General features: G+C 43.8%; 1 protein-coding gene, 4 long non-coding RNA genes, 1 other non-coding gene and 1 pseudogene across 8 annotated transcripts; 5 read left to right on the top strand and 2 right to left on the bottom strand.

Annotated features, from left to right (window-relative positions):
* Positions 1 to 5,601: 5,601 nt before the first annotated feature.
* Positions 5,602 to 7,220, top strand: LOC140582363 (uncharacterized). Its single transcript, XR_011985306.1, has 2 exons — positions 5,602 to 5,786; positions 6,878 to 7,220. It is a non-coding gene; the product is annotated as an uncharacterized lncRNA (long non-coding RNA).
* Positions 7,221 to 14,699: 7,479 nt separating this feature from the next.
* Positions 14,700 to 22,435, bottom strand: LOC140582429 (uncharacterized). The gene is made up of 2 exons (XR_011985398.1): positions 18,513 to 22,435; positions 14,700 to 14,976 (listed from the first exon to the last, which is right to left on the bottom strand). It is a non-coding gene; the product is annotated as an uncharacterized lncRNA (long non-coding RNA).
* A 48,768-nt stretch (positions 22,436 to 71,203) lies between these two features.
* LOC140582422 (uncharacterized) lies at positions 71,204 to 83,135 on the top strand. Of its 3 annotated transcripts, none has more exons than XR_011985390.1 (6): positions 71,204 to 71,320; positions 71,658 to 71,737; positions 72,417 to 75,739; positions 75,880 to 75,996; positions 78,665 to 82,698; positions 83,019 to 83,135. It is a non-coding gene; the product is annotated as an uncharacterized lncRNA (long non-coding RNA). The 3 variants fall into 3 exon arrangements; XR_011985389.1 differs by lacking the exon at positions 83,019 to 83,135 and having other exon boundaries at positions 72,417 to 74,875; positions 75,525 to 75,739; positions 78,665 to 82,980; XR_011985388.1 differs by lacking the exon at positions 83,019 to 83,135 and having other exon boundaries at positions 78,665 to 82,980.
* LOC140582532 (U2 spliceosomal RNA) lies at positions 74,252 to 74,443 on the top strand. Its single transcript, XR_011985454.1, has one exon. It is a non-coding gene; the product is annotated as a U2 spliceosomal RNA (small nuclear RNA).
* Positions 74,853 to 74,983, top strand: LOC140582586 (U5 spliceosomal RNA; annotated as a pseudogene).
* LOC140582421 (uncharacterized) lies at positions 82,924 to 111,288 on the bottom strand. The gene is made up of 4 exons (XR_011985387.1): positions 111,129 to 111,288; positions 83,819 to 83,935; positions 83,461 to 83,592; positions 82,924 to 83,225 (listed from the first exon to the last, which is right to left on the bottom strand). It is a non-coding gene; the product is annotated as an uncharacterized lncRNA (long non-coding RNA).
* Positions 87,425 to 91,038, top strand: LOC111836983 (uncharacterized). The gene is made up of 3 exons (XM_072706778.1): positions 87,425 to 88,359; positions 88,794 to 89,549; positions 89,768 to 91,038. The coding sequence occupies exons 1-3, from the start codon at positions 88,078 to 88,080 to the stop codon at positions 90,563 to 90,565; spliced, it is 1,836 nt and encodes a 611-aa protein (XP_072562879.1). The 5' UTR covers positions 87,425 to 88,077; the 3' UTR covers positions 90,566 to 91,038.
* Positions 111,289 to 128,039: the final 16,751 nt, after the last annotated feature.

Here is a 128,039-nt window from a genome sequence, read left to right as displayed (position 1 = left end):
AGAAAGCAGACAGGCACCTTCAGCAGCAGGAAGCAGACAGGCACCTTCAGCGGCAGAAAGCAGACAGGCACCTTCAGCGGCAGGAAGCAGACAGGCACCTTCAGCGGCAGGAAGCAGACAGGCACCTTCAGCAGGAGAAAGCAGACAGGCACCTTCAGCAGCAGAAAGCAGACAGGTACCTTCAGCAGCAGGAAGCAGACAGGCAACTTCAGCAGCAGGAAGCAGACAGGCACCTTCAGCAGGAGAAATCAGACAGGCACCTTCTGCAGGAAGCAGACAGGCACCTTTAGCAGGAAGCAGACAGGCACCTTCAGCAGGAGAAAGCAGACAGGCACCTTCAGCAGCAGAAAGCAGACAGGCACCTTCAGCAGGAGATAGCAGACAGGCACCTTCAGCAGCAGGAAGCAGACAGGCACCTTCAGCAGGAGGAAGCAGACAGGCACCTTCAGCAGCAGGAAGCAGACAGGCACCTTCAGCGGCAGAAAGCAGACAGGAGCCTTCAGCAGCAGGAAGCAGACAGGCACCTTCAGCGGCAGAAAGCAGACAGGAGCCTTCAGCAGCAGGAAGCAGACAGGCACCTTCAGCGGCAGAAAGCAGACAGGCACCTTCAGCAGCAGGAAGCAGACAGGCACCTTCAGCAGCAGGAAGCAGACAGGCACCTTCAGCAGGAGATAGCAGACAGGCTCCTTCAGCGGCAGAAAGCAGACAGGCACCTTCAGCAGCAGGAAGCAGACAGGCACCTTCAGCAGGAGAAAGCAGACAGGAGCCTTCAGCAGCAGGAAGCAGACAGGCACCTTCAGCAGGAGAAATCAGACAGGCACCTTCTGCAGGAAGCAGACAGGCACCTTTAGCAGGAAGCAGACAGGCACCTTCAGCAGGAGATAGCAGACAGGCGCCTTCAGCAGGAGAAAGCAGACAGGCGCCTTCAGCAGGAGAAAGCAGACAGGCACCTTCAGCAGCAGGAAGCAGACAGGCACCTTCAGCAGGAGGAAGCAGACAGGCACCTTCAGCAGCAGGAAGCAGACAGGCACCTTCAGCAGGAGGAAGCAGACAGGCACCTTCAGCAGGAGGAAGCAGACAGGCACCTTCAGCAGGAGAAAGCAGACAGGCACCTTCAGCAGGAGAAATCAGACAGGCACCTTCTGCAGGAAGCAGACAGGCACCTTTAGCAGGAAGCAGACAGGCACCTTCAGCAGGAGATAGCAGACAGGCGCCTTCAGCAGGAGAAAGCAGACAGGCGCCTTCAGCAGGAGAAAGCAGACAGGCACCTTCAGCAGCAGGAAGCAGACAGGCACCTTCAGCAGGAGGAAGCAGACAGGCACCTTCAGCAGCAGGAAGCAGACAGGCACCTTCAGCAGGAGAAAGCAGACAGGCACCTTCAGCAGGAGAAATCAGACAGGCACCTTCTGCAGGAAGCAGACAGGCACCTTTAGCAGGAAGCAGACAGGCACCTTCAGCAGGAGAAAGCAGACAGGCGCCTTCAGCAGGAGAAAGCAGACAGGCACCTTCAGCAGGAGAAATCAGACAGGCACCTTCAGCAGGAGAAAGCAGACAGGCGCCTTCAGCAGGAGGAAGCAGACAGGCACCTTCAGCAGCAGGAAGCAGACAGGCACCTTCAGCAGCAGGAAGCAGACAGGCACCTTCAGCAGGAGGAAGCAGACAGGCACCTTCAGCAGCAGGAAGCAGACAGGCACCTTCAGCAGGAGAAAGCAGACAGGCACCTTCAGCAGCAGGAAGCAGACAGGCACCTTCAGCAGGAGAAAGCAGACAGGCACCTTCAGCAGGAGAAATCAGACAGGCACCTTCTGCAGGAAGCAGACAGGCACCTTTAGCAGGAAGCAGACAGGCACCTTCAGCAGGAGAAAGCAGACAGGCGCCTTCAGCAGCAGGAAGCAGACAGGCGCCTTCAGCAGGAGAAAGCAGACAGGCACCTTCAGCAGGAGAAATCAGACAGGCACCTTCAGCAGCAGGAAGCAGACAGGCACCTTCAGCAGGAGGAAGCAGACAGGCACCTTCAGCAGGAGAAATCAGACAGGCACCTTCAGCAGCAGGAAGCAGACAGGCACCTTCAGCAGCAGGAAGCAGACAGGCACCTTCAGCGGCAGAAAGCAGACAGGAGCCTTCAGCAGCAGGAAGCAGACAGGTACCTTCAGCAGCAGGAAGCAGACAGGCACCTTCAGCAGGAGAAAGCAGACAGGCACCTTCAGCGGCAGAAAGCAGACAGGCACCTTCAGCAGCAGGAAGCAGACAGGTACCTTCAGCAGGAGAAAGCAGACAGGCACCTTCAGCAGGAGAAAGCAGACAGGCACCTTCAGCAGCAGAAAGCAGACAGGCACCTTCAGCAGGAGATAGCAGACAGGCACCTTCAGCAGCAGGAAGCAGACAGGCACCTTCAGCAGGAGGAAGCAGACAGGCACCTTCAGCAGCAGGAAGCAGACAGGCACCTTCAGCGGCAGAAAGCAGACAGGAGCCTTCAGCAGGAGGAAGCAGACAGGAGCCTTCAGCAGCAGGAAGCAGACAGGCACCTTCAGCAGCAGGAAGCAGACAGGTACCTTCAGCAGCAGGAAGCAGACAGGCACCTTCAGCGGCAGGAAGCAGACAGGCGCCTTCAGCAGGAGAAAGCAGACAGGGGCCTTCAGCAGCAGGAAGCAGACAGGCACCTTCAGCAGGAGAAAGCAGACAGGGGCCTTCAGCAGCAGGAAGCAGACAGGCGCCTTCAGCAGCAGGAAGCAGACAGGCACCTTCAGCAGGAGAAAGCAGACAGGGGCCTTCAGCAGCAGGAAGCAGACAGGCACCTTCAGCAGGAGAAAGCAGACAGGGGCCTTCAGCAGCAGGAAGCAGACAGGCGCCTTCAGCAGCAGGAAGCAGACAGGCGCCTTCAACAGCAGGAAGCAGACAGGTACCTTCAGCAGCAGGAAGCAGACAGGCACCTTCAGCGGCAGGAAGCAGACAGGCGCCTTCAGCAGCAGGAAGCAGACAGGCACCTTCAGCAGCAGGAAGCAGACAGGCACCTTCAGCAGGAGATAGCAGACAGGCACCTTCAGCAGGAGAAAGCAGACAGGGGCCTTCAGCAGCAGGAAGCAGACAGGCACCTTCAGCAGGAGAAAGCAGACAGGGGCCTTCAGCAGCAGGAAGCAGACAGGCGCCTTCAGCAGCCGGAAGCAGACAGGCGCCTTCAACAGCAGGAAGCAGACAGGCACCTTCAGCGGCAGGAAGCAGACAGGCGCCTTCAGCAGCAGGAAGCAGACAGGCACCTTCAGCGGCAGGAAGCAGACAGGCGCCTTCAGCAGCAGGAAGCAGACAGGCACCTTCAGCAGCAGGAAGCAGACAGGCACCTTCAGCAGGAGATAGCAGACAGGCGCCTTCAGCAGGAGAAAGCAGACAGGCGCCTTCAGCAGGAGAAAGCAGACAGGCACCTTCAGCAGGAGAAATCAGACAGGCACCTTCAGCAGCAGGAAGCAGACAGGCACCTTCAGCAGGAGGAAGCAGACAGGCACCTTCAGCAGCAGGAAGCAGACAGGTACCTTCAGCAGGAGAAAGCAGACAGGCACCTTCAGCAGGAGAAATCAGACAGGCACCTTCTGCAGGAAGCAGACAGGCACCTTTAGCAGGAAGCAGACAGGCACCTTCAGCAGGAGAAAGCAGACAGGCGCCTTCAGCAGGAGAAAGCAGACAGGCACCTTCAGCAGGAGAAAGCAGACAGGCACCTTCAGCAGGAGGAAGCAGACAGGCACCTTCAGCAGCAGGAAGCAGACAGGCACCTTCAGCAGGAGAAAGCAGACAGGCACCTTCAGCAGCAGGAAGCAGACAGGCACCTTCAGCAGGAGAAAGCAGACAGGCACCTTCAGCAGGAGAAATCAGACAGGCACCTTCTGCAGGAAGCAGACAGGCACCTTTAGCAGGAAGCAGACAGGCACCTTCAGCAGGAGAAAGCAGACAGGCGCCTTCAGCAGCAGGAAGCAGACAGGCGCCTTCAGCAGGAGAAAGCAGACAGGCACCTTCAGCAGGAGAAATCAGACAGGCACCTTCTGCAGGAAGCAGACAGGCACCTTTAGCAGGAAACAGACAGGCACCTTCAGCAGGAGAAAGCAGACAGGCGCCTTCAGCAGCAGGAAGCAGACAGGCGCCTTCAGCAGGAGAAAGCAGACAGGCACCTTCAGCAGGAGAAATCAGACAGGCACCTTCAGCAGCAGGAAGCAGACAGGCACCTTCAGCAGGAGGAAGCAGACAGGCACCTTCAGCAGGAGGAAGCAGACAGGCGCCTTCAACAGGAGAAAGCAGACAGGAGCCTTCAGCAGGAGAAAGCAGACAGGCACCTTCAGCGGCAGAAAGCAGACAGGAGCCTTCAGCAGGAGAAAGCAGACAGGCACCTTCAGCAGGAGGAAGCAGACAGGTGCCTTCAGCAGCAGGAAGCAGACAGGCACCTTCAGCAGGAGAAAGCAGACAGGCACCTTCAGCAGGAGAAATCAGACAGGCACCTTCAGCAGCAGGAAGCAGACAGGCACCTTCAGCAGGAGGAAGCAGACAGGCACCTTCAGCAGCAGGAAGCAGACAGGCACCTTCAGCGGCAGAAAGCAGACAGGAGCCTTCAGCAGGAGGAAGCAGACAGGAGCCTTCAGCAGCAGGAAGCAGACAGGCACCTTCAGCAGCAGGAAGCAGACAGGTACCTTCAGCAGCAGGAAGCAGACAGGCACCTTCAGCAGCAGGAAGCAGACAGGCGCCTTCAGCAGGAGAAAGCAGACAGGCACCTTCAGCAGCAGAAGGCAGACAGGCGCCTTCAACAGGAGAAAGCAGACAGGCGCCTTCAACAGGAGAAAGCAGACAGACGCCTTCAGCAGGAGAAAGCAGACAGGCGCCTTCAACAGGAGAAAGCAGACAGGCACCTTCAGCAGGAGAAAGCAGACAGGCACCTTCAACAGGAGAAAGCAGACAGGAGCCTTCAGCAGGAGAAAGCAGACAGGCACCTTCAGCGGCAGAAAGCAGACAGGAGCCTTCAGCAGGAGAAAGCAGACAGGCACCTTCAGCAGGAGAAAGCAGACAGGAGCCTTCAGCAGGAGAAAGCAGACAGGCACCTTCAGCGGCAGAAAGCAGACAGGAGCCTTCAGCAGGAGAAAGCAGACAGGCACCTTCAGCAGGAGGAAGCAGACAGGCACCTTCAGCAGGAGAAAGCAGACAGGCACCTTCAGCAGGAGGAAGCAGACAGGCACCTTCAGCAGCAGGAAGCAGACAGGCACCTTCAGCAGGAGAAAGCAGACAGGCACCTTCAGCAGGAGAAAGCAGACAGGCACCTTCAGCAGGAGGAAGCAGACAGGCACCTTCAGCAGGAGAAAGCAGACAGGCGCCTTCAGCAGGAGGAAGCAGACAGGCGCCTTCAACAGGAGAAAGCAGACAGGAGCCTTCAGCAGGAGAAAGCAGACAGGCACCTTCAGCGGCAGAAAGCAGACAGGCACCTTCAGCAGGAGGAAGCAGACAGGTGCCTTCAGCAGCAGGAAGCAGACAGGCACCTTCAGCAGGAGAAAGCAGACAGGCACCTTCAGCAGGAGGAAGCAGACAGGTGCCTTCAGCGGCAGAAAGCAGACAGGAGCCTTCAGCAGGAGGAAGCAGACAGGCGCCTTTAGCAGGAGAAAGCAGACAGGCACCTTCAGCTAGACCCTCACTGCAAAGGAGGAGACGGGGAGGCAGGAGGCTTTAAACAACACGGGCATAATGGAAAGTGTCTAATCAACTAATCAGTTTGAAGTGGGAGGCTGAAGCAGCACCCCTTAAATCTGGGGTTTCCACATCAGGTTAGGCAGGTTTCTCAAAATTGTAAACTTTTAAAAGCCTCTTTCCAGAAACACCCCCGAACCAACCTCACCTCCCTGCTACTGACCTCACTGTCCTACTGCCTTATCACACACACACACACACACACATACACACACATACACACACATACACATACGCGCGCGCGCGCATAGATCACTTTTGGGGACCTATGTCAGAACACCCTCACCTTGGGGACAAGGTTTTCCCAGTGCTTTGGAACCAAAATTATTGCTAAATACGGCTGATACGCATGCCGTCTACACGCCCATCAGTTGAAATTTCCAAAAAAATCAAATTTTAAAAATATGAAAAAAACCCTTGCAAATGAGGTCATGTATTTTTTAGGTGAATTTTGAGGACATAGTGACACACACACACAAAGTCCAGTTCAGCACTAATCTGAGGACATTTTTCACAAATGAGGACAAAAAACAGTTGTCAAGAAGAACTGACAATAAAATGTAATTCTCACTGTTTACAGTTTGCAAGAAGCATCAAATGCATTTTGTGATTGTTAGGAACAGTTTTTAAGTTGTTTGCTATTCATAACACGGGGGGGGGGGGGACATGAATCTATAGAACTGATCAGGAGAATGAAGTGTTAATGTGCAATGGAAATGCTGCAGAAAATAAGCAGTCTATTATTATCCATCGTGACAAATGGATAACTAGGGACAAAAAATTGTGACTAACAAGAACTTTTTATTTACTGTTTTTTCCATCCTATATGTACGTATGTAGGTATACATATACAGTATACACACAGGTATAAAATGGCATCTTTCATTAAACAAGACATAAGAATATACATTTCAAAATCATAAAGTCATAACTTGCTTTTAAAACTTAAAAAAATAGCTGCTGTTTGAAATATAAAGACGTGAGGGCTGAGTGAACATATGAAGCCTCGTATAGCTCTCAACTCTACTGTTCTGAAAAAATAAGACTATTATTATTCAACCTTAACAAACTCTTTTGTTCTTTGAAATACATCATACCTTTTCTCTTTAATGCTGTTATTCTATTTTTTACATAGAATTTAACCCCAGTCCATGTTCTGCTTTTCCAGGTTCTGCACTGAGACACTGGAGACACTCTTTCTTTCCAGGAACTCTACAAATTCTCATGAAGTTCATCATATGTCTCTCAACAGCTTTTACTTCCTCAACATTCCATGTTCGCTTGGATGATGCTTTGCCGCCACCACAACCAACATCCACATCTTCACTGTGAGACAGAGTAGAGTCAACAGACAAATTCTGTACATCACCAGACCTATGATCTTCAGGCAGACCATCATTCTGTTTGTCAGGTTCCTCTTCCTCAGAACTAGATGACTCATCAATGGTTGTTGGGTCGATTTTATAATCACAAACATTTCAGAAACGTATTAATAAACCTTTTAATTTAAACAGATTTCTGAATATACTTATTTAAAGATACTTTATATTTCTAATTATAAACACAAACATTTAATAAACTTTTCTTTAAGTTTAAAAATATTTATGACTATACAGTCATTTAAAGATACATTTAACAATACTAGCATACCATCTAGGTAGATTTCAATTTCATCCAATTTTTTCCCTTTGAAATCTGAAAGAGTTCCTTTTTCCATTGCCATTAACACTTTGCTCATTTTTGCCAGCTGAAGTGTTCCTTCAGGCAAGCGGTAATATTCCCTATGGACACGGATGTCATGGCCCAAAAAGTCAGCCAATTGGTCTGCTTCATTTTCTTCAAGATTTTAAACTTTGGACATCATGGCAATGTGTTTGCAAAGTTTAGTGGATGACAATGCTTCCGGTTGTTTAGCACCGCATTCTTTGGCAAACTGCTGTATGCAGTCCCTGCCACGGTATGCAGAAAGTGCCCCCGGTCGAGCAAACAAAAAAGGGTTTTCTGTTGGAACACCACATTGTTCTCTAAACTCCATCAGGAGCTCCATGGAATGAACCATGGAAGGTTTTAAAAGAACAGGAACCTTCCTACCTCGCTTGCCCCTAATCTCAAGACGCATAAAGTGTTCTTTCAAAGTCCGACATGCAGATGGCAAGATCATCATGAAGTTCTTTTTTGTTTCTTGATGCAAAGATGGACATGTGCATTTTTGAGACCTCACCCTCTCTTCTCCAGTTGAAAAGGATGACCTGTGTGAGGGTAACCTTGGTTAGTCCAGTGTAGCTGTCTCGTGAAGGACAAATCTTAAGTAGCCTAAGCATTTCTTCTTGCTTTTTTTCCAGGTGTGAGTGCAACAGTTTCACATCTTGAGTAAAGGGCAGCAACTGAGGTGTGTTCCACTTTGCTTCCCTTAGTGTAGTTAAGGCACAGCTAGAAATGCACTCACTCCACTTAGACTGATGTACTTGAACGTAACGACGAGCAGATTTTGCTAGATCATTATCTCCAACAATTGTGGCATTGCTCTCAACAATGCTTGCAATTTTCTTAAGAGAATGACCAAGTTTCATAGCCAGTGATGGAATTTGGTATGAATGTGTTTCTTCATCGTAGCCAGCTACTACTTTCATGGCTTTAACCACATGAGGGAAGTTGGACGGTATAACAAAATCTTCCATCTTGCGCAGTGGTGTGCACTTTTGTGCTTCCTGCAGAAGTCTACCAATCTCTCTAAGTTTCTGCCGTATGTAATCATGCTTGCCCTTGTCTGATCCTATTTTATTGAAGAAATGCTGTCCCACCTGGAGGATACATCTATCACTCCTAACTATGGAAGAAATTTCATTATATGCCATGTTGCAAAGCACGTCCTTGAAGCTCTGGTTAACATCTAGACCTACTGGTGTAGACATTGCACATAATGATCGAACATATTTTTTACCACCTTCCGATGGATCTGGATTTGGATTTTGCGGACAGATTTTAATATGTTTCCAAAGGGTGTCCTTAGAGTACAGACCTTGACAGTGAAGGCAATGTATGTAATCTTTAGCTTTTCTGGTCTTCGTAGGACGATAACAAGCAACCATGTTTCCTGATCCTACTCTGACAGCATCTACATTATGAGTAAAATTGCCACGTTTCCTCAGAATGCTTAGCTGGATGTGACGTTCTCTTGAATTCTTTGAAAATCGTAAAACTTTTGCAACTTCTTTCTCAGAACTATGGGCAGATTCTAAATGTCTTGCGATTTTTGAAAATGGTTTTCCACAAAATAAGCAGTACTGCTTCTTGGTGTATTTGCCCTGTACACTTTGAGATGATGACACGCTGATGGAGTTACAAGCAAAAACACTTTCTTCACTATGTGGGAAATCTTGGGTTAACAATTGAGAAGACTTTCTCGTCTTAGTAGGCTCATTGTGAATCTGTTCTTTTTGTCTTGATAATTCCGGAAATCTTTGGCCGCTTTGGGATTTCTTGACAACAGGAGATAGAGAACTACTTTGGTTGGACTCATCGGAGGAGCTTCCGTCGCTATCTGGCACACAGTCTGCATCACTATAGTCAGTGTATTCAGAAACATCAGATAAACTGTAAGTGTTCATCACAGTCTCCTGCAAAAGAAATAATAATTCAATGGTTAGTGCTTCAAATTACATGAGGTTAATTACAATTATACCATCTTAAGCATAAAATCAGGAAACTACCAATTTTGTATTTTGTTATGACAGTTCCACGCAGGGAAAACTGGTTCAACATGCAATAAAATCCAACTAGCTGGCTTTATTTTAAACACTGCAGAAATAAAATAAACACTTCAAACTTTATGTTGGGCTATTGTAAACTGAATACAGTGGTACCTCAGTTCTCGAACTCATTAGAACTCGAATTTCTTAAAAGTCGAACCAACCAGTTCGAAAAAAAATTACCTAGAGCTCGATCTGAGTCTCAGAAGTCAAACCGTGAATGCCGACCTAAGATAACTTGTACGCGCGGGGAAATGAGTCACGTGGGGAAATGAGTCACGCCTCACGTCTCTCAGCGGAAACAAAGGGTAAAGTTTCAATCTCAGCCTTGCATTCGCTGTGATAGCATCGTGCATGTTTACACTAGCTGAATACAAGTATTTAGACAGTAAAAATTCATTTAGACAATGATAGACAGTAACAGTAATTATTATTATATAATAAAAAAACTGTAAAAAAATAAAGATTTCTTATTCATTATTTTAATATTGATAATAAACCATTAATACGTTTAATTATAATAACATTGTTGTGCAGAGTGGGGATGGAACGGAGACAAAGGCACAGACGTCAGGGTATCAGGGAATACGGGGTTTAATTACAGGTAAGGCAGGCAAACTGCAGACGGACAATACAATGACTGAGTGGCTGGGAAAACAAACTGAAACATGGACAAAATACAGAGGACTAATGACAACAACCAGAAACAGTTGATCACACGGGGATTCCACACGGGGTTAATGAGGGGGCGTGGGACGATCGAGGCAGGACACATTGTTTGGATACATTTATTTTCTTACTTTACAAATGATTAACACAGATGATGTGTTTAGTACAGTATATGCTCTTCTTGTTTTATCTGGTTTATTTTGTGGTTAAATGCAAAAAAAAAAAAAAAAACATATTTAGGTGTCATTTTTTGGGGCCGGGAACCAATTAATTGGTTTTCCATTATTTCTTATGGGGAAAATTCGATCACAACTCAAACTTTTTAGGATTCGATCCGGAGTTCTGAACGGATTATATTCGAGTTCTGAGGTACCACTGTATCTGTAAGCTTAACTTTATCATGTAAACTGAAAACAAGTAAAAAGTGTGAAGTATTTTAAATTTTACAGATTTTCAGAAACTGTAGGTAGAGAAAAATGAAAGAGAACCAAAAGCCAATGTTCAAAATGTCAAGTCAAGTCAAGTCAAGTAGGCTTTATTGTCACTTCAACCATATACAGGTAGTACACAGTGAAACGAAACAACGTTCCTCCAGGACCAAGGTGCTACATGCAACATAGATTTACAACATAAATTAACAGAAAAACTAAAACTAGCTAACTAAGAGGCCTAGTTAGCTGGCTAGCAGAGACAAGACAGATTGACAAAATAATTTTACAACATAGTGCACGTTCGAGTGTGCAAACAAGAGCAACAACAAAAGTGCGATAAACACGACATAACATAACATAATAATATGGTGTTGAGGTGATGAGTTGAGGTAGTGGAGAAACAGTAGAGGTTCCTTAACGTAGCAGCAAGAATTTAGGAATTAGTGCAAAAAGTAATCCAGTATTGAATATGAGCAGGCAGCAGGGAGATGGCAGGATGAGGACAGTGAGCAGGTAGCAGGGAGATGGCAGGATGAGGACAGTGAGCAGGACAGTGAGCAGGCAGCAGGGAGATGGCAGGATGAGGACAGTGAGCAGGTAGCAGGGAGATGGCAGGATGAGGACAGTGAGCAGGCAGCAGGGAGATGGCAGGATGAGGACAGTGAGCAGGTAGCAGGGAGATGGCAGGATGAGGACAGTGAGCAGGTAGCAGGGAGATGGCAGGATGAGGACAGTGAGCAGGTAGCAGGGAGATGGCAGGATGAGGACAGTGAGCAGGCAGCAGGGAGATGGCAGGATGAGGACAGTGAGCAGGTAGCAGGGAGATGGCAGGATGAGGACAGTGAGCAGACAGCAGGGAGATGGCAGGATGAGGACAGTGTGCAGGACAGTGAGCAGGTAGCAGGGAGATGGCAGGATGAGCACAGTGAGCAGGACAGTGAGCAGGCAGCAGGGAGATGGCAGGATGAGGACAGTGAGCAGGCAGCAGGGAGATGGCAGGATGAGGACAGTGAGCAGGTAGCAGGGAGATGGCAGGATGAGGACAGTGAGCAGGTAGCAGGGAGATGGCAGGATGAGGACAGTGAGCAGGTAGCAGGGAGATGGCAGGATGAGGACAGTGAGCAGGTAGCAGGGAGATGGCAGGATGAGGACAGTGAGCAGGTAGCAGGGAGATGGCAGGATGAGGACAGTGTGCAGGCAGCAGGGAGATGGCAGGATGAGGACAGTGTGCAGGCAGCAGGGAGATGGCAGGATGAGGACAGTGTGCAGGCAGCAGGGAGATGGCAGGATGAGGACAGTGTGCAGGCAGCAGGGAGATGGCAGGATGAGGACAGTGTGCAGGCAGCAGGGAGATGGCAGGATGAGGACAGTGTGCAGGCAGCAGGGAGATGGCAGGATGAGGACAGTGTGCAGGCAGCAGGGAGATGGCAGGATGAGGACAGTGTGCAGGCAGCAGGGAGATGGCAGGATGAGGACAGTGAGCAGGCAGCAGGGAGATGGCAGGATGAGGACAGTGAGCAGGCAGCAGGGAGATGGCAGGATGAGGACAGTGAGCAGGCAGCAGGGAGATGGCAGGATGAGGACAGTGTGCAGGCAGCAGGGAGATGGCAGGATGAGGACAGTGTGCAGGCAGCAGGAAGATGGCAGGATGAGCACAGTGTGCAGGCAGCAGGGAGATGGCAGGATGAGGACAGTGTACAGGCAGCAGGGAGATGGCAGGATGAGGACAGTGAGCAGGCAGCAGGAAGATGGCAGGATGAGGACAGTGAGCAGGCAGCAGGAAGATGGCAGGATGAGGACAGTGAGCAGGTAGCAGGGAGATGGCAGGATGAGCACAGTGAGCAGGTAGCAGGGAGATGGCAGGATGAGGACAGTGAGCAGGTAGCAGGGAGATGGCAGGATGAGGACAGTGAGCAGGTAGCAGGGAGATGGCAGGATGAGGACAGTGAGCAGGTAGCAGGGAGATGGCAGGATGAGCACAGTGAGCAGGTAGCAGGGAGATGGCAGGATGAGGACAGTGAGCAGGTAGCAGGGAGATGGCAGGATGAGGACAGTGAGCAGGCAGCAGGGAGATGGCAGGATGAGCACAGTGAGCAGATAGCAGGGAGATGGCAGGATGAGCACAGTGAGCAGGTAGCAGGGAGATGGCAGGATGAGCACAGTGAGCAGGCAGCAGGGAGATGGCAGGATGAGCACAGTGAGCAGGTAGCAGGGAGATGGCAGGATGAGCACAGTGAGCAGGCAGCAGGGAGATGGCAGGATGAGGACAGTGAGCAGGTAGCAGGGAGATGGCAGGATGAGCACAGTGAGCAGGTAGCAGGGAGATGGCAGGATGAGGACAGTGAGCAGGTAGCAGGGAGATGGCAGGATGAGGACAGTGAGCAGGCAGCAGGGAGATGGCAGGATGAGCACAGTGAGCAGATAGCAGGGAGATGGCAGGATGAGCACAGTGAGCAGGTAGCAGGGAGATGGCAGGATGAGCACAGTGAGCAGGTAGCAGGGAGATGGCAGGATGAGCACAGTGAGCAGGTAGCAGGGAGATGGCAGGATGAGCACAGTGAGCAGGTAGCAGGGAGATGGCAGGAGGTGAGTTAGAAATTAAGCTGTACTTTAAGATCTACTGCATCATCAAGACAGATATTAGCCTAACATTTAAATATGTATTTCTGAAGGCTGTTGGAGCTGGGGGGACTGAGAGGGCAGGAATAACACCAGACTGCTGGACCAGACCAGGCTGTTTGTAAATGTATAGGCTTATTACTTTTACTAGTATACTTCTCCTAGGATAATTCCTGGGAGTTATCAAAACCAAGTTCTTTTGGATAGGGATAAGGATAATGAGATCTTCTGTATTGATTCTCATTTTGTCGCATGTCCAGACCATGACTGTGTGTTACATACATGTTAGTAAACACTCCTAGCGCATCTTGCACTCTTAACATTGATCCTGGTGGCGACTATTCGTATTGACGCGGTAGCGGACCGTAATGGTCATAGAAGTGTCATGAAGGCAGTACCCCCCAATTATGGAGGGTAATTCACACTCTGCAGGAGGGGGATAGACAATTTAAATTCAGAGGTACAGTGACAGCGTGACCGGTATTGGTGGGGAAGGTGAAAATGCAACCTTTCCCTATATGTCTTGCAAACAAGGTAGTGAAATTGAAGCAATACCGAATTTCCGGAGGGTAGCAGGAGATATCTGAAAAAAAACAACTTCTGGCATGTAATTGGACATTATTAGAAATGGAACAGATGACAATAGGACACGATGTCCTACTATGACCTAGAATTCATATTATGATTGTTATTTGTATACTGATTCTCAGTCAGTAGCGAATGGTATACCTGTTTGGATGCCTACGTGGAGAAATCAAAATTGGAAAATTAGGAACAAGGAAGTTTGCGGTAAAGAATTATGGGAGCGAGTCTGGAAATAAGTAAAGAGAATAAAAACACAGGTATGTGGGTTCAACAATAAGACGAACCACCTAAACCTGCAGAAGTTATAGCTATGGGACAAGATAACACCGTGGATGTTATGGAGCCAGGCGCCAAAATTGCCGACATCTCCCAGTTAATAAATGTTAGTTATGAGAAAACTAATGTGCATGTGAGTTCTTCTTTATGTGTATAGGATGGTTCTGGTGGTGGGTGTGGCCGACACTGCTGGTGATGTTCGGCTATGCTGCAGTCCCAGGGACCAAGATGGAACACATTTCCACCTTCAAGCTTAGGTGGAAAAACAGCACCGAGACCCGGCAGCAGGACAACTTCACTTGTCCAGCCAACAAATCCTGCTTCATCATTGTGAACAGGAGCAAATGTGAACTGGAGTGAGATGTACTTCTGGAGGGGGTGTTATAGGGGAGAGAACATTCCCATCCTCGCATCTGCCAGAGTGCCCCCTCAAGTGGGTGTGGAGGTGTGACTTAACTCGATGGATGAATTGGACTGAATGTACTATGACTCATGGAGGTCGACCGATATGGGTTTTTCAATAGCTGATGCCGATATTTAGGAGTCAGGGTCAGGCGATGGCCGATATATGCTGCCGGTTTTTTTTGGCCGATAATTAGACGTTTTCCCCTTTATATGCATGTTAAAATATCCCACTAATAATGACAAACGATACACAAAATTTCTCAACTTAGCATTTATTGAATACAGAATTGTGTAAATTTAAATATACACTTAACAAAAACACAATACAACTTGTAAAGAACAACAAACTTATTAACAAAAATAGCAGCATCAGAATCTCTATAGATATAGCAGGAAACTCCTCTTTTCTGAGGGAAGGAAAATTGTAAACAATACAAAAAAGAATGAGCATGTTATCCTCAGTTTTAATCCCACTTCCAGTCCCTGAGTCTTCCTCGCCCCACCCATCCCTCACAGCCATCAGACAGCAATTACTAAAACAGAAGAAAAAATACAAGGTTAGCATTTTTATTATATTGCCTTCATCTTTAATTCATTGTACAATTCCAGTATTCCATGCACATTAAGACAATTACACTCCAATACATTTCGAAAGGAAAAAAAAACACTAGTAACTAAGTGCATCATGGTATGAAGAGTAGTGTACAAGGTCCAAAACCTTTGACTAACAAATCTGGTGGTTGAGTCATGGCAATTGTACTTCTCTCTGAAAGACAGAAACGTTTAACTGCTCATCCATGCCAATGGTTTTTGAGTGAACCTAAGTGTGCCTGTTTGTTTCTTCGAGAGCCCTATAGCCCCCTCACATCATTTTAAAACACAGGTGGGTGTGTATGAATGTGTGTGTGTGTGTAACTGAAGTGTGTGCAATTAAACACGAGTCAGGTCAGGACACGAGCTCGGCACCGCGGGCAGACGGAGGAATCCTGCACGCCCCACCCTATTCCCCCCCAAAAAAAAGGACTAGATGGTCAGTATTGTCAGAGGAATAGAAAAGGAATAGATGGTCAGGTGCATTTAAACTGGGTGAGCAGGCAAGGCATGTCACCCCACTACTGGCAGACGGTATGCTTGGGATGTATTTTTAAGTTTTTTTTATATATTCCCTCCACCACCCCCCCTCTGCGGAGGACTGCTTTATTTTTAATTTCCATTACAAAAAAAAACCACAAAAACAAATAAAGAAAAACAAAAATTAATAATAATAATGAAACTAAAATAAAACAAACGAGCGGCAACAACAGTAACAGCAACAACAAAACTGATAACTGCAGCTGCAACTGTGATAAGAACAATAACAATAAACCGCAACACCAACCAGCACAATACAAATTTACAACTTACTATCATTACGGTTGTGCCATGTGGGTCAGGGTCCCGGTGGGTGTGTCGGGTACTCTCCGGACCCTTCCGGGACCACCCGCAACACCCGGCACACTGCGCTGGCCCATAGGGAGGGGATCAAACGGGGCCCCCCCTCAGACTACCTCAATATGTGTATGTGTAAGGTGTGTACATGTGTGTGTGTATGAATGTGTGTGTATGAACTGCAATTAAAAACTGTGGGGCATTAAAAGTGAGGGAGTGGTCAGGGCACGAGCTCCCCACTGCTGGGGAAAGAAAACAAGACGACAGAGCAGTATCTGTTGTACAAAACTTGCAAACACTAGGGTTGTATCCTCTGTTCGATCTGTGTCTACTGTTGTTCCTTCTTTCCCTATCTCTTAAATCGCGTGACACCTAAAGAACAGTGAGGTAAGGATGGCCTAGTACATGGGGAAGGCCTATGTGGGAATCTTCACCACAGGGTTTGGGCCCCGATGCCTGTTGCAATCGGTTCTTCCCTGGGCTCCTCACTGGTCCGTGTGTCCTATCCTATCCCTGCCGGTGGGGGAACAACTTTACAGTGTGACACATGAGTCCAGCTTTTCCTTCCCTGACACAACACTGCAGCTGCTGTAATCAACATCACTTGATGTGGTCTGTGCCACTTAGGCTCTAATGGCTTGTTTCTAAATGATTTTATCATGACCCACTGACCAGGGATGATTGTGTGTCCACCTTCTGGTGGAGTCTGCCCACACGACTCAACTCTCTCTCTGGCAATTTGTACTGCCTTTGTGAGGTTTTCACAGTAAGCGATCAGGGCATCTGAAGCAAGGTGTAGCTCAGCATTTCTAAGATCAATCACACCTGGCATTGGGCGTCCAGTAATAATCTCATGAGGGATCAGTCCTACTGATCTGTTAGGTGATGCTCTCATACTACACAGTACCGCCAGCAGCGCTTTGACCCATGGTACATCTTCCTGATGCATTTTGCTGATCAAAGCTCTTCTAAATTCAGAAAAATTTGTGTGTGCTGAGGGTAAGCTCTGGGATAGTCTCTCTATATCCTTAGGTCCTAGTGATCTGTTGTACAAAACTTGCAAACACTAGGGTTGTATCCTCTGTTCGATCTGTGTCTACTGTTGTTCCTTCTTTCCCTATCTCTTAAATCCCGTGACACCTAAAGAACAGTGAGGTAAGGATGGCCTAGTACATGGGGAAGGCCTATGTGGGAATCTTCACCACAGGGTTTGGGCCCCGATGCCTGTTGCAATCGGTTCTTCCCTGGGCTCCTCACTGGTCCGTGTGTCCTATCCTATCCCTGCCGGTGGGGGAACAACTTTACAGTGTGACACATGAGTCCAGCTTTTCCTTCCCTGACACAACACTGCAGCTGCTGTAATCAACATCACTTGATGTGGTCTGTGCCACTTAGGCTCTAATGGTTTGTTTCTAAACGATTTTATCATGACCCACTGACCAGGGATGATTGTGTGTCCACCTTCTGGTGGAGTCTGCCAACACGACTCAACTCTCTCTCTGGCAATTTGTACTGCCTTTGTGAGGTTTTCACAGTAAGCGATCAGGGCATCTGAAGCAAGGTGTAGCTCAGCATTTCTAAGATCAATCACACCTGGCATTGGGCGTCCAGTAATAATCTCATGAGGGCTCAGTCCTACTGATCTGTTAGGTGATGCTCTCATACTACACAGTACCGCCAGCAGCGCTTTGACCCATGGTACACCTTCCTGATGCATTTTGCTGATCAAAGCTCTTCTGAATTCAGAAAAATTTGTGTGTGCTGAGGGTAAGCTCTGGGATAGTCTCTCTATATCCTTAGGTCCTAGTGATCTGTTGTACAAAACTTGCAAACACTAGGGTTGTATCCTCTGTTCGATCTGTGTCTACTGTTGTTCCTTCTTTCCCTATCTCTTAAATCCCATGACACCTAAAGAACAGTGAGGTAAGGATGGCCTAATAGATGGGGAAGGCCTATGTGGGAATCTTCACCGCAGGGTTTGGGCCCCGATGCCTGTTGCAATCGGTTCTTCCCTGGGCTCCTCACTGGTCTGTGTGTCCTATCCTATCCCTGCCGGTGGGGGAACAACTTTACAGTGTGACACATGAGTCCAGCTTTTCCTTCCCTGACACAACACTGCAGCTGCTGTAATCAACATCACTTGGTGTTAATGTCTCAGACACCTGGGCTACCAGACTAGATCTTCTTAGAATGTCACCATCTTTACCTCAAAATGCAAAACCCAATGTACCTATCTCTTTTAGTTTATATACTATTACATTGGAAGCTAGATTAAACATTTTATAAATTTGTAATCCTACAGGGTGAAGACTTTCCGATAAGTTTGGGTGCTTTGTTTCAATATGCCGCTTTAGTTTTGATGGTTTTAGAGCCCAGTTTGAAAGTGTTCATCCACACTGTGCCTTGGGTTTACAGCGCTGGCTTAAAGCAATGCATTCTGCTCCTGATGCAATGCATCATGGTTAGATTTAAACGTGGTGCTGGCGGCCCTATACGGATCAGTGGCCAGTCTCGATTTTCAAACTGCGAACTTCAAACCGAAATATTGCGCTGATGAAAAGAAGCCTTACCAAGCATTTCTCTGTCCTCCGTCTCCCTGCTCTCCCATGCCTTGCCAGTTTACCTTGTATAAGATCCTTACCTTTTGTGCCTTCCCTCAGTCCAGCTCCCGATCCTGACCTACCGGTCCTGCTGAGCCCGATTCCTCCTGTCCTCCTCCCCGCTTGTTCTCCTGTCCTGTGTTCACTCGTCGGACGGATCTCTCGGCTGTCGCCCCTCGCTTACGGACCACGACCACGATTATCGCCTGCTGTTCCTTGACCTGTCTGCCTGATCGCCACCCTGGGAGAAGCTCCCTTAATTACCTCGCACAGCCGCTCCGATTTACTTTTGCTTGAGCGTCGACTTAGACGAGTTACAAGCCGGCGACTTGGACCAGTTTTACTGTATAATAAATGGTGTCTAGTCCAAATGAGGCCGAAGCTGAAACAACCATCAGAGTGGCTCGTGACATGCTGACAAGGCCTGTTCGATAGTTCTTTTCTTTCAGTATTTTTATTTTTCTGTATTTTTTTTTATTTAACGTGTGCATTGTATATTTTGTTTGTTTTTTTAAATAAAAACTCTTAACGAACACCTTTGTATTTTTTATATATTATAAATAAAATATATTAGTATTAATACGTGTTCAACACTAAAGCAAACGTAGAAATAATTATTGGCAATCGTAGGATAATAAGAGGGTCGGGGAATCATCGCGTAGGATAATAAGAGGGTCGGGGAATCATCGCGTAGGATAATAAGAGGGTCGGGGAATCATCGCGTAGGATAGTAAGAGGGTCGGGATATTTTCGCGTAGGATAATAAGAGGGTCGGGGAATCACCGCGTAGGATAGTAAGAGGGTCGGGATATTTTCGCGTAGGATAATAAGAGGGTCGGGGAATCATTGCGTAGGATAGTAAGAGGGTCGGGATATTTTCGCTTAGGATAATAAGAGGGTCGGGGAATCATCGCGGAGTTTCACTTAGATGTAGCGTTTTCATCGCTGTTGAGACGGAAAATGTCGCGATCGCATCGTCTGGACGGAGCTGTTTCAACGCCGCTAAGCAGTGCCAATGTGCAAAAGCCTGAAATGCTACTATAGATGTCGACCTTTCAAGAATTAACGTATCAGCGACGTAGCACGCACCGATATACAGTACTTGTGCTGACTGGGTCACTTAATTGTCACACTGACTATCTCTAACAATTATAAAGCAGCATTTTGAAAACCGCTTTAAAAAAATAACGGGTAAAACACTTACCTTGGCTTCTAGCCAAACGAAATTTGTATTTCCCCCTACCTTGTTTGCCCTTCAGTTCTACTGAAGACCCATATCAGGTCCTTTTTTTCCTTTGGATGATGTTTTTTTTTCCTTGATTGTTTTTTTTTCCCTTTGCATGTTCTTTTTTTCCGTTGGATGTTTTTCTTTTTCTTTCTTTTTCTTCTTTGGATTTTAATTTACGGAACAAGAGCAGCACATTATAATAATGTCTGCTGGAAGCACCAACTGAACGCAGTGAAACAGTACCCAGCTCTTTTATAGGGAGTGTCAACCCGATGTTTACGTAACCAAAGATCTAGAACGTTGAGTCTCACTTTTCATTGGTTTCCCAGCTATGATGTCAAAATAATATTTGCTGATTGGTCGAAAATGTTAAAATGCCCCCGAGTACTGTAAAAAACAACTGAAGATTTTATTACCCTACGAAGCGGTCATAATTTAAAAATATATATATATTTTTTTTAATCTTCTGCGCCCAAGTTATATTCAGCTAATTTTAGCAGGCCACAATTAGACTAGGCCACCCTTATTTTGTCAGAGCTTAAGGAAAGTTCCCCAAATAACACGTTAAACATAAAAAATATTTTAACTTTATTAAGCAATCAAAATACATAAATCATGGGTTTGTTCAAAAGGCATACACCTATATGCTGCACCCCAATACAGCCAACAAAAGAACAAGTTGCCCAGAGTTCGCTCAGGTGCACCTGTCATGCCCCGCTCCGTCCGATCCTAATGTGTGCCACGCCCCCTCGTTAACCTCATGTGGAATCCCAGTGTTTTACAGCTGTTTCGGATTGTTGTCATTAGTTCAGTGTATTTAGTCCGCGTTCCTGTTTGTATCCCCAGTCCGGTCATTGACGTTGTAGTGTCATGCGTTGTTCCCAGTCTGTTAGTCCTGTCGCCTGATTAAACCCTCGTCTTGCCCTACCTACTGGCTCCGCTCTCCTGCTTTCCGGCTCGCTCGCCCTGCGATCATAACAGCACCCCACAGCACAACCTTAAAAACACATCCAGCACAGATGATCGACACTAGTGAATGACACCGCAAACACTACAGGGTCAATTTAGACTCATCAATCAACCTATCCTGCACATACACTGAAAAAAATGAAACATTGGATCAACTTAAAATATTACTTCATTTTTTCACACTTATTTTTTTCAAGTCAGTTCAACTTAAAGTAGTCAATCTAATACACAGGTGTCAAACTCCAGTCCTGGGGGGCCGGAGCCCTGCACATTTTTGGGTTTCCCCTCATTTAACACACCTGATTTAACTCCTTGTACTAATTACCACACAGTTCTTGAGCTGAATCATTTATGGTGGAACAGGGAAGGGACTAAGCTACACAGGGCTCTGACCCTCCAGGACTGCAGTTTGACACCCTTGCCATCGGGTGTTAAGTCAATGAGTCTCCACCTCCACATATCTGCCCCATTGTAATATGCGCACAAGAAGTTATGAGGATCAGAAGAGCCATCCCAGATTTACCCACCATCATGAGAAAGACTCTGACCAAAAAGGACCTTACAGCTTTTTATTATTTCATTTTGAAGCTTTGCTGTTCTAACTGATCTTGGTAATTAGAGAGCTGTAGTGCAGGTGGTTTTTCTGCTGACATGTGATTTTATAGCATGTTGGTATCAAAAAAATTGACAGAAGAACTCTTGGAAACATATTGGATGATTCTCCTGATTGGTATATATTTTAATGGTGTTGGGGTTGTGTTTGATTGCCAGTCCTGCCCTTGGATGATTAATATATGCGGACAGGTGTTAGGGCAGTTGTGATACCCTTTTCTGTGCAGCTCCTGGTACCACCCACTCCCCTGTAGACCAATGGTGCTGGATGTATATTTGCATAGCATGACACAGTACTGTTTTTGACTTAACAGATTTTTCATTTTTTTTTTTATCTACCGCGATTGTGATGAATAGGGCAAGAAAACAAAAACCACAGAAATAGTTCTTGTGCGTTATCTTCTATGGTTTAAGTAGGAGGGAATTTGGCTGAGAGGAAAATCAATTTCTTTGTTCCTTTTCCAAGCTTGGGCTCTCTAGGAAAAGCATCCAGACCTGTACAATTGAGAAGATTTCTTTGTGGATACACATATATAGGATCAAAATGCACTACTCAGACCAATTAACATACACCAACACAGGCAACCTGGAAATAGTGAGAGCAACAGGTGGTAAATACTAATATCAGTGCCATACCATCCTCAATCGTGGTGGGTTTCTAAATGAAACTGAATATTAAATGAGCAAAGTGATTTGATTTGTTCTTCTATCCCAAGTTGTGGTCTAAAAGCAATAAGGCCACCAACCATTATATCTGCTTTAGCAGAAACGCACTCCTTCCACCATTAAGCTCTCACCTTTTCTCAGTACTGCTAAATAATTATGAGATGCAGTCTAAAACAATCTAGCTTTATTATCCGCGCTTGGTGCCATACATTTAACTCACTTTTACACCACATGCAGTTCTCAGGTGAACATGACTGGTTTGTAACCTGATTGAAAACACATTTTCTATTATGCTTAAATGAGAAAAGGCTATGTTGGTCTGAGTCTTTCTTATTATGGTGGATTAGTAAAACACAGCAGCTGAATGCCCAAATAAGTTCAAATGAGTGCACATTAAAATGGGGCAGATATGGGCCACCCATTTTGGGCTTGCAATTTGGGAAGAGGTTGAGACACATTGACTTAACACCCGATGGCAAGGGTGTCAAACTGCAGTCCTGGAGGGTCAGAGCCCTGTGTAGCTTAGTCCCTTCCCTGTTCCACCATAAATGATTCAGCTCAAGAACTGTGTGGTAATTAGTACAAGGAGTTAAATCAGGTGTGTTAAATGAGGGGAAACCCAAAAATGTGCAGGGCTCCGGCCCCCCAGGACTGGAGTTTGACACCTGTGTATTAGATTGACTACTTTAAGTTGAACTGACTTGAAAAAATTGTGTGAAAAAATGAAGTAATATTTTAAGTTGATCCAATGTTTCATTTTTTTCAGTGTACAGGTTATACCGTTTTGTCTGTGGTGTGAAATTAAAGCGTTTTTGTGGACTCTGGTCCACATGCGGCACCATGGACGCAGTGCTCAGTGCTGCCGTCAGCACCGTGGACAGCATAGCCGGCCCACACGGCCCGCGGGTTCACACACGGCAGCAGGCAGGTGGGCTGCCGGCTCTGAACAGCTGCAAAGGGAACCTTCATCCTAACGCCTTACAGGATGCACTTCTGGATGCCCTCACCTCTCCCCAGCCTCACAAAGATCTGCAGGAAGGTTTTACATGAGCATCAGTTTAGTTTGGGTTGGTCTTCTGTACTTGCTTCCATTAATGGAGGGCAATCTGTTAGAAATGCATTGGTTCTCATGCCATAATGACACACTCTCCATCACTCTGTGAACAGCTGCTGTTAATGTCCATAAACAGCTGGGACTCGCTACCCATCATGAACTCTGAAGGATATTAATGGGAACATCCATGTTCTGGTCATATTGAAGCACTTACACATTAGCGGCCTTGTGATTGGCCACCGACACATTAATCTGTGGCTCCTTAGTCCAGAAGTTGGTTTATTTTCTTGTGTGTTGCTGAGAATGGATCAGAACCGTCACAGGAAAGGTGCCCCTCTTTCATTCATATGCGAACAGATGTGCTGTGCTCATGCTTTGCTGAGTGTGAAAAGATTGGCGCTTCCGCAGTCGGCCGAGAGCGATGAAAGCCGCATTTGCTGCCGCTTGATGGCTCACTGGACTTGCACGCAAATCCTTCGCACACACAGCTTCCTGGATGCAGCAGCGCCGGAAAGAGGGTATGTGTCTTCCAGAAGCTGGGGTTTTGGTCACACCATTTCACCATATATGCGTTGCACAGGGCTTTGGATGTAACTGGTCTAGGCTGCTCTCCCACTGACTCTATGCTGGACAGGTAGATGGCTGTTTGTTCGAATGACATTTCATTATATTTTTTGTATGCATAGTATGATTCTATTATCGTATTGCTGTCTAGATTTATACTTATTCGTTAAGCATGAGGCTACAGCCAGATTCCTAGTCCATGGTTTCCTTTGGCATTCACAGCAAGCACATTCGTAGTGGTGACGTTGTGGCCGCTATCCTGGGCACAGGGACCAGGCCGAGTGCCACCTTAGGTGACCGTCACCCTCCCCCTGCTTGTTGTTGCCACTCAGCCATTCAGGGACTTGCACCTGGCTGCCAGTGTGCCAACAGTAGGATACCATGTGATTACCATTCTCTTCAGGGGAAGTAGCGGATCTGCCCTCAGCTTTCTGCTGAGTCGGGGTGGGGGCTGCCAGGAAGCCTTTCATCTCTTTCATCCAGCGTGTGATTATGGTCTTATCACTCCATGAATCCGAATGCATCAGGACTCCCTGTGTCTTAAACCAAACTATCGGTGTAGCTTTAAAGTGTCAGAACTGGTGTGAGCCACCCATGAAGGTGTGTGTGTTCCCATCAGGCAGATAAGGGGAACTGGCAAAGGTACAGATGCTTGCGAGTAAGAGATTAGCACCTGGCCTGTGAAAAATACACTGATTACATGTATCTCTCCGCTACCGTGAGGCATGAGCCCCCAAGGACTCATGCTGAGGCATGTTACAGTGGGTAAATGGACCCAGCATTTCTTGGGAAGCCACATGTCAGCCCATGACCCAGTGCCCTCTCACAGAAGCACAGCACTTGCCGATGACCTCGTTGGATGATGGACTAAGAGCAGTGCTAAACACCGCTCACGCCCTGACTCCCCCCACCTGTCCCAAAGCAGGATGCATGGGGAAGTGCGGGGAAGCATTGGTGAATGCTGGTGAAGGTGCCGCTATTGCAACTTCAGACAAAGGCACCAGGACTTCGAGCCTCAGTGCCGAGTCTCTGAGAGCTCATCAAAACACTGACGGGCCAAGTAGCCCAGCAAATGGAATGTTGTCTTTCCCAGAAATGGATGCCAGAGGGCTCCAAAAATCTGCTGTGAGCCATAGACTGTGAGTGTCTGTGCCCTTGTTTGTGTACAGAGTGAAGGTGCCACTCACAGCTGGTTTTCCCACCATGCTGCTGGGATGGAGAGCTGCTCATGCGGAGAATGCTGGTCCAGCAGAAACCTGTGGCACGCCAGCAACACTGAATATGGTGTTGGGTCCAGCACTGGCGATGCATCGTTTGACCCTGTCGACCCTGTGTTTCACTCTCCCAGAACACCCTAAGGCGTGATGGTAATGGAGCCCCTGTGCCAGAAATTGAGGGCTGATTCTATGCATGAGCCAGCATGCTCTGGGCTGGAGACACGTGTGGAGCCGCTGAGCTGCAGTGTGCTCGGGTAACACTGCCTTCAGTGACTCACACAGCCGTGCTCTGTTGCTTTGGAAGGCTTCTCTTCTTCCACACAGGAACTCACAATAGCAGAGCCCGCAATGACAGCCCTCCACAGGAACACACAGCGCTGTGTGCATGTCCCTGGTGGGTGTGCACATCAGTCTCACTGATTATACCCGGTGACTGAGCATGGTTGATCGATCTCTGATGAGATGATGAGTGTTCACTGCTCCAGTACCTTTCCTCGCATACCGACCTCCCCAGGACGTATGGTTCTGATGTGTTTTGGGTCACCGATGCCCTCAGCTTGGTGCTGATAGATGAAGGTTTGGGTCCGTTAGGTAGCTAGTGCCATGGCGCACACCTGTGGCTGAGCGTGCCGGCTGTTGTAGGCCTAGCAGTGGGCCCATCCAGATCGGGCTCCCGGCTGTTCCAGCTGGTTAGGAGGACATGCAAACCCTGGGCCCACTGGCCCTCAGGAGCCTGTCAGAGCGCATGTTAAATTAGCCATTTGTTTTCACTCACAGGTAGGTCTGCACACAACACTGATGTGGAACGAGGCCTGGCCTGCCTGTGGTACAGCAAGGACCGACTCCATGCATACTAGCTGTAACAGGTCTCTTACCGTCACACACGCGGCCGGCGGGCAGGACAGCAGGACACAGAGAACGGCTGTCAGAGGCCCCACATCACTCAGATCTCCCTCATACAGAAGGCCGAGTGCGAGTGGCCCCCACCACCCTTGCCGGGCCCAGCCTGGCCGAGCTGCAGTAAGAGCGCAGTGCTTGGAGGCCATAGATCCCAACTGGAGCACAGAGATCCTGTTTGAAGAGTATCTTCATATCTCTGTGTCACTGTTAATGTAAGTGCATCTCCCAACCTGTGTCTGTCAGTCTAAGTTAGGGATGGCACGGTTCATGAAAAAAAACCGAACCGTTCGGTTCGCTTGTCTCGGTTCGGGGCATGCATGCGTCGCACGGTTCGACGGTTCATGACATGCGCAATGTAGCCTCGTGCCCCGTATGTGATGTCAGTGTGTTTCCCTTTCGCACGAAAGAATAGGCTATACAACTGCAGTAAAATAACACGAAGAATAACAGAGCGGTGTGACGTAGTTCCGGTAAAAGTTCAGCCAGCTAAGTAATTTCCGGTAGCCTTTCGTTTGCTGCGTTTAGCTCGTGTTTTCGGCGTTACCACCCTGTCTCTGAAGAAAACGTTTAAATTTCAGCCAACCAATAGCACAACATCTGAACACTGTTGTGCGCCTTTGTTGTGTGACTTTATTTAATGTGCGGTTAGGCACTTTGTTAAAGAAAATTAAGTTATCTGTGACAAAGCACTCCAGTGAGTGTCATGCCTCGATCGTCCGCTCTTTCCGTGTGCCACGCCCCCTCGTTAACCCTGTGTGGATTCCCCGTGTTTACCAGCTGTTCCTGATTGTTGTCAAATTTGTCATTACTCCATTGTATTTAGTCCGCGTTTCCGTTTCTTTCTCCAATCCGGTCATTATATTGTAATTCTGCTTTACCGCTCGTCTGTGTTCCTTTTGCTAATTAAACCCCACATTCCCCCGATCCTAGGTCTCCTCGCCTCTGCTTCCCCGGTCAGCGTTGTAACAGTGAGCCTGCTTCCATGCTGCAATGTGAACATTTGCCATGTTCCTAAAAATTCTGTTTATTGCACAGTGTCTGATCACACAGACCTACAGGCTATTGCCAGATGATTATACTAGACATATCAACTGGACATATTTTGCACTATTACAGATTGATGTCTTGTACATACACAGAAACTGATTTTATCGATTACTCAAGAACATTCAATATAATTAATACCAATTTTTTTCACGTTATATATATATATAAACCGAATCAGGCTTAATCAACATAGGTGATCTATCATTTTAACGATCCCCAATTAAATTAACCCCGTGGACCGGACAAATACAAAATGAATGATTAAACATTATATGCATCTCTTTTTGTATGTTTTCTAAATAAGACCGCGTGCCCATACACAACTGTAATTGCGATTAAAGCGATCTATTCTTTTAGCATTTATGTTAAGGCAAGACTTATTTTATTACTGTTCTGTGATTAATAATGTTTAATAATTTTAATAATGTGCTTTAAGTCAAGTCAAATTCAGTTTATGCATGATTACATGATATAACTTTTTTAATACTGTATCCTAAATTGTGGATAATTAAGCTATATATCATATGCTGAAGTACATTTCTGGAGTGTTAAAGATTAAAAGAAAAAAATAACAAGAACCGTACAGAACCGAAAACCGTGACCCTAAAACCGTGATACAAACCGAACCGTGGGTTTTGTGAACCGTGCCACCCCTAGTCTAAGTGTATCTCCCATCCAGAATCCATCAATCAAGTGCATCTCAACCTGTGTCTGTCAGTCTAAATGTGTCTCCCAGCCTGTATCTATCAGTCTATCTCTAGAGTGTTTAGCGGCAGCAACAGCTTGTTAGTTACTTTTCTTTATATGTTTGACATTCTGATTATTTGGTTTTAAATTTCTTACAAATTACTTCCCAGGTACAAACTGATATTAAAATAATATAAAAATTCCAACAAACTGCCAGGCATCTGGCTTGAGACTGTAAGGATTGCAGTCCCTTAATGACAGGTGGGAACAGTTTCTGAGGCACGGTCCCCTTTAAAACCACTCTGGAGAATAAGGTCCCTTCACAGAGCCCTGCTGCACGACACTGAGCTGAGGACAAGCAGGCTAACATTTGAATTAGCATCCCTGCACACATCTGCCTTCTGGAGTGAAACCCAAATCACCCCACTGTGCAGGTTCCAGGCTGTATTTGGTTCTTGTGTTCAGAAGCCTCTAATGTTACTGTGCTGTCGCCGTCACCGACAGTGATTCATTCTCTCGAATATCCATGTTTATTTAATGTGTGATCTGAAGCCTGTGATGTCATTGTGATGTTAGTGTCTCAGACAGTGATTCATTCTCTCGAATATCCATGTTTATTTAATGTGTGATCTGAAGCCTGTGATGTCATTGTGATGTTAGTGTCTCAGACAGTGATTCATTCTCTCGAATATCCATGTTTATTTAATGTGTGTTCTGAAGCCTGTGATGTCATTGTGATGTTAGTGTCTCAGACAGTGATTCATTCTCTTAGTTTAATATCCTACTTTTTATAAAGTTTGTGTGTTCAGAATTCTGTGTCATTGAGTTGTTACTGTGCTGTCACAGTCCAAGACACCGCCTTGGTTCATAATCCTGCTGTTGAATGGAGAGTCCCCACAAAGATATGAATACAAACATGTCACATATGCTGTCTTGGTTCACTCTACTACTGTTTATTTAGTTCATGTGTTCAGAAGCCTGTATCACTGGGCTGTCCTCTGTTAATTTCGTGTCACTGATCCAGACAGCATAACTTTAATGAATAAATGCATCATGCTCCAATGGGGCAGGAAAGCTGTATGTTTGCCGCTGTGAGATTTCTGTGTGTGTGCCCATGCTACCTGCATCCCACTCCACCCCCCCAGGCAGGTTGCTTTCTGTCCCCTGGCTTCCCATACCCCTGATCACCCTGGCAGAGATGTACTTCCACTTTGATTGCGGCGATTGTCAACTAACCTCACAGGTGAAGTTACAGGTCAGCAGGTGCCTTTGCTGAAATGTTAGTGTTGGCTCCGTGTCAGACCATCCATATGAAACAGTTTGTTTGGTCACGTTTCCCCCATTATGACACCCTTTGGCCATCTGCTCCTGGTAACATGTTCAAATGAGCCATACATCAAACAGGTATGTGGGTGAGGGGTGTTCAAGTGATTAAATACAGGGAGGAGACAGACTGTCATGCATCTTCACAGGCCCCGCTTTGCTTCTGAAAATCAGGACTTGTTTCTGTACACTTGTTGCGTGTCCTAATTTTACCCACTACTGGCGGTGATTCCCATATATCAGCACTATATCTGCCTTTTCATAATCTGTAAACCTAGGTACTGTGATGTATATTCTGCCTGTTCATGGGATAATCTCTAATCTAATCTAATGTGTATTCTACCTCTACATGGGATAATCTCTAATCCCAGCAAGCATTATGTGTATTCTACCTCTACATGGGATAATCTCTAATCACAGGATCTGTGATGTGTATTCTGACTGTTCCTGGGGTAATCCCACAACCAGCAGTGAATATTCCATCTGTTCATAGGATAATCAGAATCAGAACTTACTTTACTGCCATTATGTACCAACATACCAGAATTGTTTGTGGTCCAATGCCAAACATGAAGTACATAATATTAAAGGAGAAACACTTCACAGAATACTATGTATAAAAATAGGAATTCAACAAAGCACACAAACATGTACGGAAGACCAGTACGATCATACAAATGATAGAATGAAAGAGATCTTATGACAACAATGAACATAGAAGAGGAGAATTATCCCTGGCTGAATGGATTGCATGTGACTGACGGGATTACTGAAGTACTAGGTGAGTTTATTTATCCCTTCTGTTCCTCTTCTGATCAACATTCTTCATTTATTAAATCAGCATTCACATAGTGCTATATTTACATCAAAGTGAAGTGCTGCTTTCTAAATTCCATTTTTAAAATGAATCCTGGGTCCAGATTATGGAGAAGTGCCTACTGGGAATTGCATTACAGAAATTGCATTACTGGCTCCATCCTACCTAAAAGACCTCATCACACCCCGCACTGCACCACGATCTCTCCGATCCTCCAGCACTGCTCGACTGGTCCCACCACCCCTCAAGGCACAAGGAAGACACACCTCCCGGCTCTTCTCTGTTCTGGCACCAAGTTGGTGGAATGAACTCCCCCTAGATGTCTGAACAGCTGAGTCACTGCATGTCTTCAAAAGACGACTTAAAACACACCTTTTCCAGAAATACCTGAATTAGCACTTCTGGCATTATACTTTCATTACTTAAAAAAAAAATAATAATAATAATAAAAAAAAAGCACTTTTCCAACAGAGTATTAGATCGATGGTACTCATAGCCTTGGTTTTTATTGAGCTAGTATCGGGAAAAATTCATTGTGGAGTCTTAAAGCACTTATGTAAGTCGCTCTAGCTAAGGGCGTCTGCCAAATGATGTAAATGTAAATGATGGCAAAATCATAATTTTATTACTTCTACTAATAGTGAATGGCTCGCAGTGTTAATCACTAGCAAATGCACCACACAACCATTCTATGTTCTTTTAGCTGCCCCTTGTGGTGAAAACTCCCGCTGATTAAAAGATGATAACATTAGCTTTGGCTTGGTTCAGCAAGCAGTTAGGAGAAGCGGTGTCTGTACATAGCCTACAGTGTGTGAGATGGGCTTCCATTCTGTCTCCAGTGTCCCCATGCTTCTTGGAGTTCAGACAGAGTAGGACACCTGAGTGAGGTGTCGTGGTTGTGTTGGGCTCTGCTCTGGCAGGAGGTCATCTGAGCATGGGAAGGAAGAGCACAAAAGGACAGGGCTCTACAGCAGGCAGGTGGCCCAGTGCATACTGGGTGTATATAGCTGGGTCACCTTCCTTCAGTGTGGCCGGTGAATAAAATCCCTGAAAACTGAGCTTTACCTTCATTCAATGAGAATCACCTTTTAAAATATATTTGTCTATAGTCCAAATGAAATGTTGAGAGGGGGGCTCCTTTAATGTAATGTAATGTAAAGTGCAAGAACTGGTGTTGCGCTAGCTGTCCGAATTGTAGAGCATAAGCAGAAAGGGAGACAGGATTCCCGAAGAAGTTCCATCCATCCCAAAATCTACAACTACCTTCAGCAAATAGCTTGAACACAGTCATAATGTCTAAAAGCCTTAATTACACTCATTATAATCAACCCCAGGTTCTCAGGGAATAGAATTGTTTATGACAAACAAAACATGAAGATCAACCAGTGAAATTTGAAATAATAATAAAAAAAAAACACACACACATTTGAATTCATATCTTTGTGGGGACTTTCATGTCATTTCTACAGGAAGTTTTTTGATTGCAGTCATGGATTTTTATAAAACTTAGTTTCCCCTTGTGGGGACTGAAAAAGTGGTCTGCACAATGTCAAAATAACAGGTTTTACATTGCTATACAAAAACACACCGATGAATGCTTTAAAGTATCACACAGAATCAAGGAGTCAATTTGAAGACACAGATGCAGCAGCCACAGATTTCCACATGTGCTCCATCAACAACTTGAGATACTGCTGTTCCTATGGTAAGATGATGTTCAACATCAAAAAAATGTGGACTGTCTGCGAGGGAGCTCAGAGCAACAAAAACATGGACCGGCTGCGGCATCATTACCGCGAAGATCATTACCGGGCGCACACACGCCCACACACACAAGTCAATTTAGAGACACAAATATACCTAAGTACACCTCTTTCAATCTTTGGAGTAAAAAACAGAGGATCCAGAGAAAATTCATATAACACTAGGAGAACATGCAAACCTCACACACAGAGCAAAAGTGATCTTTGACTCCCAGCCCCCAAAGGTGTGATGTAACTTATGTGTCCTGAGCCTCTGCGCCGTCCAAACCCGAAAAATCACCCAACCATCAGTCTGTTTGTCCTGGGCAGAGTCACCTGGGGCCCGTGCCAAGCAGCACAGGGCACAAGGCTGGGGTACATCCTGGGCAGGATGCTAGTCCATCACAGGTCATATACACACACATTCATACACTATGGGAAATTGTAGAAGCACCAATTAGCCTAAACAATGTCTGCAGGAAAACATTCATGCATACACCGAGCAGCAGGGGCATTGCTAGAGATTGTGGGCCCCATGAAGGCATATCATATTGGGCCCCCCAGTCCAGACTAATCCAGCTATTCTCCCAATTTTTTAGGCCGCCTGTCATTCAGGGGCCCTTGGAATCATCGTAACTTTCCCCCGCCATTACGGCACCCCTGCCAAGCAGTGATGAGATTCAAAGCCCCAAACCCATCGGTGACAGACAACAGGGCCACCAGCTAAGCCTCCATGACACCCTACTTTCAAGTCAATACATATTTAAAAGTGTTGAAGTTTAAATGACCGTGTGAAAATTTCAATTATATTATATTGGGGTCAAAATGTCCCCATATTACTTTCATCATATTAACACAATTCATGTATAATTGAAGTTACTGAAAACTATCAGCATTAAAGGATGTCAAACAAGCTTTTAAGTAATAACGTGGATTGTATTGGTAGGATAAGGGATAACACACACACGCACACACACAGGCATTTGTTTTCTAAACACACAGGTATTTTTTTTTAAATAATGATTTAATATTATTTTTTAAACCAATCAGCATACCCTGTACTGGTATAAACAATAAAATGACAGATGCCTTATATGGAGGGCCCTGTGTGATGTCAAAACAGAACAGAATTCCGGAACTGGCCAGTGATGTCATCGAAGGAAGATTTTCCTATATAAGAAGCAATTGCACCTTCACATTTCATTCTTAGAGACTCTCTCGAAGGAAGCACTGGTGAAAGAGAATCTAAGCTATATCATTTGCATAATTTCAGTATGGGTTTAAGTTGCACAAAGGTGCAGGGCCCTAAACAAAAAAATGTTCAGGGCCCAAAAAAGAAAGGCACTCTTCTCAGGTTCTGGAAGAAGCTGAGGAGGACTACGCCAAGAGATATAGACACGGCTACCATGGCTGAAGGCGGCCATGAGATGGCCAGTGATTGCCCTGCTGGCCAACAAGATGATAATGTACAACAGGAGAGCAGCCCACTTGAGGAGGCTAGCTCAGACCTGGAGAAAAATGATGGACAGCAGGAGAGCAGCCCACTTGAGGAGGCTAGCTCAGACCTCGAGAAAAATGACAGACAGCAGGAGAGCAGCCGACTTGAGGAGGCTAGCTCAGACATGGAGAAAAATGACAGACAGCAGGAGAGCAGCCGACTTGAGGAGGCTAGCTCAGACCTGTCAAAAAATGACAGACAGCAGGAGAGCAGCCCACTTGAGGAGGCTAGCTCAGACCTGTCAAAAAATGACGGACAGCAGGAGAGCAGCCCACTTGAGGAGGCTAGCTCAGACCTGTCAAAAAATGACAGACAGCAGGAGAGCAGCCCTCTGGACGAGGCTAGCTCAGAAAAGATAGACAGACAGCAGCTTCGATGCAGAATAATCAGAAGCCGACTGGGCAGGGGCACCCAGTCAGACCGGGCAGGGGCACCCAGGCTGAGGTCTAAACTGGACCGGAGAAAAACGAAATCACAAAGTGATTTGGGGAAGGCTCCCGAGCAGCAGAAAAGGCGCATGAGGCAATTCAACAGAAGACGACCTTTCCCAAATGGCACAAAGTCGGACACCGAACTGGTTAGACCGACCAGTCCGAAACAAATTGTAAACTGGACCTGGAGGACAGGTCAGCCAATACAGCAGCCTCATGTATGTTAATGAGTGCCATGAAAACAAAAATAAAGTGTACTGCTGACTTACATGCCGAGTGGTCAGCGAGTTTTATTCCTCCTATTATCATTTACTTTAGCCCAAACATACAGGTCAGACTTTCAGATATGCAGCCTTTAAAAAAAAAAAAACAGAATCACTAAAATTATTGTATTGTACATATAACACAAAACTCAGTTTGCTAGAGAAATTCTGATTAGGGGATTCAAATTTTATTACGGGGGGTGATACAGAGGTTTCCACTCCAAATGCACAGAAATGGGTGCTGAGGTCATACAGGCCTTTGCTTCTATTTTGTCTTAAGGCAAGATTCCCACCAAGTTACACACTGACAAAATGAGATAACGTTTCTGTGGCTTCGGGTGGACCGAGGCATCGCGGGAGCAGAAACACACACAGAAGCTCGCTTACTGGGGAGAGCGCGCTCTTTATTATCGGTCATGGAAAGGAACACATCAGACACCCAACGAGCACCGAATCTATTACATATAGGAAATACAAGGTTGTCAGATGCCGAACTGTAGGATGCACACATGGTGGGAGATTTACGTAAGCTAACTCACACGAGGATCGGACCGGGTACACACAGGACTCGGGTAAACACACGAGCAACAATAAGGAAATGTAACCATTAACATTAATAATAACAATACAGCAAGGGCTATTTACAACTGCACGCGGGGCGTGCTGGGACACGCGTCCAGCCGGTGCTACACTGCCCCCTCCTCAGACGTACAGGTGTTCCGGGCAATTCGGTTTCCCCTGTCTATCAGGAAATAATGTTTCCCCTAATATTAAAGCAAAGAGGTATGTGAAATGTCTGAAAATCACTCGGGTACATTATTACATGTGAATACTGTATTGTTATTAGTACCGAGGCCCAGAGTTTCTGTATATCTGTTTTAACAATATCCTGGATGTCAGGAAATAATGTTTCTCCTAATATTTAGGCAAATATGTATGTGAGATGTCTGAAAATCACTCAGGTACATTATTACATACGAATACAGTAGATCGTCACGCATAATATAGTCTTATAAGCAATACTATACCGTTTTCATCAAGAAATATCTCTATCCAGCGAATTAAATACTTTCATTTATTATCTGTAAAAACAAAAAACATGTGATGTTTTAAAATATATGGCTTGATTACCTCAAGAGCTTCGTAAAAAGGCATGAAAACAACAGCGAAACCGTGTACTAATCAGCGCGCGACAGGGGAAACTGAATTGCCCAGAACACCGGCGCTGGACCTTCTTCCCAGCACAGCTTCCAGGGGTGACCATGCCCAGCGACTCCCACAGCCAGGCTCCCTTCTCCGGGGACACACAGCGCATGGGGCTGCTGGAGACTTCCGGCAGTGCGGCCTCTTCCTAGCCCCGTAATGCCGCCTCCGCTGCCTCGGCTAGCCACCCCTGGCGGTCGCGCTACTTCTCCCAGCTGGTCAACTCACCGCTGAGCTGCTCCAGCTCCTGCTCCTCCGCAGGTTTCAGCAGCCGCTCACGGTCACGATGGTCCCGCTCCTGCTGCTTGTCAAGTCCGCGGCGCTCTGCAGCCAGCCGGGCCTCCCAGCTGCAGCACGTCTCCTCCCGCTCCAACAGAGCAGCCCCCGCCCGCTGCGGATTCTCCTCACTGACGAGCAGGGAGCTCTTGACGGCCGGTGAGTGGCAGGAGCGTCTTCAGGGCGCGCTGCGCGGGTCCGGTGCGTCCTGGATCAGGGTTCCCACAATTCTGGCACAACCGACTGGCTAAGCTGTTTCTAGCGCCGAGGTGGTTAAAATGGTACGGTCCACATTAGCGGTGTCTGAAATTGTTTTACATAGAAATTTTCCTACAAGGTGAAGTTAGCTTTTGTTTTTTTCTTTACAGCAAAAGAAAAGTTTTAAGACCCCCCAAACTGCTATTTTTGTCTCTTTGGGGGGGTCTGGGTCTTGACGGGGGTTACTGTACCCCCCAGTTCCCCCCGTAATTCGAACCATGTGTCTATGCTGCTGAAATGAGCCTTGCATATTGCGAGTTGGACCGAAATCATCTTAGTGAAGTTTAGTTTGGTATTTGTAAAGCTGGCCTATCCAGTCATGCAAAAGGTTAAACTTAATTAACTATATGCAGTGGTGTAAAATTCAGCTTTCTTACTTTTGACATGAATTAACTTACTTTAATTAATTAAGCTACATATCACCCATCCATGTTTCCTAGCATTTACAGCACTGGAATGAAAATGATGCAAAATTTAATTAAAGCACTGAACTGCTGTTGCCATCCCACCAACAGGGGGCAGGGCTGCCCTTCATCATATCAAGCAATGCAGTGTGAGGCTTCCTATGCATCTTGCTCCCTCCCTCTCCGCCTTGGCTTTGTTCAGCCATCTTACTTTGTGTTTCTGTGCCTATGTGCTTTGCTTGTTTCAACTGGTTTTAGGATCTAAACTGGTTAAAGACCATGGAGTGGCTGGTTAAGGAGGCTCACCAAAGCCTACACTGTCTGTAGTCTACACTGCCTACCCCTCACCCAACAAATCGTCAGTCTCATGACACCAGGCAGATAACATAAGAACATAAGAACTATACAAACGAGAGGAGGCCATTCGGCCCATCGAGCTCGCTTGGGGAGAACTTAACTAATAATAATAATAATAATAATAATACATTTTATTTAAAAGCGCCTTTCAAGACACTCAAGGACACTGTACACAACAAATGATAAATAATAGCTCAGAGTTGTTAAAATCTTATCTAGCTCTGATTTAAAGGAACCCAAGGATTCAGCTTGCACTACGTTATCAGGAAGACTATTCCATACTCTGACTACACGCTGTGTAAAGAAGTGCTTCCTTAAATCCAGTTTGAAATGTTCTCCCGCTAATTTCCACCTATGGTACTGGAGTGTTAATACCAGAACATCCCGACTCCGGAACAGTCTGTACCCCCAGGCCAACAGAAGGATCAACTACTGCCACCCTCTGCCAGCTGTGCCCCCACCCCAGGCACTATGGTAATGGTCACCCAGCTCACTGCACTCTGCACCTTACATGCAGTTGCACCTGCTTTTTATACTGGACTGATAAGCACCAGTCACTTCATGCTGCAGTTTCTTCTTCCCTACGGTCCTCATATGCATGTATATTGTCATGTATAGGTTAAGTTTTCTGGACTGATAAGCAGCAGCCACTTTGCACTGCACATTCCGATTCCATACCCATATCTATAGTTTACATTGTTATGTATAGTTCCTGTATGTATGCATGTCTGTTTTACATTGGTAACTACATATATTTCTTTATTCCATAAATTCTACAGAATAGTGGAATACCTGCATGGATTTAAATTCCCCGCTGCATTCCACTGTGCGTTTCTGTTTATCAGTGCCGTCCTTCCACGCACACGGACTCTGCCACGGGCATGTGCACACGTACGCCACACACTTACACACATCACGTACTTCACATACTCGCGTATCACATCTGCCATTTCCTACCTGCTTCACACCCCCATCAAGATTATCCATTGTTTGTTGCAGTTTCTGTTAAGCAAATATATGCTTTTTTATTAAACCAATCGCTGTTTTGTGTTCATTCAGGTAGGACAGAAGCCAGCATACTATCCAAAGAAGCCCCACAGCATTCAGGTATATTTATGTTCATTGTTGAACTACTTATCTGATGGGATTTGGTGGGATATGAGACTGATTAAATTACCAGTATCACCCAGCATCAACACATCCCAGTTTGCTGTTTTGACCACTCTAAATCATGCATAAGATGTTGCTTGTTGGCCATAACTGATTACAGAAGCATCATATACTTTGATGTGAACTAATGTGCAGCCAAACTGTTTTCCAGCAAGCTCACAGAATACTTTTTATTGCATAATTATTTTTATATTTGTTTTGAAGAATAAAATATAGTTATTAAGGAACTGTGTGTGGTTTATTTGTTAAACTGACCACTGAACTTTAACATAAACAGAGGAAACATCACATAATGCTATAATCACAATTAACACAAATGCTTCGTCAAGAACCCCTGGGTTACATCACAAGCGACTGTCTCTGTGAGTGAGTGGAGTCTTTGGCTCTGTAGCCCTTCGTGATGGTGTCTGTATCTCATGTCCTGCTGTTCCCTTGCACGCTGCTCTTCCAGTGTAGGTATTGAGGCACTGAGGTTGTCTGTCAGGTGGCTGAGGTGAGTAGAGTTGCACCACCTCTTCCAGTAGCTGCACCAGGACCCTCCCCGGTAGAGCTCAGCCTGGCAAATGGTCAGTATTAGGGTGTACTCACACTTGGCCCGGTTGCCTTATATCATGCCTGAGCATGATATAAGGCTTCAGGTGTTTCATTCAGACCCATTGCCAAAAGTGTATAAAATCAAGCACCTAGCCATGCAGTTGGGTTTACAATCATTTGTGGAAGAATGGGTCGTTCTGAAGATCTCAGTGAATTCTAGCCTGGTATTGTCATTGGATACCACCTTTGCAAAATGTCAGTTTGTGAAATTCCTTTCCTGCTATATATTCCACAGCCAACTGTACGTGGTATTATTGCAAAGTGAAGGTGTTTAGGAACAGAATCCCAGCGACAAAGTGTCAGGCCACGTGAAGTAACAGAGTGCTAAGGTGCATAGTGCATACAAATTGCTAATGGTTTGTCGACTCAATAACTTTCTCTGGCATTAACTCCTGCACAAAAACTGTGTACTGGGAGATTCTTGGAATGGGCTTCCATGGCCTTGCAAGCTTCACATCACCAGACACGATGCCAAGCATCGGATGGTGTGGCGTAAAGCACACCACCACTGGGCTCTGGAGCAGTGGAAATGTGTTCTGCGGAGTGACCAAATCGTGCTTCTCTGTCTGGCAGTCAGATGGACAAGTCTGGGTTTGGCAGATGCCATGAGAACGTTACCTGCCTGATTGCATTGTGTCACCTGTAAAGTTTGGTGGACGAAGGATAATGGTATGGGTAGGGTACCATATTTGGTGAGATGAAAAAGAGGACGTGTCCGGGGATGTTTTTCACGTTCACTGGCCAATCAGACAGCACTTCTTTTATAATAAGTGTTCCCTAATCATCGTGTAAAACGAAAATTCACGTCCGGTGAAGGCAGACACAGAAAATATTAGTATATGTATATGGAAAGTATGTTTTTTTCAACAAAAGTTACAAAATGTTAAAAAAGCAAAACTTTTTTAAACCTAAAGCAAATGATGCAATTCACTATAATTTTTGGAAGTTGACTTCAGTCAATCATTCTTATGAGCCAAGTAGGCCTGTATACACTGAATTTGACATGATATATTCTATCCTAATAAATATTAAAACAAAGTCTTAAGGGAATAAACAGGGGATTAGTTTTAAAGAAGCAAAAAAATATGTAATAATAAAATAAATTCACATATAGAGTGAAGTGCCCAGAATTTGGAAGAGTTTATGGCCGAGGTGGGAGGGGTCGGCGATGATCTCGCCAGGTCGCCTTTATGTTCTTGGGGCAGGTAGTGAATCACTGAGGTTGAGGCTGCAGCCAATGAGCTTCTCTGCTGCTTGGACGATGCCCTGCAGCCTCCGGATGTCTTATATAAAATATTTAATATTAATTGTTGTGTCTATCATTAGGAAAACAGCGATGGGGAGTCTTAAGTTCACCACTACATTTTAACACCACGTTCCAGATCTACAATAACAGAACCTGAATGTATTATTTTACAAGGGACCATTTCAACAGGGTGGTGCGGTGGTTAGTGCTGCTGCCTCACAGCAAGCAGGTCCTGGGTTTGGTCCTGGGTCCTATCTGTGTAGAGTTTGCACGCTGTTTGTGTGGGTTTTCACTGGGGGCTCCAATTTCCTCCCACGGTCAAAAAATGTGCAGGATAGGTTAATTGATTGGTCTAAATTGGCCCTGTAGTGTGTGGGCGACTGCCCAGGGTTGGTCCCTGTCTGTGCCCATTGTTCCTGGGATAGGCTCCCTATGACCCTGGTTGGGATTAAGTGGTTTCAGAAGATGGATGGATGGACAACCATTCTGTTGAATATATTTCATTATTCTAATTTCAGTTCCAAAAATGACTTTACCTTAAGAAGAACAGTGTTCTTTACTTTTTAATCATTTTCCCACTTTTTGCTGCTGTTCTCTTTCAAGACGAAGGGAATAATGATAAACTGAGGTAAGCCTTCAGCAGCATTTACCTGGTCACACTGTAATGGTGTCACGTCGAGGGCAAGGACAGAGGCGAAGACAGGCATGGAGGAAAACCAAAAGGGGCTTTATTAAAGAAAACTACACTACAGGAAGGGCAAAGGAAACAGACCACAAGGGGTCCAAACAGGGTAGGGAGGATCAGGCAAGAACACTAGACACAGGACACACTGGGGAGCACATGCAGGCAGCAACATCAATGACTGGACTGAGGATCGCAGGACTGAAGGACACTTTTTACAGGGCATGTGAGGGAGCAGATGGGACAGCGGGGAAGACAGCAGGCTATACGTACACTAAGATGGGAGACAGAGTGGAAGAGGGCAGGACAAGACACCAGATGGGCACTGCTGCGGGACAAGGGCGCAGACACCGAACACCACTAGGGGACGAGACAGACAAGGGTAGGCAGGGGCAACACCAGGACAGGGCACTCTGGGGGCAAGACGGGACACCACTAGGAGAACTGGGGCCAGACTAGGGACAACCAGGATGATAGAACGTACATCACACAGCAGGACAGGTCCACAGACGAGTGATAACACGGGACAAGAAACATTTTGTGTGGGTTACAGGAGCTGGGGAAGACAAGACAGGCCGTTAACCATACAGAGGACACAAGCGGGGCAAGGAACTATATGGACTGCAGACCCGACAGGACAAGACCACACAGGAGTAAGGAAACGGATCACGATCGGGTAAGAGAGAACTAGGACCAGGACGAGAACACAACAGAACACCATAGAGACACACTGGGTACACAGTAGGGCAAACATGATGCTCAGACAGGGGCACCGCACTAACAGGAACCAAACACGGGCAAGAAACCAGAAAAGACAGGGAACGCAGGGCACAACTGACACACAGACCAACACAGGGTGGACAGCTGAAGGGGACTGCAGGGCAGGAGGGCCCAGAGAAGCTGGAGCAGTGGCCACGGATGGTGGCTTTTCCCAAGGACAGTGGGCTGGAGACGTCTTGGACCTGGAGTGAAGACAGAAACAGAGGAAGGGAACAAGCAGAGGGTGTGGGGGGAACAAGACTGCAAGACAAGTTAAAGTTTATGGGAACACAGGTGATCTGTACAACATGCCCTTAATGAGGGATGCGGTGCTTAATAAATAAACAATAAATAAAACACAAATACATAACAGGGCTAATCATCTTTATGTGTGTGCAGTTTAAACAATGAAATCAAATTAACTTACCTGGAGATTTTAGTAATTCTGGAATTCTGAAAAATAATACTTTAAAGAGCAGTTTACAAATCTACTTAGAAATATACATTATTCTCTTAATAAACGTTAAACATTATTATGAAACATTCCACATATACATCTCAAAATTTATCACACTTAATTCATTATCTGTGATACTCTTTCAATTATTTAATGTTCCCCAAACAGCAGCAGCAGAACCACAACTTCATCTTCTTCATATTTTAGCTCTTCTCTATATAAAGAGCTGTACAAGCTCAACTTTAATATTAATTTCCCACCACTTCTACTTCTTCTATCTCTACCTGACCCACATCTATCTCTACACCGCCAGTCTCCTCCTGACCTCCTTCTCTATTTATAATCTCAACTAGTACATCACTTACTATTATTTCCAACATGGTTACATCACTCACCATGCCCGCACCCTCAATAATTACCTCCCCTACTTCTACCCCCACAATCTCAACATTTACATCCCCAGATTTTACTTCTGCAAGCCCAAACTCACACACTTGGACTTGCACAGCCTCCACCTTCACATTTCCTTTCATATCCTCTGCCTTCAGGTAAATTTCCCCCCCCTTAACCACCTTCACATTCACCCCCACCTCACCTTGCTTCCCCTTGCTTCCATTTTGCATTTTATTAATGCCTACATTCAGGTCTGCGGCCTCCACCTGTACACTGGAGGTCACCCCCACATGTTTCTCCCTCTCTGCCACCTCCACCTTTTCCCCACTAATCGCACCCTTTACCTCACCTATCCCCTGAGTGCTCCTATTCTTCCTGACCTTCTTCTTTTTCTGAAGGTAGTACGTCTTATAAATTTCCCACTCTTCAGATGTCAGGCCATAATTGTTATGAAGAGTCTCAGAACCTTTCATGCTCACACCCTCCCCTCCCTTACACCAGTCAGTCACACCTCCCAGTGCTCCCATAACCTCCCCAGCCTGGACAGTGGGGGGTGTCGCTGGTGAGTACTCCTCCAAACCTTCCTTATCTCCCCAGTCGATCACCTCATCCCACAGGTCCCAGGCTCCCCAGTGCTGGTCGTTGGTCCAGGAAACAGCTCTCGCAATTCTCATTCTGGTGAATAAACAAGACATATAATTAACTAGCCATATGTGATACTCGCAAAGCCAAATCTGCACTGTATTTTTTCAACTTCATTCCTAAATGCTATTCATCAAGAATGCCTATGGAAAGAGATGGAGCCTTCATTAGCTGCTCGTGGCGTCGAGGCTACTCCGGCAGTAACGGCCGAATTGCTAAAACTGCTTCACAATACAGTAAAGCTTGCGAAATTATGACGCTGCTTCGATACGCTATAACATCGCCATGGTACCGAACCTAGCAAAAGGTTAGTCTTACTTCAGGAACATGGGACATTTAAAAAGTAAACGTATAGGCGATCTTGTCAGAATAACATCTTCAGATGAAATGCATTATCACAGGCCGGGTGAGTATAACCAATCATATCAACCATAAGTCTTATTGTTTTTAAGTTTAACACAAATATTTTCTCTTACCATTTAAATATAAACAATCATATTAAGAATAATGGCCACAGCATCTACAGTTTAAACTACTAATTATAAATATATTTCAACGATATTGTGCCGCAATATTTGCATGTACAATATCAGGACATAAAATCAAATATAAAATTAAATATGCTAACAAAACATAATCTGAAGAAATAGCAAGAAACATACGAAGAGATGCTGCTCACCTCTGCGCCATCTCTCTGTCAGAAAGTTTGTGTTTAACCTGCAATGATTTTGTTTCTATGGAAACCACCGAGATATTTAATTGGTCGAAAAGTATGAAGCGATGTACTGACAATATGTTCAACGAATGAAAACAAAAGAATTAATTGTCAGGGAGGGACGAATTTGAAGCTGGTCCAATCAGAAGTAGTATCTTTAGATCGTGCTTACTGTAGCTGGGCGTGATTGGATATCTATCCGCCTTTCAAGCCCCCAAATCATTTATCTACTTGTCAATAGGTAACCATGCAGCTCTCTCTAGAAAGTCTGTCTGTAATTTTCTTATGATATTATGTTTTTGCTAGGCAGCATCACGGTAATTCGTAATACCGCTGTATAGTATTGGGGGTGTCCCGCCGCTGTATTTCCATAGCTGGTTGACGCAATTAGCATTTTAGCACCATTTGTAGGGCGGCGTCAACTCTCAACGAATTTCATAGGCAACATCTACAATTCAGGAACTAGTAGGTCTTCAGATAGTTGTTTACGCTTTTGAGAAAGAAGACTATAATTCTTGTTATTCAAATTCTGTATCCTGGTGTTTTTAATTTCGAAGATATGTCATATACAAGTTTTTTGAGAGACAAAATTTTGGTTTGATTTCTATTTCTATTTTATTTTATGTTAAATAAAGTTCATTTAAAACCATTTTACAATTAGTGCAGTGTTTCCTTTAGAATTAGTGCAGTGTCCTTAAAAACTGCATGTTCAAATGTTCAAACCTAAGGCCATGCCATAATAACTGCTTTGCAGATATTTCATTCAGGAATCTATAGAGGATATAGGTAAGCCAGTCTGTGTGTGTTTGGGTGGGTGGTAATGTATATATTATGTTGTGGGGACCAAATGTCCCCACAGTGTTATAAAAACATGTTATTTTGACTTTGTAGGGACATGTTTTTGGTGCCCAAATGAAAAAACTCAATTTTATAGAATTCTGTGAATGCAATCAAAGGAATTGTCAAAGTCTTGTATCTTGTTTGCTTACTTACTGTTACTTCTTGGTTACTACTGTAGGGATTAAGGATTAAGGTTGCCATAGTTAGGATTGGGGTTATGCCCATACAAATGAATGGAGAATCCCCGCAAATATTCAGATACCTAATCTCTCTCTCTCTCTCTCTGTGTGTGTGTGTGTGTGTGTGTGTGTGTGTGTGTGTGTGTGGTACTATTACTATTCAAATAAGCTATCGGATCACCTTTCAGACAACAACCCCAGAAAGGTATGGGAGGGCCTGAAACACATCACCAATTACAAAGGCAGCGGGGCAAATACAGAAAACATGGACATCTCATTAGCAGAGGAACTAAACCACTTCTTTGCCCGCTTTGAGAGAGCTGTAGACACCCCTACCATGCAGACCGCCTTGCCCATTGCCTCCTCTGAGCCCAGCTCACACACACTCACCCTCCAAGAACACCAGGTTCACAATATGTTCAGAGCAGTTAATCAGAGGAAAGCTGCTGGCCCTGACGGAATACCTGGGAGTGTCTCAAAGTCTGTGCCGACCAGCTGTCTCCTGTGTTCACCAGACTTTTCAACCTCTCCCTGTCACAAGCCACTGTCCCTCATTGCTTGAAATCTGCAACTATAGTACCAGTCCCCAAGTCCTCCTCCATCAGTGACCTCAATGACTACAGACCCATTGCATTGACACCCGTGGTTGCGAAGTGCTTTGAGAAGCTGGTCCTAAAGCACATAAAGCACTGCCTCCCCCCCAGCTCCGACCCCCACCAGTTTGCATATAAGGCAAACAGGTCCACTGAGGATGCAATCTCCACTGCCCTCCACTCTGCTCTGTATCACCTAGAGAATCCTAGGACTTCAGTAAGGATGCTCTTCATTGATTTTAGCTCAGCCTTTAATACCATCATCCCAGACATCCTTATAGCCAAGCTGGTTAACCTGGACTTCCCCCCCGCTACATGTGCATGGATCAAAAACTTCCTTACTGACCGGACACAATCTGTCAAGGTTGGTAACCGGAGATCATCCACCCTGTCACTCAGCACTGGCTCACCACAGGGATGTGTGCTGAGCCCTCTCCTGTATACCATCTACACCAGTGACTGCACCCCCACGCATCCCGGCAACACCATTATCAAATTCGCAGATGACACCACTCTGGTTGGGCTCATCACTAACGATGACGACACCGCCTACAGAGATGAGGTCCAGCGCCTGACAGAATGGTGTGACTACAACAACCTAACCCTCAACACCAGGAAAACCAAGGAGTTGGTCATGGACTTCCGGAAGACAAAAGCTGATCCCCCCCCCCCCCCCCTCTATAAAAGGTGACTATGTGGAGAGGGTGTCCTCCTTCAAGTTTCTCGGGACCCACATCTCCGAGGATCTGTCTTGGACTACAAACACTACCGCCCTAGTGAAGAAAGCCCAGCAACGCCTCTATTTCCTGAGGGTTCTGAAATGGAACAGGCTGCAGACCAATCTGCTGGTGTCCTTCTATCGAGCCACAATCGAGAGTGTGCTGGCACATGCCATCCCCGTGTGGTACGCTGGCTGTACAGCTGCCGATAAGAAGAGACTCCAGGGGGTCACTAGAACAGCAGAGAAGGTGATTGGCTGTCCACTCCCCTCCCTGGACTCCATTGCTAGCTCTAGGTGTCTCTCCAGAGCCAGGGCGATCATAAAAGACCACCTCCATCCTAACCACCACCTATTCAACATACTGCCCTCTGGAAAAAGGTTCACATCCATCAGGTGCAAAACCAACAGTAAAAAATAGCTTCTACCCGTGGGCAGTCAGAACTCTTAATGCACCAGAACACTAACATTACTCCTTCAATCCTCCCCTCACTGCTATCTTTTTAAGCTTATGGTGTCCATAAGTATGTATGTGTGTATGGGTGTGGGTGTGTGCGTGTGCACGTGTTTGTGCAGTTTTCGTCCATACTCCATACTCACTGCTGCTACTGACTATGGCTCTGTGCAATATCTTGGCAAATGTGCAATTACCAACCTACCCAATAGTGTCACTTATCTATGACAAAAGCCCTTTCCCCTTATTTATTATATTTATGACACCCTTGCATATACCCCCCAATGTCTCTTGTACCTATACATTGTATATACTGTGTTTATTATTCTTATGTCTTGTACTGACACTTTCTTGCATCTTTGTGGTCTTGCTAGCTAATTTCGTTGTCCAGGCAACTGTACAATGACAATAAAAAGTCTTGAAGTCTTGAAGGTATGTCATGTTGGGATTACAGTTTTCTCCATAGAAATGAATGGAGAGTCCCCACAAAGATATAATTACAAACACTGTGTGTGTGTGTGTGTGTGTGTGTGTGTGTGTGTGTGTGCGTGTTGTGTGTGGTATCAGATCAGTCTCTGAGAGTTCAGTAGTCTGATGCCATGTTTCTGAGTCTGGGTTGAAGGCCTGAATGCTTTTCCAGACGCTAGGAGTGTGAAAAGATAATGTGAAGGGTGGGTGGGGTCATCCACAATGTTGGTGGCTTTGCAGATGGAGCGTGTGATGTGAATGTCCATGATGGAGGGGAGAGAGACTCTAATGATCTTCTCAGCTATCCTCACTATCAGTGGGTCTTGTGATCTGAGGCTTGGAAAAACATGTTGTGCTGCTCAACCTTGGCAAAATGATATGGGTGAATCATGGACGCTATAGAATTTGGGGATGATTAGTCCATACAGGGACAGACTCATTCCATACATCAATCACCTCGTACGTATGTCTGCTAGGTGGAGTTGCTCCTAACTGTGCGCAGTGGAGTTGAACAATCACAACTTCCCAGAATATTACAGTAACAGGAGGACAGTGAACAAGTCTTATTAATTCTATGCTGTGTGGACGATGTAATCGTCCGCGTGTTCACCTTAATACACAGGACATTCAAGCCATTGCAGAATCCAAACCCAGAAATGCAGCTCCCTCCACCAGCAACGCCAATATAGAAACTGCCACAAAATCCATGCCCCCTGATAACCAGCCCCTTATATTTCCACCACCGTCGTGGGGACCGTACTACAAAGAGTCAACGTAAGGTAAGCTGCAAAGTGCAAACAAATTTACAACCTACCCTACATAGTGCCCTACGTTTACTTTGTCTGTACTATGAGTACAGTCTTTGCACCTTATCTGTTTGGCACTATATGTCGGTCATTCCTGTTATTCAGTGACTTTTCTGTCCTCATGGTTTACTTATATTCTCTCTAACATGAGTCACATATTTAAAGCAAATATATATTTAGGTCTTCGTTATCACGTAAACAGAGACAATACGTATTAAAAATGTAAAAACTTTTATTGATATATGCATTAAGGCTGCCATGATTAGTGGGCATAGTCGATGACATGTTCTTCTTCAATATCACTATGCAATTATTGGAGTAGCTATTCTCTAAAGTCCTGCAGTGACATGTAGTTTGTTATGCTGTGTTTGCATGAAATGCCTTTTTATATATCATTATTGTTTCAGTTTATGCTGTAGCCATTTGTGCATGAATCTCCTTGCGTCAGAGGAAGTTGGGAGTGGGGTGTGACCTTTATGAAGCAGAATGAGACGAGATGAGTTGTAAAATAAATGGTTACGCTAACTGCAATGAGACCTCTCTCATGCGGCCCTGCTCAATCTGTGTAGTCATACCATGGCAGTCAGTTAAACAGGGAGGTTTATCTGCAGTGTTGGATTGTCTCCTGGGAACCTGTACAGCCAGTGCTTGGAGTGTGATGTAGGACACAAAATCAGGACCGCCCACTTTTTACTCATTTTAATCTTAAAATATGGACAGTGTGAACTGGAACTTTGCCATTTTGCTCATATCACTTCCTCTGCCAGCACTTGCAGGATGGGCTTCCCCTTTCATTCTGGTTCCTCCCAAGGTTTCTTCCTTCTAGGGAGTTTTTCCTTGCCACTGGCTTGCTCTCTGTGGGCTTTGGGCAGGGATAAGGTAAAGTGCTTTGAGACAATGTAATGTTGTGAAAATGCGCGACACAAGTAATATTGAATTGAAATGAATCACACCAGCTAGTCTCAGCTGACAGCAGCTCTTACTTATCTGATAAGGGGGGGGGGGGGGTATCACATACCTTCTGGTCAACGTCAAAAGAAATTTATATATAAAATAATATATTGCATATTGCTATAACACTCTGTAAATGGGACCTATTATGCTTTTCCCTTTCTATTAGTGTGTTACATGGCTTCAACTGCATGTAAACGGTCTGCAAAGTCTTTAGATGCAAAGTACATAGCAAAGGGAGTAACTCTCAGCACAGAAACCACTCATCTCTCATCTGCCTAAAACACCTCATTGGAATTCCAGCCCTTACTTCCATGACATGATGAGGTCACCTCATAACACAATCCTTATTGTCTGCCTACCTGCAAGGATCTGTCTGCAGACTGAAAGACAGGGGAATGAAGGGTAAACCGACCAATCAAACCACACTGGACTCATTGGGGGTGGGATTAGACAGAGGGTGAATAGACATGTGCATTATGAGAAAACAATATGTGCATTTCGAACACTGAAGCATGCATACTCTATTCTAGTTGATCATAGATATAAAATTATAAACTGAAAGTGAGCATAATAATGCCCTTCAAGCAACAGTAGGCTGCTGTCCATGGTGCTGAAAACCTGGATTGGCAAATTTTACATGAAATTTTTTCACCTACGTTAACTGTAACCCTCTTATTTTGCTGGCAGTGATGCTCTGTGAAGTCATACAGAGGTGGGTATAGAAAGGATTACAGTGAGTAATAGGTGATTTACATGAACTTTTTTACATTTGACAACCAAAAGGCTTTGGACAATCAGTTCAACTTTGGACAATAGCACCTCCAAAAAGTTTCTCTGTCTCTCTTGCTAGTTATTTCTCTTTACCCCCCAGTCAAGGAGGAATCAAATGCAGAAGCACATTGTACAGTAGGAGATGTAAGGTGCAACACACATTAAAAGCTCTTTTTGTGTGAACATTATAAAACAGATTAATACATATTAAGCATGCAGTTTGAAACTTTACATTCAGACCTACATCAGTCAGAAAAAGCAGGCGATGACCAGCCCAACCAACAGCTCCATCCCTGATTGTACAGAATCGCTTGTCAGGGTAACTTCTGAAGTCATGACTAAACTAATTTCCCTCTCTGCCTTCAGCTTCACCAGCTAGATTAAACTAATCATTGAGGAGGAAAAAACAGTCAAGCCTCACAGTGAAGCCATAAAACACACTTGGGTTAAATGTATTACACTTTTTTCCAATCATTTTGACGCGTGTCTCAATACCATGTCCACTTTTTCCAAACACTTAACACATGCACCGTAAAATTGGACTATGTGAGCTAAACTATGTATGCTTTTGCATTGCCTTGACACAATATGCATTCAATCACCACTTCCCCCAAATTTTATGAATACTTCTCTCAGTCAGTGTTTGCCACCAGCAAAACTTTGTACAACTACAGCCGATTTTTCAGACGTTTAGATAATCTATTCAACAGTTAATTTTCAGTGAATTTAAATTAAATTTTATTGCACTGTAAATTGAAATATGCTCCATTTTGACAGACAAAGGACACTATGCACTTGCACTAACACAAATAATTATGCTTTTAGCAGAAATTTTATAATTTTGCTTTTGTTTGCTGCTTTGTTACCATTTATACAAATGAGGTCATAGAGTGTCTCTTTCCTTTTTGCATCGCAACACAATGTATTCTGTGCATAAATAGTGGGTATGGCAACACATATATTACAGTAAAACATTTACATTTATTCATTTAGCAGGTACTTTTTTCCAAAGCGAATTACAGTGAAGTACTGTATCTACAGGGACAGTCCTTCTGTAATTTCAGCTAAGCATCTATCTAGGAATTTGTGTGGTTAGTGCCAATTTGCCATATGTACAAATCTTTGGATCCGCATTTTCCATTGCCATTTTTCTTTAGCTAGTTAACAATGGATGCAGCAAGAGGCAGAGAAAGAGCAAGAAGACATCAACGGAGAGGAAGAGGAAGAACCATGGCTACTGATGAAATCAGAGCCACAGTATTTGACCATGTTGGAAATCATGGTCTGTCCCTGAGGAAAGCGGGTCTAAGAGTTCAACCCCACCTGCCTAGATCCACAGAGGCATCAATTGTCAGGATTTTCAGACAAAGCAACAAATACTATACACTATTTAGAGCATTCTGACCGAAGGCATTTGATTGATGTGTATATTACTGTAGCGGTGTGATTTGAGAAAAGACTCCAGGAAAAAACTGACGCATCGATGCACGTTTGTCTTTACTGCAACCCACTACTGTAGGATTTAGCATTTACCTCCCACAGGAGGGAGAGGAAGAATTTACCAGTATTTGTGATTGTGTGGGACAATGTGGCCTTTCATCACTCCCACCAAGTCACAGAGTGGTTTATAGCCCATCCCTGGATGATGTCATTATTCTTGCCACCATACTCTCCATTTCTCAACCCGATTGAAGGATTTTTTTCTGTATGGGGATGGAAGGTATATGACCATCGGCCACATGAAAAACAAAAATGAAAAACAATAGGATAAAATCTATATATGTACAGAGTGGATATAAAAATATAAACATAAATATATGTACAACACTGTGGAATTGCACTCAAAGAAATATTGCACATAAGAAAACCCCATGGTGTATTGGATGTGTGTGTTTTGTTAGTCTATGTGTGTGTGTGTGTGTGTGTGGTCAGCTGCAAGGACTTTGTTATAGAGTCTGACAGCAGTTGGAAGGAAATCTCTCCTTCCCACATCGTGGATGCAGCAGCCGGCCACTAAAGGAGCTGCTCAGTGCTGTCAGAGTCTCCTGCATGGGGTGATAGATGTTATCCAACAGGGATGGCAGCTTAGCCACCATTCTCCTGTCACTCACACCCTCCACTGGGTCCAGAGGGCATCCTAGAACAGAGCTGGCCCTCCGGATCAACCTGTTTAGTCTCTTCCTGTCCCCAGCAGAGATGCTGCTGCCCCAGCAGACCACACCGTCTAAACTAAACACATCGTCTAAACCAGGGGTGTCGGACTCCAGTCCTGGAGGTTGTATAGCTTAGTTCTTTCCCTGTTCCACCACAAATGATTCAGCTCAAGAGCTGTGTGGTAATTAGCACATGGAGTTGAATCAGGTGTGTTAAATGAGGGGAAACCCAAAAATGTGCAGGGCTCTTGCTCTCCAGGACTGGAGTTTGACACCTGTGCTCTAAACCAACCATCTAAACCAAGGGATCTGATGCCTGATGTCAAGTCATTTATTTATAGAGCACATTTAAAAACAACAGGAGTTTATCCAAAGTGCTTCCCAGTCTAGAGAGAACTGATGAGCAAGTACTATATTGATGGTAAAATGTATAAATAAAATTACATGAAAGCATGCATATAAGAAATAAGAAAATAAAAATTTATGGAAATGTAGTACAATAAGTAACAGATGTAAAGAGTAAGAGGTTAATTAAAATTAAATGAAATGTGTCATTAAAAACTTCATGACAAAAACCATAGGAGAACCTGGAAAGCAAGAGAGAAGGTGGATCTTTAACTTAAGATTTATACTCTTCAATAGTAGTGCAGGGCTTAATGTGGAGACTATTCCAAAGTCAGGGGGCAGCTACAGAGAAAGACCGGGGGGGTTGAATATGGAAATAGCAGATCTGAAATGTATTGTGGGGCTAATCCACTGAGTGCTTTAAAAGCAAACAGCAAAGTTGTAAGGAATGCACTGCAGAGAGAGACCCTGGTATTCCAGTGAGGAATGAATACAGATACAAATAAAACCAAAATATGACACAGAAGGTGAGACTGAACTCAGACCTCAAGCTGATGAAGGAGGGATGTCTGCCTCTGAGCTGCACACTCAGCCCACTGAGCCACGCGGCGGCCTGACTAAGGCAACATCAGACAGGGAAAAGGCACAGAGTACAGGGCCAGACGGGCACCGACCCTGACAAGTAATATTACAGTGTCAAACTCATGATGATGAACCATGAAAACCTGGATATAACTGAGGAGGACCAGGGACCCCATTGTGTACGAAACATCATTGTTGTTGCATCACTTCCTGTGTGATGTGTAAAGTGACCCTTCCCTCTTTACTGTGACTGCTGTATGTGAGCATAGAGAAGACAGAGAAACAGTGAAGTTACGGAAAATTGGGACGTGAGTGTCAGTCTCCACAGATCTGAGGTCAGTGAGACACATAAAAAGGCTCCTCTGATGCTCCTCTTCATCCTCTGATGGGCCACCAGGTGAGAATCACTTACTTTAGGTTGGTCGTTATTTCACTTCCTGTTTATAATGACTAACAGCAGACATCCTAGGAAAATGTACAAATTCACTATAATTTGACAGCATGTAGTTCCGCCCTTAACTGTGTATGAGCCCTCTGATGGACGGGCATCTCCTATGGATTAATGTCAGGTACAGTAAGAGGTTATACTCAGAGTAAAGACGTCTGGGCTGACTGACTGATTTTAGAATTGACTGCAGTCTTTTCTGTGTCCACCATGTGGCAGTAATGCACAGAAATGTTCTAATTCTATCCTGTCTGAGTTGGGTGAAGTAAGATCTGTTTCGCTTCTGCTTATGCCCTCACCCCCCACAAAGCTCATTCTTCCTGGACCTCTCTAGCCATATCCTTAAACTCCATGATTATGAGTTCATTACAGGAACAGATGCTAATGTTGTCCATGACCCAGTCCTGGATAAATCCGATTCTCTCTTAGGTAGTCAGGTATCCCCTCTAGTCACCAGTATTGATCAGTGAAGTATCTATTGTTAGAAGCTCCTTTTCTATTTGAGCATATCCTTGCTAAGTTTGCATGAGTGCTCTGCTCCCAAAAGCCACTGGTTTTCTGCATTGTATCACAGCTGCACCCAAACTGGTGTCTGAAGCATCACACTGGAGAATCAAGTCTTCCTTGGGATCATAATATTTCAGTACCGGTGCATTCACAATGGACTCTCTGATTTTGGAGAATGCAGCATCCTGAATGTCTGTCCACTCCCACAAACTGCCTTTATGGGTCGGCTGTCGCAGAGGCTCACACTGGTCTGAACGGTGGCTGCAAAACTTGGCTAAGAAATTTACCATTTTTAGGAGTCTTTGCCCCCCTTAACATGTGTTGGGCATCTGCTGGATTGCTTTGCCTTTTTCTGGATCAAATTGAAGTCCATCCACTGTCAGTAAATATCCTATGAATGGAACAGCGTCTGTCTCAGTCTTACTTTGCATTTAGCCTGATGTTTTTCTCAGTTCATCTGTCCATAAATTATGTCAGTCTTCTGTCACGATCTTTCTCTGCCAGTTCCATTGTGTCTCCCTCACCTGTGATCGAAATGCCGTCTGTAATCACATGACCTCCCTCCAAGCCATTCCAGGGCTCAGTCATCTTTTGAAAATCTCTGGAGCAGTGCTGATGCCCATAGGTATGCACAGCTGCCTGTACCTGCCACAAGGGGGCGAGAAAGTGGTCGGGTAGCTGAAGTTTTCCTCCAGCTTGACAGGCCAACAGGCATTTCTGATGTCACACACTGAAAAGCTTCTTTAGATCTAGCAAGATGTCATCAATGGTAGGGAGAGGAAAATGGTTCCTCTTCAGTGCTTTATTCAGTGGTTTAGGGTCTGTACACACGCTGAGCTCACCGTTTGGCTTCTTTGTGAGGACTAGGCTGCTGATCCACTCCATGCTTTTGTCCACAGGTGTTACTATTCCCCTCCTCTTTAGGTGAAGCAGCTCTTCCTTTAAAGCAGACATGATGGGAAGCAGAACCTGTCTCTCTGATAGCTTGACTGGTGTTGCCCTCCTGCCTACTTCTATCTCATATTCTCCATCCAAGCAGCCATCGCCTTTGAAAACATCAGGATATGTAGCTTTAATGTGCTCCACTGTCCATGGCCCTTCTGTGGAATCTTCTGTCACAGCACTGTCTAGTGCCAGTATATTCTCTTACTGCACCTTCAACAGATTCATAGTCCATGAAGACTACATGATACCTTTTCATATTTCTAGGTTCTTCAGTACGTGTTTACATCAGACGAAGGGCTACAGTGTACTTTTGTTATACATTGCTAGTAACTGATTTGTCTTTTCAGTCAGAATGTCAGGAATTACTATGTGTACAGAAACAATATTGCAACTGGCCCCACAGTCTACACTAGTGGCCAAAACTGTGGAAACACGTAACATTTTTGGAATTCCGCTCTAAAATAGCTGTTAATTACTACAGGAATTTTGGTGGTAATGTCTATTAAAGAATGTTTACAAATATCATACATTGGATTAAATTAGTAACTGGAGCAGTTGAATAGTTCTGCAATCTAAGCAGGATGATCCCCAGACTCTGTGACACCCCTTGTGCTGGGATTCGTGTCCTTTGCTCCTGCAGGTGACCCAGTGGTGATGGGGTCAGAGCCCCAGTCCTTGGTATCTGTTTTGGCCCCAACACCCAGCCTCCTGCCTTGGCCCAAGCCACTGGCCTGCACACTTCAGTGGATCGTCAACAGTCCACTAATTGATCCATGGAGCGATAGCGACTGGAGGAGCCCAAGGAAGAGGAAGACCTTTCTGGGCTTCTAGTAGTGACGCAGACAACCTGCCCTTACTGCTCCCTCTTGTTGCCGAGAAGGTCCGGCTCCCTGGAACTCAGCCATGGAAGGCCACTCAACACATCACTTCTCTGCGACATGGTGCCTCGAAACTCTCCACAAATTCTTCCATTGACTCTCCAAAGCATACAGCTGCTTTGCTCCCTTTCACTGGACATTGAAAGAGGAGATGGCGGAAGGCAGCTGACCTGATATCACTGAACCCAGTTCAGGTAGTGCCCAGTTCCAGTGAAATTGCTGCAGCTTCGCCCTGTGGATGAATAATTAGTTAAAATGTGTCTATTACTATTACTAATAAACTGGTGTTTGTTCATTACTGAACAGGTAATCAAAGTTCCCTTCAAATGACTCAATTTTTCTTGATCGTGATTGTGTAATCACCCGGGTTACCCCCTTAGATACTCCATACCATAATTATCGTCATCCTGACCTTCTGTAGGCATTAATCCCATGTCCATGGGCGTAAATTTCATTTAACAGTAGGGGGGGACAATAAATATAAAATTTCTCATGAGCAATTTTTGAAGGGGACACAAATAATACAGTCAAATTGTACTTATGAAGATATGTCCCCACAATGAAAAACTTTGCTTCTATCATTATCATTGTAGCATGGAGACTGCGTCATTATGGTTATTTTCAAAGGTTTTCTCAGGTTCAATGACAAAGCAGATTTTTCTTCAAAACTATTTATTGCATTGTTTGTTATGTTGTTTACAGTCAAGCCATCAACATACAATAAAATTTAAACATGACTTTAAATGCATAATAGAAATTGATTATACAAAAAAATACAGTGGGGTCAGTTCGGACGTAGCACAGTGCTCATTTAGTAAATGCACAGCTAAACAATATGCTAATTGTGGCCGTTAATGTTAAGTTAACATTATGCCAAGTCGTCACAAATAAAACAATGCATGGGAAACGGCTTTGGCGTGTTAGTTGCAGTGCACTATGCAACAAGCTATTGTAAACAAGCTAACGTTAACTAGATAAGTAATATTTTAATCGCTAATATAGCAGATTCATGGAAAATTACATCGGTAATCAGCATTTTTGCCGCAACTAATTTATGAATGAGTCTGCATCAACTACATTAAAGAGAATCGCTTTATTTAAAGTGAATAAAATACCCTACTTACTGGAGTTCAACATTAATTGAGCCACACACCTGACTCGTGCGTGTAGCTGAGGTGAACTGGGAAAGCAGGCAGTTGGCCAAACCACTGTGAGGAAGGGGAGGGGGAACTTAACTGTTTCTAAATGCATTTTTTGCGTTTGTTTTTTTTTCTACTTACAGAATTATTTTAGATATACATACATATATTTTTCACAATAGATAGTGCGATTTTTTTTTAATATTTTTTTTTTTTTTGGGGGGGACATGTCCCCTCCGTCCCCCCCGGGATTTACGCCCATGCCCATGTCAGATGTCTGCACAGCTATTCCCTTCCATTCTCTCACACAAAGTGCATCACAGAGCCTCTTTTATTCAAACCATGGCTCCCTTGTTTAATACTACAAATTCTATTGTCATCATAAGCAAATATATATGCCTTGTGCATAGTAAATCTTTTAGTGTCCTAGCAGCATAAAGAAAAATTATGATGCATTTTATTATAAGTTTTACGCTGTATATAGTAATAATAATAGAATGACTTGCTGAAGTATTTGGTGCTAAATATTCAGCCTTGTGGTTTTCTCACTTCCTGTTTAAAGTGTCCACTCCCCTTTCACTCTGCCTGCTGTGTGTGAGAATAGAAACGACAGAGACAGTGAAGGTCCAGAGGATAAGGAAGTGAGGGTCAGTTTTCCTCAGATCTGGGCTCAGTGACACACACACGTATGGATCCTCTGATGCTCCTGTTTCTTCTCATTGCTGGGCTCACAGGTGAGTGTCTCTCATTACAGTGGTACTGAGTAGAGATCTCTCTCCTGCTCCTCACACACTGTCAGCTGCAGTTTGGAGATCATGATGGAGATCTGCTGCTACATCAGAAGAAATTGCCCCGGCTAGATTCTGGAAACATTTGCAGAGGCTGCATTGAGTATCATACTCTATGAAGTTGTAGATAGTATTTGGATTCTCACAGGTTTTTATATCACTTATATTATTATGTAATATTTAAAAAGCTTTAACAAAAATATTTTACCAATAAACTGGCAATTACTTCATACATGTACAGTATTTTGTGTTTTGTGTCAAGACCAGCGCATAAGTCTCCAAAGCTTGCATTTCCTGTATCCAATAAGATGGCAGAATTTTTCTCAATGTGCAATACTGACTGCCAAGTGTGATATCTGTGATGTATGTGATGTAGTTTTGTTGTAGAGTGACATAAGGATTCACTTTATTTAAATGTGCTGTCCCCTGTCTTTTTAACCCCAAAGGACGAACCAGCACCAGTGGTGGAGGCCATCGGAGGAAATGCCGCACTGGGCCGCCGGCACCCAGCTCCATCACCGTGTCTGCCGCCACTTCGTCTACTCCCTCCCCGGTGGCAACCAGCAGGGGTCAGCAGGGCTCAGGACGCCGTAGAAATACGGCGGGAGGCCGGTCAGGACGTAGAAATTGGTGTAAAAAACAAAAGGGGCCATTTACAAAAAATTTACAGAATCTAGTACGCTTCAGTAACTGCAAATTGGGAAACCCGTTTGACTCAACCCAAGTGGGTGAGAAGATCCCGTGTGAGGATCTCACCCAGAGTGACGACGAGGTTGCAACCATCCTGTGTCGCACTCCATCTATGTCAGAGCCTGAGCCCTGCTCACCGGCCTTCTCCTCCACTTCATTCTTAGTTCCGTCACCCATCCCATCCTCTTTTGTCTCCTCTCCATCTCCATCTTTTTTTACAGACTCTCCTCCTCCGTCACCACACGTAGTCTCACATGTAAGCCCAGCCCCACATCCATCTTCAGCTCCGGCCATGGTTCATCCCACCCCTCCGTATCAGGTTCCAGCGCACCCCTCATCTCAGCTGGTTACGGGTCCGACACCCCCATTTATGTCCCCTTCTGTTGTTTTTGAAAAAATGGAAAGATTCAATAAGTTGCATAACTATTATCTTAGCAACTACCCTAAAATGACCTATGAGGCCAAGTGCTTAACTTACCATTGGTGTATTCAGTTTTGGAGTGAGTTTTTAAATGCAATTTCCATCTGCAAGCAGGGGAGGGACCAAAACCTAGAGGCTCACTACACGTATGTTGACAATTGGGTTGATGAAGCTGAGGTGATATTTCCTAATGATGCGCTGGACCAGCTGAGTGCCATCCCCGGGGTCCTGGAGTTGGCTGTGGAGATGGGCTATCTGTGTGATGTAAATAGTTTTTTATAGAACCTGTAAATAATTAGGTGAGAGATCTCACAAGTACTTAGGATAAGTTAAGGTTAAACTATCCTAACCTTAACTTATCCTAAGTTTGTATGACATAAGATTAGAATAAGATAAGACTAATATAGGTTAAGATAAGATTTTGTATAACATAAGGTAACATAGAATAAGATAAGACTAATATAGAGTAAGATGAGGTTAAGATAAGATTGTATAACGTAAGGTAACATAGAATAAGATAAGACTAATATAGAGTAAGTTAAGATAAGGTTAAGATAAGATTTTGTATAACATAAGGTAACATAGAATAAGATAAGACTAATATAGTGTAAGTTAAGATAAGGTTAAGATAAGATTGTATAACGTAAGGTAACATAGAATAAGATAAGACTAATATAGAGTAAGTTAAGATAAGGTTAAGATAAGATTTTGTATAACATATGGTAACATAGAATTAGATAAGACTAAGATATAAATAAATGTGGATTATTTTGCATTTGGTTTGTGTCTGTGTGGTTATTTAAAACATTGTGAAGTTTGAAACAAAATTTGATTAGCTTAAATAATGATTGGTTAAACTCATGTACATGTAGAGAATTGTAGTGGACTTGCCATTGAATTAAAGGTTTCTTTAGTTCTCAAGTGCAATGCAAAAAACATAGAGGGGCAATTCATTAAATGATGCAAGCACAGGGACATGATTTTGGTGTTAAACCCAAATTGCATGACCATTCTGCCGCAAATACAGGCCTTTAAGGTTAAAGGTGCCATCCAACTCTACTTTGAAAACTTGTGAAACTGATAAAGTACATGTTTCTTTGTTTTCTGCACATGCGTCCACCAAACGGAAGGGGCCTGAGAGTGGCATTAAGAGTCTGCAGCTGTATATTATTATTATTATTATATATATATAATTAATATTTATATTATAATATTATATTATATAAGCTAATTTCCTAGATCCTTAAATTTGCAAGCATAGTGGTGACATAGTTTCATGGACAAAGAGCAAGTCCTAAATGACCAACAGCAAGCAGTTATGAAACAGGAAAAAGAGAGAAAGAGTCCGACGGAGTCACCACTAGATCCAGTACCAGGGGGGTCAGCCACGTTTCCGTGAAATATTTTGCAGTTTCTTGCATCACGCTGGAACACCAACCTCGCTCTTAGGTCACCTAGTTTAGACTGGACGTCTAAACTAACCAAGTGAGCGATGCTAGCTAATTGGTGACACAAAATTACTGTCAGTACCGTGCCGACAAGACCATAAAAACAACATAAAAACCACACACATTATCAAATAACAGTCATGACAATTCATTATTTAGTGCATAATTACAGGGAACGTATGAGAGACAAAAGTCTGTCAGTTTTCTCTCGTCAAACAAGTGAAATGGATGCTAGTGATAATGTTACTATAAGCGAGCTGTTATGAAAACACCTGGCGGTATAACTGTAAATTTATCCTGTAGTTCTACATTTATCTCAAACATGTCATTCTGACACTGATATGTCTTCAAGCCATCATTAGTGGCTCCCTCATCTGGCCTCAGTAGTGGTTGCATCCCAGAGCCACCAGCAGCCTGCTGGTCTTGGTGGCACCCCAGTGTTTGCTTGTAGAGGAGATGCTCAGTGGCAGTGATGGTGGGAGTCCCACATGAGACAAGATGAGCACAGAGCTGTCCAGCCCATTGTTGCCAATGGTCACATTCTACTAGAATGCCCTGACACTAACATCCAAACATCCCACGGGCCCCAGCTATCCACTGTAGGGAAACTGAATAAGAAGCCTTTACCTTGGGCAGAAAATGCTTTGTTTGTGTAGTACGTCTTAGTGACAGAGTACCAATTTCAGAGGCCATTAAGCTGAAAAATCTGCAGTGAAATATCTAATGATATCTGAACATTCAAACACAGCATACAATTCAGTTTGCAAATTTAAACAATTCTATTTAAAAGAACAGTTTAATTTCAGAGCCAATGGCCGTGTGACCATGAAATGAAATGAAATGCCGACAACATTCCTGGAGCCTTCGATTTAGCATACACAGTGCCCTCTACAGCATTCTGTCGAAACCGCATCCCCTTCTACGGTGTTCATTTTAGGACATCCTCAGGTCTTATGAAAAAATCCGTCAGACTTCAGACAAAACGGCATCAGACATCGAACTGATGGACGGACTCGGGTGTCAGGAAAAAAACCGTCAGACTTCAGACAAAACGGCATCAGACATCGGACTCAGACAAAACGGACCTCGGGTGTCAGGAAAAAAACCGTCAGACTTCAGACTAGTTATCAATTACTGCATATAAAAGTAATTATAATGAGGGTGGGACTGGACCGTGTGTCCGTGAGGAGTTTCGACGTGTGGTGCACGGGTGCGGCGAAACGCGCTGCATCGATCAGCGCATGCTCCACCAGCCTGACCTAGCCTGTATATATAGCCTAATAAAGGAAAATAATAGTGGTCTAGATGTTGCATATTGATCGCTTTACCATCGGGGGAATATGGGCTCAAATGTTCGGTGGTGATGTTTCTGCAACACAGAGATGTTTGCCGATGGATTTTCAAGTACCGCGGAGACATAGTGCCAATGCATGTGTGCTCTCTGGATAGTTATATTACTTTAGTGTTGCTGCTGTGACAGTGCCAGACAATACAACTGTCTAATTGTACCTATCAGCGTACCTATAATATCACCCATTCATTGCGCCACGGTAAGGTCGGATGGCGTTACATCATAAACAGGAAATTAGGGGAACATGCTGCCTTTATCCATTAATATTTTCACGCAAGACAAAGGTAACGAGTCCGTTGAAATTTCAGTACTTTGCGTTTTTTAATTTGAAATGGTAATTAGTTACTTTACTCCTTACAGACAAAAGTAGTGGAATTACAGTAACGCGTTACTACCAACATTGCTAGTTAGTGTGGGATTCAATAGAATTATAAAGAACATACAATGAATAGAGGAAAAGGAGAATATAGCTTAAAGCAGGGCATGATGAAAGGGGGGGGGGGGGGTTGATTCTAGAAAATGCAGTTAACTGAAACAAGAACTGACTGGCGCCGGCAGGGCAGGGGGACCTAATCGGAACAGATAGAGGGAGCGACAGAAAACGTCAGCGGCCCCTTTATCTTTTAGCCTTCCAGAAGGACAAGTACTAACCGACTAACTAGAGCAAATGTCAAACATGTGGTTGTCACGTAGACGGAAGGTACTGTACCGAGAGAGGGGGGAGATGCCCAAAGGGCTTTAAAAGGGAAACAGCTGATACATATGGCAGAGCTTCCTCTTGTACATGCCGAATGTATGTCAGATGGTCGCTCCCGGATTGCAATCTGTCAGAGAATAAACTGGTGACCTGCAACTTCTCCACGTGTCAGCTGTGAATCTCTTGACCCGGTGGAGACGGCGTACTCCAACACTCCCCAGCCACTCTGAATCACTGTGCAGATCAACAGTCACCTGTCTTCACAGATATTTTCAACCAGTCACTGGATCTTTGTGTCTTAAATCATCCACAATAACACCTTTTCCAAAGAAACCCAGAGTCTCTTGCCTCAGTGACTACAGACTGGTGGCTCTCATATTGGTGGTAATGAAGGCTTTTGGGAGACTTGTGCTGTCATACCTTAAAACCATCACAGACCCATCGCTTGACCCCAGGCTACAGTCAGCCTACAAAACCAACAGACCTGTGGACGATGCCGTTAACACTGGACTCCATTTCTTGCTCCGACACTTGGAGCGCCCTGAGACATATGTTAGGATTCTGTTTGTGGACTTTAGCTTTGCATTTAATACTATTCTATCAGAGCTAATGCGGACTGAACTCTCACAACTGTCCGTGCCTGATCCAAAATAACATGTTATAACCACGATGGCCCAGTTTTACACTACAATCATTGAGTCCATCCTCACCTCCTCCATCACAGCCTGGTTTGGATCAGCCACTGAACGAGACAAGGCCAGACTGCAACACATCATCCACTCAGCAGAGAGAATAATCGGCAGTAACCTGCCTACCCTCCAGACACTGTACATCACCAGAACCAGGAAACGGGCATACAAAATCTTTGAGGACCCATCTCACCCTGCTCACCACATCTTTCAAGCCTTACCCTCCAGGAGAAGACTCATGGCAATCAGAACCAAGACCACAAGACACGCCAAGAGCTTCTTCCCTCAGGCAGTTTCTCTCATTAACCAAACCAGTCTCTGAATGGACATTCAATTAATCGTCAGCTGCAGTGAAATATCCACCAGCATAACCAGTGAACAACTGATAAACTTCCTCTATGATTATATTCTGCACTCTTGCACATTATGCACACATACTGCAAACTCTGTATACATATTGCACTCTTGCACATATAGTTGACTTGGCTGCTACTTAATAACGGCACAATTTAATGTGCTCACTATGCTACCTATAGCCCACTGTTATATTTCCTTATTTGGATTTATAACCCACAACAGGTTTATAGTATATATGTATACCTATAGGGTAGATGTGTTCTGTTAGCCGCACATGTAGGCATACTGTTTAAAAGCACATATATACTGTAGAAACAACCCATTACAACGTTTACTGTTTGATATCGACAACATGACAGAAACAGTAACACTAGGTTTAACATTTATGCTGAAGTGATTATAACACAGCAATACTGTCCGATAGTGGTGGGCGGATCGATCCAAGTATCGATAATATCGATAATAATGTTGGTATTTATATTGATCAATACCAGTTTAATAAGATCGATACTTCAGTTTCAATCTCTCTCCCGAATGCACTGCGGCTGTGTGTTCGCGCTGCTGCTCTCAATTGCCGCTCCCAGCTGTCATATTACTCAGCGGCGCCAGGCTAGCAAACATGCGCGGGCGCACACACACACACACACTATAATATTTCTAATAAAGTATTTTAATAGTGGGTCGCTGAGTCATGCTCGCAATAATTAATCATCAGATGCATGCGTTTATTACAATGGCACTACTACAACCCACACACCGGCACTGCTCACCATGCACGTCGCCCCGTTTACTCCTCATACACACGGTGGGCGCACGCACACATACACACACAATACACACAACAATAAACATTAACCACTATACATGACATAACACACAGGACATTTATAATCACACAAGCGATTACTGAGAACTATTTATAAGCTATCATCAGTCCAAGGAGTGACGCCGATGTTTCCGTTCTGCCTTATTTGCTGTAACTGTAGTTCCGCTTTTTGCCAGCAGGCTGCGCACAGACAGCGTTTCTGTGGACTGCATGCACATTGTATGTCGTTAGATTAGTATTTCATAACTGGACTGCAGGACATTGCGTAAAATCATTTTCTGCAGTAAGTATTGGAGTGTTTATAAAGGATCTTTTAAAAAAAATAAATAAATCAGTTTCTCACAAACACCTCCATTCATGACTGACTGAAATACAGTATCAAGGATGAAAGTGATTAGGATCAGCTCAGAGAGCGCATGCCGAGCTGTTGCTAAAGTAGCAGCAGTCAACTTTAAACCAATGTTAAACAAATACTAGTTAATACTGAAAACAATCAGTCATTAAAATTAAATAGCTTGCTAAGCTGTGTTTCCTTTAACAATATAAATGTTATAGAAAAATGGAAACCCCACGCTCTCCGCGAATATTAATCACCAAGATTTATAAAAACCGCAACTGTACTGAAAAATAACGTTGCTTATGAATGTTGGCAAGTAAAAAAGTATTTGTACTTTGTGATCAAGTGCCATTCTTGGCACATCACACAACGACGAAATGTGTCCTCTGCATTTTAACCCATATGTGACATATTAGTACGTGGGCGGCTATATTATTTAGCTTCATTCTTAAAATAATAATACTAATACCAAAAATAATAATAACAAAACCATATGAAGCCAGGTCTATAAAGCTAAAGTACCATAATGATTTGAAGCTATTATAGAGCGTAATTTGTAAAGAGGGAGACATGAACCTTACAATAAGTGTGTGTATACCAAAGTGGGCAGCTGTCTCTTTAAGACGTTCCTGAGTGCCGAAAGGTAGGGTGGGAGTTTTTTTTCCGGCGGGTTTTTCTAGACGGAGGAAGGCGGGTAAAGAGAGCGGAAAGAAGAGTGAACGGCAACTTAGAGAAATTAACGTATATATCTACATATATATATATATATATATATATATATATATATATATATATATATATATATATTTGTGTAGATATCAACGTTTAGAGCACTGTTTATTTTTTTTGGCCGAAGCATACAATTGCAGCAATTAGTGGATAGAAAGATTTTGGTGCAATTGCTCTCTTTTGGATATCCTGGTAGGTCAATTTACCTGTTTGGTTAAATGTTAAGGAAAATATAGATATAGGGATCATTAGTGTGAAGGAAAAACAGTCAGGATATGAATGTGAACCTTTGTTGATTGTGTGGTTGATTATTTTCTTTGCTAATGTATCATTTTTTGTAGTTGTATGTAAAATGCTAAAGCTACCTATAAGGCTACTTGCTAATTGATCGGAATACGTTGACTGTGATATGGTGTTATTCAGTTTAGCCACCCTGTTAGTACCATTGCAGGTTTAAATGTTTATAATGTGCATATATAAATATATACATGTATATGTGTATATTAATGTTATTCAGGAAATCTGTATAGTATGGCCTAATGTGGATCTGAGATTGCGCTGTATGTTAATGGATGATGGAAAAAAATATAATTTTGTGTGATGTTTAAGTAAGACATCTAAATCTCTGTACTTTGCTTGCAGGCTGTTTTTTTTGGATTTGATTCCGTTCCGAATTCAGTATTTTTTCGACCAAGGAAGATCGCTTGTTTCACAGAGTCGCCCCTTCTGCTTTGAACTGCGCAATGTAACAAGTTTTTTGCAACTGGAGATTTTTTTCTTTCCCAGCGCTTTGTGAAGACATCCTCAAGTGTTGCAACGGGGGTTGCTATAAATGGCAACGCCCCTGCAAAGGTCGGGAGTGGCATCCACCTCCCCAGTGGACACGGGGATCACGGGGATCAATGGGCGGCAGTTTGGGAGAAGATTGCAGCCCTCGAAGACGAGGTGGACCGTTTACGGTCTGAGATCTCCCAGCTTGCTGGTGCCCTGACTGACCCAAATATGCCCCGGAGCAGTTCGGAGACCACTGGGACTCCTCTTATAGTCCCCACTTCAGCTCCAAGCTGTTTCCCGCCCCCTCCTCCTCCTCCGCCTGCTAATATCCAGGGCCCGAAGCAGAAGACGAGTCATCCTCAGGGAAGTGGCGCAGGACCCACCAATGGCCCCAACATGGTGGATGTTCTGGCGGAGCTGCCGCACATTAAACTGCGCCCAGTGCTGAGGTCGCCAGGTGGGACGCCAGTGACGAGGAGGGGACTGACGCAGGGGACGCCCATGCCCTCAGAGGACATTGCTGTCATCTTAGCAGAGGCTCTGAAGAAGAAGTTCAAGTATCAGATCCACTCTGATGAGTAGGAGCAGCAGGCCTGAGCCCTTAAACTTTTTTTACTTAAACTTTTTTTACTTAAACTTTTTTTACTTAAACTTTTTTTACTTAAACTTTTTATACTTATAACATTTTTATACTTATCATTTTTATACTTATCATTTTTGTACTTATATACTTTATATACTTAAACTTTATATACTTATACTTTGTGTACTGATTCTATATACTTATTAATAAATAATATATTTATATCACTATTATTTTTAAAAGTTGCAGATTTTTGTAATACTGCTGCAGCATTCTCCACATGCTAATCACTGCCCCACATCGAATTGGCACTTTGATCTGCCACATATCACTTCACTACCCCCTGTTGAATGTTGCATCGTATGTTGTTAGATATCTCGTAGTAGTAAGTACTTCATTATTAGGCTGCACAATATTGGAAAAGATGTATTTCTGCAATGAGTATTGCAGTATTTATTTACATTTAAAATGCTTAAAACAAACCAATTTCTCACAAAGACATCTATTCATGAGTGATTTAAACGGCAAAGATGAAAATGATTAGGATTAGCTCTTATGATTAGCTCTTGCCAAAATAGGGCTTGTAAACTTTTGTGGTAGTCAGAATTAACCCAAACAACTATGACTCTATAATCCTCTATAATCACTCTCACTCTGTCACACTTGAATCAAACTCCAGATCTCGCATGTAATGTGTGGGGGAGGATTAGGTGGACTAATGAAATCGTGGTTCCGGATGAGGTAGTGTTCTCAGAAGAGTGCCGGTCAGAGCACCGGGATCACAGCCAAGGTGGGTTTAAGGTTTTTACTCGCAATTCTGTGGTTACAGCCCAGCAACTAACAATAGGCACCATCCAATCCAATATGTGGGCGTGGTTCTGAAATAAATCAATAAAGGGAATAACGACTGAACATTCTGGAAAAGGTAAGAGAATTATGGTAGTTTCAAATATGTCCACAAGATGGCACTGAAGGATTACCAGTAAACTATATAATAAGTTGGAGGTGCTCCTTTAACTTGATTAATAGCAATAACAAATTATAATTACCACATACAAATGCTGACCCACGACAAATTGCTACATCAACGATAACAGGGCATGTAAATCCAACAAGCTGCCATATACGCAATCTAGTAACACTACACCGATACTGCGCATACAGAAAGAAATCGACTACATTAAAAGTATAGAAAACATTACTTACTGAACATCATACACGCACACCCGTAATCACGGACAGAAAATGAACTACCAAACGAGACGGGCACATAAGATAATAACTATGAAATGTCTCTGGAGCGCAGGTGAACTTCTGGAACTCTTGCTCTTTGGAGGCTGCGACCAGGCAAGCAGTGTGCCGTAAAACGATCCAGCGCTGCTGCAGACTGACGTAACTCCCAATTCCGCTTCCGTCTTAACATAATGAGCAAAGTTTTCTTCTTTATTCAGCAATCCAGCATAGTGTTCCAGCCACACTCGGGTACAATGCGCAATGCACCCCGCACCCAGAAATCAGCAGGTTAATATACTATAAGACGAATTCCCCTATATGGACTTCTAAGTCCTGATTGGTTACCAAACATCTGCAAACCAGGTTTCGACCATACAACAAACATAATACGCCACTATTGGTCTACTTCAAGGATGTTGAGCTTCCAATCCTCGTTAGGCCTAGGCCTCCTATGAGTCCCACACATAAGCCTGTCTATCCAGCCTAGGAAGGAGGGCAAAAACCCTAAACATTAGGGAAATTCCACTCCCAACCCAGCAAAAAGGTGCAACCCCCCCTTCGGTGTCCATGGCTGGCATGGCTCACAATGCTATCAGTAAGGGAAACCCCAACCCTATATTACCTAAATAAAGACTTCAGCGTAAACATATACAACCCTTATGGATACATAACTTGCTTGTGTGTTCAAATGCTACCATACAACAAACTGCATCTAGCATAGTATAGCAGTTACATTTCAAGGCTTCCCCTTTCTCCCCCCGGCGATGTTCCCTTCAGCCCACTTCTCCAAGGTCTGTGGCCTGCAAAGCTGGTTCCGTGCAGGTGGCTGCGAGGCAAGGACACACGGCACCATCCCCAAAACAACAAAACCTGAGACACAAGAACAATCCCACAATGCCTCTCAACCCTGGCCTACCATCACTTTAAATTTCCCTTCCACACTTTGAACTAATGTTAAACATATACTACATAATCCTGAAAAGGAGCGGTCACTAAAATTAAACAGCTCGCAGATCTTCACACTGCAAGAAATGCAAAGATGGAGAAAGCGAAGAACAGTGAGAGTACGCCACTGTCTATGGTGTCCTCGTCGACCCTTATGAAATGCCAACAAACACATGGACAAGGGATCCCGATGCGCTACCTTGGCTTTCTTATGGGGACACTGTCAACCACCTAGTGTCTGTCATTAGTGTGTACACTTTTAAAGAGTTTAAAAACTACAAATCTCTTGAAGCGCACGAACAGTTCACAGCTGGCTGGGCACATTGTCATCGTCAAGGATTTTAGGCATGTTTATTTATATAGCACAATTCAGGCACAAGGCAATTCAAAGTGCTTTACAAAGACAAGGATACAATCACATTAAAACTTCAAAATCACATTTCAAAGATAAGTGAAAAAGAAATAATAATGAAAATAAATAATTTTATTAATCAATTACAATGAACACATAGATAATAATAAGAAAAAGCCAAAACAAATAAATAGGTAACTGAAAAGACGTCACATTTTAATGACAGAAAATGACTGGTGCTGCACTAGGAAACTCTGACCATGCAACAATTCATCTAATTCCAGCATACAGACAAAATATGAAAACTGCTAAACCTGTCGTTACTAGAGTGAAACACTGGACATGTGGAGCTGTAGAGCAATTAAAATCATGCTTTGACTCGACAGACTGGAATGTTTTCAAAACTGCTACTAACAGCGTGGATGAATACACGGACACTGTAACATGGCACATAAGCTTCTGCGAGGACTCTCGCATTCCCAAAAAGTCTGTTGTCAGCTATAATAATGACGAACCATGGTTTACAACTGAACTCAGGCAGCTTCATAAAACAAAAGATGAAGCTTACAGGAGTGGTGACAAAAACCTGTTCAAATTCTACTGCGGGTTTGAAAAGCCACATTCACGCATCATACAGCCCTCACCTTTTCAATGGCCTTCTTCACACCTGGGTACCTTCACACCTCGCCCACACTCTCCCCAGCTCAACCCCCCCCCCCCCCCACGTCCAACCACCTCCCCAGGAGAATCAACGACAGAGATGTAAACAAGATCTTTAGGAGTCAGAATACAGGGAAAGCTCCTGGTCTCCCCAGCCACTCTGAAGCACTGTGCAGATCAACCATCACCTGTCTTCACAGATATTTTCAATTAGTCACTGGATCTTTGTATCTTAAATCATCCACAATAACACCTTTTCCAAAGAAACCCAGAGTCTCTTGCTTCAGTGACTACAGACCAGTGGCTCTCACATCAGTGGTAATGAAGGCTTTTGAGAGACTTGTGCTGTCATACCTTAAAACCATCACAGACCCATCGCTTGACCCTCTATAGCACAGGTGTCAAACTCCAGTCCTGGAGAGCAAGAGCCCTGCACATTTTTGGGTTTCCCCTCCAGGATGTGTCCTTGGCTTTGGAAGCAAAGAGCATCTTATTTTCAGGGAGAGCCCTGTAATATTTATTTTAATAAATTATCTTTATTGATAAACCTTCATACTGATAATCCTCTTGTAGTGGTCCTAAAAGAAAACATGACTGAAGATATTATCCATTTTAGTACAAACACATTTCACGATTCAGTAACCTGACTTGTCCAATAGATGGCAGTGTAGTACTTCGACTAAGACGTGCTATGGAAATTGCCAGTAAAAACGGAAAGCTCGTTTTCCATTTTAAACGTTTGTCTGACTGAAATGACCACATGTTGTACATATATAATCGTACTATACATCTAACCTTCAGCGTTGTATTACCTACCTTAATTATCTGCAGCAATAAAATATGTACGCGTAATTGGACATCTGCAAGGCAATCTGTCTGATTTTAAAGTAGGCATGGATGGATGGTAAGATGAATGCAGGAAAGACCCGTGAATAAACTGAAAGTATACATAAAATATGATAAAATAATAAATATTTTTAAACATTTAACTGGATAACGACAGCTTCACAGTACTTATATAACCCTGCACAATTTCGAATATCATCACAGCTCCCTGGAAATTAACAGCTATCATTATAGTACAAATAAACAGTCATCCAGACATCCCGACTCTCCCGGAACTTCCGGGAGTCTCCCGCATATTGAGAGAACGTGCATATGTGTGGATCCCTGCGTGTGCCTGTAGCCCCTGCTAGACAGACAGCATCCTGATTGGTTTACTTAGCAAAATAAGGCAATCAGATTTCAATGAGGGCGGGCTTTTATTTAATTTCTCGAGGACCGAAGTTATTAGTTCAGTGGAGCATCATGACAGAGGGAGAGTGCCCCAAAAAACGAAAATATAAAACGCAGGGCTGTCAAGTTTTGAAGACAGGCAAGAGTGACATTCCACAGGATGCCTTTTCATTGGTTGTTGTGTTGTATTTTACCCAGATACAGTAGTACTATTTTCTGATTGGATATTGTGTAGGCCCTTTCTTTTTTTTTTTTGATTGGCTGGTAAGTGACAGGCTCTTGGGGCAAATCTTGTCCGACTTCATAAAAGAGGCGTGTTTCCGACGGGAGGCGACGTTTTTCTTGACGTTTCGTGACGTTTTCATCCGAGTTCCGACTTGGAGAGAAATATTCGAACGCACCATAATGTCACTCAACTCAGAATTTCCGAGTTCCGAGAGGAAAACGAACGCACCATTAGACTCCAGCTGAGACACGCTTGTTTTATATTGAGGCGCTACTGTGCTGCGGTCTGGGGAAAAATTAGGCTCTTCTGCATATTAGCCTACAAATTATTTTTCCGCGTGAGAAATACAATGTGTGGCGGGAGTGCGTGACAAAAGACTGAAAAGAGTGACTGTCACTCTCGATGCGTGACACTTGAGAGCCCTGTAAAACGGCATTTCACTTCAGACTACACAAAAGTGTATCCTTGTCTAATAAGGATGAAAAATTATGTTGCGCGCGCTGTACTGTTTGCAACAGTGATTTCAGCATTGCCCACGACGGTTTAAACGATTGTAAAAGGCATGTTGCGGTGAGTTTAACAAGTGTCATTTCATGTGCTGTATTATTCAGGTCTACACTAGTTAGACACTTGGTTAGTTGCTAATGCTGTCATGAAAGATTCCTTGAAGACTTTTGTAAAGTAGCAATGGAATATAATTAAGGAATTTGCATAAATGGTAAAATAATCTACTTATATTATTGTCAAAATACATAATATTGACATTCGTAATTTAGTGCGCTGACTAGAGGAAATTAATGAACAAATTAAACTGTGAAATCAAGTTTGTTGAAGTTATCTCCCTCCTTGTCCGGGGGTTGGGGGCACCTCCCTGAATTGAGTTTTTGCAGGTTGGGATGTCCGAATTATCCCACTTTAGGGATGGGAGGGGGTGCTGGCTGTGAAAGTTGTGGGGCGGCGGCAGACTATCCGTAGCCACGCCCAGCATACAATCCGTAGGCACGTGGCCACTTCCCTGCGTTTGATTGCTTTTATTTCTGTGTGGACAGATTTCCGGGATGCTGCACATCATTCGGGGGTGTGAGGGAGCTGTGGTGCATTTGCGGGAGTCTTTCGGGAGAGGTGTGATGTCTACATAAGTTTATGTTTTAAAATGCGATCCAGTTGTTTAAATGTTCTGCCACTACACATTTCTATGCAGGACATAATTCATGGATTCAAACAGAGCACTAGCACAAAAATTTATTGGTTATTTTAAGAAAGCAAGATAAATTACTGCGCATATGATACAGTAAAATGAGGTCAGTAAGAGCTTTTTTTAACGTTAGTACTGCTAAATCTCATTATTGCGGCGCGTGTCAGTCAGACGTACACACGCGAGAGTATGACAGACTGTGGTCAACGACGTTGTGTGGCGCAAGCAGCACGTGATCGTCAACGGCCAGAGTCCGCACCCTTTTACTAAGGGAGATGTCCGACGTTTGAGCTCCGGCAAATAAAACCAAAGCCGGATTTATTTTGATAATTTCTGCTTAGACTTTATTAAACTAATACATGTATGTTTCGTGGTAACTTATGTACTTATTGATGTAGCTGAATTTCGATAATTTAGAAGTTAATTGCGAATTTTTACCTGGTTAGCTACACTGTAAACCCTAATGCTTTAACTAATTGATTGAACTGAGTTGTATTAACTTAAATAATTACAATTAGTTTATATTAATTAAAATTTATGAGTATTTAGAACTTTTTTCTTATTTATGAGTTTGTAAAAATTAAACCTTTCAAGTAAGATGTAAAATTTTGCTGGTTTAATTTAAACAAAATGTCTCTTTAAAGTTTTATTAAATCAAAATCTTTCAGCCTTGTGATTTTGCGTATGACGTCATCCAGGTTCACGTAAACTTTCTTGCCCGCGCTTATTCCTCGTTCGTTTTATTCAAGATGGCGGATCGGCCTCGCTTCACACTACAGTAAGTAAAATATCCAAATATACAAATCCAATGAATCTTAAGCAAGTGTTTTAATCCATATAATCACAGTAATATTTAAAAGTAATGTAGATGTGTTGGATTATAGAGTACGCTGTAGCTTGTGGGTCAATAAGATAAACTTTTAACGTTAGTTCAGTGTTGGGAGCTGTTACTGACCGGCACAATGTTTGTAAATTCAGGTAAAATTGAAATTAAAACATTTATGCCGCACTTATTTTTAAAACTGTTATACACAACATATCCCAGCCAACACATCCATGTGGGGCCCGCATGGGATGCACTTGGGCTGACATGGGAAACCCAAGTGAGGCCCAGTCAATTTTGTCCACAGTTTCCATGGTGGCCCCACATGGGTTAGAACATAAGAACATAAGAACTATACAAACGAGAGGAGGCCATTCGGCCCATCGAGCTCACTTGGGGAGAACTTAACTAATAGCTTAGAGTTGTTAATAAATGCCCACATGGGCTAATGGCTAATGATGAGCCCTTGATGGGCTCCATATACACTGAAAAAAAGAACATGTTGGATTTACTTAATTCAATAGTGGACAGTGGTTGCACACAGATGTTTTGCTTTGGCAACAACTTGAACAATTGAGTTAGTGTTAATACCCCCAGAGGTAAGTTGACATCCATCCAGCTGCCTTGATCCTAGGCAAAAGCTGCCCCGGTACGTCTAGGTGGTGACACTCCATCCTACAGGGTTGACATGATGCATTTTCCTGAAGCACACAGAGGACACGTCGGGTTTTAGGTAAGTGTGCTTTGTTTTTCTGTGTGTGTGTTTTATTTGGTATGGATTTTATTTATTGGCATGTAAAGATTTTACTGAGCACTGTTTTGGTTGATCACTGTTAGCATTACCATTAACATTATTAATATTTATTAACATTTTGATCTGTTGTGCTGTTTTTTGTGCGATTAACCTATTTTATTCCCAAGGTTACTGATTTTATGTGTTTTGGGAAGGTGTATGATGCCGTTTTAGCCCAACCCTTGTGCAGAGCTTGGAAGTCTGCGGATGTGTTCCTTTTTCACCCTCTGGAGTCTAGGGGTAGGGGACACACTTTCACTAACTGGGGCATGGTCACACCTTTCATTCAATATCAAAAACTTAATTCCTGGCAAATAAATTATTTCTTATATATTTGGTTTGGTAACAAACTCATCTTAATCTTAGTGTACTTTGTAAACATGTTAGATTTATGTGAAGTTTGTAATTTGACATTCAAAGTATAGACATTGCAAAATGCAGTTTGAAACACTTGCAGAAACATTATAAAACTACATTGTAAGCAATGCTGGCAGTTTGTTTTGATCCCAGATATCTGATCACCAAAGTCTTGGCTACATGAAGATGACTAAATGGTGTAGTTGCAATATTTATTTGAATAAATAAACAAGAAAAACCTAACTCATGTAACTATTTCTGGCTCCTTTCACTGAATATGTAGCAACTTTCATGTGAATGAAAGCCATTGTCACCTGGCCACATCCCTCCCCCCTTTTATGGCGCTGAAGGGGATGTATCTGGATCGCGTTTCACCGTTGCGTTGTTCATCAAATGACCATGCGAATGCGATCTGAATACGCGCTAATGCGGCTATTTAGAATGTGAATAGCGATCTTCGGGTGACAGTGGTACTACACACCCCCGATGCAGATAAAACAAAGTAAGGTGACATGGTTTACTTTTTTGCCGATTTAACCTAATTTTAAAAAGTTTAATACTTCCAACAATGGACGTTTGAAAAGAATGCAGATTACAGATTTAGTCAGCATTTTTTTTTCATGTTTCTATAATAAGATTTCAGCGAGTTATGAACTGAAATACACAAGAAAGATCGCGGCATTGCCGACGATGCCGTCGACTCCAGAGGGTTAGAGGTCTTAACTTTTTAATAGCATGCATATAAGGTGACATTTTAATTGTTTTATTGACCATATAATTGTAATTAGGTTTAAATGGTGTATAATTGGGGGGCGGCATGGTGGTGCAGTGGTTAGCGCTGTTGCCTCGCACCTCTGGGACCTGGGTTCGAGTCTCCGCCTGGGTCACATGTGCATGGAGTTTGCATGTTCTCCCCGTGTCGTCGTGGGGTTTCCTCCGGGTACTCCGGTCGGCTGATTGACGTTGCTAAATTGCCCTTAGGTGTGCATGTGTGGGTGGCTGGTGTGTGAGTGTGCCCTGCGATGGGCTGGCCCCCCATCCAGGGTTGTTCCCTGCCTCGTGCCCGTTGCTTCCGGGATAGGCTCCGGACCCCCCGCGACCCAGTAGGATAAGCGGGTTGGACGATGGATGGATGGTGTATAATTGTATTTGCTGGTCTTATTGCCCTTTTCCTGTTTTATGGGTAATAGTTCTGCAGGTAGTTCTATTTGTTTAATATTATTAGTCTTATTGTACTGTGTTGGCATGATTTGCATAGTGTGGGAATGTTTCAGCCTCATAGATTGTGATTATGTGTTAATATAAGTAGTACAAGCATAATATTTATTATTCATGTATTTGAGCTGATTTACATTTTGTTTTGGTATGAAAAGGTTATTTTGATACGTCCCCCATTGAGGGGACCACATATTAAACAGATTTTTGGAACAGGGAGCCGGAAGTGGGGCTTGCCCCGTCCGCTCCACGCATCGACCCGGTATTGCAGTGCTTCCAGGAACGGTGCACCTCTGCTGCCCCCTGTTGTTGAAAGGCAGAACTGACTAACTGACTGAGTGGGTGACTAACTGACTGAGTGCCACTGGATGGCCAGTTAATTAGCCGCATGTGCTGTGAGGGAGGGGCCCTGTCCGTGCGTGGCCCCCGTTTCCTGCTGGTTTTCTTTTTTCTTTTTTTTTAAAGTAAGGTGACATGCTGTTTGTGTGGCGGACAGCTGTGCTGAGGTAAGGCATGACGTCATCTTTGCCTTTTGAATTTTCCCTCATGTTTGTTTAAATGATTGCTGTTTCTTGAGAGGACAGGAGGACAGGGAGGAGTCGGGGCCCCGACACCGATGGCTGCAACGCCCCTGGGCATTCTACTCCGAGAGGGGGCGTCACGGAGACCCGGCTAACGGCGACCCGCTAAGCGGCAGCCCCATATCGACTCGGGTCTCTCTTCATCCCGTATAAATCTTTCGCTTTTTACTAAAGATTTCCGTGGGGTATAGTCATACTTGTTTGGGTTCATTCTGACTAGCACAAAAGTTTACAAGCCCTATTTTGGCAAGAGCTAATCATAATCATTTTCATCCTTGCCATTTTAATCACTCATGAATAGATGTGTTTTAAGCATTTTTAATTTAATTAAATATTGCAATACTCATTGCAGAAATACATCTTTTCCAATATTGTGCAGCCTAATAATGAAGTACTTAATGTCCTTAATGAAGATATCTAACAACATACGATGCAACATTCAACAGGGGGTAGTGAAGTGATATGTGGCAGATTAAAGTGCCAATTCGATGTGGGGCAGTGATTAGCATGTGGAGAATGCTGCAGCAGTATTACAAAATCAGCAACTCTTTTAAAAATAATAGTGATATAAATATATTATTTATTAATAAGTATATAAAATCAGTACACAAAGTATAAGTATATAAATATAAGCATATAAAGTATTTAAATACATAAAGTATAAGTATATAAAGTTTAAGTATATAAAGTATATAACTCAAGTATAAAAATGATATGAGTATAAAAAGTTTAAGGGCTCAGAGGACCGCTTCTCCTACTCATCAGAGTGGTTCTGGTGCCTGAACTTCTTTTTCAGAACCTCTGATAAGATGGAAGTAATGTCGTCTGAGGCCATGGGCGTCCCCTGCATCAGTCCCCTCTTCGTCACTGGCGTCCCACCTGGCGACCTCAGCACCAGGCGCAGTTTAACACGGGGCAGCTCCGCCAGGACATCCACCATGTTGGGGCCTTTGGTGGGTCCTGCGCCACTTCCCTGACGATGACTCTGCTTGGGGCCCTGAATACTTGCAGGTGGATTTGATTTCCTATTAAATTGCCTTTTAACAACAAAGATGAATTCTTAATGGCAGAGGATGCTCTTCAAAACGAAGATGTGCATCGAAGAATGGTATGTAACTGACTTATTTTTTGGCATTTTTGCTGAATTTCAGGGTTTTGTGGACAGAAAATGAGTCTGATGTGAACACATTTTAAAGCAACATGTCTGATCTAGGCATGGGCTGGTATGAAATTCTGACAGTACAATAATCTTGAGCAAAAGTATCACGGTGAGTATAGCTCTGAAATTTATGTTAAAATGTTTGGGTAAAGAACAACAACTTTCCAATGAGCAGAATTTATTTTATTTTTAAATGGGCATATACAGTGGGGCAAAAAAAGCATTTAGTCAGCCACCAATTGTACAAGTTCTCCCACTTCAAAAGATGAGGCCTGTAATTTTAATCATAGGTATACCTCAACTATGAGAGACAAAATGAGAAAAAAAAAACAGAAAATCATATTGTCTGATTTTTAAAGAATTTATTTGCAAATTATGGTGGAAAATAAGTATTTGGTCAATAACAAAAGTTCACCTCAGTACTTTGTAATAAACCCCTTGTTGGCAATGACAGAGGTCAAACGTTTTCTGTAAGTCTTCACAAGGTTTTCACACACTGTTGCTGGTATTTTGACCCATTCCTCCATGCAGATCTCTTCTAGAGCAGTGATGTTTTGCGGCTGTCGCTGGGCAACACAGACTTTCAACTCCCTCCAAATATTTTCTATGGGGTTGAGATCTGGAGACTGGCTAGGCTACTCCAGAACCTTGAAATGCTTCTTAGGAAGCCACTCCTTCGTTACATGGGCGGTGTGCTTGGGATCATTGTCATGCTGAAAGACCTAGCCTCATTTCATCTTCAATGCCCTTGCTGATGGAAGGAGGTTTTCACTCAAAATCTGACGATACATGGCCCCATTCATTCTCTGCTTTACACGGATCAGTTGTCCTGGTCCCTTTGCAGAAAAACAGCCCCAAAGCATGATTTTTCCACCCCCATGCTTCACAGTAGGTATGGTGTTCTTTGGATGCAACTCAGCATTCTTTCTCCTCCAAACACGACGAGAAGAGTTTTTACCAAAAAGTTCTATTTTGACATTCTCTTTTTCGTATGACATTCTCCCAATCCTCTTCTGGATCATCCAAATGCTCTCTAGCAAACTTCAGACGGGCCTGCACATGTACTGGCTTAAGCAGGGGGACACGTCTGGCACTACAGGATTTGAGTCCCTGGCGGCGTAGTGTGTTACTGATGGTAGGCTTTGTTACTTTGGTCCCAGCTCTCTACAGGTCATTCACTAGGTCCCCCTGTGTGGTTCTGGGATTTTTGCTCACCGTTCTTGTGATCATTTTGACCCCACGGGGTGAGATCTTGCGTGGAGCCCCAGATCGAAGGAGATTATCAGTGGTCTTGTATGTCTTCCATTTTCTAATAATTGCTCCTACAGTTGATTTCTTCACACCAAGCTGTTTACCTATTGCAGATTCGGTCTTCCCAGCCTGTTGCAGGTCTACAATTTTGTTTCTGGTGTCCTTTGACAGCTCTTTGGTCTTGGCCATAGTGGAATTTGGAGTGTGACTGTTTGAGTTTGTGGACAGGTGTCTTTTATACTGATAACGAGTTCAAACAGGTGCCATTAATACAGGCAACGAGTGGAGGACAGAGGAGCCTCTTACAGAAGAAGTTACAGGTCTGTGAGAGCCAGAAATCTTGCTTGTTTGTGGGCGACCAAATACTTATTTTCCACCATAATTTGCAAATAAATTCTTTACAAATCAGACAATGCGATTTTCTGGATTTTTTTTTCTCATTTTGTCTCTCATAGTTGAGGTATACCTATGATGAAAATTACAGGCCTCTCATCTTTTTAAGTGGGAGAACTTGCACAATTGGTGGCTGACTAAATACTTTTTTGCCCCACTGTATTTGTCAGATTAGTATAAATATATTATAAATAATATAAAATTGAAATATTTTGAATTCTTTGCCTTCTGTATGTCCTTCTGGCATTACGCACAGTTCACTGCATGCTTGTCAACCAGAGGTGGAGTGGGGAAGGGGACATGTTAATCTATGCTTCATTTTATTTATATTAAACCATTATTCTGCTTTTCATATTAAAAAAAACAACTAATTGATTAATTGAATAATGCTGATAAACATATTGATTATGAAAATAATTGTTTCTTGCAGCCCTAGCCTAGATTAGAATAAACTAATTTTTACAAAACATTAACCTTCAGTCACTATCTCATATAATTAATTTACTGTTGGCTTTGACATCTTCAAAACATGCACCTACACTCTGAACTTTACACTGTGCAAAAGAACCTCTCTGTTTATGCTGATTCCTATTCCAAATAATGCTTTGTTCTTGCTATGGGGTTTACCTAAAGTGAATTTATCTTCTTCAAAATCTGTGGTTTTGGATTATTTCTGAATTGTAAGTGAGCAAGCAAGGTGTCACACCCAGCTCCGTCCGATCCTCGTGTGTGCCATGCCCACCTCGTTACCTCCTGTTTCTGCCTGATCGTTCTCACCTGTTGCTCATTACCCTCAGCTTGTCTTGTGTATTTAGTCCACGTCTTGGTTAGTTTCCCCCAGATTTGTCATTGATGTTTGTAGATGTGCTTCCCCCGGTCCTGTCTTTGGAATAAAACCCTGTTTTGTTGACTTCCTGGCTTGGCTTGCCTTCTTCCCCGTTCGCCTACAGCACTTTATGTGACATAAGGAAGCTTGTTTAAAGGGAAATGGGGTGCTACCATATGGACTGAGCTATGGACTAAGAAGTCATGATGTATTGTGTCAGAGTCATAATGATATTGTGTGTGAGGGTGAATACAGCCAGTGCTCATAAGACATATTTTTCACAGACATGCTTTTCATATGCTTTTAGGTCTCTCGTCTTACATTGATTGGAGATGGTAGTGTTGAAGGGACCGTGCGTCAAATGCTCCAAGCAGCCTTGACCAACAGCTTGGCTTGTGGCTTTAATTGGGCAGGAAAAGGTCTCAAGCAAGGCTTCATGGATACCAAGCTACAGACTTGCTTATTTGGTAAGTTTCTCTCAATATACTGTATATGAATGAGTTTTTTTCCAAAATGCTACAAATCCATTTTAATGGTCTTCAGAAAAATGACATTTATTTACCCAGACACACACATTTGGATATGAAATGCCTTCATGTCTTGATGTATGTCTTGATGTCATGTTTAAAAGGTGATCATTTTCAAATTCTGCAAAAAAAAATATTTTTCAAATCAGCAATTTGGCACTATGTTATACGTACTCTAACCCCCACTCATAATACATGCGGACATGTATTCAGTCATTTGAATGGCATATTTAGTAGAGATGCACAATATGGGAATTTTGAATCGATGCCGATAGCCGATATTTTTCATGCTTATATGTGCCGATAAATGAGGAAGGCGGAGGGTCCATTTCAGAGGGTCGTGTGTATCACACTTAAGTTATGGCCCTAAGTAGCTCTTTCTTCCTTTTGCACACAATCTTGTTCCACATCAAACATGACTCAGACTCTGATACAGCTGCCGTTATAGTTTTACAACTTATGGCAGCGTTGCGGTTACATAATTGTTATGGTTCAAATAATCCAAAAATTCGCTGGAACTACCGAAAATCTGGCAACCGGTGTTGGGCACAGTTACAGTTCCTCAGTTGCAGCATTATAAAAGTAACAAGTAACCAAGGAAATTAACTATCGTGTTACATTAAAAAAGTTTAAACATGTGAGACCGACAAATACTTTTGGGGGTACTGTCACACTGCTCCTCGGTGGGATTCTTGTTCTTGATCTTGTCTATAAAGCGGCAGACATCTTGGTTGGGTATGAGGGTGCAATGCATGTTGAGCCTTGCCATTCCTTGTAGAAACTCACCCCATCCCACAGGTCTTCTCGCATCGCCCACATTACGCGGGTTGGTAATGTTTTTAAGCAAATTTTTGATGTACATAGAGGACACTATCAGAATCGGGGTTTATTGCCAAGTACGTTCACACATACAAGGAATTTGCTTTGGTGGTTGGTGCCAGAGATGAGGAGGTTGATATATAAGCATATAAATATATAAATATAAATAAAAATGTACATGTTCAGGGTGGAATATATACATATGTAACATACTTGTGTTAGGATGGGGAAATGGGATTTGAGTGAGTGTTCCTGGCCTTATTGATGAGGCGGGCCGCGGTGGGGAAGAAACTGTTCTTATGCCGTGATGTTTTGGTCCCAATGGACCGCAACCTTCTGCCAGAGGGGAGAGTCCGAAGGAGTTTGTGACCAGGGTGGGTGGAATCGGCCATAATCCTTCCTGCTCTTTTCAGAGCCCTGGACTCGTACAGGTCCTGTAGAGGTGGAAGGTTGCAGCCGATTGTCTTCTCAGCGAGTGGATGATGCGCTGTAGTCTGCTCTTGTCCTTAGCAGTGGCAGCAGGGTACCAGACAGTGATGGAGGTGGTGAGAATGGACTCAATGATGGCAGTGTAGAAGTGCACCATCATAGACTTAGGCAGACTGAACTTCTTCAGCTGCCTCAGGAAGAACATTCTCTGTTGGGCTTTTTTAGTGAGAGAACAGGTGTTCATCTCCCACTTAAGGTCCTTGCAGATCGTGGTGCCCAGAAAGTGGAAGTACTCCACAGCGGTGACTGGTGAGCCGAGCAGGGAGATGGGTAGAGGTGGGGCAGAGCTTCTCCTGAAGTCCACAGTCATCTCAACTGTCTTCAGGGCGTTGAGCTCAAGGTTATTCCCGTTGCACCAGGACACCAGGTGATCAATCTCCTGTCTGTAGGCAGACTCGTCCCCATCAGAGATGAGTCCGATGAGGGTGGTGTCATCTGCAAATTTCAGGAGCTTGACAGACAGGGGGGTGGAGGTGCAGCTGTTGGTGTAGAGGGAGAATAGGAGGGGAGAAAGGACGCAGCCTTGCGGCGATCCGGTGCTGATGGTCTGGGAGATAGAATTATGCTTTCCCATCTTCACGTGTTGCTTCCTGTAGGTCAGGAAGTCTGTGATCCATCTGCAGGTGGAGTCGGGTACATGGAGGTCGGAGAGCTTGTCGTGCAGGAGGTTTGGGATGATGGTGTTGAAGGCGGAGCTAAAATCCACGAAAAGGATTCTAACGTATGTTCCTGGGGAGTCAAGGTGCTGGAGCATGAATTGTAGGGCCATGTTGACAGCATCGTCTACAGATCTGTTGGCTCTGTAGGCAAACTGCATGGGGTCCAGCAGGTGGTCAGTGGTGGCTTTGAGGTGGCGGAGTACGAGGCGCTCAAAGGACTTCATAACTACAGGCGTCAAAGCAATGGGTCTGTAGTCGTTTAGTCCTGTTATCTTAGGTTTTTTTGGTACTGGGATGATGGTAGATGTCTTGAAGCATGCTGGCACATGGCATGACTCCAGTGAGGTGTTGAAGATTTCTGTGAACACAGGAGTCAGCTGGTCAGCACAGTGTTTTAAGGTGAACGGGGAGATTGAGTCTGGACCTGCAGCTTTGCGGGGGTTCAGCTTCTTGAGGACCTTGTTAACGTCCTCCTCATGAATATGAAGAGGTGGGGTGTGAGGCTTCAAAGATGCCACACCAGCAGTTGGTGTGGGGGAGGTGGTCAGTGGTCGATGTGAGGAGCCGCGGGGGATGGTGAAGTGTCAATTGTCCAGTTGTCTTTCAAAGCGGCAGTAGAAGTCGTTTAACTGATTAGCAAGGTGCAGGTCATTGACAGAGTGGGGGGCTGTGGGTTTGTAGTTAGTAATCTGTCTGAGCCCCTTCCAGACAGACGCGGGGTCGTTGGCTGAGAACTGGTGTTGGAGTTTCTCAGAGTACAGTCGTTTAGCATTCCTCACCGCCTTGCTAAACCTGTTCCTCAGTTTCCTGTATCTGTCCTTGTTCCCACTTGTGAATGCTTCTTCCTTCTGTAACCTTAGCTGTCTGAGCTTAGCTGTGAACCAGGGCTTGTCATTGTTGTAACTCACCCTGGTGCGTGTTGGTACACAGCAGTCCTCACAGAAGCTGATGTAGGATGTTACAGCCTCTGTGTACTCATCCAGGCTGTTGGTAGCAGTCCTGAACACATCCCAGTCGGTACAGTCCAAGCACGCTTGAAGGCTCTCTGCAGTCGAGTTGTTCCAGACCTTTGTAGTCCTTGCTGCAGGTTTCTTCAACTTAAGTTTTTGCCAGTATGAGGGGATGAGGTGCACCATGACATGGTCAGAGTGGCCCAAAGCAGCACGTGGTACGGCGTGATAAGCATTGGGGACTGTGGTGTAGCAGTGATCCAAGGTGTTTTCCTCTCTGGTTGGGCATTTGATAAAACTGTTTGAATTTTGGGAGTTCGTTGCTGAGGTTTCCATTGTTAAAGTCGCCGAGGACAATAACTAGAGAATCTGGGTTTGTCCGCTCCACACTCTGTATCTGGTCGGCCAGCGTGCGCTGCGCGTTTTTTGCGTCCGCTTGTGGTGGAATATAAACACCGACTAGAATGAATGACGCGAATTCGCGAGGGGAGTAGAAGGGTTTGCAATTTATGAAAAATGATTCCAGGTCGGAGGAGCAGTGCTGAAGAATCACAGACACATCATTACACCAGCCGTTATTTATAAAAAAGCATATTCCGCCACCTTTTGATTTGCCGGAGAGTTCCACGTTGCGGTCTGCGCGTAGAAGCTGGAAGCCGGCGAGCTGCAGCGCGGAGTCCGGAGTGAGTCCACACAGCCACGTCTCAGCACAGGACGGAAGATGCGGAAAAGTCACGGTTTCTCACCAGTAGCTGCAGCTCGTCCAGTTTGTTGCACAGTGAACGTACGTTGGAGAGGAATATCGCGGGGAGCTGTGTGCGGAGTCCCCGCCGGCGTAGGCGCACGAGCGCGCCGGCGCGTTTGCCTCTCCTCCGGCGTCTCGCAGCTTGAGATAAGGTAAGAGCAGCTTTAACAAGGATGTCCAAGATTTTGACTGGAGAAACCAGAAAAGTTGGTAATAAGTCCGCTGGAGTAGTTTTCCTGAAGTTCAAGAGCTCTTCTCTTGTAAAAGTGCAGCAGGAGACTGAATTTACAAACAGAATATAGCAAAACAGTGCGCACTAACACACCGAGGCAACCATCCGCGGCGCCATCTTGAATTGAAATTAGGCTGAGACATCATCTGTTTGAAATTTTTATTTTATTAAAGGTTCACAGACCGTTTTAATGTTATCACATCCTGTCAGTCTCTCCTGTCTCTTTTCCTCCTTCTCAAGACAGAGTTAAGGACATCAGGGCATTGCAAAGGTCCAGGATGGTGGATTTGGCCACAGATGACTTAACTTTAAAACCCGTAAAGGATTTTAAGATCTGCTGGGAAGTGGCGCGGGCAGAACGGTCTTCATGTTTCCAGACCGTCCTTTGGGAACGTCACATACTTTGGCATGGTCTCCAGCGCCTCTTCTTCCCTCTGGTAGGCCGATCTAGAAGTACAGAGCAAAATAGAAGTACGTTACAAAGTGAAGAGTAAGATGCCATACAATACATTTTTATTGCAACAGAACCACTTATAAATATACTGACAATCCTACACAAAATATTGGAAAAGGAAAGAAGTTCTCGATTTTTCCAGCGGTGACAGTTATTTACATACATTTTTGTAGTTTCAGTTAACATCAGACTGACTCCAACTAAGAAGAAAAGCTGTGAAATACACACTTTTGAATTCTGGTCGTCCATTATTATGGTGGGCAGGGTCATTAAGGCACTGTTCTTTACGGGCCTCGCTCTGGTAATCCCAGTCCTCATGGCATGGGGCCCAGCGTCTCTTTTTCCCCCAGGAAGGCTGATCTAGAAATGCAGAGCAAGATCAAGGCACATTACAATGTGACAAGCAAGATACCGTATACTTCATTTTTATTGCAACAGAGCCATTACTGACAGCTCTACACAAAATAGTATAACAGAAAAGAAGAGCTCTATTACTCCGGCAGTGACAGTTATTTACATACATTTTTGTAGTTTCAGTTAACATCAGACTGACTCGTACTAAGAAGAAAAGCTGTGAAATACACACTTTTGAATTCTGGTCGCCCATTGTAATGGTGGGCAGGGTCATCAAGGGCCACGCTCTGGTAATCCCAGTCCTCGTGGTATGGGGCCCAGCGTCTCTTGTTCCCCCAGGAAGGCTGATCTAGAAATGCAGAGCAAGATAAAGGCACATTACAATATGACGAGCAAGATACAGTACAAGTCATTTCCATTGCAACCAAACCACTTAGACATATACTGGTAGCCCTACACAAAACAGTGGGAGAGGAAAGAAGAGCTCAATTGTTATTTACAAACATTTTGTAGCTTCAGTTTACAGATATCTTCATAGAAGAAAGAAGGTTTGAAATACAAACCATTGAAGGTGTGGTTGTCATAAAAGTCCTGGGAAGGACCACAATGGTCCTTATGCTTCCAGGCTTTCCTTTGGGCATGCCACTCATTTTGGTGTGGTGCCCAGTGCCTCCTATTCCCTCTCTCATTAAAATTCTTTTTGGATTTATCCATGCCTTCCAGTACTGTAATACCCTAGGCTGTCGATCAGTTCAAGTGCAAGTTACTAAGTACAAGTAATTTCTAGCTAACCAGTTAAAAATAAATAAAGAAAAAACAACTATATGTGCTGTTAAAGACTTAACTGGGGATACAGTATATGACCCTGAAAGAATAAACAACACTTTCAGGGACTTTTACAAATCTTTATACTCACCACAGATAAACCCATCTAAAGACGAAATTGATCAGTTTCTTGAGAGTATAACCCTTCCGAAATTATCAGACAATCAAGCGATGGCACTGGATTCTCCGCTGACACCAGGTGAACTCCAGGAAGCTTTGAACAGTATGCCCAATAATAAGGCTCCAGGCCCAGATGGATTTCCAGTAGAATTCTATAAAGAATTCTGGACAGTTCTGTCACCAACATTCTACAGAATGTTGCAAGAAACCAAGGAAAATGGTAGACTAACACCAAATATGAATTCTGCCAACATTAGTCTCTTGTTAAAACCAGGCAAAGACCCTATATTGCCTACCAGCTATCGTCCAATATCCCTTATTAATGCTGACCTTAAAATAATCTGCAAAGCTCTCTCAAAAAGAATACATAATTCATCCTGACCAAACTGGTTTCATAAAAGGGAGGCACTCAACAAACACGTAGATTACTTAATCTGATAGACTATTCGTGCATTAAAAACCTTCAAATTACAATATTGTCTCTAGATGCAAAAAAAGCATTCGATAGAGTTAACTGGAATTTTTTATTTGCAGCGTTACACAAATTTGGTTTTGGAACCTCTTTCATAAACTGGTTAAAAATATTATATAGTTCCCCAACAGCATGTGTTATGACAAATGACCAAACATCCTCCAGCTTCTGTCTCAAGAGGGGCACCAGGCAGGGATGCCCTCTCTCCCCCTCACTGTTTGCAATTTTTATTGAACCACTAGCAGGAGCAATTAGACAGGCTATAGTGATTAAAGGCATTAAATGCAAGAATGTAGAACATAAGGTCAGTCTTTATGCGGATGATGTGTTACTTTTTCTCCAGCATTCACAAACCACTCTCTCTGAGGTAATTACATTAATAAACTCTTTCTCAAGAGTCTCAGATTATTCGATAAACTGGTTAAAATCTACAGTTCTTCCAATTAACTGCTCCTTTCAGAATTCTTCCTCCACTCCACTGCAATCTGGAGATATTAAATATTTAGGTATTAATGTTTCACCTCGGCTGGCAGATTTAACTAAATTAACCCACATCCCACTTTTAAAGAAGTTAGAGGATGATCTGGTTAGATGGAAGTCCCTACCCATATCACTCATGGGAAGGGTCGCCTCAATAAAAATGATGGTTTTACCAAGAATTAATTATTTATTTGCAATGATCCCGAGCAAACCATCACCTGACTGGTTTAGATCTCTGGACTCCGCCATCTCTAAATTCCCTTGGAAAGATAAACCACCGCGTATTAGCTTAAAAACGCTGCAAAGGACCAAGGACAAACGAGGACTAGCTCTGCCTAACTTCCACCACTACTTCTTAGCCAACAGGCTTTAAAACATCTGAGGGTGGTTAAAAAACCCTCTTAGATGAACCTTGGCTAGACGTAGAACAGGCACTATGCAATAATATAGAGATTTCGGATCTACCATTCATTAGTTCAAGCATCAAACGACGCGAATGCTTCAAAAGCATCAGTATCAACTCTTCTCTGACAGCATGGTGGGAGTTTCTAAAAACGACTGAGTCTTCATTAGTCCCATGCAAACGTACTCCAATCTGGAACAACCCTGACATACTACTAAACAATAATATGATAAATTTCCCGGATTGGAGTTGTAAAGGTATTAAATACTTGGAACACATATTCGAAGAAATAGACTTTATCCCCTTTGACATATTAGTTAAAAGATATGGGATTAACAAGAATAGATTTGTAGAATATCAACAAGTTAAATCTATAGTGAAAAGGAAATTCAAGTCTAATCAAATCAAATTACAAATACCACCAAATGTGGCAGAATTCCTTAATCTCAAAACCCCCAAATTACTGTCTAAAATATACAGGACACTTTCGAAAATGGATGAATCAATATCCCTTCCTATTGCAAAATGGGAGGCAGATTTATCAATCAGCTGGGACCACAATATCTGGTCTAAGATATGTTTAAAAACCTTTGAACTGATTAGAAGTCCCAGTTTACAATTAATACAATACAAAATCCTGCATAGAGTGCACTATACAGGGCATCGGATGTTCAGGATGGGTTTTACGTCTTCTAACAACTGCTCACACTTTCAAGGGGATACACCTGACAATTACATCCATGCTCTTTGGTTCTGTCCACCTGCTCAGATGTTTTGGCGCAGGATTTGTGAGGACTTATCAAAGTGTCTGAAATGTACCATTCCAGCCTCTCCTTCAGTCTGCTTGTTGGGCGACCTAGATGGTGTCACTACAGAGATTAACACAACCCACATGGCTTTCACCGCTTTATGCATTGCTAAGAAGACTGTCCTCATGAACTGGACCATATTAGTCTTGATACAGCTCCTGCCGCCACATTAGACCAATCTCTCTGGGCTCCTTTGATCAGCTCTATCACCTAGTGGGGGTGGGGGTCACAGGTTTGTCCCGCTTTGGTCTTTGTTATTGGTGGGGGGGGGCATGTGGGTTTGGGTGTCTGGGGGTTCCCTGTGGGTGGGTTTCTGGGGGGGTTCGGCGCTGGGACTGCGGTCCTGGCCTGGATGGGGCTTTGGTGGCTCTTGGGTGGTGTCTTTCTGGCGGCTGCATGCAGTGCTGCTGGGGTAGCCTGTGCCGGCAGACGTAGGTTACCGGCCTGGCGGTCGTGCTGCTCCTGGGTGAGTCTGGGGTGGGCTTGGGGTTCTGGGGGCGCTCTGCCTCCGGGCTGGGGTTCCGGCTGGGCCGGGGGGGCTTGGGTCCTGGTGGGTGTGTTGCCGGGGTGTGGGTTGGCGCGTGCACTGGGGCCCGGCCTGGCCCCGGCTCGGGGGCCTTCGGCACGTCGGTGGGGCTGGGGGCCTCTTTAGCTGGCGGGGAGGTTGTTACCATCTGTCCGCAGGTGGTCCCTGCCTTGGGGGTATCCACTCTGCGGGGGGGGGGGGGATAGAGGAGGAGAATGGACTGGAATGAACCTGGGTGTCTATTGTCTTATGTAGTCTGGGAGTTGACTGAATGGTGGGGTGGGTTTTTCCTCTGTAGTGGGGTCTGGTTGGCCACCCCAGGCTCTGTGGTGCCCGGTGGTGCCTCTGGTCTGGGCCCTGGTCTGGATGGGCCTGGGCCCCCCGCCCTGGGTGGATTTCGGGTAACCGGGGTGAACCCCAGTTCAGCGGGGGAGCTGGCCCCAGACGGGGGGTACTTTGCCCCCCCATGATCCTTTCTTCCCCATCCCTAAATGCTTCCCTGCTCCCGCTCCATCACACTAACACACATGTAGGGCTTTGAGGTGCAGGTGCGTCGCTGGGATGCAGGGGAGGTATTCCTCCTCTGTCGCCTCGTGACCACCTGTGTCTCAATCATACACCACAACTTAGCAGTCCCTCCAGTTTTTCGCCATTTTGCGATCGCGTCAAATCCCGTGAAATCAGCAATTTAACGCATATTTTCGCGATGCCACATATTTGCTATCCTGTCGCATAATTTTCGCAAAAAATTACCCAAAATCCTTCACGTAAAATCACAACTATTCTACAACTCCTGCTGGTGGCAGTATTTCCCAATGTACGATCACTACTCTGCTGACGCGCACCATTTTAATTAATGATGGCGAGCAAAAAGGGGAAAGACAAGTCCCATTTGCCATCTTTTATCACTGCAAAGGACCGAGCAAAACAATATCCCTCAGTTCTTCACGAGAGTGGGGGCAAATTGTTTTGCACTCCCTGCAATAAAGTGCTTGACCATCGAAGGAAATCCACAATAAATTACCATCTACAAAGACAAAAACATCAGAAGGCAGCTGAAAATTCGAATAGGAGAAGGCAGATAACGATGACTGAAGTTGAAACAAGATCGACCGTGGCAGCAGCCGAACGGAACAAGGTAAGAAGCGGTCATATTAGTGAACGCAGGCTATTTTCTAAGATAGCAAGTTTGTGCAGGTTGCAGAGCTAACTAACGCTAGCTCACCAAATAGAATGAGAACATTTGCATTTGGCATGCTAACGTAAACATTTGTAATATCACTTAATTTCAGTGTAATATTGTATATTTTATCGATTTTATTAGTAAAGTCATAAAGTGATTAGACACCCCGCAGAACGACTAAATGAGGTAAATTGTTTCCACTATGATTTACTTAAAATTAAACAGTAAATGTCTGTGTAATTGATGTAAATTAGCAAGTTATTTTCAGGTTGATATGTCATCTTGTAAGAATAGTTGTTAGGCTTATCATTGTGATGCAGATCTAATGTTGTGCATGGAGGTGGTTGCTCATTATTATAAAAGATCATTAAGTAATTGTGTTTTTGCAGATATGTGAAGATTGGGTCTGCATGTGCACCGCACTCAACATACCTCTTTCAAAGACTGACCATCCTCTGGTGAGGCAGTTTCTGTTAGAAAAGGTCGTAAATGGTGGCAGCATTCCTAAGTCTCACCAGCTCCAAGAGAAACACCTGGGAGATCTTTATTTCAAGGGAAAGGCTGAATTGAAAAGAAAAGTATCGGAGAAACCAGTGGCTGTCATTTTTGATGAGACACCAGATGTTGAAGGCAGATGTGTGCTCAACATCTTGGTTGCACCTCTGGAAAAAGATGACTCTGGAAGAATTTTAGCACATCTTGCTGACTCCATTTTTTTGGATGTATGCAACCACTCAACAGTTGCAATGTCAGTGGTCAAAACACTTCAAGAGTATGACATCGCCAATGAAAATGTCATTGTCTTTGATACAGACAATGCAGCCTACATGCTGAAAGCCTATCGGGAAGCTTTGAAGTCCTTGTTTCCACAATCAGTTCACATAACCTGCATGGCACACATCATGAATTTGATTGGTGGTGCATTTCGCAAACCCTTCACTGAACTCAATGCATTCGTGATGTACTTTAGTCAGATGTTCTTCATGGCAGGAGGGCGAAAAAGAAGGTACCTATCTCACTTGGCAGCCAGTTTGCAAGGTTGTAAAGCAACAATGCCACCCAATCCTTGTGCCACCCGTTGGAACTCCTGGTTCTCTGCAGAAGAATACCACACAAGGCACTTTCCTCTTCAGTCAGAAATGCTGGTATGCAAGAAAGTAGTGATACATCAGAATATTAACTGTATTGTACATAGTTCATCTGTGGAAAACAGCAAAATTACATTTAATGGATGACTAGTTATGCTTCATGGTCAGTCCCAGTATTATTACGATTAAAAAGGCAAACAAGTGAAATTTTGACTAATTGTATTTATCATTTCATTGCAAATTATTGTGTTTTTCTTCCTTTTTCCCTCTTTCAGGTATGTGGGCGTAGTGCTCCGCAGTCACTGGAAAAGCTTCATGAAATATTTGAAGATCCTTTGCAAGTCAAGTGTCTTCAGGTCCAGTTGAGCATTGTTGCAGACAAATGCAAAGTGATGTTGCAAATGTTGGATGTGTTTCAAAGCAGAATTCCTGTGACAACTAAGGTCTTTAATTACCTTGAAGACTTGCAGATGAACCTGGTGGCGAACAAAGAGCTTTGTGCTGAGTACTTCTCTCTGTTCCCGTTGCCTCGAGAGCAGAAATCTAAAGTCATCAACCAGGTTGAACAAGCATTCAGTGCTGCTGAAGAAAAACTGACCAAATACATGACAAATGGACAACCTGGCATTGAGTTTCTGAAGCAGGTGAGAGTCTTCCAAACAAGATGCATCCCATCCATGCCAAATAGCCCTAACAGCTACACTGCCATCCCTGGCTTCACTTCAGTACCGTCTGAAGAGATCAACAACTACTTCAGCAAGTTTGGACCAGCAGCACTCCAAGCAGCTGCGGGTGGGACTGTGAACCTTGATGTTTTTTGGCATGGTGCACAAGAGAGACTCCCTGTCATGAGCAAACTGGCTTTGCGCTACAAGGATGCAGTGTGCAATTCTGCTGATGCTAAGCGCAGCAATAGTATTTATAAGCTTGTTCTGTCAAGTAGAAGGCGCTCCACATCATGCAGTAACTTGAGGGCTCTGGTTTTCCTGTACTATAATCAGCGACTTGAGAGTGGTCTTTTGGAAGTAGATGATGAGTCACTGAGATGTAAAGTCACATTAACATTTTGGTAAAGATGTGAAGTTTGAAGGCAGCTACACTGAAATGTTGATATTGTCTGTTCAGACAGAGGTTTTGTTTCTATCAGTTTGATTCAAATCACTCTTTTTCTATTGAAGTACTTAAAGATGCTGTGGAAAGTTTTGGGCTATGTTGATGTTAGCTGATCTCCACAAGTAAATGTTATCTGTTTTTGAGGCAATTGAGAGAAGATACAAGACAAGTTTTGTCATTTCTGATGTAGACCTATGATTTCAGCTTTAAAGCCTATTACATTTATGCTCTTAAGTTTGTCAGAATTTAGATTAATTTAAGAATTTAAGTTAATTTAAGAATAAGTTTTTCAGAATGACTCATTTTGAACATTTCTGGAAAGATGTGGGCAACCTCGGTGTTGGCTTGTGTTCACAAATCTTAGGTTTGATTGAGGCAATTACATTAAGACCAAAAAACAGAAATTAATAAAAGAAAATGTTCATGCAATTAATCTGTCTGCCTGTCAATTTTGTTCATGTCTCACCCATTTTCTATATTACTAGGCCAATATAGACCATGGATGGGGTTTACTAAGCGAAAAAAAAATGCAAAATTTCTCGCAAATTTTGAGAAAACAGCACCACAAAATCAGTCATTTTGATCGCAAAAATCACAAAAAAAAAATCATGAAATCCTGGGGGGACTAACTTAGACACTCTCAGTACTTACTCTCTCATGACACATACATTTAGGGCCTTGGGGGTGGGCACACGGAATGGCGTCCAGAGGGCGGTCTGTTCATTCAGCCTTACCTCTGGTGCCAGTGCCCACTTCTCAATTTTAAGTCGCTCATAGACACTGAGGGTTCTGGGGAGGGGCCGAGCTGACACCAGCTGCTGATTGGCAGAGGGTGGTTAGCACCATGCCCTTCCCCTGTTTTAAAAGCACTTTAGAACAACACGCGCCAACACCACATCTGAGCGGGCGGAGGGAAGCATGGGGTCTTTTCACACCCCTGTTCTCTGTTCGCCATCTGGAGCCGGGGGCTGAGAAGAGCTGGCCGTCCGGTCGGGGTCTGGGCTGGTGGGCTTCTCAGCTGCTGCGGGGTCCGGGGTGGTCTTCTTGTCCCCACGCCAGAGGAAAAAAGGGGTCCATCTCCGGGGTCTGGTGGCGGATTGCCCCTCTGGGGGTGGTGGTGCTTGGATCTCGGAGTATAGAGTATATATGGGGAGTGTGAGTGTGTGTACGGCGTTCATTTCTGTGTGTCTCCATGTTGGGCGAATGTGTGAATATTTGTTTATGTGTGAATGAGGGTGGGAATGTATGCTTGTGTATCTGAGCGCCTGTTTGTCTATGTGCATGTGCCAGGTTGGGTCTTAGACTCCACCTGAAATAACATCTCAGGCTCTATTCCCCCCCGCCACACTCCCTGCCGGTTGATGGGGCCTCCAGCTGCCAATGTGTTGGTGGTTCTCAATCTCCGTGGTTGGATGCTCTGGTGTGTGCTGGCTCACTCGGCGGCTGCCTGGCGGGGCCTGGCACTCCCCGGCTCTGTCGGGCCCCGGCTGGGGGGTGGGGGGGCACTTGGATCTCTGGGCCCGGGGTCCGGTCTGCCCTGGTGTGGCCGACTGAGCCTGCGTGCTCGCCGCCACGTTCCCCTGGGGCTCCTGCGATGTGGCTGCCGGATGGCCCCCCTCCGGAGCGCTCCGCTGCCCTTTTCTGGGTGGGGGCTGCAATTGTCCCTGCGGTGGTCCTCCTGGGGTGCCCTGGGGAGCCTCTGGATGTCTGGGGCCCGGGTCTCCTCCGTGTCAGCTTCATGTCCTGGGGGAGCGGGGCTGTGGCTCCCCACACACACTACTAGACATTTACATGGAGAAACCTTATGAACACCAGCGCGCTGACACACACAGGTGTGCGGACAGGTGCTCATGGACACACACTGTCTTGATCGGCTGTTGCTTCTGGGCATGTGTTGTAATGCTGGGTGTGTGTGCTGTTCAATAACATTTAATGTTTGATTTTCAATGTGATTTGTACAGATGTTGGTTGTTGTTTTCTCTCTTCAGCAGACAGTGAAGCAGATTTGTTTTTTTGTTTTTTTTCTCTCTCCCTCTCTCTCTCTATCCCCTTCTCCTTTTTCCCCCTCCATCTCCCTCTCCTTCTCTTGAGGAAGTAAATAAAAATAAATAAATATTTAAATAGAAATAAAGCAGTCCTCCGCAGGGGGGGGGGGGGGGTGGATGGAATATTAAAAAAAAAAAGAGACAGTGAAACGAAAACAAAAGAGCAAAGACAACACAGACAGAAAGCGTAGTGCAAAAGTACCTATGTTCCGAGTGAATGACGTTGTGCCCGTCCGGAGACCTGAACACATTCAAAAGGGCTCATGCAGATTCACAGAACCCCTGACTGTCATTAAGAAAGTGGGATCAAGCACCTACCTGCTAAGTGATGGTCGGAAATGGAATGCATCCAAACTGGCCTTCTTCCCTAAAGAAGCTCTGACCTACACTGCATGGTGTGAGCAATGACATTGCATTTGATAAGCTTATGTTACCTGAGGATGTAGACCATGCTGTTCCAGAGCCAGGCCCAAGACGGGGCCAAAGAACAAGGAATGCACCCCGATGGTTAACAGGCTTTGTTAGATAAGGATTATATGACGTACCCCCTGATATCTTGGTTCTGATGGAAAGGCTAATGTTCTGACACTCTTCCTTGACAAGAAAGGTTAATATAGTAATAAACGCACATGAGTCTCCGGCTGGTTATTTTCCCTGATGCTACCCACCACAGTATGGAATTTGGTCAAAAGTGTTTGATAAGTAAATTATTGTAAATTTAAACATTTCTTTAGCTACACTATACACTCAAAAAAATATTTAGGCCTAATATTTAGGATTTATGTAATTTAATTGCATATAAAATTTCCATGCATTTGGATTACATAGTTTTAAAGAAAGCAAATTAATAAACGTAATATAATGTGTATTCATCAGTTTAATATAAATAAAACAATTACGAATGAGATTTATGTAATTGTGTTAATATGTCCAATGTTTTTAAAATAGATAATAACTAAGCTTATGCATTTACAATACATAGAATTTGTTTTAAATTCATATGAACCAGATTTATGTATAAATTTTTAATAAAGATTATATAAAACTCATTAATAAATTCAAAATGTTTAAAATGCATTTATAGAAATTATATTTATGCAATTCTCCCAATGGATCAAATGTAAAAAAAGACAACTGTTTCACATTTTAACCATTTATTGATACTGAAATGCATGTAAAACTACATTAAAAAAACAGAATTAGTAACACTAAGTTAAACACTGTTCAGTCTTTGATTATGTAAAACTTCTCAAAGTGTAAATGAGCAGCTGTGACAAAAACCATGACACTTTTCTCCCTTTTTCTATAACAAAAAAATAAAGCAAGCAATTGTAAACAGAACTAAGCAGCGATAAGTCAAATATTAATAAAAGATTGTTCTTAACAACCTTGTTAAACTGGAGGTACACTTAATTGGATTTACTTAATTCAATAGTGGACAGTGGTTGCACACAAATGTTTTGCTTTGGCGGCAACTTGAACAATTGAGTTAAATTAACATAACTTATTCATATTCAATAAACCTGTGTATTTTCTGTTTATACAGTGTGATTGAAACATGTTTTGTTAAAGTAATTTGAGCTCTTGGAACATTTTAATCCTTCTTGATTTTATCACTTTATTCCAACACTATTCAATAACTTTTCCTCCAATACTATTTGGTCACTTAAAAACTACATGTTATTTTCATTTTACATGTTAATATTATATTTGAGTGTCAATTACACAATTTTGCAATGGTATTTTTATTTTTCTTTCCCATCAGTATAATTTAGAGCAGCAAAACAACTCTCCCATATTCCAATGGTTTCAGTTCTAGACAACAGTTGATTTATTTTCAATTTCTAAACCCAAATGAATACAAAATGAATAATGAAGAAAATGACAAAATCCAAGTTACGTTATTTTCTGCAAAATACTTTCATTCATTGTGCGTTATTATTGTAATTCACGTGTTCCCAACATTTTGATATTTTATGTACACAGCAAATGTGCCAGTGTTAAATTAGCACTGCATGGTGTCTATATGGGTCCACACCATTCAGTGTTACCTTTAACACTTTACAGTGTGCAGTGAATGTTCTTTTTAAAGTATTAATCTTTATTAACTGTAATAGTGTTCAATTTACACCATAGGGTAAATCAATGAGTCTCCACCTCCACATATCTGCCTCATTTTAATATGCGCACAAGTCAGGAGGATCAGAAGAGCCATCCCAGATTTACCCACCATCATGAGAAAGACTCTGACCAACATAGCCTTTTCTCTTTTGATGCAAGTTTTATTTCAGTTCAGTTTTTTATATCCAACAATGTAAGTTAGAAGACATTAAAAAGTTGTTGTTATAAATGTATTTATTCAAGCATCAATAAGGTGTTTACAGTTATGGTAAGAAAGATAAATGGGCTGAGAAAAGGTGAGAGCATCTTAATGTTTGAAGGCGTGTATTTCTGCTAAAGCATGTATAATGTGTGGTGGCCTAATTGCCTTTAGACCACAACTAGGGATAGAAGAACAAATCAAATCACTTTGCTCATTTAATATTCAGATTTTCATTAAGCTTAATTTTTAGAAACCCACCACGATTGAGGATGGTATGGCACTGATATTAGTCTTTAGCACATTTCTGTTATTAGTTCTTCTGGGTTGCCTGTGTATCTTTGTTTGTCTGAGTAGTGTAGTTCTTGTGTATTTACATCCCCACAGAAACCTCAATTGTAGAGGTACATATGTCCTTTCTAGAAAGCCTAGATTTAAAAGAGAAATAAAATAACTGGTTTTTCATAGTAACATGCCTTCTCCAGATAAACCATAGAAGCTAAACTATTTAGCCTAGATGCACAAAAGCCATTTCTGTGGTTTTTGTTCTCTTGCCCTATTCATCACAATCACGGTGAATAAAAAAAAAAAAAACTCAAGTCAAAGACAGTACCGTATAATGCTATGCAAATACACACCCAGCACCATTGGTCTACAGGGGAGTGGGAGGTACCAGGAACTGCACCGAAAGAGCATCACAACAGTCCTGACACCTTTCCGCATATGTTAATCATCCAAAGGCAGCACCAGCCATCAAATACAACCGTATTCTTACAAAATAAATGCCACTCAGAAGATGTGCCCAATACATCTACAAGAGTTCTTCTTCTGCCTTGATGTTAACATGTTACAAAAACACACATCTGGAGAAGAAAAAGCCATCAAAAGCACAGCTTGTGAATCTCCAACAACAGTCAGAAATGAGCCAGCAAAGCTTTCATATAAAATAAGAAAAAGTTGTAAGGTCCTGTTTGATCAGAGTCTTTCTCATGATGGTGGGTAAATCTGGGATGGCTCTTCTGATCCTCCTGACTTGTGCCCATATTAAAATGAGGCAGATATGTGGAGGTGGAGACTCATTGATTTACCCTATGGTGTAAATTGAACACTATTACAGTTAATAAAGATTAATACTGTAAAAAGAACACTCACTGCACACTGTAAAGTGTTAAAGGTAACACTGAATGGTGTGGACCCATATAGACACCATGCAGTGCTAATTTAACACTGGCACATTTGCTGTGTACATAAAATATCAAAATGTTGGGAACACGTGAATTACAATAATAACGCACAATGAATGAAAGTATTTTGCAGAAAATAACGTAACTTGGATTTTGTCATTTTCTTCATTATTCATTTTGTATTCATTTGGGTTTAGAAATTGAAAATAAATCAACTGTTGTCTAGAACTGAAACCATTGGAATATGGGAGAGTTGTTTTGCTGCTCTAAATTATACTGATGGGAAAGAAAAATAAAAATACCATTGCAAAATTGTGTAATTGACACTCAAATATAATATTAACATGTAAAATGAAAATAACATGTAGTTTTTAAGTGACCAAATAGTATTGGAGGAAAAGTTATTGAATAGTGTTGGAATAAAGTGATAAAATCAAGAAGGATTAAAATGTTCCAAGAGCTCAAATTACTTTAACAAAACATGTTTCAATCACACTGTATAAACAGAAAATACACAGGTTTATTGAATATGAATAAGTTATGTTAATTTAACTCAATTGTTCAAGTTGCTGCCAAAGCAAAACATTTGTGTGCAACCACTGTCCACTATTGAATTAAGTAAATCCAATTAAGTGTACCTCCAGTTTAACAAGGTTGTTAAGAACAATCTTTTATTAATATTTGACTTATCGCTGCTTAGTTCTGTTTACAATTGCTTGCTTTATTTTTTTGTTATAGAAAAAGGGAGAAAAGTGTCATGGTTTTTGTCACAGCTGCTCATTTACACTTTGAGAAGTTTTACATAATCAAAGACTGAACAGTGTTTAACTTAGTGTTACTAATTCTGTTTTTTTAATGTAGTTTTACATGCATTTCAGTATCAATAAATGGTTAAAATGTGAAACAGTTGTCTTTTTTTACATTTGATCCATTGGGAGAATTGCATAAATATAATTTCTATAAATGCATTTTAAACATTTTGAATTTATTAATGAGTTTTATATAATCTTTATTAAAAATTTATACATAAATCTGGTTCATATGAATTTAAAACAAATTGTATGTATTGTAAATGCATAAGCTTAGTTATTATCTATTTTAAAAACATTGGACATATTAACACAATTACATAAATCTCATTCGTAATTGTTTTATTTATATTAAACTGATGAATACACATTATATTACGTTTATTAATTTGCTTTCTTTAAAACTATGTAATCCAAATGCATGGAAATTTTATATGCAATTAAATTACATAAATCCTAAATATTAGGCCTAAATATTTTTTTGAGTGTATAAAATGAATTTCACTACAGTTCCTCATTGCACCAGCAGAGAGCAGCAGAGACCCACACTACCTTCACACTAGACACGGTATGTAGCATTAGCAAGATACAGTGGTTTAATAACATTTTCCCATTACCCATGGCATTCAGGTAAAATATTAGGAATTTCCCACTAGTGTGCTGTGGTTATTTTAGTAAAATAAAGATGTATTTATGTTATCAGGTAACCTTCACTTCCATTCCCCACACAACGTGATGAACAAAAACGGAGTTGATCAGACATCCCTCTTAAGCACCACAGAGCTACACATCAGTTACTTGGATGCAATTGTACTTTATTTATATGTATTACATAGTAATCCGATACTGTTTCAGGTTAGCGAATTGCACAATCCTGTCAACAGGTACCAAATGCCCCCCCCCCCCGCCCCCGCCCCAAAAAAAATAAAATAATAATAATCTGAAGTTCATGATTAATATGGGAACCCAGGAAATGTACAGGGTATGTACACAGGGCAGACCGCAACACAGGACCACGCAGAAAATATCATGGAAGTTTTAGAAAAACCATCCCAAAGAAAAAATCTGCTCTGAAATGTGATGCCGTCTCTTAACCACAGAGCAAAGCAGGACTTTGGAGCCTGATCGATGGGATTGTGGGTCATTTTGTACCATTCATCCTGTATTGTAGGACAAAACAGCCGCTAGCCCACTGTTTTATTTACACACAATAGCAGATATTTGGCAAAAACACATTTAATGAAATATGACGGACATGTGTTGGAGCAGTGTGATGAATTTGGCGGCCGGAGCCCGGCGCTGGCTGACGGCGAGCCTACAGTAATAACACCAAGGTGGGTGGTGTAGCAGATACTGAACTAGCGGCTCAGCAGCTACAGCGGGATCTTAATTTAATTAGTGACTGGGCTGACACCTGGCAGATGAAATTTAACATAGACAAATGTAAGGTACTCCATGTAGGGAGCAGAAATATAAAGTACAGGTATTTTATGGGACCTACTGAAATAAAGGTAGCTGATTATGAGAAAGACCTTGGTGTGTATGTTGATGCTTCCATGTCTCATTCTCGCCAGTGCGGGGAAGCAATAAAAAAGGCCAATAGGATGTTGGGGTATATCTCCAGGTGTGTGGAGTTTAAGTCAAGGGAGGTAATGCTAAGATTATACAATTCCTTGGTGAGACCTCACCTAGAATATTGTGTACAGGTTTGGTCACCATATCTTAAAAAGGACATAGCGGCCTTAGAAAAGGTGCAGCGTAGGGCCACAAGAATGATTCCTGGTCTTAGAGGAATGTCATACGAGGAAAGGTTATTTGAGCTAAATCTGTTCAGCCTCAAGCAAAGGAGACTGAGGGGGGACATGATCCAGGTCTATAAGATTCTAAGAGGTTTGGATGCTGTTCAACTGAATAGTTACTTCAGCATTAGTTCAAATACAAGAACTCGTGGCCATAGGTGGAAATTAGCGGGAGAACATTTCAAACTTGATTTAAGGAAGCACTTCTTTACACAGCGTGTAGTCAGAGTATGGAATAGTCTTCCTGATAACGTAGTGCAAGCTGAATCCTTGGGTTCCTTTAAATTATAGCTAGATAAGATTTTAACAACTCTGAGCTATTAGTTAAGTTCTCCCCAAGCGAGCTCGATGGGCCGAATGGCCTCCTCTCGTTTGTATAGTTCTTATGTTCTTATGTACAGCCCCCTCCTGCTTTACTGAGCAGCGGATCCATCACTGTCACTTCGGCCTGAGAGAATCAGCGCTCCCTGACTGGCGAAAGTCACACTTTTACGGAGGGAGAACTGAAGGCGTGATTCACCTTATTCAATATACGCGTGGTAGGCAAGAATCCTACCAGATATGAACAAAATCATCGTTAACGTGCCAAACTGATACCCAGTCCTGGGTTATTATGGGATATTATCCGGACCCCCGCCACCCTGCAGAAGATCATTAATACAGTTTGTGAAACCCTCATGAAATCAGTTTATCAGGGTAGCGAAACATGTCACAGATACCAGCCTCTAAAATACCTGCGACAGGCGGAAATGGGAAGAAGTTTGCTTGTAAGGAGGATCGTTGGTCCAGAGCCTCTCCAGGGAGGTAATACTGAATACGATCGTAATTAGGAAGCTCAGATCCATATTAATGCACCGATGACGACGGGGTACCTGAAGTCGGCTACTTATTCGCCAGCTTCTTATTTGCAGGATCCACGCCACATAAATGGGGGATGCTGTTTTCATTTATAATGTACTACAGAATGTGCAGTTAAAACAAAGAAAAAAATATCACTGACAATGCACCAAGACTGGCAATGCACTAAGACTGGCAATGCACTAAGATGGCAGCATGAGGTCATTGCACAAAACTGTGAGGAAATGCAACCCAGGTTGATCAGAAGGATAGTGTGGATGGTAGAAAGAGCCATGAAAAGCATTCAAAACCATTCAAACTGAGCTCCAAGATCAAGGTACGTCACTTACTGATCACACCATCCGTCGCCTTTTAAACAATAATGGGTTCCATGGAAGAGAATCCAGGAGGACTCAACTATTAACAGAAAAACATGAAAAAAGCTAGAGTGGAATTCAGCAAAATGCATATTGACAAGCCCCAAAGTTTCTGGGAGAATGTCCTTCGCACTGGTGAGACAAAATTGGAGCTTTTTGGCCAGTCACATCAGCTCTGTTTACAGAAGCAAAATGAAGCTTTAGAAGAAAAGAACACCAAAGCTACTGTGAAACATGGAGGAGCTCGGTTTTGTTCTGGGGCTGCTTTGCTGCATCTGGCACAGGGAACCTTGAATCTGTTCAGGGCACAATGAAGTCTCAAGACTACCAAGGCATCCTGGAGTGAAACATACTGCCCAGTGTCAGAAAGCTCAGCCTCAGTCACAGGTCATGGGTCCTCCAACAGGATAATGACCCAAAACATACAGCTAAAAGCACTCAGGGATGGCTGAGAAAAAAAAAAACATTGGAGAATTCTTAAATGGCCCTTTATGAGCCCAGATCTTAATCCTATTTACCATCTATGGGAAGATCTGACAATTGCAGTGGAAACACCACCCTTCAAATCTGAGACAGCTTGAGCAGTTTGCTCAGGAGGAGTGGGCCAAACTACCTGTTGGCAAATGCAGACGTCTCATGGTGAAGTACAGAGATCGCTTGTTGGCAGTGATTACTGCAAAAGGTGGTGCCACAAAACACTAAATTAAGGCTACTATCTCTTACCTCTGTGCCATTTTCACTTGTTTAATTATATGAAATATTCAGCTGAATCAAAAATCAAAGCAAAGTCTGATTTGTGTTAAATATGGAATAAACAATAAGGCATGCCGTTAAACTTTTTTGAGTTTCAAGTTATTTCAAAGATAGTTATGTATTATTTCTATTTTTATTTTTTTGGAAGGGTACCAATCCATTTCTCCACATTTTTCATTGTAAAATATTCATTAACTGACATTACTTTATAGAAGTCTCTTTTCACTTTGACCTTAAAGAGTAATTAAAGAGTTTTCTTGTCAATTCTTCTCAAAAGAACCAAAACGTTCTGACCATGATTTCATGACTTACAGCAGTTAAAGGGAAAACATCCAGGGGATTAAGACTTTTTTGTAGGCACTGTATATATACACCAAAATATGTATTGTGTATAAAGTCAGAGGTTTGTGTAAGTCAGCCGCAGCACATGTGCACGCACATGTAATAGGTATAAAAAGCTCATGTGTAAGTATGTCACACAGCATTAGCATGTCATACTTACCTTTGTTAGAGGACATTCCCTGTGGATAAATACAAAGGCAGGGAGGGTTTAGAGATCACAATGATTATTTTCCCAGTGACGATTTGCACCTTATAAGCTGTTTTAGTGTAGCAAGAACAATTCTGATGGAACGGTGTGATGAATTGGCCCTGGAACATACCAACAGGAACGTGCTGACAGACCAGGGACATCTCAGCCAATTTTGAGTTCCTTTATTCCACAAGTCGTGGCTGGTAAGAGCCGACTGTCAAGACAGTATATAAAGTTTCCCGAGTGTGGATGTAGGGGCCACAATACAGTGCAATTTGAAGCAATGTCTGGATCTCCTAATGTTGTCGGTGCTATTGTCTGCACGCCCAGACATTGAAATAGAAGCACCATCAGAGAATGAACCCACTTTTGTGAACAGATGGGTAGTAATCCAATTAAATGTATTCAAAATATACACTCACCTAAAGGATTATTAGGAACACCTGTTCAATTTCTCATTAATGCAATGATCTAATCAACCAATCACATGGCAGTTGCTTCAATGCATTTAGGGGTGTGGTCCTGGTCAAGACAATCTCCTGAACTGCAAACTGAACGTCAGAATGGGAAAGAAAGGTGATTTAAGCAATTTTGAGTGTGGTCTGAGTATTTCACAATCTGCTTAGTTACTGGGATTTTCACGCACAACCATTTCTAGGGTTTACAAAGAATGGTGTGCAAAGGGAAAAACATCCAGTATGCGGCAGTCCTGTGGGCGAAAATACCTTGTTGATGCTAGAGGTCAGAGGAGAATGGGCCGACTGATTCAAGCTGATTGATGAGCAACTTTGACTGAAATAACCACTCGTTACAACCGAGGTATGCAGCAAAGCATTTGTGAAGCCACAACACGCACAACCTTGAGGCGGATGGGCTACAACAGCAGAAGACCCCACCGGGTACCACTCATCTCCACTACAAATAGGAAAAAGAGGCTACAATTTGCCAGAGCTCACCAAAATTGGACAGTTGAAGACTGGAAAAATGTTGCCTGGTCTGATGAGTCTCGATTTCTGTTGAGACATTCAAATGGTAGAGTCTGAGAGAATGGTTTAGGGAAGATGGTGGCGCAGGTGGTAGTGCTATCGTTCGGCAACTGGAAGGTTGCAGGTTTGAGCCCCGGGTCCTTCTGACCCCATCAAAGTGTCCTTGAGCAAGACACTGAACCCCAAATTGCTCCCGGTGTGCAGGTTGGTGCCTTGCATGGCAGCCTCCGCCACTGGTGTATGGATGGGTGAATGTGAGGCATAAATTGTAAAGCGCTTTGAGTACTCGTAGGAGTAGAAAAGTGCTATATAAATGCAGTCCATTTACCATTAGAGTCAGAATTTGGCCTAAACAGAATGAGAACATGGATCCATCATGCCTTGTTACCACTGTGCAGGCTGGTGGTGGTGGTGTAATGGTGTGGGGGATGTTTTCTTGGCACACTTTAGGCCCCTTAGTGCCAATTGGGCATTGTTTAAATGCCACGGCCTACCTGAGCATTGTTTCTGACCATGTCCATCCCTTTATGACCACCATGTACCCATCCTCTGATGGCTACTTCCAGCAGGATAATGCGTCATGTCACAAAGCTCGAATCATTTCAAATTGGTTTCTTGAACATGACAATGAGTTCACTGTACTAAAATGGCCCCCACAGTCACCAGATCTTAACCCAATAGAGCATCTTTGGGATGTGGTGGAACGGGAGCTTCGTGCCCTGGATGTGCATCCCACAAATCTCCATCAACTGCAAGATTCTATCCTATCAATATGGGCCAACATTTCTAAAGAATGCTTTCAGCACCTTGTTGAATCAATGCCACGTAGAATTAAGGCAGTTCTGAAGGCGAAAGGGGGTCAAACACCATATTAGTATGGTGTTCCTAATAATCCTTTAGGTGAGTGTATATTTAACTACTTTTCAGTATTTTGTGATTTGCATTTTGCCGGATGGAAAAAATTGGGAGAAAATACTTTGAGAGATGGTGTTTTATGTCATGCCCAGCTCCGTCTGATCTTCGTGTGTGCCACGCCCACCTCGTTACCTCGTGTGATTGCCCGATTGTAATCACCTGTGGCTTGTTAAGTTCAACCTGTCTGGTGTATTTAGTCCGTGTCTGAGTCGGTATTCCCCAGTTCTGTCATTGATGTTTAGTCGCTGTCTGCCCCGTGTCTTGGAAATAAACCCGTGCACTTGTGTATTCTCGTCTTCCTGCCTTGTCATTCCCCGCGATCGTGACATTTTATGTATTTAAAATATTTTTTTAAATTAACACAAAATATGTATTTTTATTTATTTATTTTCTGTCATTTTAAGAACCTTCATCACCAGGCTTAGATCTATCTTCAAAGTAACAGGGCTGCCAGCTCACACATCTAACGTGACACTTAACGCCAGTTCATAGTTTCACCTTTTCGGTTTTCAGTGTCGTTTATCTGTTTAACACGTTTGTTGTCCTACGCATGTATTTGTGCACAATCTATGTTTCATAAGTGTCAGTCTATTCCAAATCTAAATATTTAATATATTCACCAGAGAACAATTTGAAGAAAACAAATGTGTTCTATGGCACCTTTAAGCTTAAAGGCCTCTATTAGCAGCAAAATGGTCATGCAATTTGGGTTTAAAACATAAAAATGTTCCCTGCACTGTGCTTGCAGCATTTAATGAATTGCCCCTCTCTGTTTCTTTGCATTACACTTGAGAAGCCTGTAATTGAATATGCCTGTAATTCAATAGCAAGTGTCCACTGCAAATCTCTACATGTACATGAGTTTAAGTCATTGTCTTATTGTTTTAACCCAATGTATTTTGTGTCAGTTTGTTTAAATGTTTTAAACACAGACAAAAAATTGAAGGCAAAATAATTAATTTATTTAACAGAAATATTATATACATATTACATATTATGTTATATAATCTTATATTGACCTTATTTTGAACTATCCTAACTTAATCTCATCCTATCCTGTTATACAACCGTAACTTTATTTTATCCTATGTAATTTCATGTTATAGAACCTTATCTTAATATCTTTTATCTTAATCTTATACTATGTTATTTTATGTTGTACTATAGGTAAGATGCCATCAGGGCCCTGCGATTTTGAGTTTAGCTAGGCTTAGTATCACATCATCCTCAGTTATACATATATTGGTCATAGACGATGCTGCATTCGTATTAATTGGTGGTAAGTTACTTGTGTTCTCTACTGTGAACACCCGTGAAAAATAATCATTAAACTCATTTACTATATCAATTTCGTTATCAATTATAAGGCCCTTACTATCCTGCAAATTAGTGATTTCAGCTTTTAGGAGCTCTCTTGGAGTTAAAATATTGGAAGAAACCTTTACTGTCATCCTTAGCCTCCAATGCAATTTTTCTTTCTACATCCCTCTTTGATAGCCTAATGTTATTTTTTAACTCTGCCTGTAGACTTAGATACTCCTGCTTAATTTTGAAATCATTAGTTATTTTCCAATTGTGGAACAGAGCCCGTTTCCTCCTGACTTTATTCTTAATTTCCTTAGTAAACCACCTTGGTTGTCATTTCCTAGATTTAGTTTTGCTGGAAACAGGTATGAAGTCCTCTTGCACTTGCAACAATGTGCTTTTAAAAAATTCCCATGCCTCTTCAACTGTTTTGCTATTTAACTCTGTCAAGTTTACAGTTGGTGGTGGGGCCCTGGCGGGCGGTCCGGGGAATCTTGGGACACTCTGGGCCCTGCTAGGCGGATTGGGGGGTTCGGTCTGGGCTGGGCGGGGTGTCTGCCGCTCCCCGGTCGCCGCGGGTCCGACCCCGGGTGGGGGGGGGGCTCTTTGTATGGGCCCCCCTTGGATCATCCTGCAGTGTTGGGGGGGAGGCGTGCCGGGTCGCTGCGGTGGGCGGCGGCCCGTCCTCCCGGGGGACGGGCTGGGGGGGCTGGGGCTCCCCCGGTGTGTGGGGGGCCGTCCGCCGGGGGGTGGGGGGGGTGGTCCCGGTGGGTGGGGCCCTTCGGCCCTGGACCCGCCTGCCCCGGTGGGGGGGTTGCGGGTGGGGCTGGGGGGCTCGCCGCCCGTCCTCCCTCTGCGGGCCTCCCTGTGCGGGGGTTGGCGCCCCCTTAGTCCCTCGCGGGCTCCCTCTCGGGTTGGGCGGGTGGTTGTCTCTGGGATGCGTGGCTGTGGGCCCTTGTGCCGGGGGGGCAGTAGGGTGGCCTCGGTTGCCTGGTTCTCCTGCCTTCGCCTTGGGCCTGGGGGGGGGGGGGGGGTGCTGCCGCCTCCCCTGACGGCATTAAATGCCAGCACATCCAATGACAAATCAGGTCACACCTACACTTGCACATGCATACAAGACTGGTTGAGCGATCAATATCATTATTATTATTACTTTTTAGGGTATGTTATAGATTTAGGAATTGAAATATACATATATAACGGTACGATTACGTGTGTGTACAGTATGCTACATATATATAATGCCGATTTGTATTAATTATTATTAGTATCACTGATGTTGTTATAATTCTTGTTGTTTGATGAGTGTTATGTTTCTTATGGTTGTTTGTATTCTGTATTCCCCTATACTTCATTTTTTTCCCATCCCGCCTACATTATTAGTGTTATTATTTCTGTATACCTTTTTTTTTTTCTTTTCTCTCTCCCCCTCTCCCCATGGTGATTGATGTCTGTTATGGTTACGCTTGTTGTTTTTGTACCCCCCCTGTTTTTCTCCTTTTCCACGGTACTGGTGAGTTCGGAGCGGCCACAATCTTTACTCTTGAATGTAATGTAAAATAAAGTTGTCCTCCGAAGAGGGGGGGTGGTGGTGGGCAATAAAAAAAAAAAAAAAGTTTACAGTTTCTAATTTCTGTCTCATACCATTAAAGTTAGCCTTCCTAACATTGTATACTTTTAATTTCGACTTTGCTCTTCGGACACTAAAATTAACCTTGAATTTAATCATGTTATGATCACTACCGTACAATTGGTTTAAAACCTCTAATTTTCCAATCCTATCCTGGTTATTAGAGAAAACAAGATCAAGAAGGGCTTCTCCCCTGGTAGGAGTATTAACAAACTGAGTAAAAAAACAATCCTGTACTAATTCCACCATCTCAAGTTCATTTACAGAAGAGCCAGAGACTGTGTCCCACTGTATCCCAGGTAAATTAAAATCACCCATAACCACCACATCATTTTTATTACTCATAATCCTGATATCATCATATAATATTCTGCTTTCCTCTACAGCTACATTAGGTGCTCTATAACAAACCCCGACAATTAGGCCATTTGAATCTTTAGCATCAAGTTTTATCCATACAGCTTCTGAATTTTTATTTTTATCAGTGAGTTCCCTTGCCTGCAAGTTTTCTTTTACGCATACTGCAACACCACCTCCCTTCTTGCCTATCCGGTCTCTATGGAACAACGTATAACCATCCATATTATATTCATCACCATCATTGTCACTCATCCATGTTTCAGTTATTCCTATAATGTCGTGATTGTCTGAAGAAATTAAAGCCTCTAAGTCATTAATTTTGTTTCTAATACTCCTAGCATTCAAGTACAGACCACTAATGGTAGGCCTTTTACAGTGTCTACTTTTAATATTTATTTGGGCTTTCCGTCTCTCCCCACATAAATTCTTAACTGACCTCCCTGCCCCCCCAGTCCCTAGTTTAAACATTCCTCAACTATTCTGCATATACGCCTCCCCAATACACTGGTTCCCCTATGGTTCAGATGCAACCCGTCCGGCTTGAACAGGTCCCACCTGTTCCAGAAGGTCTTCCAGTGCCCCTTAAATCTGAACCCCTCTTTCCTACACCACCATTTTAGCCACGCATTTAATCCTCTTATCTCAGCTAGCCTGACTTGCACGTGGCACGGGAAGTATTCCAGAGAACACCACCGTGGATGTTCTGCTTCTAAGCTTATCCGCGACATCTATAAATTTATCTTGCAGAACAGCCCTCCTGCCCTTTCCTATGTCATTGGTGCCAACATGCACCACGACCACTGGATCCACCCCGGCTGGGGCCAAAAGCCTGTCCACTCGATCTGGAAGGTCCCCTACCTGGGCACCAGGCAGGCAAGACACCGTACGGAACCCTCTATCACAGGTGCACACATAACTATCTACACCTCTTATAATTGAATCCCCTACTACCACAACCTCCCTCCTACTGGGGTTAGGCGGCTCCTTGGTGCCCAAGGGCTCACCTGCCTCCCCAGTCTCTTCCGGCTCTAAAGCTGGAAGCACCTGAAAGCGGTTAGACACCGTTACTTCAGGTGATGCCGCCTCTGTGAATTGTGTACGCCCTTTTCTACGTGTACGACCTACGTTCACCCAGCTCTCTCGACCTACCTGTTCATCATTCTCCCCCCTCCCCGCTTGTGACGTGCACACAGTCTCCCTAGAAGGCATATTAACTCTCTCCTTTAACTCATTGTTATGTTGGATGAGAGCCAGTCGCTCCTCTAGGTCACGAACCTGGACCATGAGTGGGTCAACTAACCTACATTGCTTGCAGACAAAGTCCGACTGGACGCAAGCATCCAGAAGGGCAAACATCTTGCAAACACAACACTGAGCTGGCCCCATAATTACCTAACTCACTATGTCCCCGTCCTTTACTCCCAGCCCAGTATATTAATATAGAGTATTTAAACTTTTAGTTAATCTAATTAACGTATAGTTAAAACAAAGTGCCGAGTACACCAAAACACTAAATTAACACTTGCGTTAAATCGGTACTTTATTATAAATTATCCGGCAGCGTCAGCGATAACAACCTTTAAATTAAACTTTTAAAATAACCAAATTAACAATTACTTACCCGAGACTAACTTCCTGCTGAACCACGTTTAGCTAAACTAGAGCGAAGTTGCTCTAGGGAGGCCAAAAAACCACAAAAAAAACCCTCTCAAAGCAGGCTACTGCTGGAGCGGGAAAAAAAATGGAAAATGTCCTTCCGGCCCCGACCGGCGACCGAGCAAAGCTCAGGAGCAACTGTCCTTTTAGAGTTAATGTTACCGATGTTCGATAATATTACCCGCGGGTGTTTGATGCGAAGGACGCAGACAGAAACGCCACTCGCGCCCGCAGCTGTCGGTAACACTCACAAGGACAGACAAGTACACACGTAAAAATAAGAGTAAAAAATGAAACAACAACAACAACAACCACCCACATAACCGTGCTGGCACACAAACACTCAAATATACTTTACAGATAATTCAAATCAAATCAACCGCTTCAACAGGCACACAACACAACACAAGTGCACACAGCGACTACACCACTCCCGAACAGTACAGCAATCCCAGCAGCCTCTACAGCAATCCCAGCAGCCTCAATCTCAAGTACACCTCTTTCAATCTTGGGAGTAAAACAGAGGATCCAGAGAAAATTCATATAACACTAGGAGAACATGCAAACCTCACACACAGAGCAAAAGTGATCTTTGACTCCCAGCCCCCAAAGGTGTGATGTAACTTATGTGTCCTGAGCCTCTGCGCCATCCAAACCCGAAAAATCACCCAACCATCAGTCTGTTTGTCCTGGGCAGAGTCACCTGGGGCCCGTGCCAAGCAGCACAGGGCACAAGGCTGGGGTACATCCTGGGCAGGACGCTAGTCCATCACAGGTCATATACACACACACTCATACACTATGGGAAATTGTAGAAGCACCAATTAGCCTAAACAATGTCTGCAGGAAAACATTCATGCATACACCGAGCAGCAGGGGCATTGCTAGAGATTGTGGGCCCCATGAAGGCATATCATATTGGGACCCCCAGTCCAGACCAATCCAGCTATTCTATGTTCAGGGCCCAAAAATGAAAGGCACTCTTCTCAGGTTCTGGAAGAAGCTGAGGAGGACTACGCCAAGAGATATAGACACGGCTACCATGGCTGAAGGCGGCCATGAGATGGCCAGTGATTGCCCTGCTGGCCAACAAGATGATAATGTACAGCAGGAGAGCAGCCCACTTGAGGAGACTAGCTCAGACCTGGAGAAAAATGACGGACAGCAGGAGAGCAGCCCACTTGAGGAGGCTAGCTCAGACCTGGAGAAAAATGACGGACAGCAGGAGAGCAGCCCTCTGGACGAGGCTAGCTCAGACGTGGAAAAGATAGACAGACAGCAGCTTCGACGCAGAATAATCAGAAGCCGACTGGGCAGGGGTACCCAGGCTGAGGTCTAAACTGGACCGGAGAAAAACAAAATCACAAAGTGATTTGGGGAAGGCTCCCGAGCAGCAGAAAAGGCCCATGAGGCAATTCAACAGAAGACGACCTTTCCCAAATGGCACAAAGTCAGACACCGAACTGGTTAGACCGACCAGTCCAGCCATGAAACAATTGTAAACTGGACCTGGAGGACAGGTCAGCCAATACAGCAGCCTCTTGTATGTTGATGAGTGCCATGAAAACAAAAATAAAGTGTACTGCTGACTTACATGCCGAGTGGTCAGTGAGTTTTATTCCTCCTATTATCATTTACTTTAGCCCAAACATACAGGTCAGACTTTCAGATATGCAGCCTTTAAAAAAAAAAAAACAGAATCACTAAAATTATTGTATTGTACATATAACACAAAACTCAGTTTGCTAGAGAAATTCTGATTAGGGGATTCAAATTTTATTACGGGGGGTGATACAGAGGTTTCCACTCCAAATGCACAGAAATGGGTGCTGAGGTCATACAGGCCTTTGCTTCTATTTTGTCTTAAGGCAAGATTCCCACCAAGTTACACACTGACAAAATGAGATAACGTTTCTGTGGCTTCGGGTGGACCGAGGCATCGCGGGAGCAGAAACACACACAGAAGCTCGCTTACTGAGAAGAGCGCGCTCTTTATTATCGGTCATGGAAAGGAACACATCAGACACCCAACGAGCACCGAATCTATTACATATAGGAAATACAAGGTTGTCAGATGCCGAACTGTAGGATGCACACATGGTGGGAGATTTACGTAAGCTAACTCACACGAGGATCGGACCGGGTACACACAGGACTCGGGTAAACACACGAGCAACAATAAGGAAATGTAACCATTAACATTAATAATAACAATACAGCAAGGGCTATTTACAACTGCACGCGGGGCGTGCTGGGACACGCGTCCAGCCGGTGCTACACTGCCCCCTCCTCAGACGTACAGGTGTTCCGGGCAATTCGGTTTCCCCTGTCTATCAGGAAATAATGTTTCCCCTAATATTAAAGCAAAGAGGTATGTGAAATGTCTGAAAATCACTCGGGTACATTATTACATGTGAATACTGTATTGTTATTAGTACGGAGGCCCAGGGTTGCTGTATACCTGTTTTAACAATATCCTGGATGTCAGGAAATAATGTTTCTCCTAATATTTAGGCAAATATGTATGTGAGATGTCTGAAAATCACTCAGGTACATTATTACATACGAATACAGTAGATCGTCACGCATAATATAGTCTTATAAGCAATACTATACCGTTTTCATCAAGAAATATCCCTATCCAGCGAATTAAATACTTTCATTTATTATCTGTAAAAATAAAAAACATGTGATGTTTTAAAATATATGGCTTACCTCAAGAGCTTCGTAAAAAGGCATGAAAACAACAGCGAAACCGTGTACTAATCAGCGCGCGACAGGGGAAACTGAATTGCCCAGAACACCGGCGCTGGACCTTCTTCCCAGCACAACTTCCAGGGGTGACCATGCCCAGCGACTCCCACAGCCAGGCTCCCTTCTCCGGGGACACACAGCGCATGGGGCTGCTGGAGACTTCCGGCAGTGCGGCCTCCTCCTAGCCCCGTAATGCCGCCTCCGCTGCCTCGGCTAGCCACCCCTGGCGGTCGCGCTACTTCTCCCAGCTGGTCAACTCACCGCTGAGCTGCTCCAGCTCCTGCTCCTCCGCAGGTTTCAGCAGCCGCTCATGGTCACGATGGTCCCGCTCCTGCTGCTTGTCAAGTCCGCGGCGCTCTGCAGCCAGCCGGGCCTCCCAGCTGCGGCACGTCTCCTCCCGCTCCAACAGAGCAGCCCCCGCCCGCTGCGGATTCTCCTCACTGACGAGCAGGGAGCTCTTGACGGCCGGTGAGTGGCAGGAGCGGCTTCAGGGCGCGCTGTGCGGGTCCGGTGAGTCCTGGATCAGGGTTCCCACAATTCTGGCAGAATATATTTCCATGATTTTTCCAATAATTTTCCAGTTCCATAAGAAATTTTTCCAAAACCCACAACTTTGTAAAAGTTGTTCAATTATTAAGAAAATTAATCCCAACATTAAAATAATTATACGCAGAGTGTGAATTACCCCTCCATAATTGGGGGGTACTGCCTTCATAACACTTCTATGACCATTACGCTCCGCTACCGCGTCAATACGAATAGTCGCCACCAGGATCAATGTTAAGAGTGCAAGATGCGCTAGGGGTGTTTACTGACATGTATGTAACACACAGTCATGGTCTGGACATGCGACAAAATGAGAATCAATGCAGAAGATCTCATTATCCTTATCCCTATCCAAAAGAACTTGGTTTTGCTAACTCTCAGGAATTATCCTAGAAGTAGTATACTAGTAAAAGTAATAAGCCTATACTGTACATTTACAAACAGCCTGGTCAGGTCCAGCAGTCTGGAGTTATTCCTGCCCTCTCAGTCCCCCCAGCTCCAACAGCCTTCAGAAATAAATATTTACCTATTAGGCTAATATCTGTCTTGATGATACAGTAGATCTTAAAGTACAGCTTAATTTCTAACTCACCTCTTGGTCCTGCACACTGTCCTCATCCTGCCATCTCCCTGCTGCCTGCTCACTGTCCTCATCCTGCCATCTCCCTGCTGCCTGCACACTGTCCTCATCCTGCCATCTTCCTGCTGCCTGTACACTGTCCTGCACACTGTCCTCATCCTGCCATCTCCCTGCTGCCTGCTCACTGTCCTCATCCTGCCATCTTCCTGCTCCCTGCTCACTGTCCTCATCCTGCCATCTTCCTGCTGCCTGCTCACTGTCCTCATCCTGCCATCTTCCTGCTCCCTGCTCACTGTCCTCATCCTGCCATCTTCCTGCTGCCTGCACACTGTCCTCATCCTGCCATCTTCCTGCTCCCTGCTCACTGTCCTCATCCTGCCATCTTCCTGCTGCCTGCACACTGTCCTCATCCTGCCATCTTCCTGCTCCCTGCTCACTGTCCTCATCCTGCCATCTTCCTGCTGCCTGCTCACTGTCCTCATCCTGCCATCTTCCTGCTGCCTGCACACTGTCCTCATCCTGCCATCTTCCTGCTCCCTGCTCACTGTCCTCATCCTGCCATCTCCCTGCTGCCTGCTCACTGTCCTCATCCTGCCATCTTCCTGCTGCCTGCTCACTGTCCTGCTCACTGTCCTTATCCTGCCATCTCCCTGCTGCCTGCTCACTGTCCTCATCCTGCCATCTCCCTGCTGCCTGCTCACTGTCCTCATCCTGCCATCTCCCTGCTGCCTGCTCACTGTCCTCATCCTGCCATCTTCCTGCTGCCTGCTCACTGTCCTGCTCACTGTCCTTATCCTGCCATCTCCCTGCTGCCTGCACACTGTCCTCATCCTGCCATCTCCCTGCTGCCTGCTCACTGTCCTCATCCTGCCATCTCCCTGCTGCCTGCTCACTGTCCTCATCCTGCCATCTTCCTTCTGCCTGCTCACTGTCCTCATCCTGCCATCTCCCTGCTGCCTGCTCACTGTCCTTATCCTGCCATCTCCCTGCTGCCTGCTCACTGTCCTCATCCTGCCATCTTCCTGCTGCCTGCTCACTGTCCTCATCCTGCCATCTCCCTGCTGCCTGCTCACTGTCCTCATCCTGCCATCTTCCTGCTGCCTGCTCACTGTCCTCATCCTGCCATCTCCCTGCTGCCTGCTCACTGTCCTCATCCTGCCATCTTCCTGCTGCCTGCTCACTGTCCTCATCCTGCCATCTTCCTGCTGCCTGCACACTGTCCTCATCCTGCCATCTTCCTGCTCCCTGCTCACTGTCCTCATCCTGCCATCTTCCTGCTGCCTGCTCACTGTCCTCATCCTGCCATCTTCCTGCTGCCTGCACACTGTCCTGATCCTGCCATCTCCCTGTTGCCTGCTCACTGTCCTCATCCTGCCATCTCCCTGCTGCCTGCTCACTGTCCTGATCCTGCCATCTTCCTGCTGCCTGCACACTGTCCTCATCCTGCCATCTTCCTGCTGCCTGCACACTGTCCCCATCCTGCCATTTCCCTGCTCCTGTGCCTCTCCTGCCTTCTGCTGACCACCACATTCCTTCATACACATTAAGTTTGCAAAATTGCACCTATACTTTTAGTGTAATGTTCTGTAGCTCTTAACACTAATATTTCCTACTTACTCTTCTTTTACCACCAAAAAAGTATCTGATGTCTCCATCTTTCCTTTTCCTCGTAGTGTGTCTGTGAATAAAATCTAATCTATATCTAACAAAGCAGTATCTGGGCTACCAGATGAAGCCTCTAAAAGTGTCTAGAAATATGAAATTGTGGAATGCAGAATCAATGCCACTAAAATTCAAATAATAGGGCTTATTATTTGCTAGGTATTTTTTTTACGTTGCCCCTATAGGTTTCACTTATAGTAATGTTTTTTCAGAGCATAACGTTAGACCTTCTTATGCATTAATATTAGCCTAATAACAAACCACACAGGCTAAGTGGTGAATTAATTTCAGAAAGGTAGAATTTATTCGTGATAAAATCTGAATGAAAACATAGGGAGTTCATCTCCTTGGAAAATGACCATGATCGATTTTACCTCACCAAATAAGCCTGGTTTAAATAGAGAACTTAGTCAATTTAACTAGAAAGATAAGCTAACGTTGACTGTACCGGCCTCAGAAGGACAATGGTAAGTAATTCAACTTATAAAGACGTCAGCTTGCATTAGTAGATGAAACACTTAAACGAATAAATGAAGGTTGTAAAATAGATTTTCAACAGGCTAGACTTCTGCTGGCTATTTACACTTACCAATGCACGACAAACAGCACCATGACAGACAAACACAATGAACAGGTCACTCAATGAGAATGAATGACGCAACCGAGGTGGTTCTAGCGCTGAGGTGGTTAAAATGGTACGGTCCACATTAGGGGTGTTTGAAATTGTTTTAAATAGAAATTTTCCTGCAAGGTGAGGTTAGCTTTTTTTTTTCTTTACAACAAAACAAAAATGTTAAGACCCCCCCAAACTGCTATTTTTGTCTCTTTGGGGGGGGGTCTGGGTCTTGATCGGGGGGTACTGTACCCTCCAGTTCCCCCCGTAATTCTAACCATGTGTCTATGCTGCTGAAATGAGCCTTGCATATTGCGAGTTGGACCGAAATCATCTCAGTGAATTTCAGTTTGGTATTTGTAAAGCTGGCCTATCCAGTCATGCAAAAGGTAAAACTTCTTAATTAACTATATGCAGTGGTGTAAAATTTAGCTTTCTTTCTTTTGACATGAATTAACCTACATTAATTAATTAAGCTACATATCACCCATCCATGTTTCCTAGCATTTACAGCACTGGAATGAAAATGATGCAAAACTTAATTAAAGCACTGAACAGCTGTTACCATCCCACCAGCAGGGGGCAGGGCTGCCTTTCATCATATCAAGCAATGCAGTGTGAGGCTTCCTATGCATCTTGCTCCCTCCCTCTCCGCCTTGGCTTTGTTCAGTCATCTTACTTTGTGTTTCTGTGCCTGTGTGCTTTGCTTGTTTCAACTGGTTTTAGGATCTAAACTGGTCAAAGACCATGGGGCAGCTGGTTAAGGAGGCTCACCAAAGCCTACACTGTCTGTAGTCTACACTGCCTACCCCTCACCCAACAAATCGTCAGTCTCATGACACCAGGCAGATGGTACTGGAGTGTTAATACCAGAACATCCCGACTCCGGAACAGTCTGTACCCTCAGGCCAACAGAAGGATCAACTACTGCCACCCTCTGCCAGCTGTGCCCCCACCCCAGGCACTATGGTAATGGTCACCCAGCTCACTGCACTCTGCACCTTACATGCAGTTGCACCTGCTTTTTATACTGGACTGATAAGCACCAGTCACTTCATGCTACAGTTTCTTCTTCCCTACGGTCCTCATATGCATGTATATTGTCATGTATAGGTTAAGTTTTCTGGACTGATAAGCAGCAGCCACTTTGCACTGCACATTCCGACTCCATACCCATATCTATAGTTTACATTGTTATGTATATTTCCTGTATGTATGCATGTCTGTTTTACATTGGTAACTACATATATTTCTTTATTCCATAAATTCTACAGAATAGTGGAATACCTGCATGGATTCAAATTCCCCGCTGCATTCCACTGTGCGTTTCTGTTTATCAGTGCCGTCCTTCCACGCACACGGACTCTGCCACGGGAATGTGCACACGTACGCCACACATTCACACACATCACGTACTTCACATACTCGCGTATCACATCTGCCATTTCCTACCTGCTTCACACCCCCATCAAGATTATCCATTGTTTGTTGCAGTTTCTGTTAAGCAAATAAATGCTTTTTTATTAAACCAATCGCTGTTTTGTGTTCATTCAGGTAGGACAGAAGCCAGCATACTATCCAAAGAAGCCCCACAGCCTTCAGGTATATTTATGTTCATTGTTGAACTACTTATCTGATGGGATTTGGTGGGATATGAGACTGATTAAATTACCAGTATCACCCAGCATCAACACATCCCAGTTTGCTGTTTTGACCACTCTAAATCATGCATAAGATGTTGCTTGTTGGCCATAACTGATTACAGAAGCATCATATACTTTGATGTGAACTAATGTGCAGCCAAACTGTTTTCCAGCAAGCTCACAGAATACTTTTTATTGCATAATTATTTTTATATTTGTTTTGAAGAATAAAATATAGTTATTAAGGAACTGTGTGTGGTTTATCTGTTAAACTGACCACTGAACTTTAACGTAAACAGAGGAAACATCACATAATGCTATAATCACAATTAACACAAATGCTTCGTCAAGAACCCCTGGGTTACATCACAAGCGACTGTCTCTGTGAGTGAGTGGAGTCTTTGGCTCTGTAGCCCTTCGTGATGGTGTCTGTATCTCATGTCCTGCTGTTCCCTTGCACGCTGCTCTTCCAGTGTAGGTATTGAGGCACTGAGGTTGTCTGTCAGGTGGCTGAGGTGAGTAGAGTTGCACCACCTCTTCCAGTAGCTGCACCAGGACCCTCCCCGGTAGAGCTCAGCCTGGCAAATGGTCAGTATTAGGGTGTACTCACACTTGGCCCGGTTGCCTTATATCATGCCTGAGCATGATATAAGGCTTCAGGTGTTTCATTCAGACCCATTGCCAAAAGTGTATAAAATCAAGCACCTAGCCATGCAGTTGGGTTTACAATCATTTGTGAAAGAATGGGTCGTTCTGAAGATCTCAGTGAATTCTAGCCTGGTATTGTCATTGGATACCACCTTTGCAAAATGTCAGTTTGTGAAATTCCTTTCCTGCTATATATTCCACAGCCAACTGTACGTGGTATTATTGCAAAGTGAAGGTGTTTAGGAACAGAATCCCAGCGACAAAGTGTCAGGCCACGTGAAGTAACAGAGTGCTAAGGTGCATAGTGCATACAAATTGCTAATGGTTTGTCGACTCAATAACTTTCTCTGGCATTAACTCCTGCACAAAAACTGTGTACTGGGAGATTCTTGGAATGGGCTTCCATGGCCTTGCAAGCTTCACATCACCAGACACGATGCCAAGCATCGGATGGTGTGGCGTAAAGCACACCACCACTGGGCTCTGGAGCAGTGGAAATGTGTTCTGCGGAGTGACCAAATCGTGCTTCTCTGTCTGGCAGTCAGATGGACAAGTCTGGGTTTGGCAGATGCCATGAGAACGTTACCTGCCTGATTGCATTGTGTCACCTGTAAAGTTTGGTGGACGAAGGATAATGGTATGGGTAGGGTACCATATTTGGTGAGATGAAAAAGAGGACGTGTCCGGGGATGTTTTTCACGTTCACTGGCCAATCAGACAGCACTTCTTTTATAATAAGTGTTCCCTAATCATCTTGTAAAACGAAAATTCACGTCCGGTGAAGGCAGACACAGAAAATATTAGTATATGTATATGGAAAGTATGTTTTTTTCAACAAAAGTTACAAAATGTTAAAAAAGCAAAACTTTTTTAAACCTAAAGCAAATGATGCAATTCACTATAATTTTTGGAAGTTGACTTCAGTCAATCATTCTTATGAGCCAAGTAGGCCTGTATACACTGAATTTGACATGATATATTCTATCCTAATAAATATTAAAACAAAGTCTTAAGGGAATAAGCAGGGGATTCGTTTTAAAGAAGCAAAAAAATATGTAATAATAAAATAAATTCAAATATAGAGTGAAGTGCCCAGAATTTGGAAGAGTTTATGGCCGAGGTGGGAGGGGTCGGCGATGATCTCGCCAGGTCGCCTTTTTGTTCTTGGGGCAGGTAGTGAATCACTGAGGTTGAGGCCACTGAGCTTCTCTGCTGCTTGGACGATGCCCTGCAGCCTCCGGATGTCTTATATAAAATATTTAATATTAATTGTTGTGTCTATCATTAGGAAAACAGCGATACTGAATGGGGAGTCTTAAGTTCACCACTACATTTTAACACCACGTTCCAGATCTACAATAACATAACCTGAATGTATTATTTTACAAACGACCATTTCAACAGGGTGGCGAGGTGGTTAGTGCTACTGCCTCACAGCAAGAAGGTCCTGGGTTTGGTCCTGGGTCCTATCTGTGTAGAGTTTGCACGCTGTTTGTGTGGGTTTTCACTGGGGGCTCCAATTTCCTCTCACGGTCAAAAAATGTGCAGGATAGGTTGATTGATTGGTCTAAATTGGCCCTGTAGTGTGTGGGCGACTGCCCAGGGTTGGTCCCTGTCTGTGCTCATTGTTCCTGGGATAGGCTCCCTATGACCCTGGTTGGGATTAAGTGGTTTCAGAAGATGGATGGATGGACAACCATTCTGTTGAATATATTTCATTATTCTAATTTCAGTTCCAAAAATGACTTGACCTTAAGAAGAACAGTGTTCTTTACTTTTTAATCATTTTCCCACTTTTTGCTGCTGTTCTCTTTCAAGACGAAGGGAATAATGATAAACTGAGGTAAGCCTTCAGCAGCATTTACCTGGTTACACTGTAATGGTGTCACGTCGAGGGCAAGGACAGAGGCGAAGACAGGCATGGAGGAAAACCAAAAGGGGCTTTATTAAAGAAAACTACACTACAGGAAGGGCAAAGGAAACAGACCACAAGGGGTCCAAACAGGGTAGGGAGGATCAGGCAAGAACACTAGACACAGGAGACACTGGGGAGCACATGCAGGCAGCAACATCAATGACTGGACTGAGGATCGCAGGACTGAAGGACACTTTTTACAGGGCATGTGAGGGAGCAGATGGGACAGCGGGGAAGACAGCAGGCTATACGTACACTAAGATGGGAGACAGAGTGGAAGAGGGCAGGACAAGACACCAGATGGGCACTGCTGCGGGACAAGGGCGCAGAGACCGAACACCACTAGGGGACGAGACAGACAAGGGTAGGCAGGGGCAGCACCAGGACAGGGCACTCTGGGGGCAAGACGGGACACCACTAGGAGAACTGGGGCCAGACTAGGGACAACCAGGATGATAGAACGTACATCACACACCAGGACAGGTCCACAGACGAGTGATAACACGGGACAAGAAACATTTCGTGTGGGTTACAGGAGCTGGGGAAGACAAGACAGGCCGTTAACCATACAGAGGACACAAGCGGAGCAAGGAACTATATGGACTGCAGACCCGACAGGACAAGACCACACAGGAGTATTCTAACCATGTGTCTATGCTGCTGAAATGAGCCTTGCATATTGCGAGTTGGACCGAAATCATCTCAGTGAATTTCAGTTTGGTATTTGTAAAGCTGGCCTATCCAGTCATGCAAAAGGTAAAACTTCTTAATTAACTATATGCAGTGGTGTAAAATTTAGCTTTCTTTCTTTTGACATGAATTAACCTACATTAATTAATTAAGCTACATATCACCCATCCATGTTTCCTAGCATTTACAGCACTGGAATGAAAATGATGCAAAACTTAATTAAAGCACTGAACAGCTGTTACCATCCCACCAGCAGGGGGCAGGGCTGCCTTTCATCATATCAAGCAATGCAGTGTGAGGCTTCCTATGCATCTTGCTCCCTCCCTCTCCGCCTTGGCTTTGTTCAGTCATCTTACTTTGTGTTTCTGTGCCTGTGTGCTTTGCTTGTTTCAACTGGTTTTAGGATCTAAACTGGTCAAAGACCATGGGGCAGCTGGTTAAGGAGGCTCACCAAAGCCTACACTGTCTGTAGTCTACACTGCCTACCCCTCACCCAACAAATCGTCAGTCTCATGACACCAGGCAGATGGTACTGGAGTGTTAATACCAGAACATCCCGACTCCGGAACAGTCTGTACCCTCAGGCCAACAGAAGGATCAACTACTGCCACCCTCTGCCAGCTGTGCCCCCACCCCAGGCACTATGGTAATGGTCACCCAGCTCACTGCACTCTGCACCTTACATGCAGTTGCACCTGCTTTTTATACTGGACTGATAAGCACCAGTCACTTCATGCTACAGTTTCTTCTTCCCTACGGTCCTCATATGCATGTATATTGTCATGTATAGGTTAAGTTTTCTGGACTGATAAGCAGCAGCCACTTTGCACTGCACATTCCGACTCCATACCCATATCTATAGTTTACATTGTTATGTATATTTCCTGTATGTATGCATGTCTGTTTTACATTGGTAACTACATATATTTCTTTATTCCATAAATTCTACAGAATAGTGGAATACCTGCATGGATTCAAATTCCCCGCTGCATTCCACTGTGCGTTTCTGTTTATCAGTGCCGTCCTTCCACGCACACGGACTCTGCCACGGGAATGTGCACACGTACGCCACACATTCACACACATCACGTACTTCACATACTCGCGTATCACATCTGCCATTTCCTACCTGCTTCACACCCCCATCAAGATTATCCATTGTTTGTTGCAGTTTCTGTTAAGCAAATAAATGCTTTTTTATTAAACCAATCGCTGTTTTGTGTTCATTCAGGTAGGACAGAAGCCAGCATACTATCCAAAGAAGCCCCACAGCCTTCAGGTATATTTATGTTCATTGTTGAACTACTTATCTGATGGGATTTGGTGGGATATGAGACTGATTAAATTACCAGTATCACCCAGCATCAACACATCCCAGTTTGCTGTTTTGACCACTCTAAATCATGCATAAGATGTTGCTTGTTGGCCATAACTGATTACAGAAGCATCATATACTTTGATGTGAACTAATGTGCAGCCAAACTGTTTTCCAGCAAGCTCACAGAATACTTTTTATTGCATAATTATTTTTATATTTGTTTTGAAGAATAAAATATAGTTATTAAGGAACTGTGTGTGGTTTATCTGTTAAACTGACCACTGAACTTTAACGTAAACAGAGGAAACATCACATAATGCTATAATCACAATTAACACAAATGCTTCGTCAAGAACCCCTGGGTTACATCACAAGCGACTGTCTCTGTGAGTGAGTGGAGTCTTTGGCTCTGTAGCCCTTCGTGATGGTGTCTGTATCTCATGTCCTGCTGTTCCCTTGCACGCTGCTCTTCCAGTGTAGGTATTGAGGCACTGAGGTTGTCTGTCAGGTGGCTGAGGTGAGTAGAGTTGCACCACCTCTTCCAGTAGCTGCACCAGGACCCTCCCCGGTAGAGCTCAGCCTGGCAAATGGTCAGTATTAGGGTGTACTCACACTTGGCCCGGTTGCCTTATATCATGCCTGAGCATGATATAAGGCTTCAGGTGTTTCATTCAGACCCATTGCCAAAAGTGTATAAAATCAAGCACCTAGCCATGCAGTTGGGTTTACAATCATTTGTGAAAGAATGGGTCGTTCTGAAGATCTCAGTGAATTCTAGCCTGGTATTGTCATTGGATACCACCTTTGCAAAATGTCAGTTTGTGAAATTCCTTTCCTGCTATATATTCCACAGCCAACTGTACGTGGTATTATTGCAAAGTGAAGGTGTTTAGGAACAGAATCCCAGCGACAAAGTGTCAGGCCACGTGAAGTAACAGAGTGCTAAGGTGCATAGTGCATACAAATTGCTAATGGTTTGTCGACTCAATAACTTTCTCTGGCATTAACTCCTGCACAAAAACTGTGTACTGGGAGATTCTTGGAATGGGCTTCCATGGCCTTGCAAGCTTCACATCACCAGACACGATGCCAAGCATCGGATGGTGTGGCGTAAAGCACACCACCACTGGGCTCTGGAGCAGTGGAAATGTGTTCTGCGGAGTGACCAAATCGTGCTTCTCTGTCTGGCAGTCAGATGGACAAGTCTGGGTTTGGCAGATGCCATGAGAACGTTACCTGCCTGATTGCATTGTGTCACCTGTAAAGTTTGGTGGACGAAGGATAATGGTATGGGTAGGGTACCATATTTGGTGAGATGAAAAAGAGGACGTGTCCGGGGATGTTTTTCACGTTCACTGGCCAATCAGACAGCACTTCTTTTATAATAAGTGTTCCCTAATCATCTTGTAAAACGAAAATTCACGTCCGGTGAAGGCAGACACAGAAAATATTAGTATATGTATATGGAAAGTATGTTTTTTTCAACAAAAGTTACAAAATGTTAAAAAAGCAAAACTTTTTTAAACCTAAAGCAAATGATGCAATTCACTATAATTTTTGGAAGTTGACTTCAGTCAATCATTCTTATGAGCCAAGTAGGCCTGTATACACTGAATTTGACATGATATATTCTATCCTAATAAATATTAAAACAAAGTCTTAAGGGAATAAGCAGGGGATTCGTTTTAAAGAAGCAAAAAAATATGTAATAATAAAATAAATTCAAATATAGAGTGAAGTGCCCAGAATTTGGAAGAGTTTATGGCCGAGGTGGGAGGGGTCGGCGATGATCTCGCCAGGTCGCCTTTTTGTTCTTGGGGCAGGTAGTGAATCACTGAGGTTGAGGCCACTGAGCTTCTCTGCTGCTTGGACGATGCCCTGCAGCCTCCGGATGTCTTATATAAAATATTTAATATTAATTGTTGTGTCTATCATTAGGAAAACAGCGATACTGAATGGGGAGTCTTAAGTTCACCACTACATTTTAACACCACGTTCCAGATCTACAATAACATAACCTGAATGTATTATTTTACAAACGACCATTTCAACAGGGTGGCGCGGTGGTTAGTGCTACTGCCTCACAGCAAGAAGGTCCTGGGTTTGGTCCTGGGTCCTATCTGTGTAGAGTTTGCACGCTGTTTGTGTGGGTTTTCACTGGGGGCTCCAATTTCCTCTCACGGTCAAAAAATGTGCAGGATAGGTTGATTGATTGGTCTAAATTGGCCCTGTAGTGTGTGGGCGACTGCCCAGGGTTGGTCCCTGTCTGTGCTCATTGTTCCTGGGATAGGCTCCCTATGACCCTGGTTGGGATTAAGTGGTTTCAGAAGATGGATGGATGGACAACCATTCTGTTGAATATATTTCATTATTCTAATTTCAGTTCCAAAAATGACTTGACCTTAAGAAGAACAGTGTTCTTTACTTTTTAATCATTTTCCCACTTTTTGCTGCTGTTCTCTTTCAAGACGAAGGGAATAATGATAAACTGAGGTAAGCCTTCAGCAGCATTTACCTGGTTACACTGTAATGGTGTCACGTCGAGGGCAAGGACAGAGGCGAAGACAGGCATGGAGGAAAACCAAAAGGGGCTTTATTAAAGAAAACTACACTACAGGAAGGGCAAAGGAAACAGACCACAAGGGGTCCAAACAGGGTAGGGAGGATCAGGCAAGAACACTAGACACAGGAGACACTGGGGAGCACATGCAGGCAGCAACATCAATGACTGGACTGAGGATCGCAGGACTGAAGGACACTTTTTACAGGGCATGTGAGGGAGCAGATGGGACAGCGGGGAAGACAGCAGGCTATACGTACACTAAGATGGGAGACAGAGTGGAAGAGGGCAGGACAAGACACCAGATGGGCACTGCTGCGGGACAAGGGCGCAGAGACCGAACACCACTAGGGGACGAGACAGACAAGGGTAGGCAGGGGCAGCACCAGGACAGGGCACTCTGGGGGCAAGACGGGACACCACTAGGAGAACTGGGGCCAGACTAGGGACAACCAGGATGATAGAACGTACATCACACACCAGGACAGGTCCACAGACGAGTGATAACACGGGACAAGAAACATTTCGTGTGGGTTACAGGAGCTGGGGAAGACAAGACAGGCCGTTAACCATACAGAGGACACAAGCGGAGCAAGGAACTATATGGACTGCAGACCCGACAGGACAAGACCACACAGGAGTAAGGAAACGGATCACGATTGGGTAAGAGAGAACTAGGACCAGGACGACAACACAACAGAACACCATAGAGACACACTGGGTACACAGTAGGGCAAACATGATGCTCAGACAGGGGCACCGCACTAACAGGAACCAAACACGGGCAAGAAACCAGAAAAGACAGGGAACGCAAGGCACAACTGACACACAGACCAACACAGGGTGGACAGCTGAAGGGGACTGCAGGGCAGGAGGGCCCAGAGAAGCCGGAGCATTGGCCACGGATGGTGGCTTTTCCCAAGGACAGTGGGCTGGAGACGTCTTGGACCTGGAGTGAAGACAGAAACAGAGGAAGGGAACAAGCAGAGGGTGTGGGGGGAACAAGACTGCAAGGCAAGTTAAAGTTTATGGGAACACAGGTGACCTGTACAACATGCCCTTAATGAGGGATACGGTGCTTAATAAATAAACAATAAATAAAACACAAATACATAACAGGGCTAATCATCTTTATGTGTGTGCAGTTTAAACAATGAAATCAAATTAACTTACCTGGGGATTTTAGTAATTCTGGAATTCTGAAAAATAATACTTTAAAGAGCAGTTTACAAATCTACTTAGAAATATACATTATTCTCTTAATAAACGTTAAACATTATTATGAAACATTCCACATATACATCTAAAAATGTATCACACTTAATTCATTATCTTTGATACTCTTTCAATTATTTAATGTTCCCCAAACAGCAGCAGCAGAACCACAACTTCATCTTCTTCATATTTTAGCTCTTCTCTATATAAAGAGCTGTACAAGCTCAACTTTAATATTAATTTCCCACCACTTCTACTTCTTCTATCTCTACCTGACCCACATCTATCTCTACACCGCCAGTTTCCTCCTGACCTCCTTCTCTATTTATAATCTCAACTAGTACATCACTTACTATTATTTCCAACATGGTTACATCACTCACCATGCCCGCACCCTCAATAATTACCTCCAATACTTCTACCCCCACAATCTCAACATTTACATCCCCAGATTTTACTTCTGCAAGCCCAAACTCGCACACTTGGACTTGCACAGCCTCCACCTTCACATTTCCTTTCATATCCTCTGCCTTCAGGTAAATTTCCCCCCCCTTAACCACCTTCACATTCACCCCCACCTCACCTTGCTTCCCCTTGCTTCCATTTTGCATTTTATTAATGCCTACATTCAGGTCTGCGGCCTCCACCTGTACACTGGAGGTCACCCCCACATGTTTCTCCCTCTCTGCCACCTCCACCTTTTCCCCACTAATCGCACCCTTTACCTCACCTATCCCCTGAGTGCTCCTATTCTTCCTGACCTTCTTCTTTTTCTGAAGGTAGTACGTCTTATAAATTTCCCACTCTTCAGATGTCAGGCCATAATTGTTATGAAGAGTCTCAGAGCCTTTCATGCTCACACCCTCCCCTCCCCTCCCCTCCCTTACACCAGTCAGTCACACCTCCCAGTGCTCCCATAACCTCCCCAGCCTGGACAGTGGGGGGTGTTGCTGGTGAGTACTCCTCCAAACCTTCCTTATCTCGCCAGTCAATCACCTCGTCCCACAGGTCCCAGGCTCCCCAGTGCTGGTCGTTGGTCCAGGAAACAGCTCTCGCAATTCTCATTCTGGTGAATAAACAAGACATATAATTAACTAGCCATATGTGATACTCGCAAAGCCAAATCTGCACTGTATTATTTCAACTTCATTCCTAAATGCTATTCATCAAGAATGCCTATGGAAAGAGATGGAGCCTTCATTAGCTGCTCGTGGCGTCAAGGCTACTCCGGCAGTAACGGCCGAATTGCTAAAACTGCTTCACAATACAGCAGGGGCGTTGCTAGAGATTTTGGGCCCCATGAAAGCATATCATATTAGGCCCTCCAGTCCAAACCAATCCAGTAATTTTCCTAATTTTTTAGGGCCCCTGTCACTCAGGGGCCCTTGGAATCGTCCTAGCTTTCCTCCCCCTTACGGCGCCCCTGCAATACAGTAAAGCTTGTGAAATTATGACGCTGCTTCGATGCGCTATAACATCGCCATGGTACCGAACCTAGCAAAAGGTTAATCTTACTTCAAGAACATGGGACATTTAAAAAGTAAACGTATAGGCGATCTTTGCAGAATAACATCTGAAGATGAAATGCATTATCACAGGCTGGATGAGTATAACCAATCATATCAACCATAAGTCTTATTGTTTTTAAGTTTAACACAAATATTTTCTCTTACCATTTAAATATAAACAATCATATTAATAATAATGGCCACAGCATCTACAGTTTAAATTACTAATTATAAATATATTTCAACGATATTGTGCCGCAATATTTGCATGTAGGACATAAAATCAAATATAAAATTAAATATGCTAACAAAACATAATTTGAAGAAATAGCAAGAAACATACGAAGAGATGCTGCTCACCTCTGCGCCATCTCTCTGTCAGAATGTTTGTGTTTAACCTGCAATGATTTTGTTTCTATGGAAACCACCGAGATATTTCATTGGTCGAAAAGTATGAAGATATGTACTGACATTATGTTCAACGAATGAAAACAGAATGAATTGTCAGGGAGGGACGAATTTGAAGCTGGTCCAATCAGAAGTAGTCTCTTTAGGTTGTGCTTACTGTAGCTGGGCGTGATTGGATATCTATCCGCCTTTCAAGCCCCCAAATCATGTATCTACTTGTCAATAGGTAACCACGCAGCTCTGTCTATAAAGTCTGTCTGTAATTTTCTTATGACATTATGTTTTTGCTAGGCAGCATTACGGTAATGCGTAATACCGCTGTATTGGGGGTGTACCGCCGCTGTATTTCCATAGCTGGTTGACGCAATTAGCATTTTAGCAACATTGGTAGGGCGACGTCAACTCTCAACGAATTTCATAGGCAACATCTACAATTCAGGAACTAGTAGGTCTTAAGATAGTTGTTTACGCTTTTGAGAAAGAAGACTATAGTTCTTGTTATTCAAATTCAGTATCCTGGTGTTTTTAATTTCGAAGATATGTCATATACAAGTTTTTTGAGAGACAAAATTTTGGTTTGATTTCTATTTTATTTTATGTTAAATAAAGTTAATTTAAAACCATTTTACAATTAGTGCAGTGTTTCCTTTAGAATTAGTGCAGTGTCCTTAAAAACTGCATGTTCAAATGTTCAAACCTAAGGCCATGCCATAATAACTGCTTTGCAGATATTTCATTCAGGAATCTATAGAGGATATAGGTAAGCCAGTCTGTGTATGTGTGTTTGGGTGGATGGTAATGTATATATTATGTTGTGAGGACCAAATGTCCCCACAGTGTTATAAAAACATGTTATTTTGACTTTGTAGGAACATGTTTTTGGTGCCCAAATGAAAAAACTCAATTTTATAGAATTCTGTGAATGCAATCAAAGGAATTGTCAAAGTCTTGTATTTTGTTTGCTTACTTACTGTTACTTCTTGGTTACTACTGTAGGGATTAAGGATTAAGGTTGCCATAGTTAGGATTGGGGTTATGCCCATACAAATGAATGGAGAATCCCCACAAATATTCAGATACCTAAGAGATTAGGAAGCTAATCTCTCTCTCTCTCTCTCTCTCTCTCTGTGTGTGTGTGTGTGTGTGTGTGTGTGGTATGTCATGTTGGGATTACAGTTTTCTCCATGGAAATGAATGGAGAGTCCCCACAAATATATAATTACAAACATGTGTGTGTGTGTGTGTGTGTGTGTGTTGTGTGTGGTATCAGATCAGTCCCTGAGAGTTCAGTAGTCTGATGCCATGTTTCTGAGTCTGGGTGTGAAGGCCTGAATGCTTTTCCAGACGCTAGGAGTGTGAAAAGATAATGTGAGGGGTGGGTGGGGTCATCCACAATGTTGGTGGCTTTGTGGATGGAGCGTGTTATGTGAATGTCCATGACGGAGGGGAGAGAGACTCTAATGATCTTCTCAGCTATCCTCACTATCCGTGGATCTTGTGATCTGAGGCTTGGAAAAACATGTTGTGCTGCTCAACCTTGGCACAATGATATGGGTGAATCATGGACACAATAGAATTTGAGGGTGATTAGTCCATACAGGGACAGAATCATTCCATACCTCAATCACCTTGTACGTATGTCTGCTAGGTGGAGTTGCTCCTAACTGTGCACAGTGGAGTTGAACAATCACAACTTCCCAGAATATTACAGTAACAGGAGGACAGTGAACAAGTCTTATTAATTATATGCTGTGTGGACGATGTAATCGTCCACGTGTTCACCTTAATACACAGGACATTTAAGCCATTGCAGAATCCAAACCCAGAAATGCAGCTCCCTCCACCAGCAACACCAATATAGAAACT

The sequence above is a fragment of the Paramormyrops kingsleyae genome, chromosome 24 (assembly GCF_048594095.1).
Source record: "Paramormyrops kingsleyae isolate MSU_618 chromosome 24, PKINGS_0.4, whole genome shotgun sequence".
Lineage (NCBI taxonomy): Eukaryota > Metazoa > Chordata > Actinopteri > Osteoglossiformes > Mormyridae > Paramormyrops > Paramormyrops kingsleyae.
The sequence above is the reverse complement of the archived record's forward strand: the minus strand, read 5'-3'. Positions and strand labels throughout refer to the sequence as shown.

Excerpts from the sequence above, each read along its gene's own strand:
- LOC111836983 (XM_072706778.1), top strand. The coding sequence starts at position 88,078 with ATGATGGCGAGCAAAAAGGGGAAAGACAAGTCCCATTTGCCATCTTTT. Across the intron at positions 88,360-88,793 it reads CAGCAGCCGAACGGAACAAG|ATATGTGAAGATTGGGTCTG; the intron begins GTAAGAAGCGGT and ends GTGTTTTTGCAG. Across the intron at positions 89,550-89,767 it reads CTCTTCAGTCAGAAATGCTG|GTATGTGGGCGTAGTGCTCC; the intron begins GTATGCAAGAAA and ends TCCCTCTTTCAG.